Source organism: Lagopus muta, chromosome 2 (genome assembly GCF_023343835.1).
Source record: "Lagopus muta isolate bLagMut1 chromosome 2, bLagMut1 primary, whole genome shotgun sequence".
In the NCBI taxonomy this organism is placed as follows: Eukaryota; Metazoa; Chordata; class Aves; order Galliformes; family Phasianidae; genus Lagopus; species Lagopus muta.
The window spans coordinates 46,935,185-47,079,024 of record NC_064434.1 but is presented as its reverse complement, the minus strand read 5'-3'; the positions used below and the strand labels follow the sequence as shown (position 1 = coordinate 47,079,024).

General features: G+C 38.6%; 8 protein-coding genes across 10 annotated transcripts; 4 read left to right on the top strand and 4 right to left on the bottom strand.

The window, feature by feature from the left end:
* Positions 1-12,389: 12,389 nt before the first annotated feature.
* RFX6 (regulatory factor X6) lies at positions 12,390-47,929 on the bottom strand. Its single transcript, XM_048935955.1, has 19 exons — positions 47,528-47,929; positions 47,232-47,388; positions 45,384-45,507; positions 43,807-43,868; positions 37,596-37,673; positions 34,244-34,271; positions 29,355-29,462; positions 26,694-26,771; positions 26,487-26,600; positions 24,508-24,557; positions 23,561-23,720; positions 22,655-22,799; positions 21,421-21,530; positions 19,467-19,584; positions 18,238-18,360; positions 16,598-16,807; positions 15,560-16,069; positions 14,424-14,642; positions 12,390-13,205 (listed from the first exon to the last, which is right to left on the bottom strand). The coding sequence occupies exons 1-19, from the start codon at positions 47,715-47,717 to the stop codon at positions 13,042-13,044; spliced, it is 2,748 nt and encodes a 915-aa protein (XP_048791912.1). The 5' UTR covers positions 47,718-47,929; the 3' UTR covers positions 12,390-13,041.
* Positions 47,930-64,172: 16,243 nt separating this feature from the next.
* GPRC6A (G protein-coupled receptor class C group 6 member A) lies at positions 64,173-77,289 on the top strand. 2 transcript variants are annotated; one of them, XM_048937146.1, is made up of 6 exons: positions 64,173-64,492; positions 66,204-66,507; positions 67,843-68,670; positions 71,493-71,705; positions 73,108-73,231; positions 74,245-77,289. In XM_048937146.1, the coding sequence occupies exons 1-6, from the start codon at positions 64,299-64,301 to the stop codon at positions 75,363-75,365; spliced, it is 2,784 nt and encodes a 927-aa protein (XP_048793103.1). In that variant the 5' UTR covers positions 64,173-64,298; the 3' UTR covers positions 75,366-77,289. The 2 variants fall into 2 exon arrangements, with proteins under 2 accessions (XP_048793103.1, XP_048793104.1); XM_048937147.1 differs by lacking the exon at positions 66,204-66,507 and having other exon boundaries at positions 67,848-68,670.
* Positions 77,290-79,007: 1,718 nt separating this feature from the next.
* On the top strand, positions 79,008-86,293 carry FAM162B (family with sequence similarity 162 member B). Its single transcript, XM_048935566.1, has 4 exons — positions 79,008-79,246; positions 79,675-79,786; positions 81,823-81,931; positions 82,126-86,293. The coding sequence occupies exons 1-4, from the start codon at positions 79,123-79,125 to the stop codon at positions 82,222-82,224; spliced, it is 444 nt and encodes a 147-aa protein (XP_048791523.1). The 5' UTR covers positions 79,008-79,122; the 3' UTR covers positions 82,225-86,293.
* Positions 83,769-103,020, bottom strand: KPNA5 (karyopherin subunit alpha 5). Of its 2 annotated transcripts, none has more exons than XM_048935562.1 (14): positions 102,912-103,020; positions 100,728-100,861; positions 98,315-98,416; positions 98,144-98,243; positions 97,294-97,388; positions 96,435-96,566; positions 95,689-95,777; positions 94,703-94,802; positions 93,077-93,240; positions 92,304-92,382; positions 90,777-90,902; positions 90,170-90,297; positions 88,286-88,464; positions 83,769-86,661 (listed from the first exon to the last, which is right to left on the bottom strand). In XM_048935562.1, the coding sequence occupies exons 1-14, from the start codon at positions 102,913-102,915 to the stop codon at positions 86,474-86,476; spliced, it is 1,620 nt and encodes a 539-aa protein (XP_048791519.1). In that variant the 5' UTR covers positions 102,916-103,020; the 3' UTR covers positions 83,769-86,473. The 2 variants fall into 2 exon arrangements, with proteins under 2 accessions (XP_048791519.1, XP_048791520.1); XM_048935563.1 differs by lacking the exon at positions 102,912-103,020 and adding an exon at positions 99,964-100,075 and having other exon boundaries at positions 100,728-100,842.
* Positions 103,021-103,140: 120 nt separating this feature from the next.
* ZUP1 (zinc finger containing ubiquitin peptidase 1) lies at positions 103,141-111,624 on the top strand. Its single transcript, XM_048935564.1, is given in 10 exon segments — positions 103,141-103,373; positions 103,375-103,429; positions 104,801-104,917; positions 105,916-106,025; positions 106,331-106,499; positions 106,921-107,109; positions 107,452-107,620; positions 108,618-108,769; positions 109,073-109,293; positions 109,583-111,624. Coding segments are annotated over 10 exon segments (1,452 nt in total). The 5' UTR covers positions 103,141-103,151; the 3' UTR covers positions 109,631-111,624.
* Positions 111,625-117,216: 5,592 nt separating this feature from the next.
* LOC125688934 (amine sulfotransferase-like) lies at positions 117,217-124,034 on the top strand. The gene is made up of 7 exons (XM_048935565.1): positions 117,217-117,773; positions 119,431-119,601; positions 120,624-120,832; positions 121,630-121,756; positions 122,225-122,319; positions 122,692-122,872; positions 123,752-124,034. Exons 2-7 carry the CDS (start codon positions 119,460-119,462, stop codon positions 123,874-123,876), a joined length of 879 nt encoding a protein of 292 aa, XP_048791522.1. The 5' UTR covers positions 117,217-117,773; positions 119,431-119,459; the 3' UTR covers positions 123,877-124,034.
* Positions 124,035-128,060: 4,026 nt separating this feature from the next.
* RWDD1 (RWD domain containing 1) lies at positions 128,061-138,432 on the bottom strand. The gene is made up of 7 exons (XM_048936623.1): positions 138,299-138,432; positions 136,890-136,955; positions 135,924-136,054; positions 134,782-134,925; positions 133,648-133,780; positions 131,725-131,787; positions 128,061-130,393 (listed from the first exon to the last, which is right to left on the bottom strand). The coding sequence occupies exons 1-7, from the start codon at positions 138,369-138,371 to the stop codon at positions 130,281-130,283; spliced, it is 723 nt and encodes a 240-aa protein (XP_048792580.1). The 5' UTR covers positions 138,372-138,432; the 3' UTR covers positions 128,061-130,280.
* Positions 138,433-138,725: 293 nt separating this feature from the next.
* CALHM4 (calcium homeostasis modulator family member 4) lies at positions 138,726-143,175 on the bottom strand. Its single transcript, XM_048936622.1, has 2 exons — positions 142,288-143,175; positions 138,726-141,478 (listed from the first exon to the last, which is right to left on the bottom strand). Exons 1-2 carry the CDS (start codon positions 142,843-142,845, stop codon positions 141,092-141,094), a joined length of 945 nt encoding a protein of 314 aa, XP_048792579.1. The 5' UTR covers positions 142,846-143,175; the 3' UTR covers positions 138,726-141,091.
* Between the last annotated feature and the right edge of the window lie 665 nt (positions 143,176-143,840).

The following is a 143,840-nucleotide window of genomic DNA, read 5'->3' as shown; positions in this document are numbered from 1 at the left end:
CTCATTACTTTGAATCGATACCCTAGTTACTAAATACATGCTTTGGATAAAAAAGTGATGTAATTCAACGAGTACAGAATATATGACTAGAAATTCAGAAGGCCTCTACAATATGTGCTGAAGGGCTATTTGTTATTAGATACAGTAACAAAACCATTCATATAGAAATAGCAGTTCAAATTACTTTCTGTTGTCCATGCTATGCCAGAGTTATGACATGATTTTCAACTATTTTTTTTTCTGCTATTACAGAGAATCTGTTCGCTTCTAATCAAATTAAACACCTACACTGCACATTGTCTTAATTGAAGGTCAATGCTGCTACAACATGTATGTAAAGTTAATTTAATAAAATTGAGTCTGGAATATGTAACAATTTGCAGGACCAGGGCTTAGGAATGTTTCCTCTTTCCTCTTAATGATTAAAGAGGATTTTTTCTTTAAATTCACAAAGGTATTTCCTGCACCACATTTTAGCTAGTGCAGCTCTCTAACCCTTAATAATAACCTGAAGAAAAAGATCATCTACTAGAAAGTCTCATTTAACTTAGCAACTATGATTTCAGACATTCAAGGACTCTCTTCATCTCCCAAAGTCTGTAAAAAAATGAAAAAGCTGTAACACAACTGTGAGAACTCCTGAGAGTTGCAGTGTGACTGTCAAAGCCCATTTTCTCTTTTACATTAGGTTCTGATTTTGGTTTGATGTCAATGAGAAGAGGTCTTGAAGATGATCTCACAGTTATTCATTTTTGCTTTTATTTTATGAGTCCATATGTCTTGTCGTCAGCACATTAGACTCTGCTTTATCAATCTAGGGTGGTAACACTGCAGCGTCTCACAGTGCTTTGTACATATCTTGAGTGGTGATTATCCTATGATGAGTCATGATGGAAGCAGATGGGATAAGATTTTAGCTTGTTGCTAATAAAGCAGAGTCAGGTTTCCTCTGTTCTCCCAGCTCTCTGTTTGAGATAACCTTTATAAGGGACACAAGCCAACAGAGGGAGGGTTTGTAACTACTAAAGAATATACAGAAGATCTACACACACAGTAGAGATCAAGTCTCTCAGCTGCGAAAGTACAGATCAGTGAAACATTCCTAGCATTTGTTGTATAGGGTTCCTGCCTTCCCTCTCTGTGAAAAGTCAAATTTGTGATGTTTGTGACATTGTTTCCAATTGGGAACGTTGGACAAATTTGTGCCATCATTCCTCGTCTTTCCTTCTCATATTCCTTCCCATACTCTTAATTTTTTTACAGTCTGAAGTAAAATACTACTTATTTCACCTAATTATCTTTTCATTTTATGTACAAATAACTTTATCTACTTGCTCATCTTTTTTCGTTTTTAATTTATTTCTTACATCTATATTAATTAATTCCTAGTCCGGTGCTAATATTTGTCTCTGCTGTGTGATTGCAATATTGGACTTTACACACACTCTCACTGAGCCTCAGCTTGCAGTATAGTATTGCAGTTTGTTTCCTTGGGTTTGTTTGTGGCTCTTGCAGCCGCCCATTGATACTAAAGCAGAGATGGTTAACAAATACAAGCTGGGAAAATCAGTTGATCTTCCGTTTACTGAAGACCTGATGGAGAGCTGTACTGCAGTAGCTAATGCAAAGTTCTGGTTAAATATTGTCCCACCGTTTGCACTATGCCGTCTGTTGTTTTTACACTAAAGGCTTAGCAGAGGTTGGAGGCACTATTGACTTTGTAATTAAACTATTTTAACTTCAGGATTTTGTAATCACTGTACTTAAACCATCTGTTGTGGTGTATGGTTGATTTCCCCACCCCCACCCCTACTCTCCAAGCATGAAACACCATCATGTTTTTAATTGCAAAGCGGCAGACTTCACAGTCTCTCTTATTATGGGGATAGCAGAGAAAATGAGGGTAATTTCCTTTTTCTAAGACAACATGCAAAAACTCACAGAACCTCCAGTTGTGTCGAGGGGATGTGCACGTAGGTCTTCCACTGCCGGCTTCTCTTATCCCTGCTCTGGGAGCAGAGGAGAGATCACACCTCAGCAGGGCACATCCTGTCCTGGCTGAGCCCCACCTGCATCTCACAGAATCAGAATCACAGAATCACAAATGGCCCGGGTTGGAAGGGACCTCAAGGATCATAAAGCTCCCACCCCCCACCACAGGCAGGGCCACCAACCTTCCTATTTAGTACTAGACCAGGTTGCCCAGGGCCCCATCCAACCTGGCCTTGAACACCACCAGGACGGGGCATCCACAGCCTCTCTGGGCAGCCTGTTCCAGCACATCACCACTCTCTCTGTAAAGAACTTCCCCCTGACATCCACCTTAAATCTTCCCTCCCTAAGCTTAAAAGTATTTCCCCTTGTCTTGCTGCAATTTACCCTTCCAAAGAGTTGACTTCCCTCCTGTCTGTAGGATCCCTTTAGTTATTGAAAGGCTCAATGAGGTCACCCCACAGCCTTCTTTTCTCCAGGCTGAACAAGCCCAGCTCCCTCAGCCTATCTTTGTAGGGGAGGTGCTCCAGCCCCCTGATCATCTTCTTGGCTCTCCTCTAGACCCTCTCCAACAGCTCTCTGTCTTTCTTGTACTGGGGGCTCCAGACCTGGAAGCAGTATTCCAGATAGGGCCTCACAAGAGCAGAGTAGAAGAGGTCACCTCCCTGCCCTGCTGGCCACTCCTCTTCTGATGGAGCCGATTGCTTTCCAAGCTGCAAGAGCATGCTGGCTCATGTTAAATTTTTCATCCATTGGGACCCCCAAGTCCTTCTCTGCAGGACTACTCTCAAGGATGGCTCCTTCCAGTCTGTATAAATGCTTGGGATTTCTCTGGCCCAAGTGCAAAACCTTGCACTTTGCCGTGTTGAACCTCATTAGGTTCACCTGGGCCCACCTTTCAAGCCTGTTGAGGATTTCCTTCCACTGTGTCAACCGCATCACTCACCTTGGTGTCGTCAGCAAACTTGCTGAGGTTGCACTCGATTCTGTCATCGATGTCACTGATAAAGATGTTAAAGAGCACTGGTTCCACCCCTGGGGGACGCTGCTTGTTACTGACGTCCACCTGTACATAGAGCCATTGATGACCACCCTCTGTCTGCAGCCTTTCAACCAATTTCTTATCCATTGAATAGTTCACCCATCAAATCCACATGTCTCCAGTTTGGAGATAAGGATGTGCTGGGGGACCATGTTGAAGGACTTGCTCAAGTCCACATAAATGACATCAGTCACCTTCCCTTTGTCCACCAATGCTGTCACTCCATCATAGAAGGCCACCAGATTGGTTAGGCATAACCTGGTGAAGCTGGCTGTCTTGGATCACACGCTCATTCCTCATGTGATCAAGCATGTCATCCAGGAGGATCTGCTCCGTGATCTTCCCAGGCACAGAGGTGAGACTCACCGGCCTGTGGTTCCCCTGGTCCTCCTTGCACCCTTTCTTATAAATGGACGTGACCCTCCAGTCATCCAGGACCTCCCCTGACAGCCATGACTTTTCAAATATGATGGAGAGCGGCTCAGCAATCACCTCAGCCAGCTCCTTCAGAACTTCTTGCTCAGACAGAGCATGTGAAGAGCCCTTCAGCTCCTTGTGCTGAGGGATTTTGGTGGATTTACAAGAAGACACAGCAGTAGCAAGCTTTGTGGTGTTGTCTGTGGCTGTTGGGTATCTCCCCCACTGATCAGGACATCCAGTACCTTATTTCTGAAGTTGTTGGTGTTACCCAAACAGTGGCATCACTGCCTGTATTAACTTGGGTGGATCACTAAGGGTTTGCCTTAATCTACAGATTGCACTATATCAGTGTGGGGAAGGCATAGCAAACCTATTACAACAATTTGGCATTGCCAAAGAAACTGTACTGATACTAGCACCTGGCAGCATGAGTATAACAAAGTCAGCGCAGAAAAGATGTTCTTAGTTACAACAGTTGGCACAGACTGCCCAGGGAAGTGGGTGAGGACTTCATGATCTTAGTGATCTTTTCCAACCTTAATGATTCTATGATTGTATGAGTTCTAATAGGAATACTGAGAGGTATTAAAACATGGGATGTCTGTATCCATAAAATGAATTAACAGTATCACTTCCTCTCTCCCACTTATATGAGTTGGGGTTTTTGTTTGTTTGTTTGTTTCACCATGTTTGTTTCCTCTGTAGTTTCAACAGAACAGAATGCTTGTAGAACATGTACAGATACAAAACAAGGGGTTTGCAATTTTGCAAATACAAAGATAGACAGATATCTGGATTCTTGATTCCTGGTTTACTGCTCTGAATTTAAATTACTATATCAGAGATCTTTTTGCACACATTAAGAAAAACACCATTTCATTTTGCTTCATCTTGCATTTACCTATTGGCAGTCTTTTTGGTAGACCTCCTTTGACCTGTGAATGAAAAAAATGTACTCTCACTTTTTGTCAAATTAGCCTAAAACATTTTGAGAAAGCAAGAAAGAGAGAGGTACAAGTGGTTGTGGATCTTCCCAGCTGTACCAGATATAATTGACATATTTTTCCTCTTCTAGTTTGCCAAAGTAATTTCTGCTAAAACAGATAAAAGTACTAAAATCAGACAAGAAATGCCCTAAAAATCTGAATATATGGCTCCAATTGTTCTCCCATGTCTCATGCCAGACACAAACGTCTTGTAGATCTTGGGCTTTTATCTTATCCAAGCTTGTTTGGCATTAGAGCTTCTGAAGATTCTGAAGACAACAGATAAAATAGTCCTCAAGAGAGATTCTTTTTTGCTGTTAAGCACTGAAGAAACACTAGGGATTTATTTGCATATCCAGAAAGAGGGCTGGCTACCCTTTGGTGTGTCTTGCGTGGCCAGCCCCACCAATCTGCTTTGTAAAACTTCCTCCTAAAATTCCTGCAGCTAGATGAAATTGATCGATGCAATATGATTGTAGCTATGTGAGATTCTGTCTGGTTTAATCCTGTGTGACATCAGTAATCACTGTGAGTTCTCCACAAGCTACTTTTCCTTACTAGCCAGATGAATGCTCTTTATGTTTGCTCTAATGAGATTGGAACTGACGATACCAAGTTCCACCAATTTCTTTTCCCTTTGGAAAGAAACGTGTTTTTAGTTATTTTGTTTTCAAAGCAAGGTCCCTTGTACTGTGCTGCAATCGTTTCTCAAAAAGCACAGTTTTTGTACCAATGGTACTTCAGGCCAGTTATGTGAAGCAAAAACTGTCCAACCCAGCCACCCCCATTCTGTGAATTTTGTTTGTGTCTCTGTGGCTCTTCAACATGTCCTTTTCTGGTAAAGTCATTTCATTAATGCCAGTAAGCAGGAACTGCTGAGTGTGCAACACTTTAGAAAAACTGTTTGCTTAATTGAGAAACTAAATGCAGATATAGAAACCTTAAGTCACCATTCTAATTGTCAATAAGGTGAAAGAACCACAGCTAACATTTTTAGGCTTTGAACCTTCAGCAGCGTGGGTTTTATTTATATGTTTTAACTTGCTGCTATGCTCAGCACTGCAAGGGTGAAGATCTGCTTCTTTAAAGATGGTTGGGTAAGTATTACTGTAGAAATAAATTTTCTATAAATTAACATTTTTAAGGGGTGCCTTCTATTATTTACAGGATTAAAGATAAGGTCCTTATATGTATTGAAAGTTGGACTCCAAAGTCTATTTTTAAAAATTCTTTAGTGCTTTTTGGTGGTTGTCTTGTCCCCTTCCAGGTTAGGATCCAGGACCTGTGACATGTAGCTAGATGTTGATAAAGCACACTTTCTCCATTACACACTGCCTGGATGTGATTCATTTCAGCTTAGGAGCTGTGTGATGCCCTGTTCAACCTGTTCTGTTAAATGGCTGTGTATTTCTTAAAGGTTGCTGTTATGCTTGTTGATTTGTGCAGGGCTCCAGCCAGCCTGGGGTTTGCAGCATAGAATCATAGAATATCTCAAGTTAGAAGGGCTCATGAGGATCACTGAATCCAACTCCTGCATGGCCCAAGCAGATGGCCATATGTCTCACCCTGACCTCTCCAGCTGCACTGATACTTCCCAGGGCTGCAGCCACTAAGGGAAGAATGACTGTCAAGTACCATACTGCATAACTACCACATATTCTGTTTCCAACCAGAATACTCAGTCTAGACTGAGGGGTCTAGGATCCCTACATGATGCATGGACAAGCTTGTGTTTCACTGGTAGGAAATCCTACCAGTCACAACTAAGAATCTGTGTGAGAAATAAATGCTAAGCAAAAGGATTTACTGAGCAAAAGAGTCATTCAGAAATTGCTATCTGCCAAAACCAGAGAGGTAGAAGAGAGAGAGCCACAGTCTCAGAACTATCAAGCCTTGCTTCTGTCCAAGTTGTCCGGTGCTCAGAGGCAAGCACTTATTGATGATAAGTTATACCCTGGCTGCTAGAAGAAGTAGTTTGCACCTCATTCCTAAATCCTTGAATAGAGCAGGAGACCTGTGGGGACACCCTTGGATAACTATAGGGCTGGGAAATAACTTCTTGGTCATATCAGCAATTCAGAGTAGATGTGAACTTGCAGAGGATGAATGCTTGATTTATAGCTTTCCTGCAGAGGGAAATGTGTGGTTCCAAGGTGAAGCCAAGATGTCATACAGAACAAACTGCTTGATGGAGAGATAAAGGCCATTCTGCAAAACAGAGATAAACCAACCTGACAATACTGATATCTTTATTTTCTTCTGCTGGTACTCTTCCACTTCATGTAAACTTTAACTTGAACAAAACAAGACCAGAGAACTGAATTCCTTCCAAGTGAGCAAACATCATGACCAGTTGTAATAGCTCAATATTGAACTTAATCTGTAGCTCAGTTGATATTTAGTTATTTCATCAGAAGTGTTGTATCTCCAGTACAATTTACTGGTTCCATTTCAGACTCATCCTTAATATTTTGCTTGTTTTAAAATTAGTTTTCCACAAATCCATTTTTTAGAATAAAGTTCACATTTCTAATTCAGAAGAAAGTTATTAATATTGGCAACTTTCTATACTCTAAGTTTATTTTAAAATCATTTTTATACAATAATGAGTATTACAGTAAAAATTTAAGGTAAAAAATATTTCCAAAATGGAATTGAAGGCAAACTGCCACACTTGGGGCACATCAGCTCTGTTTCAAGAGCCAGAAGCTGGATAACTGCTATCATAAGTATGTATGGAGATGGGCTATATAGTCTCTAAAATTACTCTAGTTACAAAGAGCTGAAGGCTGGGGGCTGTTAGGAACCCATTAAGTATAGAGGATCAATTCAGTTTATTAAGCAGTTGATGGCACAACTACTTGTCAAAAAGTGTGTAGGGTCAAAGAAAGGATGCTATTGAAGGATGCTGTGCGTTGTGTCTAGGCTTTGAAGGTTGATCATGCTGAATATGAAGCTTGGCAAAGACCCTATTAGAGACAAAGGAAGGGCTGTTTATCTTCTTAATCCTAGTATTATATAGACTTGATATTTTTACTGTAGTGTAGCTATTTTAAAATATGTAAATTAAATTTTGAGTTCTTTCCATGTATCTTGATTACTAAGTTATAAAGTCATCTTCTGAACAGAATGATACAAGAATTAAATATGACAAGAATAAAAAAGCTGTATAATAACAAAATCTCAATGCAGAATTTCACTGTATGTCTCTTTCTACTGTAGCAACCAGGGCACAAGGGCAGTATGAACATGTGGCCCTTTGTTTGATCAAGGATAATAATCAACTAAGCCAAAAGGAAGGGAAGTAGATTTTCCTATTTCAATCGCTAATATAATCTACATGTTTCCAATTGTGCAACCATTGCTACATGCAGCATTGTTAAATGGGAAGAAAACTGTGCAAATAATAAAGAACCCAGAATATGGAGAAAGAGCTAGTGTCACTAATCCAGTGTCACTAATTATGAAATGAGTATGAAGTCCTGCGTTCCTCCATTTCAGATCCCAACCTTGCTTTTTTCGTGCTTTCCCTGTTCATGTCTCTGTTGGCAGGCTCAGGTCCTAGTGAGAATTGATTTTGCTGAGCCTTGAAATCTCTACAAATGTCTGGTGACCATGGAAGCAGCATAGTCTTGTCAAGATCTGCTTTCATCATCCCAGTAATGTTGACTATCTGAAGTTTTATCATTAGCAATGCTGCAGCATCTCCCTAGAGGCTATAGATACCTATAGTCCTTTTAGTTCAAGAATGTTTGAATGGAGAGTGCTCTGAGCAACACAGATTAACAACCTTTCTCTTTTTAATGGGCCTTATGTAGGGCCTTATGATGAAAGAAAAGGCAATGTTTTTGTCAGAATTATTCTGCCTATGCCCAAATTTGAGGGTTTTTTTTGTTTGTTTGTTTTTTGTTTTTTGTTTTTTTGTTTTTTTTTTTTTAATTAAGAAAACTGTGGAAAAAGCCAGCCTCTAGCATCCATCACCACATGTTATAATTAAAACAAGTCTGGCACTTCCTTTGATCATGTATTTCCTCATGGCTATGCTAATCTTCTGGAAAAACATCTAAATTATCTTCTTGTTCTCTGTACTTCTGCTTTAACTCACCAGGAATATTGCTTATCACACTTTCCATTATTACCTTCTCCTCTTGTTCTGACATTTTTTTCTCTCCATCCATTGTCTCTTCTTGATAATATACTTAGACATTTAGACATTTTTCTGTTTGTGACATGAACCTATTAATACCTTTACCACAACCTAAATTTGGTGGCTGTCCTTATAATTAAATTTCCAATTTCTCCCCAGCACAGATCTTGCCTTCATATTTGAATGAGATAATCAGGTGAGCCCTGAATCTGGCATCAGATGCAATCCTTAATGTCAAACTTGAATCTTGTATCTAGTGCCAGCGTTATCCCCTAAAATACTTAGGTGATTCCTATGAGGAATGTTTCATTAAAATGGACTTGAAACTAATTTAAAATCTTCTTCTAGCCCTAGGAATAAACTAAGTTTTTCAATCAATGTTGCCTGTCCCATCTGTCCAAAATCTAGTAAGACTAGATACTAAAGCAAAGCCTCACATAACCCAGTCAATTATGTGCAGCTAATGGACCATGTCCACAATGGTCCTTATCCTGCCCTGATGACTTCTTTCATTCTTGCAAGTAACTTGGGTTAACGAGGCTAAAGCAACGTAAAACACAACCCTAAATGTAAGCCTGTCTAAGCATAAGACGTGCCCAGTAGTAACGTTAGGAACTACTTTGAGACTCTCATTGTGGGAGCTGCCCTCTCTTTTCCACAGTCTCCAAGACTTAACATTGATCCTGGTTCACACCACTACTGATCTAGTCCTAGCCTTTTATTTGGATTCTTACCTGAAGCAAATGATTACGTAGTGATTTTTACTAATTTTAGGAATGAGTATAGATCCTTAAATGTCTTATATCCATAATTAGTTCAGATTTATCAGTTTATGTTGGCCTAGCTATGACTTTAAATTCCCCAGTGCCAGCCTCAGGCATCTAATTGATGATGGGGTCTAGAACTTCAAATTATTCTCACTCTGAAAGTTCCTTCTAAGTGTGACTCCAGTCTTGTCTTCTTCTATCTCTAAATGAAAACTATAGATCAATTTTTTATCTTCTCCTAAGACTACACCTTGAGGGAATCACAACTAGATCAGATAGTCTGGTAATAAGTTTCACAAAAGCTCAATTGTCCCCACTAAATGCAGAAGCAACCCACTTTCACCAGTTGTGGAAGTCACAAGACTTTTTTTCTTGCTCCCTGGCGGATCAGAGTAAGAACATTGGTTTTCAAAAACTCATTTATTTGATTTACTAGCTCTAATCCCAATTAATTTGTATTTCTGCTATTATAAATAGTAAATTAATTTTCCTCCTTAGGTCATTGCCACTGCTGTTTTTTTTCTCTTTCTTTCCCTCTTTGTTCCCTTTACCCTCTCCTCTCCCTTCCCCTTTTTGGGAAACACAGATCTAGAGATAACCATGACACAGTGTGATGCACAAATCCATTGTGGAGCATAAATTACAAACCAGTTGTGCCAAGCCAGTGGCTCAGTGCAAGTTCTTTCCAGTTTAGTCCTCTGAAAGTATAAATAATTTCACTGTGCATTCTCTACGTATTTAAAGGTAAATGCAACATTTGAGTCTAGAGCAAAATTTCCATGGTCCTGTCTTCTGTGAACAAGAACTGCACTTCTCTTCCAGCACAAAACGTGTAAATTTCCCCACTGCACTGCTAGGCACAGAGTCATGTCACACAAGTCAATATGTTCTTCTCTAATATTGCTTCTTCTCGCTGGATCAAATTTGTATTAGAAACAGTTTTACATTAGAAGTGACAGCAGATTTGCCTTGTTCATACCATCTGTTTCACCTCTGTTAGCACCAGTTCAAATTCACTGATATTGATAAATAGACCAGAAAGATTTCATTTTTCCCTTCTCACAGAAAAACAAAACAAATACACACACACACAAAATCTACTTTTGAGTCATACACATTTGATGTGGATTGTACTTGATATCTACTATTTTCTGTCTCAGATTTTCTGACACATATATATTATAATCAACATATTGATGCCTACATAAAATTGTAACTACATACCAAGAACACCAAGTCGCCACTCACAGAATCATAGAATATTCTTAGATGCAAGGGACCCATAAGGATTATTGAGTCCAACTCCTGGCTCCACTCTTTTCTCAACATTATTTACCATGATGCTGCTAAACAACCAAAAGTAAGAATCTTCCCATGAGTTAGCCCCAAGAACTGAGTGATTTAGTTTCCCACGGATAAAACTTCTTGAATTCATCAAACTACGTATTTGACAGGTCATGAAGTCATAACATGACAGTTTCTCATTTGATCTTGCTAGATACAACTGTCACTTTTTTTTCTTTGTTATGCAATACTTTGAGAGATTTCTCTTTGAATACTGGGGTGGCTTGATTTTTTTTACTGCTCTTTTCTTCTTCCTGCTGTTGATAATGAACTGTGATTTACAATAGTGAGATACTTCATGCTACTCTGAGTTTTGCAGTCATCATGATAATCTGCACATTTAATGGTAGACTATTCTTTCTTATCTCAGATGGAGTACAGATAAATTAGTTTATGTCCCCCAAGACAAAAAAATAAAAAAAAAATAAAAAGAACGTGAAATGGTGGACATAAAAAAATGACTGGAAATGATGCATATAAATTATGTACGAGTCACTATGTACCATCAACTGTGCTTTTTATGTAGGACTTGATGGACTAAGACTCTTGGCTAGTGGCTGTCTACTTCCTCTTAATTATACATATTTACTCATATAAATTCAATCATCTAGAAGTTTCCAGTTTAAAGTATAAGCTGAGCCATTTGTCTGCGAAGGGAGCCAAGCATTTCAGGAAAGTGGCTTTCCTGGCTCTCTTCCCTTTCTACTACCCTTCCCCATCAAGGATTACTTTACACTGACTACAGATGGAATTTGTGTTGACCAGACGAGAATCCTGACTTTTAGAACATTAATATTAGGAGAAAATATATCAAGTTCTAAATAATTATGAAGAAATAAGAATTTTTTTTCAGTAGTTCTTTCACTTGCTGTAAAGCCTTGCTGAACAACATATCATTGGGAATTTTTGTTGAAATTAAAACATTCCCATATCAGTACAGCATTTCAGTTTCAACATAAGACCTCACTGTGAATAATGAAGAAATTGAGTGGGAATTTTCATCTTAATTACTGAACTATGATACCTCAAATCTGCATAAAATATTTCGTATCAGGAATTATTCATGACTTATTCCTGTCAACACTTCTTTTTTATTTCTGGCTGTTTTTTTCTGTTTGTTTTTGTTTTGTTTTGTTTTTCCTACGGTCAGCATTTAATTACAAAAAACACTAAAGGAAAATAAACATGAAATAGCCTCAAACAATTAGAAAGTCTGGACTTAAATCCAAATCTGAATCTGATGTTGAGTCCACATGATTATAAAATTTTACCTGCTATTTCATGAACACATACTAAGAAGCTTGCTTTATAAGTGTATTCTTTTCTTTATCCTCTTTAATAACATCAATATTCTTTACCTAACTTCCTCAGAAAAAGTATGTAAATGCATGTTTGTGTACAGAATATCATGGCACTTGTAAAATAGTTTTTTTATTAAAACAGCTGATCTGTAGAGTTGCAACATATTTGATCATCTTTACTACCCTTGAGCTGAACACACACAGCTTTCCTGAACTCATGAAATATGATGGACACCTTTTTGTGAATTTCCACCAGTAGAAATCTGGGGCTCAAACTACAAGTAATATTGAAAAATCTCATGACATTTTGTGCTGTAGTTTCACTTGTTTCAGTTATCCACTTACAGTAACAGGCCACTGACATTGGCAAGCTAATGATATTTGCATGTTTTGTTTGTTTTAAGAGAAAGCAGTTTACTTTAAAGGAAAAAAATCCCACAATATGTTTTATTTATTTCCTGAGAACTTCCGCTTACACAGGTGGACTCTAGACACTTGAAATTAATTTTCCAGAGCACAACAGTAAAAAAGTAAGAATTTGACTTAGTTTCATTTAAAACAGTAAAAACTGACCTTGTAAACATTTCCATAGGAGGTAGGATACAATTTGACAATTGTCAAATAAGAGAAAGTAAACAGTTACTCTGTTGTCCTAATAAATAGCGAGCAACACAGGCATTAAATAAACATTTTAATATAAAAGATATGTGAAAGACTAAAATATCGTTCTTAATAAATTAGGAAGAGATTCAATCATTTATTTACAAGTTACTCTTGCTGTCAAGAATCACTAGCTCTTTATGTTCATCCTGAACTTCTGACTGTAAAGCTGTAATGAGAACAATCCTGAGTGATTCATAAGTAGGAAAAAAATGGTGAATACATCTGCTTTGCTGCATGGAGGAGTGCTAAAATCTAAAATGGTTCATTTTTTTATCTATATGTAATACTTCCGTAATCCACCAACTGCAAGAATTGTCGTCATAGCCTTAACGTCTGAAATGGAAAAGTAAGCTTAAGACAGTGAAACGTCTCTCCCGCTTCAGGTTCCTCCGGCAGCTGTCCCCATGAAGACTGTGTTAATTGGTGGTAAAGATGATACCATGTCTCTATTTGGTGGTTGATGGGACTCCAGATTTTCTTGAGGAGTGAAGTGACCAGATGTTCCATACATACACTGCGAAGATGTGGTTTGCATGTTTGAAGCTGTGGAAAAAAAAAAAACAGTTAACATAATTGCAAGTTTTCTATCTACTGCATTTAACAAAAATAAACAAAAAACAAACAAGCAAGAAACCCAACAACAACCAACATCAAAAACACAATATAATTTCATCTGATGGAAATCCTGGTCTACCAGGTGCACCATGTGAAGAATTGAAATTTCAACAGTTCTATTCTTCACTGAATTTACTTCTACAACTTTTCTTTAGTGGCTCTTCACAGTTTCTGAGAATAGCATGAGGGAACAAGCCAAAACTAATGCATCAGTGAACTCTGCTAAAAATGCATTTATGGGCCTGTGTATGAGCCATCTTTCATGAAAACTGCAAAGCTGTTTGCATTTGCTGTAATCATCTTTTCATACCTTGCACCATTCACATCCATAGTCATTGATGGGACCAGTACCATCACCTAGCACACAACACAGCATACAAAAGAAAGTTGGTGGACACAATCCCCCTCTGGTGATTCTGGATTCCTCCCCCTGCTCTTTAGCATCCTTAAAAAAAACTGACTATTAAATCCTTGCAAGGCCTTAAAGAGGCAAGTAATGACTGGCCTTCTGCATATGCTTAACAAGTAGTAGGAAGAGGTAACCTTGTGGACAAATGAACAGACTGTGCCTTAATTTACCTCTTCTGTGTGATACTTCAGAGTCTTTCAGGAATGCAAAGCCAAACTCAGATATCTTTTGTTTAATGTATGTATCAAAAATTGGAGATTAGGTAATTTCACCTGTAACTCACTGTCAGTAGGAAATCTGTCTAATTCACAGAGTTATTGGAGAACAGGGAGGGAAGAGACTATAATACAGGAAGTGTACATTTAGACATTACTGAGCCAGGATTCATTTGATCTGCTTGACAGTGAGGATCCTGAAGAGCCCTTAGAGGAGCCCAGTTCATTATTAGGTCACTTAATAGTTAAAAAGTGTTTCCTAACACGTAATTTTCTGCAATTCAGGCCATCCATTCCAATCTTGTGGACAATGAATCACAGTTCTCTTAAAAGGAACAAAGAGTTATTCAACTCACTGTCCTGAAAATTTAAGGAAATGTCACAGGATACATCCCATGCACTTAGCTATTTTATTTGATACTGCATCTTAGATGCTATATATATATATGAGTTACAATTTAACTCTCAGTTCTTGTGAAGATGCTAAAAAGTTCATTGCTCCTGAGTCTTGGATATACTTACGCATAGCAGTTCGACAGACAATTGAAGGTGAGGACTCTGTGTAGTATGAGCCTGTTTGCTTTCTTCCGCTATCATCCAAGATGTTCAGTGGATCATGTGTATCATTGTATGATGGCAATGGTCGAATGCTACTTACACTGCTGATTACAGAAACATGTTGATCCACCATTGATCCAAGTCTGTGAGATTCTGGATAATTGATATTGTTTCCATAATATCCTATTGACAGGAGATTGGAAAAAAGAAAGTAGAGTGAAATCATTATTGAAGAGAAACAGTAGTGTAGGAGCCTGTGGTGAGTTGGAGCACAAGGTAATCATTATTGGCTGAGTTTCTTGAGAATAAGGTTATTTAGTACATACATGGCCTAGTCACCTTAATATTGCATGCAGTGATGGACCCAAAAGGGGGACAGACAACTGCAGAGCAAAATAAATCCTAGTTCAGTCATGCTTTCATTGCAGAATTGCATCTCTATTGTATCACATTCTAAGTTCAGAATTAAACAGTGCCCTGCAACCAGTGGTCAGAACAAATGCCATGTGGACTCATATCAGTCATGTGGACTTGTGGAAGGGAGTTAAGCCTCCCTTCCGAAACTGACAAACAAGAAAAATACACACAGAAAAAAATATTTCATGGTAATACATACTTGTCATATACAAACTCACATACAAGCAATATTTCCATTGTGTTTTTTCCTCCAGAAGAGAGTGGTGTTTTTTTCTGACTACATCTTTGAAGCAGACTGTAGCAAAAACTTTACTCTTGAATTCTGGGGAACAGTTTCATAGTAAATGTTTTGAGAGATTTTCAAGAGATTGACACATGGCAAAGTCATCCTAGTTTCTCTTGTTTTGTGCAAGACATGGCAATGGTGATAGAGGAAGACTGGCAGAGGTGTAGCAGAGGCATTTGAGGTCAACTGAGGATTCCCCACAGGAAAATAAATCCTGAAGTAGCTTGTTAAGCTGCTTTACTATCTATGCATGTCATCAGAGAAGTAAAAAACATGAAGGTATAATTAAGAGCTGAAATATCTTCCATAGAAAAAAAAGGCAGATAGAAAGCATTTCGCTCCAGCAAGGAAAGAGAAACAAAAGGGAAAAATAAAATATTCTTAGTATGTTTTATACCGTTGGAAGCATTAGGGGGATATGTTGCTCCTGGACAAGTAGGTGCTGAGTTGCTCAAGAAATTGAAGCTTCCTGTATTCAGAAACTGCATATTGTGCGCATCCTGAGTCATGGATGAGGGACAATAGCTGGAAGGTGATCTGGCACTGTATGGAGTTACAGCACAACTGTTGTTGAAGTAGTCCCTGGAGAACTGCTGTTCACTCAAAGCGTTGAATCGGCTGTGCTCCGCTCTGTGGTGGTAAACTCCTGAAGTGGAATGGGCCTGAGTTCTGAACATAGCCTGGTAACCGGAATTGTTTCCATAGTAGTTCTGATTGGTTTGTGACAAAGTCTGATAAAGGGGTTCTGAGTAGGAAGAGCACTGTGAATGTGTGGATAAGACAGGGCCTACACTCGGAGGTCTCAGAGCCATTGGCCCCTGGTTGATCACACTTCCTCGGCTGACCAGGGCTGGTGAAATGGGTGGAGTCATCAGGTTACCAGTGCTTTGAGGCAGCTCCATCTGACCTGCAATAAATAAGCATTAGCCGTCACTAGTGTTCATACCACAGTTCTTATGAATGCAGTGGATTTGTTAAGACACTAACCCTCTGGTAAAGTGCATGTTACCATCTGAAACTTTTACAAAGTGTATGGTTTGGCTCCTGCCTACGCAATGTAGGTTCTTTAATCCACTGCTTTGAGTTAGAAAGCTTCTGAATTCCATTGTCCAGATTGGAGACTGGCACATTCAGTGTGAAATCCCAGCATTTAAAAGTCTTGTATGCTCAGGATGTTTGTTCATGCCTCGCAAGAATCTCATCAAGCCATGACGTGTGATATTTTTATCATTGTATCACGAGGATGTATTACTGGCAGGTCTCTAAAATTGCCCCCTTCCATGAATCGGCACAGATGGTGAGCTTGCGGGATGTTACTACTAGAGGTTCCCATAAATACATATGGTCATTTTTCCTTTTACAGTAATGTGCTATTGTGAACTGAAAGACTAACAAGCAAACAAGGGAAGGAAGGACTAAGAGAACTGCTACATACCTGTCAGCTGCATATTCTCACCATCTCCTGTGGCAAAGAGATTTAGACCTGAAGGCATACTGCTAGGCTGACTAGCTGACAAGGACACGTAGGTTTGCTCTGCTAGACACTCATTTTTGACTGAAGAGTCACTGGGCAGAGAAGCAGTTTTGTTACGATTTGCTAAGAAGCAAGAGCTTGGTGATGCAGTAAAGGTGGCTTTGCTTGCATCTGGAATAATAAGTGGAAAACTCTTGGTGGCTGTTATGTGTGATCATTGCACATAAATTCAACACTAATATTGCAAATGAGATGTCTGATTTGTTCATGAACTCGTTTGCTTATTTTAAAACACAGTGAAGCCTCCATTTCTTGTACGCAGATGAAAATAAATATTACTCCAGCCTTAATCTTCCCAGATCAGAATGCATATTGTCTAAATCACATCCCCTCACTACAGATCTATGTAATACATGTCAATTGTATTAACAGCTCCTTACTGAAATCATCACAGTGTGAATATAAATCAGATTTATTCTCTTGAAGTAAATGTCAGCAATGCAGTCAAGTAAATTGCACTGAAGCTCATGATACTACATCTTAAAGATTTAACAATGAGAGTTTTAGAACGCTTGAAGTGTATCTATTTTCATACGACATCTAGAACAAAAGCATTTTTTATCATCAGTAGTTTTCAGTTTTCTGCGTACTATTGATAAATTCAGTGGAAATTTTGTTATTTTTCTGGAAATCATGGCTTTATGCTACAGTTTAAAGGACTTCATCAAAATGTCTCAGGAAAAGGCAACTGCTACATAGGGCAAGGCTTTTCCTGAAGGATGAAGAAAAAAGGCGCAGCCATCTGCTGTGAGACAAATTCTGTATAAGCTAGTTGCAGCACAGTGCAGATTAAACAGAGTAACAATAAGCAAAGACTTCAGTACTGATCACAGATGCTAATGTTAATCAACATAAATTCAGCAGAATCCAATGGAATTTCACTACATTTTGGGGGAGTAACTTGGACCACAATTTAATCCATGTCTTAGGGATCAAATGCCATTTCTTAATATTGTTTCATTTCATACCAAAAGACCTTGAGGATGTGTCCTCCAACTGCCTAACTCTGAATCTCAGTAGCTACTAAATATTAAGGATATTATTTTAAGCTCTTCTGTTTCTCTTCCACAACAGTATTTTGGTCAGTTGCTAAATATGCCTCCAACCTTGTGTTCCAAACTTCAAGGGACATTCATAATTTGTTAACATTGAATACATTCCTAGTTCAATGTGTAAGTATGTATTTCAGATTTGGCTGAAAAATTGGGTTGGGAATTTCTGCTCTTTGCTAGACTTACTTCTTTTCACACCAGTTTGTGTCCCTTCAGCTGCAACTACAGGAGTGTTAGTTGCACCCATGATAATTTCAGTGATCCTGTGTAGTAATAGTTCCCCCTCAAAATTTATTCAACAATATCAACTGTGGTTGATGGTGGAAATGAAATGGTGAATTAATGGTCACAACCATTTCAGGTGGTTTTAACAATGTGACCTAAAACTACAAATTCATAAAGAAAGAGCATAAGTCTACTTTTGTTTAAACAAATATGCAATTTTCTAAAAATGCAGGAATACATTCAAAAGAGCCAAGCTCCAGATACCTAAATTCTTCATGTATTTGTCCAGTAGATTCTGGAGTTCTTGTTCTTTGTCATTGTTGAACTGCGTCTCCATGGCAAGCAGGATGTACTCATCTAGCAGCATGCGGATCAAATGAAAAGAACCTTTAAGGAGGAGAAAGAGGGAGAGTAGCCAAGTTATCTTTGTGACCATCTCTCAACACTCTACAAGAAGCTGGTGAAACAAACAAATAATTGTGGACTTTAAATGACCTGGCAAGACCAACACTGGATAGTGCCTAACTTCTAGCTCTAATCTCTCTTTGCACTGGCCCACCTAGCTCAATTGTTTACTGTCCTGTAGGCTATTTGACCACTAATTACATCAAAGAAAAATACTGATGAAAGTGAGACATGCTTTATACTTGAAGAGGGCATACAGTGGAGCTAGATAAGGCTGAAGTCTGCTAGAATGCCTCTGCTCTATTTCTGTTTGCTTTGTGCTAAGTAACCAGACAATAACTGGTGAAGTCTTCAACCTTATTTCAAGGATGTATCACATTAATAATGTGTCTGTCCTTATAGTCATTTAAAATAGCTGCTGAATTTTAGATAATGAAGTACCTACAACTATAGAAATAGCCTGAGAAATGATACACTGTATTTAAAGTTAATTTCATTTGCTCTAGCATTTTCTATATTATAAAATACTGTTTCTGAGAGTCCTCAAAAATATAAACATTTCTAAAGACAGACAAGGGAAACTTAATTTTTAAAAAACACAAAATACTGATGAATGCACGCTCATTTCAGAACTGAAAAACAAAACTGACCTGTCAAATTCTTTTTGCTCTTACAAAAACAAACAAATAAACAACAACAACAAAACGTATCCGCAATAACAGTAGTCTTTTTTTGGTCCACATATAAAATAAATAATTAGAATTTTCTGTCTCCTATTGAGATATGTAGTTAAGCTCCAGTGTCAGATTAAAGCAAACAGTTTTTAGTTTGCAAATGGCAAGGCAATATCAAACAGCAGTTTTAATAAAAACTATCTTGAAAAATGAACATGAGACATAGATCGCCAATAAATTATTATTATCATTTACTGTGAAATGTTAGTTTGAAAAGCACATTACAAAGTATTTGTGCCTTTGATCAAAAAATCTTTGGGCTAGGACAGGCTTCTCTGCTGAGAAAGTAGCATAAGGTAGCTAAATGTTGGCACATATGTACAAAATGTAAGTGTTTTTACAAAGTCCGAGTACCAAAACTTGAGGCGTTGTTCAGAGTGAGGTTATGCATCACTCGAGCACCAAAAAAGCTCCATTTGAGAAGAAAGTCTTGAGCTCTCTTCTTTAATGACCTCCCATTTTGCTTGCTTGTCTGAAAGACAGAAGTAGCAGAATACTGTAGTTATACTAACTTGCTTTCTACACACAGGAAAGGAGAAAGAAGAACTGAATATGCAGGCTCATGTGGCAGAGGGAACCAAGCTGCCTGATTTAAACTGCCTTCATAAAGTCTGTCCTAAAGTGACAAACAGCAGCATTCACTCTTTTCAGTGCAACCAGAGTGGAGATCTGACCACATTCAATGAAGTAAACTGCTTACTGCTTGGACTCTGCTGTAGCCTAAAGGAACATAAAAAAACCCCTCATGTTCTAATACTGAAGATGGGAAATAGTTCTGTATGTGTATAGTTGTAAAGGACAAGAAGGAAAACATATCCTCTGGTGCCATGTTATTCCATACAAAAGCTAATGGAAATTAGTCTCTTTACTTCAGTGTAATCTTTATAATACCAGCTAGATTTTCTCTTATAAAATGGTATGCCTGTTGTAACAGTGGGGCTTTTAATGCTGCTCACTTCATACTCTGATTTGCTCATGTGGTAAAAATATGCACTGTTGCTTTCTCAAATAGCAAGTAAAAGGGAAGTGTTGTGCAAGTTTGAGAGTAATTATACTTTAGCATTAACAGAAGACAACAGTGGAGGGATTACATGCTCTATAAGTGCTCAGCTCCTACCCAGTGGATTTAGAATGATATCAGGACTTGCTGGTATTTCCTACTCTTAATTACAGGAGAACAATGCTAGGAAACATACCTTTTAAATTTAATAATATAGTATTACATAGAAGACAATGAACAGGAGGGTGCCTCATTGTTTTTACCTGGCTTGTTAACTGAGAATTGTGTTTTGAAGTTGGAGAGTCAATTTTAGACTGCAATCAATCAGTTCTAAAATAAATTGTGATTGCTCAGCCTCAGTAAGAGCTTTGTGCCTATACAAGTGCTTCTGAGAGTTTGGTTAGGCTCTACTGCCCTGACTCACCCAAAGCACCTCACTGTGCTGCTCAGAGCTTATAGTAAATGTTTGTAAATTCACAGAAAATATTAATGTACCCAGTGAAATTTGGGAAAACAAGTAAAGAAAGGGAAAGTAACAAGTCAACTTCTGTGAACTGGCAGAGGCACTCTTCTCCAAATCAAAGCTAACTGCACTCCTCCTGCACCCATTCATGTCAAGGTGGTCCCTAAAGTGGTAAATAAACTATCATAGCATTACCAGACAGGATAGGACCTGATGAAAACACAGTCTTCAGAGCTATTAGCAAGCATTACCACATGCTACATTTCTTTCTGATGGTTTACATTAATTCACAAATTGGGTTAATATGTCTTCCTTGAGCTACAGCTGAAAACTCAATTACTTTGTTCTGAACTGTAGTAGAATCATAGGATTGCTCAGGTTGGAAAAAACCTTAAAGATCATGTTCAACTGCAACCTGACCATATTATCCTAACTCTAACAACCCTCCACTAAATCATGTCCCTGAGAAAGTATGATCATTTGTAATTATACATGTATAAAATATTTATGATTATGAAGTATCTCATAAAACTGGTTAAAAAAATCCCATTAAAAGTCTCAATTACCAAGTTAAGCACCTCGTGAAGCTATAACATGGCATCTTCAATTCTGGTCTGCAGAAAGCCTTCCACAGGTTATCTACTTCTGAATCCACCTATTGCACTTAACCTATGTTACATGCAGTAACATCTCAGTAATATGAAAGAAAAATCTGCAACTCTAAAGAACAACTTTGGCTCACCTTACTTAGTTTTTCACAGATGTAAAAATATTCAACAGCATTCAACATGATTAACTAGAACTAATTAAGTAGTCTTGAGTCAGGTGGAATATCTAAAAGGTACCTTGATAACCCTTTGCTCAACCACAGTATCCAGCCATTCAATAAATGATTCCACAGTGGCATTCTTCTTTAGAAGGTCCTTCAGTTCTTGGAATACAGTAATAGAGTCATCTACCATGTGAAAAAGGAGAATATATCATTCCATGTTCTTCTGAACATGAGAAAAAGCCACTCATCAGCTGTATGACAAAATTGTAGCATCGAAAGGAAAGGCAAAGAATTAGAGTGGTGAGGAAATGAACTGCTCTTCAGTGAAGTAAGCAGACACACATCTATTATGCATATGTATTTTACTTATTTTAGCATTACAATGATAACATATAGTTTTACAAGAAAATAAAAGCAAAAAAAAAAATTTGGATGTTTTAAATTCATTTTAATGCTCATCCTTGAAAACCTACCTATTACTAAGTTTAGTAGAACAGCTTTATCTGTAATGTGACAGACTTCTATAATGTCTTTGGTTTCCTTTACATTTTACAAGTTAACTTCTTTATTTCCCATTCTTGAGAAAGTGCCTGAATAGGATTATGATTCATTATGTAAGAGAACAAACTTTTCTGATCAAAATAACAATACATAGAAGATAACACCTTGCTATTATTCTTTCAGTTCTCCAAACTAGTCACCATACTTCCCATGGCAAGAATTATCTTTTAAACAACATCTCAATATCAATATCTTTTTCAGAAATAAGTGTATATAAAATTAACTGGAAAAAAATTATCATCCTCTGCACTCGTACTTCACTCAATTTTTCTTTATTAAAATAGCTGTTATACTTCATAGAAAGTTATGTTTTTGTTTTTTTTACAGATCAGCTTTTGGTCAAAAATAAAAACAAAAACAAAGAATGTAATCTAGCCTGAATATTCATGAAATTAAACTATAATTACATGTGATTTTGGGGACATTTTTCAAGAATCCATGCTAATACTCCCACATGATAAGATAGAACTTCAAAAGGGATTTTATTACAATTAGCAACTGACATGGAAATGATTTTTTCAGCAACCATTTAAAATCATCTATCTAGGATGATTTCCCAGCGCAAGCTTATATTTTTGTAGGACATGCTAGGGCAACAAATCGGTTTTCTTGATCTAAAGTTAATGATGAGCTAGATCAGAGAATGCAGTGTCGTTGTGTCTCTTCTCTGACAATCTCTATGTAGTATGACATGGAATGAAGAGTGAATTTATTTTAACATTACAAATATATCACCATGGACTTACATTCATTGTAGACCTCTCCATCAGGATCTGTACTCCCTGAGACTGCAAGGAGTGCCTGAGAGCCAATACTATTCAAATCAACTTTTTCAATGTCTGACACCATGGAATTCACCACATGCTGATCAAAAAGTGCTGGCCGAGCAATCTGTAAGAGAAATCAAGACAAAATTCTGAGAAGCTTCTCCTCAGAAAAGAATCAGTAGCTGCTTTTTCTTAGCTGTGTTTACTGGAAGTCAGATGAAATAATATTCTCTTTCCATTAGACTTCTAATATTTTTGTTATGTACCTTCCTTTCTTGATAATTTTCACATCACCCACATGCTACTTTTAAGATTTATACAACAGAAGTCTAAATCAAGAAGAATATATGGTGCATCTACAGTTATACCTGAGGGTTAGTCCCTCAAAAGATTGCTCTGTTAGCATCTAAGCTCTGAAAAAGGTACTGTATCCTTCAACAATCTACTAAATCTTCATATCCTCCTAATTGCAAATATCTGCATCCTACCAACTCAGCCTTGGAACCTTCAGTTGTTTATCACATATTCCTTGCAGTTAAAATTTAGAAGGGATAAACTCAATAAAGGACACTGTGGACAAGACAGTGAACCTTTGCAAGGCAAGAAGGTACTAAAGAAAATTCTCATATGTTCCACTTTATCATATGATTGCCAAATATTCCCACAATAGTAGTTCACCATAACCATGGTCTTTTCTCTCTTTTCTACTACAAAATTTTGAAGATCTATTTACAGCCTCTTTGTTCTCATTCACCGAAAACTACAAGGCATGTCTTCCATGGCTGAAGCTGAACATTTAAAATATAAAAAATTAACATCTGCTAGCCAGAAAGATAAACAGAATATAATTGTCAATCTTTCATGTACAAATCTTATTCTGTTTACCTGTGCTAGGTGTAAGAACGATGTCTGTCTTTTCAGGGAGGAAACAAATCTTCGAGCAATAGGCAGTTTCTTATCCATCAGGATTTCTGGTAGATTTTCCAAAGAGGAAACAACCCACTGTTCCCAGTTTTTTGCAAAATTTCTTATATCTGCCAGTAAACTACAGTAAAAAGTGCGTTTTAGAGAAATACCAATAGAAGATTTATTGCATTTGTTTAAAAATAATTCACAGAATCCTGGACAGATCTGTGAATTACTCTTCAGGTATCCCTGAAAGGAAACAGGAAATGACTGATCATCAAAAGGCCAAAACTGACCATGTATTGATCTGTATCCCCTCTGAGAAAAAAAAACGTAAACTATCTGCCAGTTGAAATGGATTGAAAACAATTAGCCTTAAGAATAAACCATAACAAATCCAAGAACCATTACAGGTGTCTGAAACTCAAGATCTTAGACAGACATAAAACCCCAAATATGACAGCCTCCAAGGGAAAGGAAAAGTGAGAAGATTCAGAGGTGACTTATAATAATCCTCTTCTAACTGTCTTGTTGAAAAAAAAATGCTTAGATACCATGAAGATGTGTACGATACAAACCTGAAAAGTATTCTGAAAAAAAAGAGATAACAATTATTTTTCCTCGTACAACAATAGCATATTTATTTCTATTTTGGTCTTCCAAGGCTTTAGTCTAGAAGAAATTTATTTCAAGATATTCAACAAGCCAGAAAACAGAACATAAAAGTACTTTCTAATATTTTAAGGCTCTTCTATAGCTGTTCCCACAGCTGATATTATTTTGCCATTCTAAAATTTTTTTGCCATTTTCTAAAAATGAGCTTAAATATTGTGAGAAAAAATCTCTAGATCACAGAATTTCTGCTATTTGTTCTCCATTTTATTGGAATATGACTATCAATTAGAATGTATCATTATTATACCTACCTTTCTGGCATTTCTTGCATTGTTGCAGGGATAAGTACATCTGTAAGAACCTTCAAAAAGGTAACATAAAATGATATCAGACTTCCACTGGACACTTCATTCTATTCATTCTTGTCTACTTAGACTGTAAAATGATAAGGACAGGGAATTTCTACAGAGTAATGCCATTCAACCTACAGTCCAGATTTCTCACTGTATTCATCTTTCTTCCATCACAATTACATAGGTGTATATGAGATGTTTATACAGCTAGATATTTCCCACTCCTAATGTATGCTTTCTTGCAGCGTGTTACTGCTTACAGTAGACCTGCCTTACAGTAGAGCAGTCAGTAGAAGTGAGGTGCCTAACCATTTTGACTTTTCAGACATCACTGTTAGTCCCAATATAAAGCAGGTACTCAAGAGTCTCTCAAAGTCCTCAAACACTATTAGCTTCCTGACTCTTTCTACTGTCATATTGCATGTGGCATTGAAGTTCTTCAGAGTTTGACAGATCACTTACAGCTAACTGTGGTATTATGGAACTGTTTTGGCAAAAAAAAAAAAAACTCTGCCAGCTGACATGTCTTCTGGGGCAGCTTATTGCAGAAGGCAAAGTTGTTAGATCACCAATATTGTCAAAATATTTTTCCATTAAAAATTCAAATGGTTTGATAACAACACAGTGGAATTCCTCCTTGGATGTGCTAACAAGAATGTCTAAAATAATAATAAGAAAGAAATGGTGAGAGACAGAGAGAAGGGATAATGATAAATTCATGAACTTTGCATAGTTCTTCTTTATCAAATTTCTAATTCAGAGCTCCTCTAATATTTAAGTGTCCATTAGATTAAATATTTATTATCAATGAAGTTAGTATTGGATCTACTGGGCCATCAGATTTAAAGCAGAAAAAGCCTCAGAAACACAGTGCACAATATATCCTCTACAAACAAATTAGGCATAATGAGTCATTTCCGGAGTAGTAATTACCATCTTCATTGTTAATTACTTTCTCACTTTATAGCTTGATATGTTTCTAAGAAATACATATTTTCTTCCCTTGGAAATTTCCCCTCGTGCATTAAAGAATGACAGATACATAATAATAAGGCACTCAGTGCTGAACAGACTCAAGTTTCTTCCTTTGACTGCTTGGTGTTCACTGTTACGCCATTAATTATTTCCTCCATACAGTTGCAAAAATGTGTTAAAGAGAGGATGAAAATTATTTCCTAATTAAACAATACACTATTTAATAGGAACTTAAGATACTTCACACTTATTAGTTAATTATTTAATTTAACAAACTAAAAACACAAGAGCTTTGGTAATTTATTTTTACTATGGTCTAGTCTTACTTAATTGTGCCCTTGCAATTCTCCTTAGTTTCACTAGCACAACTATATGTGGGATCATGCTAGGAAAAAGATCTAAGAGCTCATATTGCACAAAAATTGTGCTAAAGAATGTTTCTTACTATTTTTTAAAAACCTGAACCAGCTCAGAATGCAGCCAATTAAACAGTTTTGCTGATACATCTAACAGTATGGGAACAGAAAGGAGTGCTAAAAGGCAAGAAAAGTGGGCACATCTTAATTCAGTATTATTCCTGCTCTGTACCATGAAACATAGCCTCTGAGTAGTGGATCCACAAGTGGAATCACCTTGTTGATAGGTTGAAGACTGTCCTTGCTGGTAGAAACTGCGATAGTATTTTATGTAAAAACGTGACTTCAGTTTTCATTCAGGTTTAACTTATTCAGCCTTGTCAGTGAAGCGCACAAGCCTTCTTTTAGCTGAATTCAAAAAGCAGGCAAGGATTTCACAATTAGAGAGCTGCTTGTAGTCATGGCGTTCTTCTCCTTGCTGATTCACATAAACAGATGCAGAAAGCAGGCAATGACATCCTGCTGTTGTAACGCTGACACTGTTTTCACACACATAAAAGCTATAACGTGGCTGAGATTATCCATGCAACTAAATGCCTAACCTACCTTATACAGAATCGAGTCACAAACGCAGAAGATGTCAACAATGATGGGATTCTCAAGCAGGGGAAGAAGATGGTCAGGCATTCCTTGCCAAAAATGTAATAAGAAATGCTGAATCTAAAGGAGTAAGAACCAGAATTATGGACATACATAATGTTTTCTTAGCTCCCTATGTATATATACCAAGAATGTGTGTTCAAACAATCTTACCTCTTCAAAGTTCCCATTAATTGCATTGTCAAGGACACACTGACAGTGTGTTTTGTACATCATTATAAGAGTATCTACCTATTTTGGAAGAAAGAATAATTAAACAGAGTTTCTTAGCTCACTCCTGTATTGCAATTGATATCTAGGTTTCTGCTTTCTGTAGCTAGAATTTAAACAAGAAATATAAAGTGTATTACAACGCATATTCACAAGTAGGTTCTTCAGAAGCAATGACATCACAAATCTTTATTTTTTATCAACACCTTCAAGTTTCAACGTTGCTGCTAGAAGTGTAGTATTTGAATCCTTACGCAATGCGAAAATGTGAATATCAAAGTAAGGCAATAGCTAGATTAGTCAGTCAGATGGTAAATTCACCTTTCTGAAAGCTAAGATTAATCCTAAAGAGTAGTGCAAGTTAATCATTAGGCTGCTATAGGCGTCTATGAGTGTTCTGAAACATCATCTAGTTGGACAAATGAGAAAATAGCTGCCAGTCATTTGGTCAAAGTTTAATCACTGCCTTACAGGAACTGAACTTTAAAAAGCAAAACTCCCTTTCATCTCATCGCATTAATTTATCAAAGTGGAGCGTTCCCTTATTTTAAGAACTCCACAAAGTTAATACAAGAGTTTGTAAAAAATTACAGTAAATTTAAAAATTTGTAATAAATTATAAAACAAGAATCTTGTAAAGTATTTTCAGGAAAGAAATATGGACATTAGCAAAACCAATCTTACTGCACAGAAGCATGGAAAGTTATACTACAGCTTTTGAAGATCTCCAGCAAACCAAAGTTGGGTTTTGAATGAACTTTGAACAGCTTTTATTCCAATAGGTTGAGAACACAGATTTCTTTGGAAATTGACCTTGCTGACTTTCAGAGCTGCTTCCTTAACTACATATATTTTAAAAAGTGGAGCAAAATACGAGATTCAAGAACAGTATGATAATTTATTGAAGGTTTTGGTGGAAATGTGAAGTTTAGATAATATTTCTTCAGAAACACATAATGAAAAAAATTATCAATCTGTTTTAATACTGACTGCTACAGTTGTCCAGCAATTTCCATTGCATACAGTCTCTTAAAAGTTTAATGAAGGAGTCAAACTTCACATATGTACTCTCTTCAACAGAGAATCTAAGGATCATTGAGACATTTTCTCTGCTTCAAAGCTTGGGAAAGTCACTTCTCTTTTGTCCTCTGTTAGAGATGTAAAAATCGTTGTATCAATTCTGGATGCATCTTACTTTAGGAGACTGAGTGATGGGATAGTAAGTGGAGGGATAACAGTGTGGACTGCTAGAGAGAGCTCAATAATCCTTGGTCAGATAAGCTAAAAGAGGGGAAAAAACCAGGGAGGGAAGAAAATAGAAAATTAAAAGCAATGAACAAACAAAACAAAAAAAGCGAAAACAAAACAAAACAAAACAAAAAACCTACAACCAAGAACAAGGAATAAAAAAGAGTAACAGGGAAAGAGAGGGCGACACATAAATACATCTCTGTTCCCACAGCCTCTTCATAACTCCAGGAGGCTGTTTGCAGAAGGGATTCCCCCCTAAAGCCCTCTTGGACCCTCCTGTCATCTGGTCCCAATACCAGAGCAGCTACAATGGTGCCAATCCAAGAATGAAGAGAAAATGATTTTCATCTTATAGTTCATTGCTGGAGTGGTAAAATCCAGTTTTGTTTGTGCTGCTGTACTTGGGCCGCAAGGAATCTCAAATGTTCCCCAGATGTAAATGTTACAAGAATGCTGTTTGAGTGATTTCGATTCATGAATGGAGTTCATAGCAGTGGATGAAGTACACTGCTGAGTACCCCAGTTTGTTGACTTTCTTTAGAATCTGTAAGCTTTCCAGCTAACATATGCACTACAGATGACTCTTTCTGTTTAGCTCTTCAAAACAGGAACCCTGGTTTTCACTGCCTACATGGAGCAAATTTAAGAGGAAGGGCTCATTGAACAAAAAGTATTAAAGCAACATATCTCAAGACAACCACCATTATGATCTATTCTGGAGCTTAAAATTCAAGTTCACAATTTGCACCAAAAAGGTATCTATCTCACTTCAGGGACATAGCAGTCTGTAATGTGAACAGAAATACAATACAGACATCACAGAAGAAAGCAGCCAAAGATATAAAACATACTACAGCAATACTTTGAACTGACCCTTTGGTTAAGCAAGACTGTATACTTACTTCTGGAATACAATTTTACTAACTTCTAAAAAAAACTGTGTACTCTGATTTTCACAGTCTCCTTTCAAATAATTAATGAATGATCGTAAAGTTCATCTAATTATTTGCTGTGAATTATTTGTTCTGATCTAATCAGAACAAAATTTACCTTAAATCCAAAGGCATTTGGAATGAATACAACTCTGTTTGTTTGTTTTGCTCTCCCCGTCTTACATACCATCAGTTTGTAAAATACTAGGTCAGTTAATAGGTAAATAATTCAACCATCTTTCCAGAGGAGAGCCAGTTAATCGGTGTTAGTAAAGGTTTGCCCCCTCTATAAATCAGTCACCTCTGTTTGATTATGGACATTTCTGGTTCTTTCATGTCAATACCTCAAAGGCTAAGATATCAAGAAACATTGTGGCAATTTTTGATCTGTAAATTAGAAGAGAAGTAGCTCATATTTTACCTTGTCTTTGGAAATGCATCCTTGAAGTAAAAGATGTTGGGCACTTGGAAACTCTGGGAGGAGAGTTCCAGTTTTGGAACTCAGAGAATATTTCCGAGTAAAACCACCCTGAAATGTGAGGGAAACACAGTAACATTGAAATATCTAATTCAACTTCAAAGAAACCAACAATTCATACTAAACATGTATATTATCTGTAGAGTCTCTCAGCATTCTAGAATTTCTACATTCAGATTAGTCTTCAAAATAATGATGCTTATCCAGACCCGTATTTCAGATCAGAAAGGTAATGAAAGATATGCCTAAATCAATCAGATATGCCTATACCAATTGCAGTTATCAGAACAATGCAACCTTTGGACCACATTATTTCATGGAATTCTGTAAGATTTGAATTTAGTCTATGTTTAAAAACTCTGTAGAATATCATCACTTACTCTCTTCTACAGGATGGATTGTGATATCCTCAGGGTAACACTAAGTTTTATTTAAGATGCATCTTTCCTGTGCAAGGAGTTGGGTACTGGTGGTGCTATGGCTCTCCCCTGTTCTCTTGCTGCTCTGATAGCACCACAAGAGTGGATTCTGCTGCTTTAAATGCAATACCTGACATTTTATGTTATCACAACTTTTGATAATATTTAATAGCATTATGGGTATGACGGTATGTAGGGACACTTCTGAACTATATATTTATTACATAGTTCCAAGTAATTATGACAGAATTGACATGAAACCCCAGAAAATATCTTCCAGTCCTGTTTCCTACTGCACTGAAACATGTGCACACATAAACTCATGTAGAAAAAAAAAAGACAGATTGAGATGTGTATCCTTCTGCATCATGGCACTGATTTTATCTGGCTTCCTCCTAATCTGTTGAAGTGACTGAGAGTTTGGCTGTTCACTTCAAAGAGTCTACATCTGGTTCAGTAAACATTTTCAGAGCATTTTGTTTCTGTCTATAAGAACAAAACAAAATTATGCTGGGAAGCACAAGCATAGATTTACACAGCAGAAAAAAATCCTGTAAAGCAGTTCAGTCCTGAAACTCAAACTCAGGAGTCAAAGAATAAGGCTGGAAAGAGGAAATGCAGTTTCAAAGGAACTTATAGAGGAAATGAATATATGACTTTTCAAGGGCTACCTCTTTAACAACAAGGGTGTTCATTAGCATTATGATCTCAGTTTCGTGTCTTAGTAAGGATGATTTCCTTACTGTGGTTTTGTGTTCTCCTGTTTCTTTGGTGATGCACTGTCATCACTGACCTAGAGTCAAGATAAATTTGTCTTGAATTACACTAAATTCTACTGATTTGAGAGTTCCTTGCAGTTCTTAGAATTCTCCAAAGTCTTCAGCTTTTGAATTCTGAAATATTACAGACACATCTCATAATAGTTGCTCACTGAGAAAAGATCTGGAATGATTATTATATGTGAGCCTTTGGAGAGATGGGATTTGGATGGACAACAGCCGCCTTGTCTGCATCAGTTCTCAAACTGACCATGAAGCAATATAAAGTAAATCTATCCTCATTTAAATTCCTAACCTTGTACGCTCACAGTCTGGTTTAGTCTGTTTTCTCCACAGAGTGAAACAGTCACATCCTGCAGTGATATAATGTTACTATGCCTATATTTATAACATGAACCACAACATGCTTATTAAGCTCTAAAATGATATAAGATGAAACCCTCATCCACAAGAGAAGCAATAGAATCTGTGTTATGGAGCTGTCCTTACTGAATCATGCTTATCCTCAGAGGACTTCACTCACATCTAGGAAAGATTATTTGGCTGAAACTCATTGTTACGTTTTAGTCTACCCAGTCCTTATGTTAAAGCCTGGCAAAGGCCTTGAGCAGACTTTCTGCATACTCCTGTAGTAAATCCATTACTCCCGAGCAGATTCTTTTTGTACTAATGAACGGAATTTTTGGCCATGCCCTAGGTGTTTGAATAGCACTTTAAACAGCCTTTTCCTACCCCTTTGCATACAGTCAAATTTCACTATAGCGTGAAGGAGAGCAAAAAAATATTCCCTAAAAATGTTGACTCACCAACTGGAGGTCAGATTCAATCGGAATTATCAGAAACACTGACAAAAACATAGCCGTAGCTAATTTATTTACCATGTATATTACCCCCATTTCTATAGGGTGATATCTCTACCAAAACAGCCAGGAAGTAGAAGTTACATAATGTAAATACACTTTGCTTATGCTACCTACTACCCAACTACATACAAGCTCTAAATCAAAGAAGTTATAGAAATTTTGAAGCATTAATATTTCTTCATGTCAGTACTTCGCCTGTAAGTATCAGGAACTGCTTGTGTTTTTTTGTCTGTTTTTTTAGCTGTTGTGTTCTTTTTTAATAACAGGAGCAATCTCGATTACTTTAAGATGCAGTTACTCAGGAAATATACTAAAAATTCTGATTAGAAGGGATTAGTTCATGTAAAAGAAGGCAATGGTGTTGGTGGGTGACTTAAATAATTTGCAATGTTCTGTACCTTGCTAATGGGCTTATATGACTGTGTCTCAGTTCTAGGATTTATATTTTAACCCACTGCCACTTGCCCTTTCAATTTAATGCCATCTGTTTCTAATGGCCATTTAACATTAAGATAATGACAGTAATATTATCTGCTTAATTAACCATACAGACTCTAATGGTGCACTAACTGGTTTAGATAAAAGAATTTGCTGATATCTCCCCCTGCAGAGAGAATACTAGAAAATGTGATAAAACATGCCAGAAGTAAACAGTGTCTCTGGCACTAAGTAAGTGTTCATTCAAATGCCATTTACTCAGTATATTTAGACAATCAGAGCTTTAACATCTTTTCAATGTCTTTATGTTCCTACTGAGACACCTTATGCAACCATTGTAACTGTTTCTGGAATACCTAATTGCATGTACTTTCAAGCTTATGAATAAGGACACATCGCTATTCACTTTAATAGAAAGTATGTTGCCAACTTTTCAATAACCTAAGATTATTAAAATTCAGTTTGGTCTACAAAACTATGTTTTTCTCTTACAAGCCATCTCAGTAATTTCAGGCAACAGAGCTACAAAATAGAGATCTCATGCTCTTTCCTCACTGATTTCCACTGACTTATTTGTAATTACTTTTCTGAGAGGACCAAGGTATTAAAGACTGGGGCAGAAAGAGCAGAAACGGGATAGGTTGATGGGAACATGAGTTCCACATCTGAGATGGAACTAAAGCATGTATTCATTTATTCCAAGGGAATCAGAAATTTTTAATTCACAAACTCTGAAAAAATGAATGCTATAGTACTGCTGATGAATCCTTGAATATGTTGATATCCCATGGCATAGCACTATCTTCTTTTGATAAGATAGCTGATTATCTGAACAGGGAAAAATGCTGCAAATCTATAGGAAACTTACTAAAATAATTGATATGGTGTTACCATGGGAAATGATCAGATATGCTGGTGAGAGAAGGGATTGGATGAAGAATGTAAAATGTTTAAGAAAGTGGCTCCAGCTAAACAAGTGTTTACAGTGAAACTTCTGAGCAGAAAAGGAAATGAAGTGAAATTTCTCAAAGATCAGATTTGGGACTGATGTCACAGGGTATTTCATAGATTAAACTGGCTGACATGAGCTAATGAAATCATCAGTAAAGAGGAAGACCAAGAGGTCATGTAGAAATATCTGGATGGCTTTCAGATAAGGGCAATAAAGGGGCTGAAAATCAATAGAGTAAAGCTACACTCTCAGGGACCAATAAGAATTTCTGCTATCAGCAAGGAATTGCTTATCTGAAAATGGAAAAAGGAGAAAGACCAGTTTTCTATCAGTTCATCACAGAAACTATATTTAGTCTGGTAAATTAAATGGCATCAAGAAATGACCCCAGACAATACTGAAATTTTATCACTGAGAATGGTTCCTGGCATTTTTTTCAGTTCATGCCAGATACAACTCTTCTAAACAATTCCCAGCCATGATTCAACTGTTACTTCATGCTAAAGGCAATGAGAAATGACTGTGCTGTTTTTAGAATTAGGAGTTCAGTAGTATGGATGCAGGCTGTGCCATGACAGTTGAACTCAGCATCAAAGAACAATCCTGAGAGCACTCCTTAACCATTAAGATAGTAGTGCAATGTTCTTTAATCTTCTAGAACAAATATGGCCAGAATGACAACGACTGTATCAGATGGCACAGTAGTAAAGCTGTAGGTGATTTGTGAAACTGACACATCCCAAACATATATGGTTCTAGGATTCATCAGAAGAGATATTTCCAACAGAAATTGGAGACATGACTTTTGCAAGACTTTGTTTAAAAAAAAAAAAAAAAAATCTATAGAGATAATAACATTGGAAGAAGTACAGCAAAAGGCTGTAATGTTGACCATAAGTGATTAAAGACTGTTTCTTTGTTACATCTAGTGAGAAAAAGTAGCAAAAAGATGTATTATAATAAAATGTCATAAAGAGTCAAAAAGAGAAAAAGACTATGCTGGTGAAGAGGTATAAAATTCTATTTATCAAAACCCATAATTTCCAATCAGATCAATGAGATTCTGAGAAAGCCTTCCTACAAAAGTAATGGACACAAAAATCTTAGAAGCTAGACCTTGAGCCTCTGTTTAGGAAAGTCTATTACAAACCTCTGCAGCTGCATTAGGTTGGAACACAAATTTGAAATTTCACTTCCAGTCTTACTTTCCAGTATGTATTTAGAGGAGCAAATACTCAATGACATGAAAAAGGGTTTTGCAGTCTAACCTTTAATTCAAAATACTGCTGAAATTTTGAAAGAAGTGAATAAAGAAAACCACAGGTCACAAATACTATTTTGATTATGATAGGAGTGAAAGGAAACCAACTAAAGCACTTACCTCATTCTTCAACTTGCTTCCAGAGAACCTTTGAAAATAAATGTATTTTATTATTTTTTCATAAGTAAAACATTTTTAATATACATACAGGTATATTCTATCATTCTGTCATATACACATACTTACATACCTGTATCTACATGTAAAATAGGTCGACTACAAAAATGACTTATGTTTCTCCAAATATAATACTAAAACCCATGCTTTTTTCTAAACTTATTCCATTGGCTTGCAAGTGTTTTACGATATCAAGGAAACTTACTGAAAGTAGATTTTAAACATGAAGATTCAGACCACGGACCAAAAAGTGATGTATAAAACTCAATTTCAGTTTATTTCTTTGGATCTCTGCAACTTTACAAATATCGGAAGAGCAACATAATGCAAGTCCATGAGGTTGAGGAAACTCAAATTTTTTTATGCAGCTGAGTAAATTCAGAATAGAAACAAAATGTATCTAGAATTTACACTTTCTAGGAAAATTAAGAAAACGTATGATCTCTCACTCTCTTTTACCACAGTACTATTCCGATACAAGCAAAATGCATTTCTGAGATGAAGTATTTTGTAACTATCAAAAATACTTTGCAGTAGGGTGACTGTGCTTTTAATAGTCCATTCCAGAGATTCCTGATGAATTCAATGGACTAAGAGGCAGACATTAGAAAACACACCTTTTAAATTATAGCTACTTCACTAAAGAATGTGTAAGGATAGAGACTCTAAAGGATCAGTATAATGATAAATGTGCAAGATAGCACTGCTTGTTTGATCATTGTTACTTCCTCTTCTGCCAGCTGATAAGATACTGTGGGCAACAAAGTCTTATAATTATTAGCAGCAATGCAGTCATTCCATGTTGTTGAGATGCTATGCTGGCAGGACTCAAAACCAGAGACTGAAAGATTATGAATTCCACCTGCTCAGGCAAGGCACAGTTCCCATCACGTGATGATTCATTACATTACCCACAGAATTCCCTGGTTTGCTAACAGAAGAGCATGAATGAAGGCATAACTCACAGCTGACTACAATGAGTTGCTGATTAGCTTCATAGCTAAATGTTTTTGCTATGGACTGCAGATTTCTACAGAGGTAGTATAATGTACACAGAATGTACAGCAAAAACACTAAGCAGCATCGGCTAAAATTGTTCCTCCAGAACCTTAATCACAACCTAAAGCTATGTTTCTTAAAATGCTATGTATATCAACAACTTTAGCATCAGTTACTCTCCTTTTGTGGTACAAAGTGTGATATTTAAATGAACTAGGAGGTCAAATTTACTGTGGAATTAAAGGATTTAAGCATCAACAATCCTACATTTAAAGACCACAGTAGTCAGCTCAGTTACAAAGATATTAACACTCAAATGTCAATTAAATCTGAAATGGAATTGCAGGCCTATATTTAGGCAACTAAACCAAGGCCCCTTCTAATCATTTCACAAGCTGCCATTTACTTAGCATGTGTTGTGGTAAAGACCTACACGTACTTTTACTTGTGTTGGCATAGTGTGATCTGATACCATCATCAAATCATATATTTCCAGTGCCTATTTCTGCTCTGAGATTGATCCAGGAAAAATTTTTTATTGCTCACTTCTAGAACAGTGATTGGGCAAAGGGCAGAGGTTAAAGATGGATCATTACATTTAGCAAGCAGTAACTGGGATATTTACACACTGTTCTGAATCCCCACATTGCCTGAGTTTTCTTCCCTGTAAGTCTGCTATTAACCCCAGACTACTGCGTCACTGTCCTCACACAGCCATATCCAAACACAGTGATAGCCCTGACTATGCAAAGTCAGCATTCAATCTTCTGTTCTAAATCAGCTAGTGACTGCTGAATCCTGAAAATTCAATGATTCCAACATGAGAGCACAAGTCCAGACACAAATAAAAAGTTCCTAGCTAGTGAATGCTAAGCAATCGATAAGCTGAGAGTCCAGTCCCTCTTCTTGTATTTCTTATTCAAGACAGGGATATATAGAGTTACCTTTGGAAACAAACCACCTTAATTTTAGGAATTTCAAGACACGATTCTTTTGGAGTATTTGGCATAATTCTGATATGTGGAGCACAGGATTTTCAAAAATGCACAGCTATCTCACTCATATGAAAAAATGGACTTCAGAAGTATTAAGTACTTGCAAAAATCTACATATATGATTATGTGAGCAAAGATAGTTGAAAATCCAGCCCTGAGGAATTTTGCAGAATCTTCAATTTGTTCACATTTATGATTATTAGATTGTGTGAGGATAGAGTTTTCAGTGAAAAGGGCATTGGCTGACACTGAGCTGAGGTTTAAGAATAATGATATTCCTTTATGTGAAAAGAACTGATTTTTGTCAATTCAACGAACAATTTGTCCAAGATAATGCTAAATTGTGAAAAAAAATAATCTAGCTGTGCACCAGCAACACCTCCACAGCTTTGGACAAACGATGGGTAAGGAAATAGCATATTCCATTCTATTATACCTTGAGGCCTTCAGTAGAGAGAATCCTCCTTTTCAGCATTACTGGTGACATTACCCCCAATTTTTACACTTGTTATGTTGTTTGGAAAAGGCTCTTTGGATATAACCTGAATCTGATAGCAGCTGAATTTTCTGTGTGTGATTATAAGCTCATTTACTCTTTTCCTTTCTCCTAGTTCCCACTTACATGGGCGTACTGCTGTAGACAATGAAAGCCGTCATTCAAGCCATATGTGAACACAGACATTTGTTTTACGAACTATTAATCTTTGGCAAACCAACAGGCAGCTATCGTAACGTATTGATCCTGCTAGCTGTCCCTTAAATAAATATAATTAGAGCTTCCTGGGTTAGGTTTAAACTGATATTAGCCAGTTAAAGGACCTGTAAATATTAATCTACACTAACCCCTCCTCCCTCCTACCCACAGGTGCCAGCTTCACACCGTTCTCCAGACATTTCATAATGGGAAGCTGTCCTGGGGAAAGAAATCACAGGATGATGCACAAGCAAACAAAATGAGACAAGTATTCCGGAAAATGTGTTTTGCTGTCTTACACTAAAAAATCCTCTTATGGTATATGTTAATGCAGCTCTGTGCTTACTATGATGAGGCTGTACTGGTAGATACGAGTGAAAGATCCAGATCAAGCTGTTAAAACAAAAATCAATGTATCTAAGGAGCAAATTGCTACCTAAATCTTTGAATGCCAGATATTGACAGTTGCAGCAATATTAGTTCTGGTATCAACAGCAATTAGTGTCCTATAAATACCTTCCTTAGGGAAGTTTTAAATAGCACCTCCAGTGACTATCTTTCTAAAGCAGGTGCAGAGGCTTTACATCTCAGATATATGCTACTGTACCTGGTTAAGCCTTTGCCAGAGTACACAGAGTGGTAGTATGCACTGCTTTCTTTAATGCCAATTCCATAATAGTGATACCTGTAGGGGGGGGGGGGGGAAAAAAAAGAGAGAGTATTTTTATTTCTGTATGACATGTCAAATAAAACAAACTGTCAAATTGATCTTCAATGCTATATGAAAACTTTCCTTAACAGTTTCTACTAATTTCTTTCACTGCCATAGAAAAAAAAATCTGGTCTCATAGAAAATAGAATTGTCACTGTCCAAAATTCAAGGCTAACATCTTCTCTAAATTTAAAACATTTTCTCTTTTACAATCATGTTACTTGGAAGAATATATCTACCAGAAACCTGTTATATCTCTTTCTCTTAATATGCATTGTCTTTCATTTTAATTCCAGGTTGCTGCAAAGGTGCTGGCTTGATCCATCGGGTGTAATAATCTATCAGGTATACTACTGTCTTATCTAGAGGATTTCTCCAGTAAAAGTAACTCCCTACTGCTTTTTTCACCCATAAATTAGTGTTCATCCTTCTGCGATGAGCAATGCTAATACATTATTCATTCATTCATCTCATGGGTTGTAGGCTGACTGACTCCGCTTTAGCTGTTTAAGCAGTTATCGTCTCCATTCATCTCCCTCATTGCTCTCCTGGAAATTATTGCCCTCAAAGCAGAACTGGAAGAAGGAAACATTTATTGTATATCCCCTGCTGCTCTGAGCACGACACCTTAACATTAAGAGCTGGTGCTAAGAAATATGATTATGCATAAGATACTGCTTTCCACTGATTTTGCTGCGGAAGAAGTGACCTTCCTGAGCAGAGTGGGAGAGCAAGATTTGGTCATGGAAAAATTCCATCAGGGGTGATAGGCAACACATTGCACTGATTTCACTAAAACACTTCAAAAACTTCTCAAAAACTTCATTCTTAAGATACAAACATAGAATGGCTTAAGTTGGAAGGGACCTTACAGATCACCTAGTTACAAGCCCGTGCCAATGGGCAGTACTGCCACTCACCAGTTCAGGCTGCCCAGGGCTCCATCCAACCCAGCCTAGAACACCTCCAGGGACAGGGCACTCACAGCTTCTCAGGGCAGCCTGCACCAGTGCCTCACCACCTTTTGTGTAAAGACTTTCTTCCTAACATCTAACTTAAATCTCCCCTCTTTTAGCTTAAAGCCATTTCCCTTTGCCCTATCACTATCATACTATGTAAAAATTCTGTCTCCCTCCTGCCTGTAAGCTCCCTTTAAATACTAGAAGGCCGTGATGAGGTCTCTCTGATGCCTTCGCTTTTCCAAGCTAAACAAGCCCAGTTCCTTCAACCTATTTTCATAGGAGAGGTGCTCCAAACACCTGATCATCTTTGTGTCCCTCCTCTGGATCCTCTCCAACAGCTTCTCATTCTTCCTGTACTGGGGCCCCCGGCTTGGACACAGTACCAGCAAGTAGTTCATAGAACATATGAAGGTTTTCAGCTCACTTCTGCTATTCCTGATGATGCTCATTTGAAAAAAAAATTACAATTCTACAGTTTGTTTTTACATTGGGTAGCTGTAGATAAGAACAAAAAACTATATATGAAAAAGACATTAGATACAAAATATACTACGAAAATATTTGTTGGTGATAAGTTTGCTCAGCTTAGGTGGCTCTGAAAGTCTTGGCTGACATAGTTGTTTTTGTTTCCATTGGGTGCATCCAGGATTTCATAGCCAGAAAACTAGAAAAAAGTGGCTGCTGTTAAATATCATGGCTTATATTGTTTGTCTGAAATTGATGAATCTATGTAATCCTGGTAGATCACAGTGGCGAGACCCTTAAGAAGGCCAAATGTCTCTCATGTCTCTCATCTATTAATTTACGTTTCTGATTTTCTTTTCCTGAAAAAATATTTCTCTTGGGATGGTGATGTGATGAACACAGCATTATAAAATATCTGTTAATTCTCAGAAGATCAGACACAGGTACATCTGCTTATTACAATTCCCTTTTTACTGAATAAAATCAAAGCTGAGTGACCAAATCAGAGCAACATTTCAAGGTGGTTTAGGATGTCTTACACTAAATGTGACCTTTCATTAAATGTCAAAATGCTGTACAGTTGTCCTCTATTTCAGATACATTAGTGCGTCATCTGTATTGTGAAAATTAAAGTCCTGAAGCTTTTCAGTCATTACTCTTGGTCAAGGGGTATTAAACAGATGGATTTGGGCCAAATGCCTATGTCAGAAAATTCCTAATATTTGAAAGGGTTCTGACAAAAATGCTAAAGGCATGGACTTTTTTTTCTCTTTCATAAAAATGAAGTTATTTTCAATGAGACTTAGGTAGTTTTGAAAACGTATATGCATGGATCCTGTGAAAGAAAGAACACTGTTTACTTAATCTTGACATCACAAAGTCTGTGCATTGCACAGGATGAAAAACTAAACAGAGCTCTGATTACTTCTTTAGAAATGTTACAGGCACAGTAATATACTTGGCATTGACCATATGAGCAAGCATTTATCTGCATTCTGACATCCCAAACCTCTCAGTTTCAATTACACACCAGTTGGAACTCCCTACTGGTATACCAGAAGCCAAAGAAAACAAAAAATTTTTCACACATTAGGAATTAAGGTCTATATTATTCAATATCTAATTTAGTAATAGCAGATTTTTGGGCTAGAAACAGCCACTGTTGTGTGATTTACATTCTCAGATTTGTATGGCTGGAGAAATATTTGTTCCTGTTCTGGAATGCCCCAAGATACCAGAATTTACATTTGTGACATCTTATTAAATGAAGAATAGAAGCTTTCAGCACCTATTCAGCATGTCCTTAGAGCAGAGCAACTATCCTTCTAATTTCCTTTAATGTTTACTAATGAAATAATGCAGCTTTCTAATCATGGCACAGAAGCTATATTTAAAAAAAAAAAAAATTATCTGTGCTTTTCAAGTTGTGCCTGGCATGCTTCACAGAATAATAAGATATAAAGATTTTTATTCTCTTACATCCCAAAGTGATTAGTTGAATATCTTTTTTTTTTACTCTTTTTTACTTTTTTACAACTATCACTGTTGATAGTAATATACCTACTTCGGACATGCTGATAACATCTTTACCCTACAACTTCAAGTGCCCTCTTTCTGTCTCCTTATACGTGTTCTACTCTTCTATTTCTATCATATAATTCATAAAATGAAATCAGCTGGCATAAGAAACTTACTCTTGATTTTTGTAACAGGTCTATTGAAAAACAAACTGAACTGCTTTTCTCTTAATTTCAGTGGCTTATTGTAGCATATGTTCCTATGCAACTAGTAGCCCTGATTTTAGCATACACTGACACAAATGATAGCTGATAAGGAAATGATAGGCTTAAGCTGTTCAGGGACTTGCAATTACTTGTTATCATGGGGCCAGCTGCCATATCAGTTTTATTAACCCACTAAATCACTCCTAATAAATAAGATAATAGTTTTCAGACATGATGGATAAAAGCTAAGATTCAACATTGGTCAAAGTCTACATAGAAATTAAATTGTAACTTGAGCTCAGCAGCCTCCCGTGTGCATTTTCCTGAATAGCTGCTCCACATAACCCATGTACAATGAAGATCACAACTAAATTCTACTAATGGCCATGGTATATTCAACACCGCCTGTGCAAAAAGGAGGCTTCAGAACCTGGTCTACAGACAACCATTGCTTAAGAAATGGTAATCTCAGAGAAGAGTTTGCAACATTTGTTTATTTATGGTGCTATGCCCTCCTTCAGTCAGCTGGGATATAGAAATTTCCCCTGCTATTCAGCAACCTGGAGTGATCAGCATGGGCATCAGAGATAAAGTGAACACTGCTGACAAAACTATGTCCAATACACTGTACTTTTTTGGTCAAATGTTTAAGAGTATTTTAGTATTTACATTTGTACATACAGTACAAATACACCATTAGAGTGAGGCACACTCTGACTGAAGACCCAAGTTATTGAATTTATTAGAACCACTTCTAAGGCCCCTCCTGGAACCTCAGACAAAAAAATGTTGCTCAGAGCCTGAAGAGAAACCAACATTTCTCTGTATATCTCACACCTCAGAGCAGCACCCATGCCTCACATCTTAGAACAGCATTTTTTTCTAAAATCCAGTTCATGTCCATGAGTATGGTGTAGGAGAAAATTTCTGTCACCTTGAAGTTCCTGAAATAGATAATTTATTTTCTTTGCTTTCTTCTGGTCACGGACAGGCTCTATCAATGTGTTACTGGGTGTGCATGCAGTATGTGCAGGGCTTTTTATTCTTAGGGAGTTTGCTTTGCTTTGTAATATAATAATGATTCTACTGGAGAGCATTTTCATGCTTTTGGACAACAATTGCTTCCTGGGCAATATCACAGCACAAAACATCATTGTCAAAAATAGCTAGTGCTATTACTGCTTCTCTAATATTATATCTAAATAATAACAGCAGCAACAAAATTTAAAAAAAAAAAAAACACAACAAAAAACAAGTCACTTCCACTATCATGCTTAAAATTTAGAATTTAATTGCTAAAGAGGAAAACTCCTGTGGAGAAAAAAAAAAGAAAAAAAAAAAAAAAAAAGGAGAAAAATACGCCAGATGTTCAAACAAAACCTGCTGATGCCTCATCCTCCTTTGAGGAAATTGCCCAAGAACAGTTAATCCATATGAAAATATAGCACCATAATACCACAGGGCTATTAGATCTGCTGAAGAAATGTTATGTATGAAGCATATCTGTACTAGCACAGTTAAATATCTCAGAGTAAAGAGAATTATAGTGATGCAATTAAGTCTATAGTTAGATTCCCATGTCAAAAACAAGATTTGAAACATATCTCTTTACTTAGTGGATGCTTATATACTATGCTTTAATGACACAGATATATTACATGTTTTAGAAGTTTGGATCCTGTTTATGAATTAATTAGATATATCAGATCAAAAACATAATGAGCATCTTTGCAGTATTTTGCCCTTGTATTCTCTCATTCATTAAAACTTGAAAGTATACCTTTAAATATGCTGGCTTGTGAACATGATTAAGACTTAACAGAGGCATTCATGAAACAGAAGGTTACCAAATGTTTCTGCATGGACTATGAATGCCATATCCCTTAAAAATTTAAACACAACAGCAACAGCAAATGTCCATTTGAAAAGCTGACCAAATCTGCAGCAGCTTGTGCCTGTAACCATAGCTCAACTTCAGCACAGCAGAAAATGCATGAAATCCCTCTTATTCCCTATACATGGCTTTTCTAAAAGTACAACTCCCTAAAAACTCTCTATACAGCAGCTATAGATTATTGCTTCTCTACATTCCTTACACCAGTACATTTTCACTTCCTTAAAAGGGAGCATTTCCTACTAAAAGTTAAAAAATCAGCCAGGGAGAAATTCTTCAGTATGTCCTCAGCAGTCTTGGCATGAGAACATAGGTGAGAGAGTGGAGGCAAGGGATGTCGTTACCACTGTTCACCACTGCTTTAGACTCATTTTACCACAACTAGAAACACAGTGCCAGAACCAGAACAAACAAAACATTTCACCAAAGGTAACAATAATACGTAACTGCCTGCAATTTGTTTGCAATTGCAGAATGTTTTACATTCTAACATTCTGCAGCTGAAATGCACAAATCAAATGGATACATCATATATGAAATAACCATGCAACAGGCTGTATACTAATCAGAGCTTTTAAAAATTATCCAGATACATACTTTCTTCTAAATTTAGGACAATGCTTTTTTCTACAGCCTTTAAATTAAGCAGTATTGCTATGGACTGAACAGTTTGAAAGTTGTCAGGTTTACAAAAGGCAAATGAAATCACAGTTAAATTGCGCATTATTTATAGAAAGATGAACAGCTGTAATGATGACATGTTATAAAATGTTTTATACACACACATACAAGATTTTGACGTATGTTCTCAACAAGCAAATGGCTCTATAAAAATAACTGTGCTTTGGAAGGTTTATCAGTTTGCTTTTAGAAATTATGCCTGCCGTAATGTTTTCACTTAAATGCTACTTCAGTTTCATCATGTACATTACAAGTTATCGCTTAGAGCTTTCCATCTGAATAACCCCTCCTACCGATTAGTACTCATTATGAAGGCATAGAAATACATTTGATTTGCAGAACGTATCTGGTAAGCAGATACACAGATTAGAGCTCCTTACTTGGAATGGCCCCTTGTTCCAAGCCGCCTGGTGGTAAGGAGAGGGAATTTCTGGCGAATGGTCTAAAGAGAAAACAACTGTATTAATTTCTAACAGTGGCGTACTTTCTCAGGCATTTTTTTCATGGAAGAAACTGGAGGATAAGTACGGATCAATACACAGCCTAATGTAGTCTGTAAATAAGTATTTGTGGCACACACGACACAACATAAGCAATTACGCGTGTTGTACACTGCAGAGGTCCTTCCAACCTCATCCATCTCATTGTGTACCTCCAATCTTCTCAAGTTCTTTGTCTGCTCTTCCTTTCCATTTTCACTTCTACAATGCAAAGACTTCTCCCATGATCCTGCCCCATTCAGATCCCTAAGGTACAACTGTATCTTTAGCTTCAGAGATCTAAACAGAACCAAGGGAAAGATTTGGCTGCCAGCCGTTCCACTTTCAAAGTCAAACAGCTAGAAATAAGCTGATTTTTTAATTAAAAAAAAAAAAAAATCAAACTTTGATTTAAAACTGATCTCAAGGCTAAGGAAAAAATATTTCCTATTTCTATGCCCTCTGCTATCAAAAGGCTGCACAGTCTTAAATGCATTTATGCTCACTGAAACAGTGTGGAAGTTTCTGTTAGGTACATAATGTGATTCAAATAAAATCAAGAAAAACATTCTGTCACTGGACTCCTGAGATTGAGATTACTGCCCTAAAAACATCCTACTCTTCCCACAAAGAATAATGCTTAAGGGAAAAGACTTACTGAGAATAAAACTCAATAATAGAAGTAGAACTAGTAGACATAGCTAATAGATCCCTGTCAAAACAAAGTTTAAATGGAAAGCTGATGTCTTCCTCATTTATGTCGGAACTATGTAATGAAAATTAGATATACACTGAGAAAGTGTATCTTATTCAGGGATGAAAAAATTAGTAAGTGAACATTTTATGAACTGGATTTAAAATCCATTATTATTATTTAATTAAATTAATGCATTTTGCTATCTACAAACAATGAAAAGATCAGCATTTTTGGTTTCCTCTTTCACTAACTACTCAGAGTTTAATTAGGAAAGTTCACATCTCCCTTTCATTAAAATGATTTCAGGATTAATTGTAGGGAAAGGCAGAAAAGGGGATAAATCAACGTTTTTTTTTTCCCCCATTCAGGAGCTCTTTTCATTATTAACTTTTATTCCCCTTCTTGTATCGCTTGTTGTGTCACTTCTCAGTTTACACTTTAGTATAATTAAAAGCATCTTCTATGTCTTTTTTTTTTTTTAAATGGAAAGAACCACATTAATGTCACCATCAAAAAAAACAAACAAACAAACAAACAAAAAAAACCCACCAAAAACACTTGGAGAGAAAATAAAACAAAGAAGAAGAAGCTGAAGTTCTTTTTGATTTTCCTAAAGTGGTTGTCATAAAATCCTCTCATATGTAATCACATAATTAGTTTCATTATGTATATTAACAGCAAAAAAAACCATGAATTTATTAAACATTTTAACATAGGTGTACCAAACTCAAAGTCTGTCAAAGAACTGGCCTAACGAATGATAAAGACATTTGCTCTTTACCTTCCCAAAAGTTGCAGCACAGGCGGGTTCTAGCTTCTCTTTTCTGCAGAAGTCTAAATAATGTGCATAAAGGATGCATCTTGGTAAGCAAACTCCCTCACAGACAATGTAGTTTTCTTCCAGCCTGTACAGAAAAAGTAAGAAGAAACTCTTCTTACTGAAGAGTAAGAGGCAACACAGCATGTTTCCCCATTTTATTCCCCTTTCCTTTTTCTGACACTGCCCTCTTTTTAATTTTTTTTTTTTTTTTTCATTTCACTAATATTTCTATGATGGCACATATATGAGTTTCTACTGAATACGACACACACCAGAAATTGACCACACTTGATGCTTAAGGTAGCAGCACAATACGGAACACCTGGAGGCAGGTCCCTTTTCCTAATGAGTCTTCTTCAATGCAATTTGATTTAAATGATTTTTATTTAAATGACTACCACGTAAGAACCAACCTTGCTCTGAGAAGATGAGCACCAATTACGCAGTGAAAGACCTGGGTTTAAGCCTGACCTTTGAACAGAGCAGGGACTTCATCTTGCATCTTCTATCCCAATATACGTTTAACACCAAATGTTGTCTCTCTCTTTTTTTTTTCCTACTTTGGATTTTTATTTTCCACATGGGACCTGAAGCTGTTTCTCATCCAAACCGTAGCAAAAATCAAAGATCTGACATTTTCTGAAGAGTATACATTTTTGTGCATCTGTTTGTAAAATACAAGTGCCCGACAATGGTCGACAAAGTCAAATTTAAAAACAAGTAAAAGCCAGTTGTCTCCTCTTTAGCTGAACTATTGGTAACAACAAGGTGGCCAACTCCTGATTGTTCATTTTCTTTGTCATCATCAATCATTTGCTACTCCTGGAATCATATGCAATAAATTTGTTTTCTAAACTACACCAATGTATAAGAAAATACCACACAGTAAATACTGCACTTGGAATAATTTTGCACATCCTCCCCAGACTCAAATCCTTACAGTTCTCTGTCTGCTCTAAGTCAGATGTAAACTAAAGTAAGAAACTGGGATATCCACATTATTCTTGTTTTTCAGTCATAAAGAAAGCTCTAGATTTACAGCCTGCATTTGGTATCTAAGCTCCCTTTTAATTCAACAGTACTGCTCACTAACTTCCAGAATACTTTAGGAAAGACCTAAAGCATTAGCTTTTAAAGGTTTAAATTCTGTAGGTTAAAGCCTACAGAATTCGAACTCTTCTTTGGTTCATTTTTACTAAACTGAAACAGAGTTAGGGCATCTGTGGGTGGCAGAATGTAATGCAAAAAGTACAGTGAGAGACAGCGAACATGTAACTGTTGTTGCTGTACAGAATAATAACAGTAAGTATAATTCTTCGGTAATTTGTCATTCCTACATTTTTTAAAGACATTTAGGTTTAGTGCATCTGAAAAGAAGACAGAATGTTAGTTTCCTGAAACAAAATAACAGAACTGACTATATGCATGTTAGTAGTTTATCCCTACCCAGTCAGGACGACCAGCTAAATAAGCGCAATTTCATTCTGTATTAGAAGCCTAGATCACACATCCAGGTACAATAGGCTGATCACAGTGCTTTCTGCCCCGAATAAATCTGATCTTCCATCACCTCTCACAGCCATGTGCCGGGGGAACCCGACAGAGGTTTCTGCTAACACATAAACCTCTGCTAATTCAAAACATCGGGAATTTGGGGGAGACGAGGGTTATCAAAAGTTGAAATAAGCCCAAGGAATCCAACGAACGCAGCCAGGGCCAACGAGCGGCGCGGTGCCGCTCCCGTTGCCGGCACAGCCCCGAGGCGGAGGAGCGGCCCTTTGGGAGCCCCCCCCGTCCAGCCGGCCCTACCACTGCAGGGTGAGCTGCGTCTGCTTCTTCTTGTCCTTCATCATCTGCGTGATGCTCTTCTTCGGGGATGGGCTCTTGTCCGCGGCTCTCAGTTTGCCGTCGTGAGTATCCGCATCCTCTTCTTCCGAGGAGAGAGTCTCACCGTTAAAAGGCACTTCTGCGCGAGAGGGAGCGGAGAGAGAAGCAGCCCGGGGATGGCGTTAGGTCGGTAGCACACCGTCCCCCCGAGCCTCCCGTTAAACCGGCGCTGCCCAACGGGCCGGGCCCGCCCCCGCGGCTCTCCCCGCGGTCCTCACCCGACTTGATGGCAACGGGCAACTCCGGCAGCCCCCTCCCGGTTCCCAGCCCCTCCTCGGCGTAGGGCAGCAGGCCGCCCGCCAGCAGCTCCGCGTAACACTCCTCCGGCGCGGCGGCGGCGGCGGCAGACATCGCCTGCGTGGCCGGGAGGTGCAGGAAGGCGTCCTCTTGCTCGGGCCCCTTGGCCATGCTGCTCAGAGCCACCTGCTTCGCTTCGCCGCCGCTCCCATGGACGGCCGAACGGGACGAGACGGGACGGACGCGGGGCGGTGCGGGCCGCTTGTGCGGGGCTGCGGTGGCGGGGACGGCCGAGAGGGAGGAGAGGCGAAGCCGGAGACAGGTGTGCCCCGGGAGGCGGCGGGCCCGGTGCGCCCCTCCCTCCTGACGGCAGCTCCCGGGGAGGGTCGGGGCTGGAGGCACGGGGGAGCGGGTCTGCAGGGGCTTAATGATTAACTGCCGGCTGCGTGCGGGAGGAGAGCCTCGGCGTTCTCCTCTCCTTACTTCAGACGTGATGCTACACACAGCTTTGTTCGTATCACCATGCCCGTATATGAGTTCTGTTCTCAGCGTAACTCATAGAGGCAGCTCAGCTTCTGTTCTGAGCCTACAGTAAAATCTCATCCTGTTCTCTGATGTCACTGAACTGAGAACTTCAGAGCCTGACCCATGAAGATCTGTATTTCTACAATATGATAAAACCTCCCAGCTACCAAATTACAATGAATCTCTCATAAGCAAAATCCTAGATGCCACTGTCTTCCTGGTAACATGGAAACATGCCCCTGTACTTGGCATTAGTGAGGCCTCACCTCAAGTACTGTGTTCAGTTTTGGGCACCTCAGTACAGAAAAGGCATTGAGGTGCTGGAGCAGGTCCAAGGAAGGGCGAAAGGCTTGTGAAGGGCTTGGAGAATATGTCCTATGAGAAGAGACTGAAGGAACTGGGGGTGTTCAGTCTGGGTAAAAGGAGGCTGAGGGAAGACTTTATTGGTCTCTTCCAATATCTGAAAGGTGCTTACAGCCAGAGCTGAGTTGGTCTCTTCTCACTTGTGACAGGTGACAGATGAGGGGAAATGACCTCAAGTTGTGCCAGGGTAAGTTTAGGTTGGATATTAGGATACACTTCCTTACAGAAAGAGTTGTTAAGCACTGGAATAGGATCTCCAGAGAGGTGGTTGAGTCACCATCCCTGGATGTGTTTAAAATCCTTTTGGTTGTGGTGCTCAGGGACACGAGTTAGCAGGGGTTTGTTAGGGTGGTATGGTTAGGTCGTGGTTGGACTCAATGAGGTCTTTTATAACTTGAGTGATTCTATGATTCTATGGAGCTAAATGTGGTATCCATTGTGTAAGAGCAGGATTCTCCTTCACTATTACTTCAGAATATCTTCCATGACACAAATTCTAGCCATCATTAAGACGTGGATCGCTAGTTTCCACCCCAGGGCAACGTACATTTTAGTCACCTCCTGTTGCATCTGAGGGTCAAGAGCTGCTTTATCATAGAATCACAGAACAACTTGTGTTGGAAAGGACTTTAGAGCCCACACAATTCCAATCCCCTGTCATGAGCAGGGCTCCCGCCCACTAGATCAGGCTGCCCAGAACCCCATCCAACCTGGCCTTGAACACCTCCAGGGATGAGGCATCCATAGCTTCTCCCTTTGCACTGCCCATGGACTGTCCTAACCCTGGGACAACTTAGGGTGGCATCCCTGCGACTCTCATTCAGACATCCTTTCAATTACTGAAAGGCTGTGATGAGATCTCCCTGGAGACTTCTATTCTCCATGTTGAGCAAGCCCAGCTTCCTCAAGCTATTTTCACAGGAGAGGTGCTCCAGCCCTCTGATCTTCTTCATGGCTCTCTTCTACACCCACCCCAACAGCTCTGTATCTTTCCTGCACTGGGTGCCCCACACCTGTACATCCTACTCCAGATACGCCTTCATGGAAGCAGAGTAGAGAGGGACAATCACCTCCCTCACCCTACTGGCCACCCATTTACCTGAAACTGATATTGATTTAAGAACTATTTTGGTACATATAAGTTCTCCTTGGACTTAATAACTTTCTCTGGCTCATACAAACACTCCTCTCTCTATTTGCTCCTCCAAAGCCAGTGAATGACTACTGTACAGCATTACCAGCTTTGTATGAAACTGAGCATATGTTTGCAGCAGTAAAGAAAGAAAAATGGATTGTCCAGTGCTCCTAAGCAAACACATGTTTAAAGATTGATGAGAAAGATGCATCATCCACTGCCAATATGTGAACAAACATATCTATTTTATAGTAAACAGAAAAGAGGAAGTTTTTTTGTAAGTAACGATAAATTACATGTAAATTATTCTTATCTGACAAGGAATATATAGTGTTCCTTAATAAAATTGAATTGTTTTTAAAATATTCTATATGAAAACATTGATAATGAAAATAACTTATAGGAGAAGAAGATTTGTCCAAGCAAGGACAGGTAAGTTCTAATGTTCAAGCTGTTTGCTCTTGCAGCCATAAAACAACCAAATCCCTCTGCTTTGTGGAAAAGATTTTACTCCATGTTGCCTACTGTATGAGACGTTGACAGTTGGTGCTGTGTCTGTTTGCAAAGTCACAAGGGTTGCACGGATCAGCAGTAATGGAAGATTTCTTATCACCATGGAAGATTTATTTCCCTTAAAGGTTACCTTCTCAGCAGACATCATGTTGTGATTTGTAGTCAGGGAGTTCTCAGAGTAGTTTTAAATTTGGTGTCTCTGATGCCTGTGTGGTACATTCTTGGTATTTTAGTGACACCATGGAACTCCTGACATGGCTTGACCAGTCAAAAAGCCCAGGGAGTTGTCACCTTTTATTTTATTTTATTTATTTCAGCTCTCTGCTTTCTTTCAGATCATTCCTGCTTCCATTCAGTTCCTATCACTCTCTTTGCTCCTTCAATTTTCAGTTCCAACAGTGTGTTAAGCTGGAGGCCCCTTGCTTGAAATCTGCCTTCAGTGACAATTTTGCTATCAATTATGTTTATTTGCCTAACTGCCCCAGAGTCTTTGCCTCACTCAATCATTCTGAAGCACTTATTGCACCATAAGCAAAATATTGAAAGTCCGTCTTCTATTTCATGGACCTTTAATGTGAGAAGATGTCACAGCTGCTTATTGAAGGCATTAATTTATGGGAACTGAAAAGGTCTCTGGCAATATAACTAGCACAGTGTATACGTACTACTGTTCTCTCTTGAATGAGTTAATTCCTGGTTTTCTGCTGTTTGATGTAATCTCAGAAACATTCATCCTGATGGAAAGGTCATATTACATATAAACAAAACATACTGCTTTCATTATCACTAGCATTCTTATCCTGGTGCTCTATGCCAAGGTTGGAAATGTGCTCTAAGGCCTTTTAGCAAACATCTCTCAGCTGCAAAACCAACATATTCACAATGGTTTGCATGATAGAAACAAATTGTCAGAAAGTAGCTCCTGCTTTAAACTGTTGTCTGTCCATAGTGTCAATGTGGGTTAAAGAACAGACTAACCTGGAGTAAATGCAGGAACTGCATTTTTGTGGGGTTTTTCTTTCTTTTTTTTTTTCAGAGCAATGTGCACAAGTCTGAGCACAGCCGCATCTAACAAATAATGCAGCAGATGGTGATAATATTCCCATATCTCTGTTGACTACAAGTAGATCACAGAATCATAGAATCATAGAATGGCCTGGGTTGAAAAGGACCACAATGATCATCTAGTTTCAGCCTCCTGCTGTGTTCTATTAATGTCTCAGAAAACAAAGAAGCAGTAATTTTAGAGCATGATATTTCACATTTTGCCTAAAAAAATATAGATATGTAAGCTAGTAATACCATAACTACCATAGTCCTGTCACTACCAATGCCTTCTGATGAAATGAATCCAGGAGGAAGTCCATTAATCACACCAGTTATTTAGAGAAGCATCTATGTATTAAAAGGCTAAAGCATTGAAGCATCTTCCATAATCTTAACTTCACTGTTTTCAATAATGATCCAAACACTCCCTCTGATAAAAATAGTGATGGGTTTACATTGTCACTCACGCAAATTTCTTTGCCCTTGCACAATTACTACTGCTTTTTTTCCCCAAACACTTTCCCAAGGGAAGAAGAACGTATGAACATTCTGATGGTCTGCCTGACTGGTTGTATAAATGCAACAAAATATAACCTTAGAATCACAGAATCATAGAATCATTAAGGTTGGAAAAATCTGCTTAAGACCATCTAGTCCACCCATCATCCCATCCCCACCACACCCACTAAACACTTCCCTCAATGTCATCTACATGTTTCTTGAACACCTTCAGGGTCAGTGACACTATCACCTCCCTGGGCAACCTGTTCCAGTGCTTCATCGTTCTTTCTGAGAAATATTTTTTTGTAATATCCAACCTGAACATCACCTGATTCTAATAATAATAATAATAAAAAATAATAATAATAATAAAAAAATAGCAGTGAGAAAGGAGGAGAAAGCAGAGGAAAAGGAGGAGAAGAGCCATCACAGCTGTAGCACTTCACCATAACGTCAGTCTTCTGATGCAGAGGTGTGTTCACATCTTCCCTTGATGCCACACAGCACCGTGGGTTCTCTGGAGCTTAAAGAAAAAAGCTGATGGAGGGAGACATGAAGGACAGACATTGGGCAAAGAAGTGCTATGAATATCTATGGGACCACAGGCTTCTGTCCTCAGCGGGAAGGGAGGGAGCACTCTATCAGGCCCCAGTACTTGGCTACCCAGACGTTTTTTAAGTTGCCATTATGGCTTATCAACACCTTCAGTTTGCATTGTATAACAGAAAAGTTTTTGCATTCGTATTTTAAGTGCTGGAACACTTTTTTCATCCTGGTGCTGGAAAGTTCCACAGATGCTGGCCTGCTAACAGCCATATGAGCAGTTCCAGATCTGGGAAAACAGGATCTTGTCTCACAAATTAATTCACTGTAGCAACTTAGGGATCCCTTGCAAGGAATAAACACTAGCTTCCAGTAGATGGTGATGTTTAATAATGTATTTCCTGCTCTGAATCTGGCTGAAACAGCTAGACATGTCTGCTTCTTTATATTTGAGTATTTTACTAATTTCCTGTTCTTACAATCTCTGCACTGAAAACCATTCTCTTTTATTCAGGAATGAATACTTTTGTTTATCTCCCAAAGTCAGAATAAGTAAACTGTCATTACACACCTGTATTTCAGTAATCCCTGATATGTCTCCAACCTCTACAAAACCAGGGAGATCTCATGTTCTGTAGTGGTTGAGGCAAACTGCAGCTTCATAGCTTAATCTTACGTATCTACACCGATGAAAGAGTTGCATGATTACCTCTCAAGAGTTTGTTAGACCGTTATCTCAGGTTACTTATCTTGGTTTTAACACACATTTTTCAGAGGTAACGTAATCTTTTTTTCTTCTGCCTAATGATGAGAAAATGTTTGTATTCCTACAAGTACATGCTCCTACAAGCTTGCAAACTGAACAGCCACTTCACTATCCATGTATTTGCACTGCGCTTTGGTGGACAGCATCCCTGGGAAGAAAAGTAAAAAGGCCAGCTGAATTTTAATCTGGGCAGCTATATAAACATCTCTGGTTTCACTGGGAATAGTCCAAGAATAGAGCTGAGAATACAGAATATATTCACCCTTGAAGAAGTGACCATGAGAGTTTCTGCGGATACTCCCAACAAGCAATACTTGTTCTTGTAGATCTAGCCTCTATGCAAATAACTGCTAAATAGGTGTTAATAGAAGCAAACCACTGAAGTCAAGAGACTATTATCTTCGTGTAAAGCCAGGTCCTAAAGGGTGACTGCAGCTCCTTAGCGCTCTGCATTTCATAGGCAGATCAGCACTTACTGACAGCAGGCTGTTTTCCCTGTGTCTCACTGTTCTCCCTATTGTTGGTCATAGGCCCCTGCTGCTAGCTTCGCGCCAGCTTCAGCTCTTGTCAAACACTTCCATGAGGTGGTTTAATTCACTGACACTCGCTGCGGAAAATAGCAGGAAAACAAAACAAAAACAAAAACAAGACCAGCTTTCTAACATTTCAATGTGTGATATCAGCCAACGAGTGTTATGAGTGGTAGGTAGAAAATGGGTGGGACGGTGCAGCTGGGAAAGGGAAGGAGGACTGGTTAGGCCAGAGCAGGGAGAGGTTGTGTGAAAATGGACGGGAAGTGAGATCTCATGCCTTCTGCAGCATTAAGCTGTCAGATCTGCTGAACTGCACATGAAGCCACGCTTCTGCTTGGGGCTGCAATGGTGATGTGCATCTGGCGAAAGATGCTTTTGAGGTTTATGTGGTTTGCTTTGAAAAAAAAGATCTCATACAGATACTGTTGAGCATTATGCTTCTGTAACTTGTTAACTGACCTTTTTATTTTTATATTTTTATGTTTATTCTAATACTAGGACTTGACTTTTCATTTTTATAGAATGTGATCAATGTTCTTTCTGCTAGGCATAATCAGAAGCCAAAATTATTGGATTTTGATATTGGATATCTGAGTTGAGTTGGGTGTTCTCTTCCTTTAAATTTGTTTTTCATTCCAAAAAAATCTTTTCTTTTTTGGAGGATTGGTTAGCCATAGAAAGTCTTGAGGAGGGACAATGCCTTCACTTGGAAACTGGTCTTCAATCAACCCAGGTGCCAGACCACTGCTTGCCATTGTGCTAATAATTTGTATTCTGATGCAGAAGAGAGGCACTGAGTCTGTTTCCTGGGTGGAGAGATTCATTCAGTAGCTGATATCTGAGTTGTGATAATTGCAACAGGATTTTTCTAAGGTCAGAACCAACTGCTTGCAGTTATCTACCTCTGATTGTCACTTACATAATGGTGCTTGCCAGAAATGGATGTATTATAGCCAGCTATTCTTACATGGGACAGATGAAAAATATGATGCATTTCTGCGTGGTATCTTTGGGCAATATTTTTAAAAGCATTTTATTATAATAGATATATTTCATAACGTACACTCTCATAGCAATTCATTATGTTATCCAAAAGCAATAGTACTCTGCCCACTGACCACAATGGGCTCTTGATTGGGTACTTATTTGCTAAGCAAACAGTAGATAAAAGTTTTATTTTCCCCGTGTACACAATCATGAAAGTATTGAGTTCTAAGTAAAATCACAAGTTCTTGCAAGAGACAGGTTCTGGAATCTGTTAGGGAAGAAAATGGGCTCTGATACCCATGTCAGAAAAGCAATGTTTTTTATCGTCAAAGGTTTTGTATCTCCAAACATGAAGAGGCTTCAATGCTTACAGACCTGCTAAGCATAAATCCTGGCCAAGGACAAGATTCTTGTGATAGATGAGTAGTGGGCAGAAAAGCAAATGTGTCCCAGAGAGGGAGTTGTGTGGAGCCTCACAAGCAACAGAGGATGGAGAACTCAGCTGATGTATGCTGCTTGGCAGAGGAATACCAGATAGATATGCTCAGTAATAGTCAGGATGCGGGTGGGCAGGGCACTTTCCAATACACTGACAATAAATGAGGAATCTTGCTTACTTCCTCTCCTTTGTCACAGCAAGCCAAGGGAGCCTGAAGACTGCCTCAGCACCAGCCAGCCTCGGTTAGTCCTTTTCTATTCTTAGAACTGCTTCGCCAGCACCTGCTGAACCTGTTGAGTGTTGTGAAAACATTGGATAGGCCTTGGCTGTGTCTCTTATCAACAGAATACCTGAACAGAACAAATGTGCAGGATTTAGCAGTGCATCCCATTGCAAACCAAAGGACTGTGTGCTCCAACTCATGGTATACCTAAGTGTCACTGTAGTTGGAAGTATTTTTCTATTTCCATATCAGCACTCACATCATAAAAAACAAGGCACAAGCAAGAGGCTGACTGTGCCTCAGCTCTTGAGTGACTGTAGTGCTCTGTTAAATGTTTTGATTTGCATCTTGAAACTGGAAAACATTACAGTGGTTTTGCATCATCTGAGCAGAGATTCATCCAAACTTTAATTGTCAGATCTTTGTCGGGTATACTCTTGTTGGTTGACAAGAAAGGTTGAGTTATTATGGTAGTACTCAGCAAAGGGTGATATGTCTTTCATACCAAGGCTCTGTAGCTTGCTTTCAGCATGTCTGATTTGCCCTTGAAAAACTCACCTGCTCTATCTGTGAAATAAGATTAAATGGTTCCTGGAATTCAGTTAGCTTGTATATCTTTAAGGGGAAGAATTTTGTTTTCCAATATGTGGCACAGGGGCTGCGCTGGCCTTATCCTCAGCCTCAGACTACAGAAATATTGCAAGTAGTAATGTGTGCTGATAACTATAAAAAATACTATAACAATTATTCCTCACAGGAAAAAGAAGTTCTTTATATTTTGTAGTTATAATTTTTTCTTACTTTTCCATGCAACCCTCCACTTATTCTTTATAAGGACCCAAAGTGGATGGTCTCATAACAATTATGTTTCAAAATTGAGGAGAATCTCATACAGGACTTTGCTGATCCTTTCTATCTCGGGCTCAGTGTGATAAGACATGGTAACAAAAATCAGCCTTTCTTGTCCATATCAAACTACTTTCTAAATTGCTCATACATATGCATATAAACTTAAAGAAAACTGATTTATCTGCTCCTTTATCTAAATTCAAATCAAATACCGTTGCTACACTCCATTAAAAGTAAGGCATTTGGACACGCACTGTTTACAAATAAGAAAGAGCATAAACAAAACAGGCTAAATTAGGTCCGGATGTGATGAAAAAGCTCTCCTGGGAATTAAATTTGTGATGAGAAATTCTGGAGATTAAATTCTTCAAACTATTTTGTGTTGGGTTTATGAAAATAAACAGCTCTAACTCCAAGATTCACGTATGATATTTTTGTTGAACATCTACTTATGCATATAAAAATGCATTTTATGTGGCTTACAAAAGGTGCATTAATGGTAACTGAAACAGTAACTTTTTCAAAACGTCTATTAAATTAGTTCTGGAAAGACAATTTAAAGAATTACTTTTAAAATTTGTATGCCTAAACTAGCCTTCAAACAGCTGTACTTTAAGCATAAGGTAAGTATGGGTTCTACATTTTGTTATCCTACTTTAAAGGAGTTTTGCAGTTTTGTTAAGAAAGGTAGGACAGGTGATAGAAGCACCATTGTCTGGCTCAGGGATGTCAAGTGTCATATTTGGCGACTAGGAAAAAGTTAGATCATGTTTATGTGATTATCCACCTCTTCTCTGTGCTGCCCTTCAGACAGAGGATGGGAGGAGAATTGTTTTATATACATATGCTGAATGATGTGTCAGAACACTATTACAAAGCCTTACTCATGACAATATTCTGTGGTTGTTTTCCTGGTTCTAGATGCTGTTTTAATTGTCACTTGTGCAAATATACAAAGCTTGCATTTCTTGCTGATGAGTTATTTCCATTTATTTTCTTTCATTTAGATTTTAATAATGCAGTGCATCTGTCACACTACTATATAAGAAAAATCTCTTTCCATTAACCTTGATAGTTAACAGATTGTATTGAGATTTTAATTTAAAAATATATTGATGCATTTCTAAATTTGATAGTGTTGCAGTAAGTTTGGAAAAGGTCTGCCATGGTTCAGTTCTGGAGTGTATATAGCAGTCCAGTTATCCAAGATACCTCTGTAGAATCAAGCTGTGAATTACTCTGGTGTGATTCATGGCAGAATTCAGTTTTCTGTTTCCTAATTTCTCACTAATGAGATAGGACTAGATATTGTGTCTTTGCAGAGACCTTTTCCTACTACCTCACTTCTATGAATTTTGTAATTACAAATCACCTTTCATTAATCTATATATGTATTCACAGACTCTAATGATTTAGATGCCAGAAAACTGATGGAAATGCTACCCACCACCATCATTATCATCATCATTCCATTTTAATTGTGAAAATAATAATGAAATTACTTTGTAAAAATAAAACATGGTCTCCAGAATCTTCTGCCCACATACAACTTAGAAGATAAATATGTGCTAAAGAATTTTTCATCCATGTAAACAAGAACTATTCTGTAGTTCATGGAGACTGTTATTAATTTTTTTTATTGTGTTTGAGGTAGATGAAGGATTTTAACCACCTTGAATATGAAAGCTATTATTAGGTCACAGTACAAGTTTGGCAACCATTAGTTACAACATATAATTGTACTTTCTCTTAAATCAAGGGAATTTTTTTTTAAGTTAATGCTTTTAAGCTAATGTTTTTCTGAGGTGACTCACAAACACAACTTTTCTTACCACTAGGAGCAAAAGTGAAAGCAGGGCTTTTTCAGTGAGTTATGTAATTCTAAGTAAAAATGAAGATGTATGAAAAGAAGGAAACCATACCAGTGTGAAAACATGATGAAAACAGATGGAAAAGTTCTACATGCACTGGCCTTGAACTCTTGATGTTCTTTTTCTGTCTCATGGAATTATTCCTGTCTTATGGAAATATAAAGCTGATATCAAACCCTCTGCTGCTGAAGCATGAGAAGATTTTAAAGTAACTCATAGTAAAACATTTCATGCTCAACCCCTCGAATTTTAAAATGTGTGAATTTAATACAAAAGACTAGTGAAAGAAGTAACACTTATAAAATCTCTAAGAAAATAATAACTTAAAAAAAAAACCTACTGATTTTCTGTGAAATCATGCAAATTCTGTCTTATGGTGTGAAAATAATGATTTTGCCAACATAGATTACAATGGATATATCAGAAAATTGCAGGAAATTGAGTGCCCAAAAATCTATTCTGGAGTCATGAAAAATAGAAAAATATAAACTTCACACAGATTATTCTTCAAATGCCTTTTTTCCCCCATGGTTAATAGGTTCTAATCAATTCTTGCAGTCTTTTGACTTGCAGCTGACATAAGTTACTTCTTCTTCCAGTTAATGAAGACAATAATAGTTGTTCTACAACCCCAAGTTCAAATATTGGATGATTGAAAAAAAGTTTGTACCAAAATTAAAGTCAGTCATGTTTTCATATACTGTTAACGACTCTGTAATATATTTCTTAAAGATACATGTGCAGGGGTGTAACTGTAGATTAATGACTTGTACATTCTTGTAGTATGTATTCAAAGACAGTTTCATGTCAGAGAGGAGAAATGGTTTGAAGTGAAAAATATTTTTTTCCATTTTCTGTTTATTCAAAGCTAGTAGTTCATTATTTTTGTGTATATGAGCTCTTTTTAAATGACAGTGCAAAATATTCTGTAGGAAATGTGTTGAGTTCCACCCTAAGAGATTTTAAGAATGAACTTTTACCAGGAAACATGCCCAATTTGAAATAATTCTTTTTTTTCTCAGTTTTTATCTTTGAAGATTGAGTTGATATCCAGAGTGACTCCTGTAAGTTTACTGTTTGGGGTTCTTTTCCTTATCTGAAAGGAATTTTTATGAGTGTCACCTGTTCTGTCTGCACTCTTTTTTGCAGATGCATGTTTACTTTTATAACACAAGCTGTTAAGCCTTGTAAGGTAAGCTAAGATCTTTTAAGATCTCAGAAGACAAAATAATTTCTGAAAGTCCAAAATTAGGGTGGTGATGACAACCTTGAATCAGTGCTCAAAATACTGGCAAAATAAGTTGAGAGTTTATTTGGATCCTGGAATCAAAAATTTTAGAATCAGTTTGAAATGTATTTAAGCATGAAACTCCTTAACTAAGGTATGGAAGCTATTTACCTTTAAGAATCTTGGCCTTTACATGCAGAGCTCCTTACAGCTCAGTTCAAAACTTTGATCTCCTATATAAACTGAAGGAGATTCAGTTTCCCAAAAATAGGGTCCCCCGAGAGCAGCCAGCTGACGTCAGGACTGTCTACAGTAGTCAGTAATAAATATACTGTAAATAAATGGCTGAGACAAGCCTAAAATCCACTCGAATCTTCTACAATTAGTCACCAATGGACACCAACCCTTCCCTGAAAGCACTGCTGGCAGAAAAATTATCACAGAATCACAGAATAATTGAGATTGGAAGTGACCTCTGGAAATCATTAGTCCAACCCTAACTATCTTTTGTTGTAGATAATAACTGACTATTCAGGGAGACAGTAAACGCATTGTTACTTGTTCATGTATGTGTTTTCAAGGTAGTGACAAGAAGGGGACGATTATGAAATCAAAGCAAGTGAAAAACTGCCATTTCTCCAATGTACCAAAATAGATCTTGTGAGTCAACATATTTTGAAGGCATGGTCTCTATTTTTCCTTTTATTTAAATCTGTGCTTTCCAGAACAGTTCTTCCTAAACTATGCTGAGGAAGGGAAGGAAATGAATCATCATTCTCTCACATACTGACATTTGCACTGAATAACTGAAGACTGAGTCAAAGAATATTTCTCCAGCTTCTCTTAGAATAGAAGACATTCTCTTAAAAGTAGGATATACCTGATTTTCAATGTGTGCTCCCAAAAAGTATTTTTTCAGTCCTCTTCTTCTAATGATTTCTTACTGTTGCCAAATCTATTTCAGCTCCATAATAACTGAAGAAAAATGCACATATTTTTAAAGAAACTGTAAGAGTTAAAAAAAAATGAAAACAGAAAACAACAAAACAAACACAAAGTATTATTCGCAACAGTGATTTAGTGAAAAAAAGTACAAGGTCATCAAAACAACTACTCGGATTTAGGAAACTAGATGTTCTTTGAAACCTCTATGTCCAACACTAAGGTCAGCTATGTCCAGTTCCTTTGGGGATGTCTAAAGTACAGAACCACTCAAATTTTTAAACTCAAAATCCCTATAAGCTTAATTTTCTATTTTAAGATTTGTTCAGTATTAATAATGCTAAGAGGTTAAGCATCAGTTTCACCCCTACTGGTCTTTGATGTTTTCATGTGAGATGATCCCTTGCCTGATTTTCTTGCAGATAGGAATTTCAAGAACACACCACATACAGTAGGCCTCACAAGTATGGAAATTCCTGAACATATTGACACTCTTAGTACAGTTATTAACTGTCAGGATAGCAGACCTTTCTCAAACAAATCCTCAGTGTCATAGTAATGAGCATGGGGCACTGGGAGTGAAGAGACCTCAGACACCTCCTTCATGTAGCGAAGGTCTCACTGCAACTGCAAATACTTGCTGGCAGAAAGGCTAGGGCCCTAGCCTCTTAGGAAACAGTCTAAATATCTAGGCTAGAGATTTACTTTCCCTCTGGATGGCTCTTGTACTACAGGTTGGGCCCAGATGTTTGCATTGTCAATAGGTGAATGACATTTTCACTTGTTTCCCTATAAAGAGAAGATGGAAAAAAGGCAAAAAACAAAAACAGCAAATGGTAACAAAAAGTGGTAAATAGTTCTGGAAATAGCACTTTGATCAACTGGATAATGGCTGCCATAACGTATTTATGAGAAATTATTCTGTCTCTGTCCTACACAGCTGATTACCATCATGGCTGGGTGGGATAGAAACAGTCTTTCTAGATTGTTTTGAAACAACAGCAATAAACTCCAAAACCAACAATATAAATAATTTCATTTACAGGTAAATTCAAATTTGGAATGACTAACATGCTTTTCCTTAGTATCAGAAGGGTAATATTCACTTGATTTTTTTCATTTCAAAATTATATTTGACTTGAATGTTAATCTAAGTATGTTCAAGTATCAGAGAGAGAAAATAAAAGAAACAAACATCTGCTCTGAACTCAAAAATTGTAGAAATGAACTGTAATTCCCTCCCATGTATACACAACTTTGCTGAACCAAAGCTACTTCGATTTCTTATAGGCCTGTTGTAGCATAAACAGCAGAGATGCATACACAAAGGTGACTATTGACCTTTTTGAAGAAGGAATTACTGAGGGACTTCCCAGTACTGCCTTGACAGCTAGGGCAGGAGGCTCAGGGCACTGTCACAGCCTTTTCTTAGGCTGTTTACCAGAAGTAATCCAGCAGGGCCATTTACATCAGGGGGCATTCAAGTTTTGAAGAGAATCTATGGGCACATCAGAATGCTGTGACCTGATGGAGAAAAAAAGGACTCGTCCTCTCCACTGTGCAGCTCAGCTGACACACTCTAGAGGACAAACCCGGTGAACCTGAAAATTGAGTTGGTTTGTTTCTCAGAAATCAGTGTTGTTTGGCTTTCATCCAGGTTCTATTTCACTGTTGGTTCTTTGTTTTAATTTTTTTTTTTTTTTGAATGTTTAATGATGATTTTTAATTGGACACAAATATAAAAAATTGCTATTTTTCTTTATATTCTTTAATTTTAACATTTTATATTAAGCTAAGACTATTCCCAGATAGTAGAATATTTTTAAAAGGTAATTAAAGTGAAGTAATGCAATATCTGCTTCCTTCTATTTAAACTTCCTTCACAGAAACTGAGTAATGTAGTATCTTAGGGTTGAACACAACAGTCTCACAACTCTGTCTTCTTGACCAAACTACTGGCAGTTGCAAAACTTCCTTATAACCCGTCCAGCTTTAGAGGCTGCAAAGATGGGAGAAGCAGGTGGTCCATTTGCACGTATCCACTGCTGTATCCACACAGATATCTCTGGCTTCTCTTGCACATATTCGATTGTGGAGACTTTGAATATATATGGCACTGCTGCCAGAAACTTACTAGCTGTGAATTTACAAGAAGTCCCCTGCATGATTAATGCTGAATTTGGCAAGGGCATTTTCCAAAACTCAATTGTTCTGGTCCTTCTCAAAAGGAAGCTGAAGACCAAGTGTAAAAAAACATCTCGGCACAGTAGCAGGTCACTCTGGGACATACAGTGACACTAACAGAGTATCTCTGTCTCCCACCAGATCCTCTGAAGTCTCTTATAAGTCACCTGTGTCTCTCATCTTATCTTTGGGTTTGGTAAGTCATGCTTTCTGCCTTTTCACAGTTTATTAAAGGCTGCTTCGCTGCTTCTTAGACATGACGATACTTCAGTTATTCCCCTGAATCTAATGACTGATTGAAGTCTTATGACTGACATTGAGGTATCACCTCCTCCCATGCTTTCTCCCAAGAAATTCTCCTATGCAGACAACTGAGAAGACTGTGAAAGTCCAATGATGTTACAATAATGTCATTAAATTACAAACAACATTTTGTATTATACACTTACTTCTATTGGTTCTTAACTATCAGTGAATAAGAGTGTTTACAAGCACTTATGATTGATTCTTCAGTACCAGAGTAGGATGACTTATTTCAGTAAAACATGAAAGTACTCCTCACCACTAGCAATACTTATGAGATGTAGGTCTTAAAAACAAGCAATAACAATAAAAGACCCCTCCCTGTGAAAATACACTGCAATACACTATGACCCAAACTCAATGTAGTTGAATGTAAAGCACGCTTCATAAAAAGGTGTTTTTATAAATAACAAGAAATTGGGAACCAATTATATGTGATGTTTACTTTGTCAACTTCAACTTTCCAGAGAAAACAAGTAAGGTTTTTTTTCTAGGTAAAATCCTCTTCTACATAAATTCATAGCTTTCAAAGTATTGGCCAGAGGAAAGTTTATTTCGTGCTTCTAATAAAAAATACTAATACATTTCAAACTTTGATTTATTGACATTTTATTTTCATTGCATGCTTAAAATAGTACTTAGTGTTAACTCCTTAAGCAGCATATTTTATACTAGAGGCACATGGCTGAAGATTTCTTGTGACTTCCTCAACAAAATGACTACCTCCAATCCCAAACTTTAACAGCATAAGGTATCATTTGTCAGAAGGTTTAGAAGGTATGTGCAAAGTCATGGAAAATCAAACACCTGGGTAGCTGGAATTAGGCTTGAGGGAGCATTACTTGGGTGGAAAGAAGTAGGTACGTGTATATTTGCAGGTGGATAACTCAGGGTCAGGTTCTAACTATGTTTATGCTGCTATAAATCAAGAGGAATACCTTCAGAATAAATTAAATTTTTACAAGTCAGCACAAAGCAGAATAAACTGGTATCCTAACCTGCCCGTAAATGCATTTCATTAGATACATTAAAGAAAATGTAGACAGCTGTTTACTGTATACCGTGAACTACCAGTGAGATTACCACAGAGAAAGAAAGACAAGGTTCTGTATTATAAAAAAGAAGCTGCTGAATGGTGATTTAATGGATGATTAGCTTTTGCATTTGTGGTTAATATCTCTGTTGCAAATGGATACTCTGTCTATAAAGAGTAAGTGGAAAAAAAAAAGGCAAAATATAATAATCCAGACTTACTTTTTGATCTTGTTGATTGTTTACTTTTGTTTGTTGCTTTCTTTTGTTTTTCTCTGTCTTCTATAAAGACCACTGTAGCAACAGGGCTTTTTTTTTCTGTACTCTTTGGATCAGACTCTTAAAGTAGCATCACTACCATATTACATGATACCTCTTCACCCAGCAATCAGCTGGAAAGTACCAAGACAAGCCCAAACTTATACAAAAATATTTGCCAAGTGTTTCAGATTAAGAATAATAATTTTTGAATACAACAGAACAGATTTGTGTCCAGCACTTCCTTTTATATTCATATTTCTTTTTCCTTCCCTCTCACTCCCCTGCACTCTTACGTTTTATGTGACAACATTGCTTTGGAGTTCTAATAAGTTCTAATAAGGTAACCTGAGTCAGTGAAGCAAATACGAGCAACTTATGAGGTGTGACTAACTTTAGAGCTCAGCCTTTTTTCCCTTACTGCTGTTTATAGATGACATAGGAACACTTGCTGGCACTGCAGCTGGCCTAATGGACTTAAAGCTGGGAGTGAGCAGGTGAAGCAGAAGCATGGCATTATTTAGCTTAGTGCTGATTCCATTTGTGATCAGCTCTGATGTTGCTTCTGCTTGCCAGAATACAGATGACTTTGTGGGCGCCAGTTCTCCAGGAGACATTATTATAGGAGGTTTGTTTGCAGTTCACAGTGAAATGCTGCATCCAGAAGAGCATCCTATCAAGCCAGTAATTCAGAACTGTGCTGGGTGAGTAACACGGCAAATTTCACTTATAACAACTAAGAGATCACTGAAATCAGGCAAATCAAACAGTGTTGTGATCAACAAAATCTGTTTCTCTTGCATTTCTCAGTTTTTTAGAAGACTGTGGACATCACATAAATTGCTTATAATATAACAAAGAATGACAAGGAATCACAGAGTTGTCATAGAAAATGCTATGGCTGACCAAGGAAGGAAATGGTTATTTGATCCTATTTCAATCTTCATACGGAATCAAATAGCCCTAGAAGTTTGTGTTGAGGAACTATTTAATTGCCATGTTAATACTGTTTTGTTGCTCTGTGACTGAAGGACTCTGCCTTGCAGTTCGTTACTTGTAGTTAAGTTGCACCTAAATACTCTGAACACAGACAGTCTGCCCAATTTTGTCTAAACACATATAGAAGTATGCCTCTCACACCCATGCTGGTAGTCTGTTGTACTACTGACTACGTTGCAATTGTTATAATCAGTGTAGATACTGTATTTTGTACTACAACTGTGGCACTGTGTGATGGGATATACAGAACAGACACCATGTCATGTATGCATTCACGTTTATACTGCACATCAAAATATTTATTTTGTTGACTCCATATCCTACTTTTTGTAAATTCAGGAATGTGATATAATATAAATCCATACATGCATTTTCTTTCATTTTAATATAGGTACAATTCCATAAGTTTTATTTTAATGTAGGGAATCCGTATGGGTTTATTTCAAAATGATGTCAAAGTTGGTTGTTTTGTCTGTATTTTATTATTTTTCTTCAGCCATATATTGTATCCACTCCATTTGAAATTTACTTTGGCTTGCAAGGTATGTAAACTTTAGAGACCCTTGCTTAAGAGGAGAGTTGGTTGCATTGCAGGCAGCCTGTATATTCTGAATAAGAAACTATCATATCCATAGAAGATAAGGAGAAAAGCTGTATTAACTTTGTTAGGTTTAGAGAGGATGTTAGGAGCATTTGTGCAACCACAGGAAGACATTAATTTCTGAAGTATTTTCTTCTAGTCCTTTATTTTGTTTCATTCTTTTGGTGAAAACAAATATATTGAAACAAACAAAAAAAAAAAAAGCAAAAATTGCTGGACTGAATGGGGCAAATTAGAACTGACTCTAACAGACACTTTCTGAAGATTTCCCTTGCAAATTTTCATGTATCACAATAATTGTAAGTTTAGTGCCTGTTTGTCAGAAAAATATTTTTATTCAGATATTACTGAAGTATTATGTTAATTATGATTATTCTACCATTTAAGTGAGAAAGAAAATAATACAATTTTCTTTTTTTTTTTTTAACAGCATGAATCTGAATCAATGGAGGGTCAGGTTGGGTGTTATTGAAAGGTTCTTCACCAGAGGGTGGTCAGGCACTGGAACAGGCTCCCCAGGGCAGTGGTTAGAGCCCCAAGATGTTAGAGTTCAAGAAGTGTTTGGACAGCACTCCCAGACATAGGATTTGAGATTTGAGTGGTCCTCCGTGGAGCTGGGAGATGGATTTAATGATGCTTGTGGGTCTCTTCCAACTCAAGATACTCTATAAATCTGATTCTATAAAACACGAGCAAATCACACCAAGAATTTCCTTTCAGTAGCTGGCAAAGCTAAAGGATGTGAACAGAATTTGCTTCAGTCTTATTCCAGAAATATCTTTTTTCTAAAATGAAACTTCTGTGTTTTCTGACAGCTTTGAAATTCAAATTTTTCTTCAGACTCTTGCAATGATACATGCTATTGAAATGATCAACAATTCAACATTATTATCTGGAGTTACTCTGGGCTATGAAATCTATGATACCTGTGCAGAAGTTACAAAAGCCATGGCATCTGCTCTGAGGTTCCTGTCCAAATCCAATACTTCTAAGGATATTGTAGAGTTCAAGTGTAACTATTCAGACTATGTACCAAGAATTAAGGCAGTCACCGGAGCCAGCTACTCTGAGGTGTCAATGGCAGTTTCAAGGCTATTGGCTTTGCAACTAATCCCACAGGTAGGTTTGAGGGAATTATTTCATTTGAGACAGAGGATCAAATTTACCATGGCTAGATGTGGATCTGATTGGAAGGACTGCAAGTCACAGTTGTTCCAAAAAAACAGTTTTGGTCCTGCTGCTCTTCAAGCAGCTATAGAGGAGAAGGAATATGACTACTCCTTCCCCAAACATCCTTCTCTATTTCCAGCTACTCCAGTACTATTTCTAGTTCTTACAGTCCCATGCTTGCACTTAGGCTGGTGCTTCCATTATTACTTTCACTGTTACAAGAAAAAAAAGTTGTGGTCAAAACCAAAATCATCTTGTGCTGCACACTGATTTTGGTTATTTGACATATATTACCTTTCAGCAAAGTAGCATAAACATGCAAAAAAAATTAAAATATGAGCTAAATGTAACTTTTAATTGAATCTTTTCCCTTTCATTGGGAGGAAATAACTATGGCCTCCAGCTCCACAATAGGAGCTATATTTGATATATAAATTAAAAGCCATACTTAAAATTACTCAAAAGGCAAATTATAAAACAAATTTACTTTGTGACATAGAGATGGAAAAGGTGACCTAGTAGATTTTTCTCATCTATAGTATCTGCAATCTGCTGACATTAAGATTTGATATCTTCTCCAGATAGGGGGCTCTCATTTTGTAAAGCTTAGATTTGTTAAGAACTGTCAAGCAAGATAAGAAATATTACAGTAGGAAAAACAACAAATTAGACAAAGGTTAAAAAGTAAACACATTTAAATTACATCTTTTTCAGTTATGTTTTTTCTTGCTATTCACTACAGAAAGGCTAAAATTTCTACATAAGAAAAAATATTATATTGTTCTTTAATATTACATATGCTTTTTTTTTCCTCCGATAGGATTTTCTAACAGACCTTATGACCCCTTTAAAGCACAGTAATTAAATTTTTGAGAGAAAATAAGTAAGTGGGTTGACTATACTAACATAGTGCAAAAAAAAAAAAATTGCAAAATGTAGGCATACTAGAAATATTAATAACAGCTCCAACAACATTTGAGTACTTCTAGTGTGTTAAGTATTGTACAGGTTAAATCAAAATCCAACATAACTTTCAGATCCATTTACAATGTTTTAATCTCTGCTTTTAGTAAAGCAATTAGGTGCACAAAGATGAAAATGAGGGAAAGGGTGCTGGGCACAGGCCTATGTTCCAACAGCAGGGTTAAGAATCCTGCCCTGCTTGACTGCCCTGTGTTTGCCCTCAGTCACAGCAAGGATGGAAAAGCAATAGTGGCAATTTTGGGGCTCTCAGAATCCTTTGGAGGAGACCACTTCCATAACTAAACAGTTGTCTCTTCCTAGGTCAGTCCTGCATCATCAGCTGAAATCCTCAGTGACAAAATCCGTTTTCCTTCTTTCTTGAGGACTATCCCCAGTGATTTCCATCAGACAAGAGCAATGGCCCACCTGATCTGTGAATCTGGGTGGAACTGGATTGGAGTAATAGCCACCGACGATGACAACGGGCGCTTTGCTCTGGAGAGCTTTGGGGTCCAGGCCATGGCAAACAGTGTTTGCATAGCTTTCAAAGAAATGCTGCCTGCCTATCTCTCTGATAACACCTTTCATACAAAAGTTGATTGTGCAATCGAGAAGATTGTCAAGGAAACCAGAGTAAATGTCATTGTAGTCTTTATGAGACAATTCCACGTGCTCAAACTATTTAAGAAGGCAATTGAGAGAAATGTAAAAAAGATTTGGATTGCAAGTGATAACTGGTCAACTGCAGTGAAAATCAGTACAATGCCCAACATCAGAAAGCTGGGAACTGTTGTGGGATTTGGATTTAAAAACAAGGACGTATCCACATTCCAAGACTTTCTGAGAAATATTCATGAAAGGCCCACTGAAAACAACAAGTTTTTACTTGAGTATATTATGCTTTTGTCAGTCTGTGCACACCTGGACAACTACGATTTTCAAATGTGTATTTCAAGCCAATCCCAGTACGACCTGATGCAAATTGTTGAGAACAAACATCAGATCTGGAGAGACGATTTTTTGAGTGCCAACATTGAACCAGGATTTATCCATAGTACTATACTTGCAGTGTATGCCATTGCCCATGCCATAAAAGGGCAATGCAAAGACAGAAACTGCAAGGACCCCTCTGCTTTCGCCCCCTGGGAGGTACGGTGTTAATTCTTTGAGGTCCTGTTCTCTCTATATAACTTCCATCTCACTTTTCCTCTTGCATTCCTGGATTTACATGTTTAGTTCTTTTACTAAATGAGTTCTTATTCCTATTTCTGCTTTTCCTTGAAACTGCATGGGACAAGTGAAACCACAGCTCATCTCCCAGAGCAGCAGTTGCTAATTAGTTATGAGAACTGGAATCTAGCTTTCTTCCCTTGCTTTGGCCCACACAGGAGCAAAAACTGCTGATGCTAAGCCATGGCTCTATTCTGCTGTAGATTGAGATGTACTACTGCAGTTTATATACTGAGATAACTGGCTGATCCATGGAAATAAGTAGGAGGAATTACTTTCAGAGCAAACTACATATGTGCAGCCCAGGATAGTTCTCTTCACTTAGTATGGCCTAGGCAAGCCAAAATGTTGGATACCCATGCATATGGATACCTAGCACTTCCCCCATCATCTTCAAAGAAGGCATCAGCTTGGATGAAGACTCCAGTCTCTAAGCTGCTTCCTGGAACATCTTACTAGCTACTTGAACAGCATAGAACATAAATGTGCAATCAATCTGGTTGACATAGGTGTTCTGCCACTAAATACTAGTTCTGTTTCTGCAGACCGCTTTAATACTCAGCAGTGTGCTCTAGAGAGGTAGAGATGTTACAGAAGAGAACAGCTCCCCACAGAGTTTCAAATCCCCCCTCTATCTCTAACTGCTTTCTCCATTTTGTCTGAGCTCAGGTAAATTCCTCTATAATGTAATTTTTCTTGGAAATGAAAATGTAGCAGACCATTCTTGTGTCTGATCATGAGTTACAGGGAAATGACTGGTAGAAAAATGTGACACAATCTTGAAGATGAGTGAGGTACTTGTTATCAGACTTTACAAGGTGGGAAAAGAACAGGAAAAATCAGACAAGTAAACCTGACCTGACCTTTTACCTGAGAACCTGCTCAGGAGTATTCACTTTTACACACTTTTACTCAGAGGATTAAACAAAAGTTCATTTAAAAGTCAAACACCCACTGAAGCTCTCTGACTTGCTCTGACCTCTCATCTTGGGTCAGGGCAGGTCAAACCAAGATAGGGGATTTGAAAAAAACAGCAGCCACAGGAACAAATTCTTACATGAATTTGTAAAAACAGATGGGACAAATTCAGGATAGTTCTATGGGATATGCAACTTTATGGGGCTGCGTTTACATCACTGCTGAATTAAATCCCAAACCACCCAAATTTAATGTCCTGTTTAGAAGCTAAGAATTCTTGGAGAAACTCCCAGTGCTGTTTCCATTACACATTTCTTCTAAATTAACTTTAGCCCCTCCAGAAATGGGTATATTTAAAGACAAGGATACAACAAATCCATATCACTCTCCTCAACATACAGAAAAATATCAAAGTCATTTCTATTATATATTTGCAAAAATAAATATAAATTAAATAATGATGGTTACTAATTACTAGATCCTTCTGTTTGAAGCTGAAGACGTCTTCCAAAAGTTTTTGTTATTGTTATTTGTATTTTGTATTTTAGAGAAATTGGAAGAGTGAAGAAGAGGAAGATTAAACAACTAACCTGAGAACACTGAACCAAAAATTCCCTGTTCAGTCCCACAAGACTGTGCAATGTCCAAATCAAATGAAATGTCACTTAGATGCATGTTCTCTTTCACCATGTATTTGCAGACAGGCAGTGGGAATATATAAATTGTGAAGAAGTGATGTTGTATATGAAAAAAACTTACAGATGCCACATTTTTTTTACACATATATCTATACCAAAACCTTTTAAGTAATAGCATATTTTTTAAATGCTATAACTGTCACACAGGAATCCATGTAAGAGTGCTTTTCAAGGGAGATTCAAATTCATCCATTCACTGAATCCTCGGTTTGTTTTTTGTTGTTAATTAACTCCTATTGCTAAAAGTCATTAGGCTTGCAAAGTAATAAAACCTTTGCTTCAGTTTGCAGCCACGGTAGCTAATGAAAATCTGCTTGCAGTCTCCTCATGAATTGGGATTGTGTTCTGTATGCTTCAGCCTGTCCTTTTCTAGATTCACAATGAACCTTTTAAATCTGTGTTGTTTTTTTTTTCATGTGGGAGCAAGAAATTTCACCCTACTGAACCGAATGGGTTGAAATATTAAGCTAGATAATTGTCTTATAGAAATGTGCTTGCCATGAAATTTCCTATGAGGCATCAAATATAACCTTGTAATCTATTGCCATTGTGCCATATATCAATTTATCTGAGTAAAGTGGCATTTAATATTCATACCATAACTCAGAACCTCACCTTGCAATACACAATATCAGAGCCTCGGCTGAAAATGTTAAATGAGGTATTTCCAGCACTGGGGGAGGTTACACTGGAAGGAGATATTGCCCAGATCCACTTTGTTGACAGTATGGTAACAACAGGAGCGTCAATCACAGCCATTCTTTACAGTAAGGAAAGTTCTAAAAGGCCTTTCTTTTTCCTGCAAGTAAAGCATTTTCTGTCCCAAAATTTCCAAGGCTGGAAATGTAAGTACTAATACACAGGTATCTGCATACATTGCATAAAGTTGAAAAATGATTATCTGTGCTATATAGATTTTTAAGGTCAACAAGGATTCTCAAAATAATGTAAATCTGTGTAGGATGTAGGATTAACAGTTATACAGCTCGCTTTTAAGATGATACCACTTGCAGAAAGCAACATCTCTTTTTTTAATTTGATATTACCATACTAATGTTAAACTATTCAGTGTATCACACTGAAATGACACTGATGTATGCCACTGTTTCCTATATTTATGTTCAGCTCCTTGAAGAACTTAAAAAAGTTACAATCATTGATGATGATAAAGAAATCAAGTTTGACTCCAAAGGCGATATGAGCTCTGGTTATGATGTACTTCTTTGGAAAGAAGTTGATGGCCACATGGAAATCACCACTATGGCAGAATATGACCCAGAAAACGGTTACTTCATCTTTGAGGATGAGGAGAAAAAAAAAGAATTTCTGGATTTAAAGGTAACTTTTATTTTGTTGACCAAACATCTGAAATTTATTTCATATGTGTCCTTCTTCCTCTGGTGTTTGCAACTGAAGTGTGTGTAAAAAATCACTCATTTGCTGTCATATTCTCCTTTCAGAATGATGCATCCTACTATATCCTACTATAGATTCAACTACCATTATGCATTCTGAGATGCACATGAGCCTGTAAGCAGTCTCAGTGATTTGAAATTATTTCTCCATAATTCCCCTAAGAGGTTTTCTATAATGTGTAAATCAAATGTGTCCAAAGGATACTATTCCAGAATGTGAAATTGAGTTTTAGAACAGAAAATGACTACTTATGTATGTCTCCTGCCTTGCCACAAGGCAACCATTTATTTTTCACAAATGGATGCATATCTACTATTTTACAGTTGGGGAAAAATAAGCCTTGTTGATTATTTACTCCTGTTAGAGCTAGGATCAGCACAAACATGGGAGTATGAGATAGGTGGCACCATCTGGAACCCCAGCACCAGTGCAGAGAGAAGGAGTGGTTGACCCCAGTCAGTTCCAGCTGGATAATGTCACCTGTGCATGGTGAAGGCTTTGGGGATTTCTGCAGCTCTGCCTCAGTGTGGCTCTGTGCTAGCACACCAAAAGAAATGCTGTTTACAAGGTGGGATGAATGTAGTTTCTGTGTAGCCTTAGTTGAAAGAAGATGCTAAGGACAGAAGATCTCTTTTCTTGTCCATCTTCACGGTGCTGCTCAGAATGGCAACTTGTAGGCCCTAACCTGCAGGGAGAAGAAACAGCAGCATCCCTCAGGACTGTCCCTCCATTTACAAGGCTTATCTTGGAAGAAGGCCCTGAATCCAGCTCTTGAGAGAGGGCCCCGACCACACACACCTTGAGTAGTGCCTGATGACCCAGGGGTGAGCTGCTGTGTGGGTGACATGGGAGAAACACGTCCCATAGAGCCAGCGAATCTGCTCTGCACTCAGAGCTGTTGAGCAGGATGTCAGGACTGCATTTGTGGTGTGGTCCATCTGAAACCCCTCCCAAATGCTTCTATTCTTTCTTTGGATCTGGATCCCAGTGGTCTAACTTCCAGTTTCAAAGCTGAATGAGACACTTGGATGTAAATTTTAAAGCTACATACAGTCGCACTGATTTAGGGCCAAAAAATATAATGGTCATGTAAATAGGGCCCCATCCTGTCCCTTCTTGAGTGCGTGGAGAAAATGTAAGAAATACAGAGTCCTCTTCACATTCTTTAACATCGTTTTCAGATTGCTTTAAAATATGTTAGATATTAGAAGAGTTCAAATCATAGTAGAATTGAAGGCTTATTTTAACAGTTCGTAGTAATCAGTAATGCCTGAACTTTTTCTTTTTTTTTTTTTTTTCCCAATTTGTTCTCTGCACACTGCAGAAGGTTCCATCAACATGCTCCCAGCACTGCAGACCAGGACAGATGAAAAAGGTTACAGAAAGTCCACACACGTGCTGCTACGAGTGCGTTTATTGCCCAGAAAACCATTACAGCAATCAAACAGGTAAAGAATTGTGATCCAAATAAAGGTTTATTTAGAGGTCAATACAATTGTTTTGTTCGTGAATAATGCACCTTAGCAACCGCAGGTATAACTTTGGAATGAGGTTAAAACATTTGTTAATGCTTAGCTTCACAGATAAAAAAAGAGAAGAACAGTACGCAGCATATAAGATGAGGTTTCCATGCTTTTTAGAATATGAAACTTTAAAAAATCAGATTTTGTAGCTGAATATTGTTATCTGTGTTTGGATGAAAAGTATGGTTGATGTTTCAGTGAGACACATCTCATGACAATAGAGCCTTGCTTCTGTGTCTTTCTGCAACACAGAAAGTCCAATGCAAGTACAAGGGTTATTTATTTGCTTGCTGGCATACTTTTTATCTTAAGTAGGAGAACTATAATGTTTTATATGAGAATGTAGTAGTATTACTATCAAATCTGATGCTTATTCTGGTTCATTTTCAGTTTGAGTAAGGTTTATAAAAGGAAGAAATTAAATACGGAGAAGAGAGATAGAATTAAGAAAATTGGGGTACAATGTACTTCTAAAGTCTTGATAGTTAGAAAACAAAGAAATTGCATGCTATCTCTTTTATTATTAAAAAGCTGTGACATTTCTCCATAGCAGATAACAGGAATTTCACAGGAAAAGTAACCTTTGAAAGTGGAATCTACATCACTGTGTGTTCTTGCTGTTGCATTTCAAAAGATTTCTGAACAAAGAAAGATTTTTTTCTTGTTGAACTAGGTAAATGGAAAAGCTGCAGTTCCACTCTCTGTAGGGCAATTTGTTCAAATTCAGGCCACCATCGTGCTGCCAGTAAAGGTTTACCAAGCTCTATGCCTGTGGTGTGTCCATGGCAAGGGGTACTCCAGGTAGCTGCATACCTGGCCCACACCTCACTTTTTGCCCCATATCCCTTCTCACCTTCTTGTATCACAAGGCTTTACCATTCACTTGGTAGTTTATTTGCTTTGGGTTCCTGAGTTACCTTCATTTTTTCTGTTTTCAGATATGGATTATTGCTACCGGTGCCACAACAAAACCTACTGGGCACCGGTGAACAGCACTACATGCTACAGAAAAACAATCCACTTCCTCGACTGGTCAGACTGGTTTGCTATTTTCCTGCTCCTCCTCTCTGCCTTCGGGGTTGTGCTCATTTTTTCCATCAGTGCAATATTCACTAAAAACTTGAGCACACCAGTTGTAAAGGCATCCGGAGGTTTAACTGTCTGCTATATTATCCTCCTCAGCCACTTCTTCATTTTTTTAAGCACTGTGTTCTTCATAGGTGAACCCACAGAGTTCAAATGTAGAACTCGCCAAGCCCTCTTCGGTGTAAGTTTTGCACTCTGCATTTCATGTATTTTAATAAAATCACTAAAAATTTTACTAGCCTTTAGTTTCGATCCCAAGCTGCAGAATTTCTTGAAATGTGCCTATAAACCTATAACCATTGTATTCATCTGCACTGGGATTCAGGTTATCATTTGCACCTTCTGGCTAATATTTAGGACGCCTTTTGTAAAGCAAAATTTCTCTATTCCGAGAGCCATCATTCTGGAGTGCAATGAGGGCTCTGTTGTGGCTTTTGGGATTATGCTGGGTTACATAGCTGCTCTAGCCTTCATCTGCTTCATATGTGCCTTTAAAGGCAGGAAGTTACCAGAGAACTACAACGAAGCTAAGTTCATAACATTTGGCATGCTAATTTACTTTATAGCATGGATTGTATTTATCCCTGTCTATGTAACTACGTTTGGCAAATACCTACCAGCGGTGGAGATCATTGTTATATTAATATCCAATTATGGGATTCTCTGTTGCACTTTCTTTCCTAAGTGCTATATCATAATTTACAAGCAAGAAACAAATACAAAGTCTGCCTTCCTCAAGATGATTTACACGTACTCTTCCAAGAGTGTGGGCAGCATTGCTGTCAGCCAGATTTCCTTGGACTCGAAGTCTTCCAGCTCCCGAATCACTGCGTCAGACTCATGTAATGCTGAGAAAAGCTCTGTGAATGGAAACTGCCATATTCAAGTGCCTGGGCAGACACCAGTAAAAGAGAAAGTTGCTTCTAAAAGTGCAGCAAGGACTCTGTCCAGGAAAAGGCTGTCAAGCATATGACTGGGCATTGCTGAAGTACTAGAAGAAGGAAAGCCATTCTCCTTCAGATCTCTCTCTTTTTGGTACACCCAAGGAAAGCACACCGTGCAAACCATACTCTGATGGTTATTCATTGCTAGGTTTGAAAGGCTTTCCTTGGAACCCCAGCTATTGTGGGGACCTCCAGCATTTCTCCCCTGTCTCCCTCCCCATCCCCAACCCATTCATACAAACCACCAGAGCCAGGACCACAATGCTCTCAGCCAAACACAAGTGTCAGCAAGGCCTTACTTCTCACAGACAAGCAGGCAGGAATGCATGGACTCACACAGTTTTTCTAATGTCTTTTCTACCCAATTGCTTAAGGAGCTCTTCTTCTCACCTGGATCTGTTTCACAGGTCAAACAGAGCCCCCTCCTACTCTTTGTTTGCCAGGATAAACAAGCCCAGTCCTTTTGTCTCCACTTTTAAGATAGGCTTTCTATTCTCCTGAACATCCAAAAGCAACTTTTTCAGCCAGATTGGATGAATCCTTTGTTGGTTTTGAATTCCGTGCCCAAAATTGTGTGCCTTATTCCATATGGGTGCTGCAGCAACATCTAAAGTTCCTTGTATTTACTATAGAGATAATGAATTGAAGAAAGGGCAGCATAAAAATAGAAGGATTTACCTGGGCTGCTGCAGTTGTTTGTAGGCTCACTTACTTTTTTTCTGTACTCAGAAGTGTGTACTCACACACTTTCTCTAACTCAGGTGGAGAGATGACCCATTACACTTGTCCCCAGGTATCCTCTTTTTTGAAGGAACGAAATTTCCTTCCTTCCACAATATGCAACATCAAAGCTTACAAGCATAAATTGATTCCCTTCATTAGCATAAATAATGTAATAATCACAATCAGCATGAATGCACCCTGTGAATTTTAGCTTAATTGACACTTGTTCAAAAAGTCTAACTTTTACAAGAACATGGCATTACACCACTCCAGTGCATTAAAATCACACCAGAATGAGCTGCTCTGGAAGTCTCTGCTCTGCAACTCCATGAATACGGCTACACAGCATCTTCTGTGCAAGAGGCACTCTCCAGGAAGGAGGACTGTCAGCTGGGACAGCCACACTGCATCTCCTAGTCAAGGATGGCCAAGTCTTGTGCTGGGCAGGGCACAGCTTTCCTGTGGAGCTGTCTCACAGCTGGGGTGGAGGAGAACATCTTCAGACACTGAGCAGCAGAAGGCTTTCGAAGAACATTTCTATGTGTTCATGAGGCCCCTGGCGTGGACCAGAGAAACCCCACTTTGCAACATTAACTGCAAAAAGATGCTTACCTCTTCAGTTTGGTCCATGCTTCTGTTTAGATGTGGAATGATGGTATATTTTTGCCGGCCGAAACAAAGCTTGGCAGACTTGTTGTTGCATGTTGTGTTATTGTTATATGCAATAGATCTATTTTTCAGCGTTTCTATTTATATGCCGCAACCGACATCTGCATGATTTTCCTACTCAGATTTGTTTAAAATGTCTACAGATCAGATTTCAGCAACGGACACAATTTCTGAAATCACTGTGATGCAGACTTACATAAGTCATGCAAGTCTGGGAAGACAGTTTTTAAGTAGTATGAATGGCAAGGGTGTAATTTATATATAGATTTGAGCAATTATGTGCTTTCTGCAGCCGACTGGAAATGCTGCAGGTTTATGCACGTACATTTGTACAATAACTGCTGTTTGTGCTTCAGTGGTTGTGAGTACTGTTCAGAACAACAAACCTATGTGCAGTGAGGTTTGGCTGCTCCTACAGTTTGGCTGCCAATGTAGCAAAAAGAAGAACACAAAGCTTTCATCACCTGATGAGTTCCAAAAAGCTAATTTGGCTAATAGTTTGTACATGTATTTACTGTTTTCAAAAGCAGTGAGCATATCATTTATTGAACACTGGAGTGATTAAAGTCATGTCCTTGTTAAAAACGGAATTGGCTTGCTTCATTTCCTCATCTGCAGGCTGGTTTGGCCGCGAGAAGCAGTAGCAGAACCCCCTTTCGCTGCTCCCACCCGCCAGAAGCCGGGGCGCCGAGTGCGGTCAGGCGGTCCCCCCTACGGGACAGGGAGGGAAGTGCCTCCAGAGAGCGGTGGCAGCAGTATGACCGTCCCGCAGCGCCTATCCGTAATGAAAGGGATCGCATAAGGCAGAAATTCAGGGGAAGAGCATGAAAAAGCGAATACTTTTTTTTCTTACGGGAGAGGTGATGCAGGTTTTTGGCAGAAAATGCTCATAAAATTAAGTAAAACAAAATGAAATAGACAAAAAGATTCCAATCTCTGCTGCATGACCTTAAACATCTGAGTAGAGGTGAGTGTAGGGACAAAGGGGATGATTCTTCTTTCCAGACCAGGGCATGCTCTGCCTTCTTCCTTTGGAAAGATCCCACCAGAAATTGCCACATTGCTAGTGTGTGTGTGTGTCCATCTTCAAGGTTTTTTTTATCTCTGAAAGTGTCAGAGAGGACACATGCCCCCCAAACATTGATGTTCAGGGAAGTCAAGAAAACAGAAATGATACTTGTTAGAGTGTGAAGCTGCACTATTCGCTCTTTGGGGTTGTATGTCATTCATTGCAATAATGCTGAATAATGGACACTGAAGCTCTTGGTCACTTCTTTTGGTGCTTTTTCATCTCCCCAGAGACATCATGTAAAAGGGCAGAGCTGTTCTGTGCACGTGCAGAGGTGCATGTTCTTCCTCCCTACAACTGTTAAGAGACACGAGAAAGCCAGTGCCTGGCTTTTGCACAGGTCTAAGATAAACTTGGTTTGTTTAAAGAAGTCCCATTTGCAGGAAATTTTATTCCAGTATAGAATGTGGGAAGTTGGTTTTCATTTTCTTGACAATTTGCTGTCAGAAAGAGCTGCCTAACTCAGGCTGTGCTGCTGAGAACAGGGAATAAAGTTTTGTCTACAAATGGTTCACGAATTCTGCCTCACACTCTCCCACTGAGCACAGACCTGCGTGCTGCCACCTCACAATGCAGCCCTGATGAACAGGGCCCCATCTGCTCTGCTAGCACACCTCTGGAGTCTTTATGGCATTCATTGTGATAACAGAAAACAATAAATTCTGGGGTTCTGGCATTGGCTGGATCACAGAATCATAGAATCACAAAATGCCTTGAGTTGGAAGGGACTCATAAGGATCATAAAATCCAGCTCCTGGCTCCACACAGGACCACCCGAAAATCAGACCATATGTATGAGAGTGCTGTCCAAATGCTTCTTAAACTCTGGGCATCTTAGGGCTGTGACCACTGCCCTGGGGAGCCTGTGCCAGTGCCCTGACCACCCTCTGGTGAAGAATCTTTTCTGGATAACCAACCTGACCTTGCCTGTCATGACTCGGAGATTTAACATCACCTGCTGATCCACGCACTGGGAGTGCTCCAGCTGAGACGCTGTAGGCTATCTTGCACAGCACTGCCACAGGCTGCTTGCTAAATACATATTCCGTACCGCTTTCCAGACTTCCTTTTAATGTTTGTTTGTTGTTGTTATTTGTTTTCCCCAAAGGATATTTTGGTACTGTGTGAGCTTGGACCGCCCCGAGTGTTTCTCTCATCAGTCCCATATGACTGCTTTAAGGTGGGCGGGTGAAGCGGAGGCAGGCAGCTCCTCTCAGCCCCCAAGAGCTGAGCAGGGCAGAGCAGAGCAGAGCAGGGCAGAGCAGGGCAGAGCAGGGCAGAGCAGAGCGAGGGACCTGGCGGTGCGGTGCTGCCCGGCCGTACCCATGCTGCCACTGCCGCTGCGCCTCCGCCCCGGGCGGCTGAGAGGTGCCCCGCTGCTCCGCCCGGCCGCACTAAGAGGAGCCGCCGCCGGCGACGGGCCCGGGCGGGGCCCAGGAGACCCCCGAGGTAAGGATAGGGCTAGGCTGGGGATTGAGGGCCCCCCACGGTCACCCTGGCTTCGTTATTTTGCCTTCTGGCTTAAACGCCCAAGTGTGAGTCTGTAGGTAGAGGGATGTTTAAACGAGAGCCACAAGGATGCTCCCCAAGGGAGGTGGTCCAAGGGCTGTGCAGAGGGAGAAGCACCTCCATCCCTCTATCCCTGGAGAAGCTCAAGGCCAGGTTGGATGGGGCCATGGGCAGCCTGAGCTGGTGAGGCAGCTCAGCTCTCAACAAGGATATGAACCCGGATGGGCTTTAGGGTCCCTTCCAACACAAGTATAAGTCTGTGGTATGATTCCTCCTCTGGCCACTAGAGCACTAAGAGGGATTTGCTCTTTCCACTCATTACTGCCACTCATCATGGCCTGATGGGGTGTTTCTTTCCAATCCTTCAGCTGAACAGGCACACAAAGTGGTTGCAAGCTACAAACCTTCAAAGTTTGACAAAAAAATCCTCCTGTGGACCGGTCGCTTCAAAACGGAAGAAGAAATTCCTCTGAGGATCCCGTAAGTTTATTCCAAGGGTGGCACTGGGTTGAAGGGCATGAAGCAGAGGGTGCCCAGCAGAGCACTGCTGAGCTCAAACTGGGAAGAACTTTTGGCACTGAGAGCTTTGAAATGAACTAGCAGGAAGAAAACTCTCCTGTGTTGCTGACAAGTTAGAAAAAATGTTCCCTACTGGAGTCCCCAGATGCTGTAATTAAGAATTGGACTCTTGCCTTGGTCTCTGCATGTTGTTGGTATACATCCACACTGCCTTGTTTGTTTATTCCTGATGTGTAATCAGAGAAGGATGTTATCATAAACTGCGTGTTCTATTTATTGCCCCCATAAACAGCTCTAAGGGAGCTGAGAGCCGCTAAATGATTGCATCAGCCAAACTGTAATTTATTATAGCTTAACGAAGAATATGAGGGAAAAAAAATAGATACAGAGGTCGTGAGAAAAAAATCCCCAAAGGCAAATCCTAGGACAGTTGAATACTTGATGCAGCCTCAGCCTCTGGTTGACCCCTGCTCACCTCAACTTGCTGTAAGTTGCTTTTCCCAAGGTCTCCAGGACCACTTTGTGCCATTGCAGCACACAGAACTGTATGAACCACTGAGGGTGTCCCCCAGCCTTTCCTTCACCTGTTTGTTCCCAGCAGTGTTGCTGCTGCTTCTGGGGCTGAGCAGCAGCTTTACCGGAGCGTCCAACTGCTCTTGCTCAGTGCTTATCCCACTGCCTTTTCTTACAGGAAGGTCCAGGCAGGTCTCAGAAGCATTATTTGCACTACTGAAGTCATTGAAAGGTGTTTGTAAAGGTACTCTGCTAATCCCTGCACATGTGCACAGTAACCACTTGGACAGACTTTCTACCTTCTGTGTGAGCAACACATTTCTAGGAGTCACCACAACATTCTAAAATAAGTTAGTTTTAAGACGTTGAAGTTGAACTGTATCAGTTTTCAGCGTTAATAAAGCACTGCAAGAAACTGTTTGCTACCTGTGAACAAAATGTGGCTGCTGAAGATGTGTGGTAAGATGAGGGTCAAACCTGCAGCCCTCACTCAAAATGTTTAAATCAATGACAGCAAACAGCTGTTACTGCCTTCGGCAGAGGCTTAGCCAGGACCTTGATGAGGGATAGAGTAACAGTCCCTAATGTGCAATTAGAGGAGATAATAAGGTTTGTTCTCCTTAAAGCAGAGACAGAAAGCTAGGAGAAAGTGAAAACCTGCTTCTGAAGAATTTCAATTAGTGCACTGAGAAATATAATTAGGTTTATAAGCCAGACCAATAACACTTAGAGCTTTGCTTTTGTTCTTACAAATGGCTTCTGGATTAATGGCTTTAGGTGGCAGTCTGTTGTGCGGTTTGTTTTAAAGATGTTGTGCTTACATTGTAATGTGAAAGGGGTTTCTTGTAACCAATGCATTGCCAGCCATTAGCCAGGAACCTGCCCTGCATCCGGATGCGTGCGCTGTAAGCACTGGGGGAAGTACAGCAGAGCTGCCTGTAATTTGTCCTTTTCATTGTGTTAAACCTTTGAGAAACATGTATTTATATATACATATATATATACATATATATATATATGCATATTTGATGTAAAGGAAAATAGCACACATTCAGTACTATAACAAATATCATAGAAACAGTGCTTGCCAAGTGCCACATCTGGCTCAGGGAATGACTTCACTGAAATTTCTGGATGTTTGCAGTGATGGGGAGGTTTCCCGTGTTCCTGGTTCTCATAAATCCCCCTACATCATACTGTGAGCTTCAGGTGCAATTTGTAGCATGTTTACCTCAAGCACTTCAGTGCAAATGGTTTTTTTTTTTTTTTTCATATTAAAATATTCCACAATCCTTTAAATGTCATTTTTTTCTGCTGGAAATGGTTAAGGGTGCACCTGGGTGGTACAAACCCAATCACCACAGCAATAGATGCTTCTTTCCAGAGTCGATTTATTTCCACTCTGCAGTAGTGATATTACAACTGTGAGATCTTGAGAAATGCTTCCATTTTTTAATGACTCCGTTCCAAAACTTTAATTGCAGGCCAGAGATGCTAGACAGGGCAAGGAACAAAGCCCGTGTTAAAGCTTGTTACATCATGATCGGCCTTTCAATTGTTGCCTGTTTTGCAGTGATTGCTTCAGCAAAAAAGGTGAGCATACTGCTGGCTAGCTTCTGTGTAGCATACCTCAAAGTGGTGGCATTCTGTGAGAACTCAGGGTAACAGTGCTCCCATTGCTTTGAAACAAAAGCATTAAATTGGTGGTTAATCCCGAGACCAGGCCCATTTCTCCATGCCAATGGTGACTCACAACACTACTCTCAAGAAGGGCTTTCCTTCCGCAGGCTGCAGCACGGCACGAATCCCTGACAAGCTGGAATTTGGCAAAGAAGGAGAAGTGGAGGAAAGAGGCCGCACTGGCAGCGGAGTCAAAGCCAAAGTAACTTTGTGAGATGCCTCGTGTCCTTGCAGGAGCAAAGTTAACAGTCAAGAGAGGTTAGTGAATTTCACCACCAAATGGACAACTTTAGCATTGCACAAACAGAAACTAACAGCAGCGATTCTGAGATCACACAAACTGAGGCTTTTGTTGAAGATAGCATACACACTTGCACCTGATTAAAACCAGAGTGCGTTGCACATGATTAAAACCAATAATTGCAAAGAAGATGAGGTAGATGCCTAAGAATGAAAAGTAAAGGGCTTGCCAAGTGCCCACAATCTGCCCTAAAACCTTTCTTTCAGGCTTGACATTGAGTTCTACTAAAAAGATCAGAGTTCCTTACTGGAAAACCTAGTTGCATTTTCTTAGTGAAAGGTTAAGTACAGCAAAGACCAAACAGTACTGAAGTAACAATACTGAAACTGCAAAAATAAGGGGACAAACAACGAATTTTTGTAGTGCTAAGCATGTAACAAACTAATTGGCAAGAATGCTTCAAAATTTTACATACTGAGAGAAGGCTTGGGGAGAGAAGGCAAGGGAAACAAATTGGTGATTACCAAATTCTCTAGTCCTTAAAGGCTTCACTAAGAATTTCCCAAACGAGTGCTCAGTTCTACATGTGATCATCATACAACTGTACGTTTGGTCAGATGTTTAAAAATCTATTTAAAAACAAGAGGTGCTCGGCCAAAGTGCACAAACCAGCCTTTCCAAATTCATTTTTCTCAATGTTGTATTCAAAACGGCATTCGTGTTTTCCAGCCTAAGAAGCCACACTCATTAAAACACCAAACACAGCACGCTTCTGCAAAATAGGTTTTTATTGGTTTCTGTATGGTATCTGGAGATTTAACATTCCCTAAAATTGCATACTACTCATACGTGTTTTGTTACAGTAACTGGCCTTTGGCCTGGATTTAAAGATGCACTATTGCTATCTGAAGATAATACAGGTACGTTAAGTCTGTACACGTTATATGAAGATCTTGTGCGGTAACTGAAATTTCTCATTCCAGATTTCAGTGAATTCTTGAGGTCACTGTTGGAATTTTATCAGCTGGCAGACCAATGACAAAAATCCTCAGTTGGACAATTTATTAAATTTAAACCAACTGAGAACTAGCCACGAAAGAAAGACAATAGTGCATCTTTTTATTTTACTTATGTATTTATTTTTAAGACAGACCTGACAACAGAAACTTTCCAGTTGCCAACTTCTCCTACAACTTATTTCTGGGCCAACATTATTACTATCTTTTGATTGCTGCTAGCAACAGTTTTTAAAGCAAATACTGGAAAATTAAAAAGCTGTATGAACCAGTCCTCAGACAAAAGTGCAACGATGAAAAACTTAGATATGATTCAGTGTGTCAAGAGTAGGGAACTGAAAAATAAATTCCATGCTTTGCATAGTTGCATAGATTAGCTAGCTGGTATTCACATTTAAGCAAAACAAAAGGTGCCCAATACCCAAACTCTCCAAAACTGTATTTTGAAACAGACTTCACAACTGACGGGGCACATCAGTATATCATACAAACACCAAAATGCTTTTTTCAGTTGTTTTTTTTTTTCCTTCAGTGGTTTCATCTGTCTAGGCAACATTGTTATGCTCACATCTCTACTGACAGGTGACTACACCAGAGCTGACTGTAAGACATCATCTTTTTATACTGTTCATTAATGTGCTTTCAACCAAATGTGCAAGAAATCCAATGATAAAACAGGAAGGACCATTTTTTATGCTTACAAAGACATATTTTTTTGAACAACGTCAGAGTAAACCAAGTGTTGAGTTCAAATAACTTTTTCATTAGCTAAAGCCCATCACTTTTATCTCCCTTTTAAGCTATTACACTTAAATATATCAGACATGAAATATATTTACCTAAATGCATAAAGTGCAGTCACTAACTGTTCAGACAACATACCCACAAAACTGAAGACATTCTTTCAAAACAAATATAATACTTTGTACGCCCCCTCATTTCATTTTCAAGTCTTCCAATCGAGATTTTTATAGTTCAGATTTGGTTTAAGTTAGAGAGGCTTATAAATGCAGTGTTTGTAAGGTCCTCCAAATAAAAAGCAGGCACAACTGGTTACATAACATTATCAAAACAAGTTTGTTAGAAATAATGGAATACCCTGTTACCTGAATTCTTTATTTCTACACTAGAAGAACATAGAAATTCAGCATTTACTAACAATCGTAGTATATTTCCATGATCACTACCCTGTACTTTGAACAGATGGTGAGAAGGAAGGTCAGCATATGCAAACTGAAAACTGTAAGAGTAAAAAGGGCACAAATACAATCATCTAATATTATATGAAAATTTGGCAGCTGTAACTCAGATTATCACGCTATTCAAAAGCATTGTATGCTGTACAAATCTAGGTTTAAAGTGTCATTTGATAAAATATCTCATTATTCAGAGTTCATAAAGTAACAGCACTCCTATATACACACCTCTTACACGTCTAAATTCCAGTACAAAGACTTCAAAAAGAGACTTCATTCCTCCCAGTTACATCTTAGTCAAAACTGATCATTAATCTTAAAAAATCCACTTCAAGTCCCACATTCAATTACAATACAATTATATATTGCTGCAACATCAAAGCGAAACATCTTAGAATCCTAACTTGCACGTAAAAAAAATCTAGATATAAAATGGTACTGTAGATGATATCACCTTTAATACGTATTTTTCAGTGCATTAAAATATTGTGCACAGTGCCATGGGATAAGTAATTTCATGTTTGAACTGCAGCTTTTTATGAAGTATGAAATGCTGTCATATGCCAACTCACTTAACCCAGGAGTTTGAAGATAATACATTAATTACAGATAAAAAAAAGAAATCATACTTTAGTTAATCCAAAGTATTAGTTTATCCAAATGAAACATCTACTGATATTCCAGAAACACTGCATATATGCAAGTCCAAGCACAGCACACATTCTTCTGTACTCAAAACTGTTAACGTGAATATTAGAATTCTGTTTCTGTTAGTGTTTAAACAGCAAACACTGTGCACTGCAGAGCCTAAATATTTAGAATACAGTAACTTCTAGTTAGTTTTGGTGTCCACAAACTTAATGTGTATTTACAGTATAACAAATTGTCAATTAGCTGGAAAGGAGTGATTCTCTACTCACTCCTCCTTGCAGTATTTTCATTGTCTTACGAGAAGAGAACTGAGTTAGTTAACTTCCAGAACAACTCAAGTGGTGGTAGCATATTTGATCAAAAATGTAACACCTACTTTCTCAACCTTTAAGAAGCTACTGTTACTAGAAAGACTAACACTGCAACATTTCTCCAACTGAAGTGCTGTTACTACATTTTGGCAGGAGACAGCTGTAAACCATCTGCTTTGTATTTCCAACTGTACAAATGACCATCTCTGTCATCCATGATTGCAGCATTCTTGTGGTAACTACAGCAACCGCTTCCACAGCAAAGTATTGTATTTGTGGCTGACTTTAAATGCCATTTAGCAGCTTTAATTACAGAGCAAGCACCAAGTGACCAGCAAGCCCTCTGCTGATTCCAATTTGAAAACTTGTGAAACAGTCTCTTCCCACATAATTGTGTAAAAGCTTTTTCAGGTACTCAGTATTACATATTGTGTAATTATCATTATATATATGTATTTATGTCTTTAAATACATTTTATAAATAAATTCCAACAGCGTGTGGTAAAGTAAGTAACGTGTGGAAGTTTCATAATTTAAATAAATATTTTTCACATTCCAATTCAGCTTCTAACAAGCTCATCTTTATTTCATGCCTTAGTTCTGAAGCAATGTTCAATGCTTCAATACAAGAGGTAGATTTGATAGACTGGGCAAGTCAAGCCTACTGCCAAAAATACAACTGTCAGTAACTGTATTGCTGATACGGAGTTTGAGACTACAAGAAAGATTCAGAACTACTGCCTAAAATCCTTTTAAGTCTTAGCTTAGCAGTTCCTGTTAAATCACATGTAATGTTTTACTTTAGACATGATTACTCACAGTTGTTTTCTGTACATATGAGAATCAAAAAAAAACAACAAGTACAGAACAAAGAACAGTTGTATCTAACAAAATACAAAAGTGCATGAGCTGCTTCTTCATCTATTTCTGCAAAACATACTCAAATTTCCCTCTACCTTTGGCCATAAAGAAAAGACTTCAGAACACAAACAAAAACTCTACAAGTGTATACATTTTATACTTGTCTTCACTTGAATAGTTCACAACTGAAACCCCTCCATTGGAGCCTCCTGCTGTTGGAAAACAAACTGCTGCTGACTTTCATCCACCTGAGGTGCAATACTGGAATCCTCTTCTTCAACGCCAAAGTAATGCTCTATGAGTTCAAAAGCCTTTTGGTAGATCTCCTGGTTTTCATGTCTCTGAAGAAATTCAATTTTATCAAGTCCTAAGTTCAAAACAAAACATTTTCATAGTCTAGTTTCTTCAGAAGAATTTAAAGGGAAACTGATTCTAAGGATGAAAACTTTCTGGTGGTACTTAGATGAACTGAGATGGTTTGGGGTTGCATTTCTTTTATTTGGTATAACTGATTTTCACATACAATTGTGTGGTTGTGTTTTTTCTTTTTCTTTTTTTTCCCCTCCCTTTCTATTCTTTTTGCCTTTTTTTTCCCACACCAAATGCTCCTAATGGATATATTACTGAATTTCTTAACCCACATACCTTTATGTTTCGTTTTCTGCAACTTCTGCTGTTCAAACTATTTTTCATGCTAAAAGAATATAAATTAATCTAGGGAGGAAGTGCTTATTGTACCTACATAGAATTTGTATACACAGAAAGCAAGTAAGTACGCAGTCACGACAGCATAAAACTGCTTGCCACAGCCATTTCCAATACCCTCATTCCTTTTCTTTCACTTTCACAGTCTTCAAAAGCACTAAATCCTATCATCACATCTATCAGCTTAGTATCACTTTTTTTCAAATTTCCTCTGTAATTTGATGATGCTTTGTTTCCAAAGGCTTATCACGTGCAAGCTGGAGGAAATAACCTGCTGTCAGAGTACCTGGAGATCAGGTAGATGAAGACTCAGAATTCATTTTTAGCTGTTTAAGATGTTTCAGTTTCAATTTACATCAAATTTGGAAGGGCTAAAAAGAAATTCTTCTAGTTATGATAGAGGCTGGAGAAATAAGTGTGATGCCATCAGCTAATTCCCCTACTCAGCTCCAACAGCCTACTCAACTAGCAAATTTATTGTCTAGGTTCTCTATGTGTAAGTGAAATTTAGAACAGACTTTGGACAAGATTTGGACCAGAATAAATTTCATTAAGCCAAATAAACTTTTATTCCTCTTATATGTTAGGCTACAAAGAAGGTCCTGCAGGTTGCAGATTTTAGAAATGCAGCTCCTAAACAGAGAATTCAGATTTAGTGCCTACTTGGAAGAAAAGTTAGTACTATCCTGTCAGATATAATACAGTCATCCAGAACTGTTATGACCAGTTGTTGAAACACAAACATCTGCCATTTTTATGCTGTCAGAAATTACAAAAAGATAAGCCTCCATAAATAATGCTGAACTCATTATGATAACAAAATTGATGTTTAAATTGTAAGTCAGAAGTACCTAGCCATGAAATTCAACAAATGTAATTTTAATTTTGATAGTTTAAACTGCTTTTGAAATACAGTTTAATTCCACAAATCTTAACAGAACAAAATACTTCCATGTATACTCATAAACTTATTATGAATTCTTGCAATTACTGATATTTACTATATTAAAAAGTGACTGACTTCAGGAATAAGCAAAACTAACTCTGATCATTCATCCCTATACAGTAATGAAACTGAACAGGACAGAATTATATATTAAAGTAATAAAACTATGCTGCAGGTTTAGGTGATAAATTTATGCCAATACTTAATCTGCAATGATTTAAAGTCTACTTACGTTTGAAGTAAAAATTCTTATACTCACCAAAATAGTTCACTACATTTTTTACATTTCCCTGGAACAGGTAAGTTTAGGTATGTAGCCTTGCAGTAAGTAAATTCTTACCATATGCTTCCTCTATAAGGGCACAATAAGGATTAATGCCCATTCCATTTTGCTTAGACTCTTGTTCTCCAAGACGCAGAATATTTTCAAGTCCATTCAAAGCCACCTGTACTATTTTTGAATCCATCACAGTCAGGAGGTCACAAAGAGGCTTGGTACAACCTAGTGCTACCAAATACCTTTAGGACAGCAGAAAAAACAGAAGAGGTTGAGGTGGAAAAGAAGGTCTGATAAACCAGCACATTTACTCTTATATGACGTCGTTACACATTAGCCATGATTTTGTTATAAAATAAATGGTTGAAACAACTGCAACAAATAATCTAAAGCATGAAACACAAAGATAACCTCAGTCTGAAATACAATAAATATTCTAATTTATCCTAATGAGAAAATGTAATGTACATTCCTAACAGAACTTCCACATCTGTAGTCTATTCAACTTCTTTCCACTTATGATCCTCAGATGGATTTAAATGAGTACACGAGAAAATGACAGTATTGGCAGTAAGTTCTTTCCTCAGACATTAGAAACTTTGCAGCAAAAAAACAATAATTAAAAAAAAAAAAAAATCACACAAAGTAAGAAGAGGGGACATGGCTCTGAACCAACACAGTTCATATTGTTAGCCCATCAAGATACCAGTCCAATTGTCCACTGGAAAGGACATAACAGTAAATACAACAAAATACTGTGATTCTGAGCAACCTTCTTCTAATTTTGCACAAAATCCTAACTTCTGGAAGACGTTACTTATGTCCTTGTTTCCAGTCTGCATGGAAAACAACGACACTAATGTTTGTCTGAATCAAAGGATTGTTTAAATATTTATCAGTTGTTTTAAATTATCCTACAGCTGGACAGTAGTATCTTGGGGATCTTAGAAGTGCTAAAATTTCTTGATAGTGACAGCTGTCATAAAATTTAGCAACTCTGTGCTTTCTGGTAAGAAGCAACCTTTGTGCTATTACATACATGATATATGTTTGGTATTTGAAGACTGCTATTAAATTTAAGATAACACATTGTGCAAGCTATTAAAATAACAAAACCAAACCCAAACTACCAACAATAAATGCACAATACCAAAAAGCTTTCCTTACCACTGAAAACAAGTAGTGGCAGTACAGTAAGAAAATCAGAATGAGATTTTTTTTTTTTAAATAAACAAACATGCAGTTATTGCAACAAATCTCCTGAACACGCTGGTGGAGTTGCTACATAATTTTGTGCACTCAGGTTTTTAAATTTTTAATACTTTATATGATCATTTTAAAATCCATTTATCAGCTATTGATTGAAATGGATCAGTTTGTTAATGGCTCTCTAGTTTCTCAGAATGTGTTTTATTCTAGTTATTCAACAGGTCCACTGTCTGTAGTATTTTGATAGTTGTCAAGTAGATTTTTAATCAAATCCCATTTTGGGAAAAGTTAGCTATCAGCATGAAGTAACACTGTTAGTGAATTTATGTACATGAAGAAACCACTGAAACTCCTAAGTCCTCCTACAGAGAGATGCAATCATATTGCACAAGCTTTCTAAACAGCTGTCCTAAAGTTTTCCATTTTCAAAACACTCACACTGTTTGCTGAATGTTTAAATAGTGCCTGACAGCATAACATTGACTCTGGAAAATAATCCCATGAAAGGTTTATGTCTAACATCCCAAAACCAAATTAACTGAGTTAGTTTATTAATTCTACTGCATAAATTTTCCTATTTTTTTTCTGAGCTCCTATATGTTTAAGTCAGCATAGACAGAGCTTAAAAAAATTATAGTTATGTTTAGTTTTTTGTTGCCATGTTTGTCAGGATTCAATTCGAGGAAGAACATGCCTTAGAAAAGATATCTAGGCAGAGAAAACAATACCACAGCTTACCTAATCTGTTCAGGGGTTCCTCCTGATGTTGCGTTAGTTATGGCCCATGCTGCTTCTTTTCTGGTGCGAAATTCAGCTTTCTGAAGAATCTCAATCAATATTGGAAAAATATTTGCATCTATAACTGCCTAAGAAACAAAAAGAGGGTAACGATAATTTATAGAGGTTAACATACAGAGGGCAAAAAGATTAATAACCTCACTACAGTGGTAAGCAATGCCTGTTCATATGAAAGGAAGCAATGTTTTCTTAGAAGGCATTCCACTAACTACAAATGCTAAAACAAAATTCACAACTATTCCAACGTTGCAATTAGTTGATTTCTCTCTGGTGATCAGGATACACCTTACCAGATAGATCTACTGAAAAATCATGTGACATAAGCACAAAATTTGAAATTTTGAACTAGAAATCAAGCCTCACTTGATCTCAACAGAACTTCACTTTGGCAATTTTATTCAAGACATTCAAAACTTACACAGAATTATAGACTGTTAGGACTACAACAAGTAATGCAATCAATGTAGCATCTTATTTCCCTTTGTGAATGAAAATCAAATAAAATAGTAAAAACAAACCCACCCAAATTGCTATACATAGTTTGTACCTGAATTTGAGCTCTGTTTCCTGCAGTAATATTAGAAACAGTCCAGCACGCTTCTTTTCGAATAGATTCCTTGGGACTACTAAGCAAATGCAAGAGACAGGGCAATGCAGAGCAATTTAGAATCACCTAAAATAATGGGAGAATTGAAGATTGATTTGTGTATGTATATGCACAGATAAATCACATTACAGGTAAATTCAAAAGAGGTGTACTTTGCAACACATTTATGTGACAAAAAGTATCAAAAATAACATCCAGCATTTGCTCAATACTGTACCGTCTGAATACAAATCCAGTTGTCCATACAATTTGAAAGAAACTGCCCTCAACTAAGTTCACATCAGAAGACTAAAGACACCAAGAGTGCATAAGGCTGCCTAGTGCCAGAGCATGTATTTTTACACGCCTGAGAAGTGTAAACCTAATTTGTTCACTCTTTTTGAAGGGATATATATTTTCTAATTCCTTAATGAAATCTGCTCCAATAGAGCTCACAATAAATTAGGCAATTACCTGATTTCACTATTTTCCTTTTATGCTAGTACTGTAGGCCCTTCAGGCACAATTTTCTTCAAAGGACCTTGGTAACTTTCTTGCATTACTTCAAATTCAATTCTACTTTTCAAAATTTAAACAAAATGTATCTCTGTAACAAACTTTTATCAGACTATCATACACAAGTTTATGAACAAAACAAGTGTATGCACGGCTTAAAACAATGAAAACTTTGCGTTTGAAGGCTTGGAAAAGGGAACTGTAACACAACTGAATCCCCCAGTTAGGAAAATAAATAATTCCACCGTTAATGGAAAGCAGCATTTGAAATACCATACAAGAACGAAGCAATCTGAACAGTGCATCTATTACAGCAAACAATGCTGTAATGAAGTGCAGGAATTTTATGATTAAAACACCAGACTAAACTAAATGTCAAATGAGCAGTACAGATTTGTAGAGCTTCCTTCAATTTCATATCACAGAACCTTTTGAGTTGGAAGGGACCCTTGAAAGCCATTAGCCCAACTCCTCTGCCAGGAACAAGGACATCTAAAGCTCCACCAGGGTGCTCAGAGCTTCATCAGCATGACCTTGAACACCTCTAGAGACAGGGCTCCCACAACCTCTTTTAACCAACCTTTTTCCAGTGCTTCACCATCCCTACTGTAAAGAATTTCTTATGTCCAATCTAAATCTCCTGTCTTTTAGTTTGAAACCATTCCCCCTTGTCTTACCTCAACAAACTCTGCTAAAGAAACTGTTCCCTTACTTCTAATAGCCCTCCTTTAGACACAGAAAGGCCATTATCAAGTCATTCTGGAACCTTCTCCAGGTTGAACAGCCCCAGCTCTCTCAGCCTGTCCTCATAAGAGGCGTTCCAACCCTTGGAGCGTTTTTGTGACCTTAATGTATGTGGCCTATATATATGCAGACACTTGTATTAGACATGCATTCTATTGTAATTTAGTATGACATTTTTACAACTACTTTCCTTTCAGACAATTCTTTTTTCTTAAATCAACATCTTACCTGTGTTTGAATATCATCACCAGTAACAATATTTCCAACTGCTCTTAATGCAGGGGATACCACCTTGTAATCATTGTGCCTGGAGACAAATATTGCTTGATGTTAACAAGTAGCACAGTATAATTGTGAATTTTCAGTTAGCAGTGATTTGCTTTGGGTGGTAAACTTTTAGTTACAGAGAACACAGCATTACTTCATCCTGTTCTCCTGTTGTTTAAACAAGTTTCACAAGTGCAACCAAATGGACCTGTACTATGTTGTCAGTGTTGGGAACTACCATCTGACCTATGTTGCAGTCCCCATTCAAACACAGGGATTTAAGTCTCCTTCTCAAGGAAAATAACGAACCATAAAATAAGTATTCTGCAACAGTTCAAAAGTAGCACAAGCCTGACTCCAGACTTCGTGAGTTCAAAAAATATATATTGGTTTTCAACAAGAAAAAATGCAACATGAAAATTAAAATTGTTAAGCTGACTGATTCACAATTAAAACTTCATCTTCAGTCAACACCTTTCTATTCTTCCATGCAAATGAAATCCTACTTCTTCTTATTATTTAACATCAAGGAGTATTTTAGAGAAAGCATTTGTCACTGTGAACAGCTGATAAAATCCCAGGAGCCAAGCAAGCTAGGAGATATCTGAAAAGCTATCAGACTGATATGCTCATTGTTTCATAAAAATAAATTCAGATTTCAGGTGAAAAAACACAACTCTGTTTGTACTCATTGACTATACCAATAACTGCCTTGTGATAAAGAGAGAACTTACATAAGCAACTCTACCAATCTTCGGCACACTCCAGAATCAATAACAGCTTGGATTTTATCATTGGGTCCATCTGAAAGGTAAGAGAGGGCCCAGCAAGCATCTGCTAATACATCCGGATCACTGCTAAACAACAGTCTTGATAAAACATTTAAGCAAGGAGCAACCTGGGTTAAAGAAAAATGTTGCAAAATTAAGTGTTTTGTGTACTTCAGAAAACATTCTGCAAAGGCATATAAATGCAACACTATTTACTGCCAAACCATGAGTTCATCAGTGAAACAGGACCTAGGTGAAACATTTTCTGATTAAACTAGACATCCAATTCAAATCAGCAAATTAGCTAAATTTCAATTAACAGCCTACTTACTTGCAGATACTACATTAGGTGTATGGTTGCTCAGCTTTAACAACTATCTGCTTCTAGAGATAATCAAGAATTACTGATGCTTTCCTGAATCACTCAAAAGAACAATCGTACAGAAGCACGATTTGTTATTAGTAATAATCAATTTGCAGTCACTTTAAGACAAAGAATCTAAGAGTAAAATCAACATTCACTGATTCAAACAAGCTATGGCTAACCTCATTTCAACTAAAAGCTCTGACCCTAATACCCTTCAACTTAAAACCATTTCCCCTTGTCCTGCAGTTATCAACCCTTTCAAAGAGTTCCTAACTGTGTCCTGCTGGTACTATCGCTAAGGGCAAGAAGGAAAGGAGCTATTCTTATTAGCAGCTGCATACAGGATATCCTCCTCCACTAAAGTTAAAGTAGCTTAAGCAGCAAGGAATCTTCTTTTTTTTTTTTTTTTTCTGCCAGAATGAAACACTACTGGAAGACTTAATTTAGCTATACCAATTGTGAGGTGATTGATTAACTGGCATCAGAAATCTCCTTTTGTAGTAATTCCTGCAGAGAGATTAACAAGTAGCAACTCTGTATTCTGTGAGTGAAGTTTTAAGACACGCAAATTGACTCCAAATTACATTCAGCGATCATTTTAACATCAGCCAGAATACTCAACATGATATTCCATTTTCTACTGCCACTACCATTACCAGAAATTAAATTTCATACTGAAAATAAAAAGCTAATACTCCTAACTAGAGACAGTCTTACTGTCTCAAAAAGTGGAGATAAAGCGAATGAGAGAGGGCAAATTACCTCTGTCACAGTAGTCTGAATTAATTGAATTTTTTGCTCTATAAACAGCAAGGAAAATTTTATTCCTGCAATATCTTATTAAGTAATCACAGCATAAAAAAAGGAAAGTAAAAAAGAAAAGCTTCAATCATAACTCACATCCTCTAACACATACCTACAGAAAACACAGACCAAAAGGCTTTGGTGCCACCAGAAGTACTCCTTGCTTGTCACTGCTTCAGTGAATGACTACCTGCATCTGACCAAATAACTTCTCAAACTTCTCAGTCATTTAATTATTTCATTTAACTGCTAACAGGTCAAAGTAGAAAATGTTGAGCAGATACAACAAATAGACTCAATTTTATGTTTTTAATGTGATCACACAGTCTTGTCTATCTCCACATAGAAAGACTGCATTATATTACAAACAGAGGCTTCCTTTAGCTTTCCAATTTCTTGAAATGAGTACTTCATTATACCTTACTGAAGTCTGGAGGTGGATTCTTGCCTCTACAGAGATTTGAGAGTGCCCAGACTGCATTTCTAGTTGTGGTAAGACGATTTGAATTTGTTAACAGTCTGTCAAAGAGATAGAAAATAAAAATAAAAAATCGTTGCAAAGGTTTTTTCTCATCTACTATCATCAATGCCTTGTATCACAAAACAAAAACCAATCTTCTTATTGGGCACCAGTTCTACGTTATTTCTCTTTATAGTTTAAATGACACTGAATTATCTTAGAAGGGACTGTTATGTGCATAAACATCACATTCCTAAAACAAATACACACGCGTATAAAGTAAGCCACTGCTCATATGAAAAAAAAATAAAAAATAAAAAATCACCTGACTAATCCCTTTCAAAGTGGTTAGAAGATGCAACCTACCCTAGAGCTAACACTGATGGTTTAATTCGTAAGACCCAATTAATATTTTAATAAAGGCTGCATAAAATACTAGAACTTGAAGATTTTTTTTTTTCCATTTGTTTTACTGTTTTTAACAGAATAGACGTGGAAAAATTCAATAGCTGAAAAATCAGGTTCACTTTCAGATACATATCAAAACTCATCAAACCCTTCAGCCTTTAAATCCTCAAGGAAAGCAATCACATTATGTTACTTTAAGCTGTTTTAAAAATGTTTTAAGTCAACTTGGTATTTTAAGTTCAAATAACTTGAATGCTAGTTGTGCTGGGTAGCTTTTTCACCTGTGATCAAGCTACTTTATAGCCCACTGTAGAAGTACAGTAAGCAGTGGAATTATACTCGTAATGAAGAGAAATCTGCCAGTGGAACACTTCTTGTTTAACAAGCAGTCTGCTGGCACATCTCAGCAACCAAACACAGACTGAAGCTTGGAGCTACCAAACAAAAAAGCAGGGAAGCCAACCAGTTAGAATCACACAAATGTATCACTTACATCATCTTTCCTACCCGATGTTGGTAACAATTTGTAATACTTACTCCAAGAGGGGTGGTAATATTCCACAGTTTAAGACGAAGTCCCTGCATTCTGCGTTATCACCAGCAATGTTACCAAGAGCCCACACTGCCTTAAAAATGAAAGCATCCAAGTGAACTTATACATGTCTGCAAATCAGATATCTACATATCTGTACAAATAGTCTACATATTTTTACAGCTAACACAAGGGAATCCAAAAAGTCACAGCATAATTCTTAATACAACACTTCAGAAGACTACTGATTTATATTCTGAATTTTCTGTGAACTTACGCAAAGTCTGTAATATTACCTATTATGTGAAGATGAAAATACAGAAAAACTAACAAAAAACAAATTCAGGAAGACACTGATTAAGACTTTAAGAAGAAGTACCTAAGAAATAAAGCTGCGTTGTAATCTAGAACATTTTGTTTTCCACTATATTCTGTTACCCTGTTTTAGATTCTATCTACTTGTACACAGCACAAAAGAAACGAGGTGCTTTCCTCAGATTATTAAACAATATTAAAAAAAAAGAAACAAAACAGGCTCATAAAGGACTTGGAAAAAATTGGAAGGGGTTAGGGTATCATAAGGGAAATCTAAATCCAAATTTCTGTTTTCCTGGAGTCAAATCAATGGTATAATAGGTCAATGGGACTCAGATTTCTTTATCTGAACTAAGAAAAAAAAAAACTGGAGGGGAGGAAAGACATTCCTAAATTAATTTTGAAGTTATAAAACATTGTGCAAGAAAACAGTTACCTGTTCCTGTACATCTTCATGTTCTGAACTAAGCAATTTTATAAAAATTGGAACAGCTCCAGTTTCAATTACAACTTTTGTATGTAGAAAGGTTCCAGATGCTATGTTTGTTAGAGCCCAAGCTGCTTCAAACTGTTGAGGAGAAAAAAAAAAAACCAAACAAAAAACATGTTAAATAACTCAGCAGAAAACAAACAAACAAAAAAACCCAAAAATTTATGGTAAGCAGTTTGACACAAGAGTTTCAGAGGTTACTTTTCCAACTTCTTTTCCTTTCCACTGAAACATGTTACTGTAATTTCTGTGCATTAAGATTATCTCTAAATCTTTTCATGCTATGCTCAGTCATTTCAATGCAAACGTGCACAAGGTTACCAGTTACTCTTACTGTTTGTCACTTATTTTTCCAAGATTTCTTTCCAAGAGTTTTAGCTTCCAAGTTTTCCTGTATTTTGTTTCTTTTGTAAGATTTCAACTCTAGAACAGTACACTACTTCCAAGGAAAAAAACAAAACAAAACTGAAAAATAAAAAAACCCACCCAGATTCTGCTCACACATCTACACTGACACTTTCAATACACCATTCTGGAAACCCTCTTGAACGAAGACCTCTTTCTACATCCAAATACATAACCAGCTAAATACATTACCCTAAAGACTACTGTGAAATTCACAAGAGTTGAGCTACAATTCCAGTGGCAATTGTTAAAACTTGGGATATCTAAAACTTACAGCTTTGATAGATATAATTACATTTTCTTATTTTTAATTTTTTTTTTTAATTAACATGCTTTCCAAAGCTGTTCTCAGGATTTCTGACCCCATTCCAAACCCTAACCAAGCAGCAGCCAAACTCACTTGCAGTGTGTAATTCTCACTCCTCTCTAGAAACTTCACAAATCTCTGTACTACTCCAGGCTTTTGGATGACTTCATCTATGGGTGGATTAGGCTCTGGGGGATAAAAATACAAAAGCACATATGCATAAGACTAACAAGAAAAGACCACTGCAGTTACTTTTTCAGTACAACACAAAACATGAATGATTCTCAGAAAACTTAACATAAATTTTCAGACATTTTAATAGGTCTGAAGGAAGGAGTTAAGCTTTTTTTCCTTCTGAAGATTGCTGGATAATCTCTTAACAGGCTATAACTTAGCAATTGCTCTACTCTGCACAATAACACATACTGTCGCCTATTGGGAGGTTAGCACAACACTCTTCCCTCAATCAATAGAAAAACTGCTGTTAGATTAAACTTTAAATAATCAAGCATATGCCTGTACAGTACTTTACAAATACATTTTACAATCTCAACAAGAACATGAACAACAACAACACAAAATTACAGCCATTCTTTGGCAAGTCATAGTTTTTATCCCCTCAAACACAGAATCAGAAAATCAATTACCGAAACAAGTACTTCAAGTAATGGTAGCGTGCTGTTGTTAGTTACTGCCTTGGGTGCTTCAATCAAAATATCCTTTTTTGTGATTTTGTCCAGAAGACTTAACAACAGAATAATAAAGCTTTTTGCATTTAGTCGTTAGGTTAGAAGAGATTTGGTACTGTTTTTGTTACACACAAACTGAGAAGTTTCTGCAAGCTCTACTTTAAAAAAAGTAAAATTTAATGTTAACTGACTCTGTTTGACTAAAATTTGTAATAATAAAATAAGAGGAAGAAGAAAAAACAACACTTACATACCTTTAGATAACAATTTTCTGAATTTCTGAGTTGCTGTGAGTTGCTGATCAGGATCATCTGAGAAAATCATCTGCACCATATCAACTGTAATAACTTCTTCCTAAAAATGAAATAGGGGTTTTGTAGGACTAGTATAAACACATAAAGTTCTAAACATTCTAGAGTTATTACCTCTGGAATAGGTACAGTAGAGCTGACGTCAGGATCCTGAATTGGACTTTCCACCATAGATTCTTCATTTCCCGGGAGAGAAACATTTCGGCGTTTAAAGAGCTAAACAAAGAAGAAATGTGGGGGGAGTTTATCACACAGTGGATACTGATTATTACTTGAGGACACTGGCTTTCACCTGTACGAATCAAAACGCTTCAACCCACCTTCCAGTTCATTCACGCAAATGGAATTCTACTTTAAAGTTTTAAGAACGTAACAGAAAAAACACTGCTATCTTCAGCATCTTGATAAATAGCGCTGCAACACTTCAGGCCAAAATTAACAAAACTGGAGGTTTTGAGCAAAGAAAAGATTTATAAATCTTTCAGACAACGGCGATGATGATACAAATCTTTTTATTTTCATTGTTTCATACTTCATAGTTTAGCATTTATTTTTAAAAGGGAAATAGTATTCTTAATTTTGAGGCAAAAAACATCAACACAAAGGCAAAGTCTGTGTGTCAGCACACTGTACTCCACACTTTAAAAGAAAGCATAAAATCTCCTTGCATGCCAACTGAACAGTAGCTACACTTAGTATACAAGTTTATTTAGAAAACTAAAACTGTAGTTGGAAACAAATGACGTAGATTGAAGGCAAGCTTTCAAATTATGTAACCTTAAATGTTCTCTATAACCAAAAAACATTTGGTACTGGCTTCAAACACCACGTGTGTTTAAAATACATACCTGTGCTGCAGTATTTAATAAGCTATGCTTAATGAGTACCTCCTCATTTTCTAGCATGCAAACATAACAATCACGTTAGCCTGTTTACTCCCACAGACCAAACCTACAGTTAGTACCTTTAATTTACTACTACTCATAAAACTACAATCCTTAACAATTCTAAGAATATCATGTTGGTAATCTTAAAAGCAAATATTAGAATCTCAGACCACTGAGTGTCTCAGATTTCATTGGGAAGCATAATAATGAAAACTCCTGTTAAGTCCTGAAGTAAGCGCTGTTCTCAAAGTTGTCTACAGACATTTCAGTATTTCTGTGGTCACAAGTGCCCAAAACTAAATGAGAAACACCATGTTTACATGTAATTATATTTCAGATAGGAACCTAAAACAAAGCATTCTCCCTTTTGCTTGATCAAACTCTGGATCGAGCATAAACTTGGACCCTAACAATTGCACAGTCCTGAACACAAACAAGGTTTTAATTAAACCCACAAAAGGAAGAAGAATCAATGTTCCTCTTTTAGAAAATCAGCCATTCTTCCTAGCACTCAACAATGCCATACAGGATCTTGTAAAATGTAAATGATAAAAATGTAAACCATTTTTGTCCAGGAAGACTCTCTACAATTTATAATTTATCTGGAGCCAAAACCAGACTCATTTCCCTGCACAAACTTGATCCTACCAGTGCTGAAGGAGATGAAAACACCCATCCAACAATTATGGTCAAGGTATTCTCAACTATCACAACATTCAGCATGGGAAACAACGTTTTTCTCTTTGTTTGTTTTAATAAATTATTTACCTACGGAGCATTTATTACAAAATACACAGAACTTTCAGCAGGAACTGCAATTCAGAAGAACTCAATCACAGGTAAATGCTCCAGCAGCATACTGCTTCTTACTCTTACCTCTCTGGCCCAACTAATATAAATTCTTTTTCCATGCAGTAGCACCACTCTCCCAGGAGAAGGGTAAGCACTCCCACCTCAGAGGGGACTGTAGATCAGTGCCTGGGACACACTAGGTGGTGGGAGACAAAAGTCAGCCACTTTAGAGCAAGCAGAAGAAAAAACTATATTCCTCATTTTCCAGGCAATGAACTACTAAATATTTTGGGGAAAGGAATTACTACCAACTATGAAATTATACAGTACTCTAAACACTAAAAAATAAAAATCAAAATCAATAAAGACAACTTAAATATCATATTAAAATATCTGTAATTTCATGTTTACAGACCACTATTTGTTGACCACTACACTACGCTATGATAGAAAAACTCTTGGGCAATTTGAAGTCCATTCCTCTCACTTCTAATAGTGCATCTCTGGCACAAATTTTAGAAGAGAATGCAGGTTTTCCCATTCTTACCAGAAATAAGGTTAGCCTTTCAGCTCAGTTTTCTGCTCACATGTTGAAAACAAGACTAAGGACTAGATTTAAGACACAGGTCTCTACTTGAAATGCCACAGTGACTTACAGGGCTTCTGTCCACCTTTTTGATTTATAATCCTACCAAGAGGTGCCTTGTGCTCCCCAAGATTGCACAGAAAACACTTTTAATTTGGTGCTCTGGCTTCTGCTTCACAGGAGGAATCTGCTTAAGTCCTTTCACATATCTGAATTCAACTGCATGAGCATTTAACAGTTAACAGCTCATCAGGATACTTACTTGTTCTTCCCTTTTCTGTTTCCGAAGCTGGATTCCTTCCTCTTCTCTTCGTCTGCGCATTTCTTGAGGATTAAGTGCATTATTTTTGTAGCTTTTCATTCTGAAGTTATCCTTCCCTGGGCTTGACATGATGTCTATTAAAAAAAATAATAATAATAAAAAAAATTAATTACTCCAAAAGGCCAAACCTTGAAAGGCAAACCTACTATCTCTCATACTAGAAAAGTATCTAAAGCAACAGCTCCTGTACTCCTGTAGCTGCTGGCAATACCCAGTTTACCAACAAAAATCTCCAAGAGAGAAATCATAGAAAAATCTTTGCCTACACAGGCATTTCTGAACTGCAGATTAAACCACAGGCTCACTTCAGAGATCAGGCACCTCATAAGGGGCATAAGGAACCGCAAAATGAAGTTACTGATTTTATGAGCAAAATAAGACAATAAAAGCAAAACCACTATGTTGCTAAATTTTGACCTAAATTTGAAGGAATGTCTGTCACCATCAACAAGTACAGGAATTTGCTTTCTTCTCTCAAAAACAAATCCCAGAAGAAAACCTGCTGTAATTACTGCTTCATTTAGTACCTCACTGCATAGTTTCTTCATTACTTTTTTAATACCCATCACAGAAGTGCAAAGCAGGATCTAAAAGTTACGCTAAATTTCCTTTTAATCTGTATGCAGAAAAACTCCATAGGAAAAAAAAAAAAGGTTAATGACATCCAGACAAGTATTCCTTCACAATTTTAAATTTAAAATAATAATAATAATAATAAAAATGACTCATCCTTAATTAACAGCTCTTTTGATGTACAAGGAAAATTAGAATCTGCCTGTCAGGCATATCAGCTGTGTAAAGAAGAGTGATACAACATGATTCTGCTACTGAAATGATCAAACTGACTGAAAAAGGCTGTGAACAGCCCAGTGCTAATATTCAAAGCCAAAACTGTAGCCTTCATTTGAAGAAATAACTGTCAAAACTGTGATTCAATACTCTAAGCAAACTCAGCTGTTTGGAATTATTTCACAAGGAAAGATGCATAAGCCTATCTGAACCATGATCAAAGTTCTCTTCCAACTTCCATGCTGAGATTATTATTACTATTATTTTTTTTTTAATTTTGTTTAACATCAACAGTATCAAGGCCTGCTGAGTAATAAACACAGGCTGTAAAAAGCCAACAGCCCACATTGTTAGGCTGGCACCATCAGGACACCCGAGGGGTCAGCAAGCTGTTTCAACCAAACACAACTGCTTCATGAGAACCTTTACAAGTTATTGCCATTTCTGGACACAGAGCTGTCTAAGACACTGTATGAAGTCACTGTCTTCTAACTCACAGAGCTTCCAAAGTACAATTTAACACTAAGAGCATTTTGTCCAGCAACTCTTGTGGCTTAACTAGTTCTCAAACACCGTCGCCTTCTTAATCACTCACACCTTGAGGAATGAGTTGGGCCAGTACACCTGCCAGGCCAGGCAAGGAACCAAAGGTGAGAAGACTGCATTAAAAGTAACTCCAAAATAACCCAAGCTCTACATAAGCGATCAAGCAGAAGGAAGCTCTCCTCAAAAAGAAAAGCTGCTGAAACCATAGCTGCGACCCTTGTCCCACGAGGGCTTCGGAATAAGAACCAGAAGGGCAGACAGTCGAGCGGTGCTTTATCTACTCGGGCATCACGACTGCATCCAGCTGCGTCCAGCTATACCTCCGTTATCACCGAGCCCCGCGGCCACCACATCTCGCACGCCGCCCACCTGTTGTGCCCCGGTTGCGGCCGCCCCGCCATTGCCCGCCGCAGGGCTTCCCTCACTGCCCCTCAGCGCCCGGAGCGCCGGAGAGACCGCGCGAAGCCGTCGCCCGGCCCAGAGCGCGCTGGGCGCCGCGTCAGATCCAGTCTCGCTCACTAGCTGCCCGGACGGAGGGCACCCGGCCCCGGGCTCAGCTTGCGACGCTTCTCGCCTGCACCCCTTGAAAAGACGACGGAGAAGCGCTCTTGCCGGCGGCGGGAAGAAAGCAGCCCCTGTCCCGGCGCTGCGGGACAGTCCCAGCACCGCGCGCGGCATCGCCCCGCCACAGCCCAGCGCCTCCGGGCGGGCAGGAGCCCGGCTACGCAGCACGGGGCACCGCGCCCCGCCCGAATCCGAACGCGGCCTCCCCGACCCACCGGCTCTTACCCATCGCAGCGGGGACGCACCGCACCCGCTGCCCCCGAAGCCAGAGAATCCCGCCGCGCTTTGCGCGGCGCTCGGCCCCCAGCCGGAGCGCAAGATGGCGGCCACCACCCCACCGCGCGCCGCACTGCCCACGGGCGGGCCTCGCCGCTCCCAGCAGGCCCCGCGCGGCGGCGAAGGGCGGGCGTAGCCTCCGCCGCCCCGGGAAGGGGACGGGGCTTCCGTGCGGACCGTTGGGCCGCCATGTCGGTGTGCGGTATCTGTGGACGGGAGCTGCCCTCGGAAGCGGCGGCGCGGCGTCACGTGAATCGCGCCCACCCGGACCGGCAGCCTCGCTGCCCGCTCTGCAGCGCCGCCGCCTCGGGCTTCGAGGAGCTCTGCCGGCACGTGGAGGCCGTGCACCCGGAGCCCCAGCCGCTGCCCCGCAGCCCTGAGCTCGAGTGCCCTTTCTGCGGGGAGGCGGCGGGGGCACCAGCTGGAGGCGCACGTCAGGGCGCGGCACGGGCGGTTGCTCGGCGCAGGTGGGTGGTTCCCATACGGCGTGGCATCGCTGGTGTAACGCGTTGTCTGTGCTGGCAGGGAAAAGGAATGATGTTAAGAATGCAGAATGTGAGGGTAATCGACGGCACGGTGTGTTCTGCTGTTATTCTCCGTATTGTGCTGGAGTGCTCAGTACAGGAGAGACATAGAACTGATGGAGAAGGGCTACGAAAACCCGAGGGATGGAACATCTCTCCTCTGAGGGCAGGCCGAGAGATCTGGGGCTGTTCAGCCTCGAGAAGAGAAGGTTCCGGGGGGACCTGAGAGCAGCCTTTCAGTATCTAAAGAGGAACTAGGAAGGGGCTGTCTCCTCGCCACAGGGTCTGCAGGGATAGGACAAGGGGAAATGGTTTCAAACTAAGAGAGGAGAAATTTATTTTAATATTAGGAATAAGGTTTTTTTTTACAGTAGGGACAGTGAAGCACTGGCACAGGCTGTCCAGAGCGGTGGTGGAAGCTCTATCCCTGGAGACACTCAAGCTTAGCCTGGATGGGGCTGAGCACCCTGATGGAGTTGTAGGTGTCAGCGTTCCTCGCAGGGCAGTTGAATTAGATAGCTTTAAAGGCACCTTCCAACTCAAATGAGTTGGATTCTGAGGCTAGGTGACTAAAAGAGAGGGCACTGAAGGTTAAGTCTTTGTAGTGTGCAGTGGCAGGACTGCAGGCAGCAAGTGAAATAAAGAGCTACCGCTGAAACATAAGAAAGCTGTTACTGGAATGAGAACATTGTGGAGTTTCCAACCTCAGAAAAGTGACTGGAAAAGACCCTGAGTAATAACCCTGAGCCATTTTGACATGACCATGGTTTGAGGGTCCTGGTGATCTCCAGGTGATTTTCTGAACCTTAGCTGTTATATGCTTCTCTTCATAATAACACTAAAAGTGCAGAAGAAACAGCTGAGGAAACACAGAAAGATTAATAAGAAATGACAGCATTGTAGTTTTTTTTCTGCCTGCTGATTGCTGAGTTGTCATACAAGCATTAAGATTTTGTAAGCAAGTGTTCTTCCATCAGCAGGATGTATCTTTTCATTAAAGGTTTGATATTTGATTGGCATTTTGTAGGCCTTAAAAAAATATTATAGCTAGTTGTGGTAAGTTTAATAGGGAAAATTCTGCTGAATAGGAAGAGGGAAAATATATCTTCAAACTTTGCAGGTATTTAAATATGAATTCATAAGTGGTTAAGAGCCATAGCTATTAACCAAGGCATGTGGTGCCTTCCACTGGAGAATTTCAATACCAGCATAATTCTTTTTGTTTATCTTGAGCTGCTGGGGGATGATTCTTACAAACAGCAGAAAAGGATGACCAGGAACTGCATTAAGCAAGAAACTGTGTTTCTTTTTCAGACACAGAGAATGTTGAACAGCTATATGAATGTCCAATATGTGGTCTCACCTGTACAGACATTCAGATTCTCGAGGAACATGTGGATTTACACTTAGAGGAACACAGCTTTCCAGAAGGTACTTGAAAGGATGCAAGTGATAATCTTTGAAAATACTTGCATGTTGCAGTACATAATCTCATACAAAATTTAAATGAAATATTTATTTATTTAAAAAGAGAACTGAATAGATTCATAATGAAGTTAAACGCAAGTTCGGTCACTTGCCCTTGTGCTTTGCTTAATTACATGTGCTATGAGAAGTGTCTTTCTATGCACAGTTATTCAGTATATGCTCTAAATGTTAGGTAAAACTAAAACTTAGAAATATATTATAAATATAATTTAATGTATTAAAATATACTATAAATATAAAGATACCTCCTTACACATTCTAGCCCTATGAAAGGGTTACCTTCGCAGAATCTAGTAGCTCATTCCCATGTGAAGAATTCAAAATAGTCTTTTGAAAACTACTGATTTTTTTCTGAGTTCTTTTCTGTAAATGTTCAGAGTCATAATGATAGGTAAAGGAATGTCAACGGTTTATGGGCTGGTTTGGCCCGGTTCCGTGACGAGCGGAAACCATGACAAGGAATCAAAATCAGTTTACTTTATTTGCATAGCTAATAAAATGCTGGAGATTCACTATCCAGCACTCTGATCCCAAGTTTCTTTTTGTCACTCTGAGATTGCTAGGAGGGATCTGAGAAACTGATAGGTCTGTGTTATTCAAAAAACTAGGATTTCTTACTAATAATTATGTAAAGCACAGTAACCAAAAGATGTTTGCTTAGTGGTAGAGCTATGCTTGCATTATTTGCCAAGCAATTGCATCTGTGACTGCACACACATTCTCCAAGTCAGGAATTTGAGGCTTAACAATCCGAATTCTGTTATTCTTGCTTAGTACTCCTTGCTAATAGCCCAGCATAGTACAGGATCCCTCTTGAAAAGTGATGCCTAGCTGTGTTTGTCAGTGTCTTCTTAGAAAAGAATCCTCAAGTAAACAATCCATCAAAGCATCGTTAACCTCCTGGTAAAGTTTTCTGGTTCTGTAATGTTATTCCTGAATAGGTGGAGGCAGTGGAGATTTAGAACTGGCTCAGCGGCTTCAAACTGAAGAAGATAAACAGCAGAGACTTGAAGAAGAGAAGCGAGAGAAGGAAGAATTTAAAAAGCTACAGGTACAGTAATGTTTGTAAATGGGAAAATTTTTAAGAGTTGTGCCATTTGAAGTTGATGAAGTTGAAACTGTTTCCTGCATTATATGAAAATAAGAGCAGTCATACCGGGTCAGACTTACGCAGTCAGGTAGGCTTCAATCAGGTACTGAAGAGTTGGTGGCAGGAGCAGCTTGTGCTGTAAGTACAAAGGTTTTATGTCTTGTTCACTATTTTTCAACGTTGCTGATTGTGCAAGCTGCTTCTTAAATCATTGAACAAGAATTTTTAAAATGTAATTTAAATTATAAACACTGTATCCCTTACAGAGACAGTATGGCTTGGATGGCTCTGGAGGCTACAAGAAGCAATTCCTGAATAATATGGAAAGAGAAGTTAATAGAGGAAGGATGCAGCCCTTTGAGTATCACAAGAGAAAAGCTGACATGATGGAATGTTTGGCTTTTGGTATAGATGATGGGAAAACAAAAACCTCAGGTAAAAGAGCAGTTCAGCAACGAAGCATGTAAATTTTGGGCATAGTTTGTGGTGAACAAAGGTGTTTTTAGCAAAATGTTTCACCACTTCAGATTGGTATTAGGGCACAAATAATATTAATCTGGAGCGTGTCTGTAACATCCATCCTTCTAATTTTTTTTCTTTCAAAGTGGGTGGTCCAAGGGAGGGTGAAACGTTGGAATCGCTTTGAGTGGGTAAGAGCTCAAGTACGATACGTGTCATAAGATGAAAATCTCCTGTTGCATAGAGGTTGTCTTTGAGAGAATATGTTTGTTTACTACCTAGTGCTATAGGATAGCTATTCAAATTTATAGTAGCTTTTTGTATTATGTTTCAGTTAGTTGTAATCTTTTCCAGCACATTGTAAATCATTCTACAGATTTTCTATTTGTTCTTCCAGGAATCACTGAGGTATTGTGCAAGTACTACCAGAATGAAAACAAAGATGTGAGGCGTGTATGGCTTTCAGCAGGAGTAGATCACTTCCACTCATCTTTGGGTGACAAAGGCTGGGGTTGTGGTTACAGGAATTTCCAAATGCTCCTTTCCTCACTCTTGCAAAACAGCTTGTATAATGACTGCTTGAGAGGTAGTAATCAAAATACTTCCTATTTGTTTTACATGCCTCAGATGACAAACTCATGTTTTACCTTTTTGTTTATACAGCAAAGCTTATCAATGTCAATTATACCTATTAAATGTTTGTTAGAACTCCAGTGCATATTGTGAAAAGAATTGGAAGGGTGGTGAATATTGGTGAGGTATGATATGGTTAAAGCTTTAGGTTTGGGGTTTTTTTTTTTTGGGGGGGGGGGGGGGGGGGGGGGAGTATATTTTTCTAATATCTATTATCTCTTAGAAAAGAAGCTGGATGTTCTTAATAGATTATTTCGGTAACTGTAGCTGCAATTCAAAAGCTTCTATGTTTCAGATACTGCACTAATTCCTAGCATACCGAAGATTCAGTCTATGATCGAAGATGCTTGGAAAGAAGGCTTTGATCCTCATGGAGCATCTCACTTCAACAACCGGTTACGTGGTTCCAAGGCGTGGATAGGAGCGTGTGAAATTTATTCGCTGTTAACCAGTCTCAGGATAAAGTAAGTATTACTTTTTCTGTTATTATTTTTAAGCGATAGTTAAGCATATACCTTCTGAGGGTCAAAATTGTCAACTGTGAAGAAAAACAATCCATCATAGTGACTTCATATTCAACCAGCCTGTAAGTGGATACATTGTAGTCAATGCAATCATAAACCTGTGTAACTACTTATGCAGATAAGCAAGGAGAATAACTATTTGTAATCACTGAGACTTGTTGAGGAATTGTGCCATATATGCATACAATTATGTACTGATTTAAAAAACTTATTTTCTCTCTAGTTGCACCTTGAGAACAATCTGAATTTCAGCTACTCAATTGCATATTCTGCTGTTAGTTTTACTTCCTGGTATTTCTACAGAAATCTAATGTTTGGATTTTTGCAAACTTCCTAAGCTCTTGTTTGGCTGAGCAGAACAGAGTATTTATTTGCTACAGAGTAAAGACTGTGGTTTTGAACAGTACCTACTGCATTCCTTTGTAGTTGGAATATCTTCTATGCCTGTATTTAAAATAAGAGCTGTATAGTCAATGAATATAAAGCTGTTATAATTATGAAATAAACAAGAGAGTTTGGCAAAGCAGATTATAATAACAGAGAGAATAGACAGAAAACTTACCCATGTCCTGGGCTCGCTGCAAAACTCCAGAGGAGTGATTTCCAGAAGAGATCCTTTCTACCTGGTAGCCAGCACTTAAATGGGTCTAGGAGAGGTGGAGCCAGGCTCCACCACTGAATTGCCTTTACCTGTGCTCCCATAGCTGACTCATTGCTCTCCTCAGGTGATCAATCAGAGGTTCAGGTTATGATTCAGCATGTCCAATACAAGAGCAAACATACAACAAAAATAGCGTGAATGTTTTGCCTGAAATTGCAGCTGTTTATGAAGCATTCTTCATGAAGGAGGGAGGGACTGAGAGGGGTTTTTTTTTGTTTTTTTAAAAAGGAAGTGCTTCAAATTTAATACCTTGTTTTAATTTTTAATGTTCCATAGGTGCCAAATTATTGACTTCCACAAACCAACTGGTCCCACAGGCACACACCCTCGTTTGTTTGAGTGGATTTTACATTACTATTCTACAGATAATGAAAGTACTGCAAAGGTAGTGTGCACTTCCAGGCCACCTATCTACTTGCAACATCAAGGTCAGCATCACAATGTACTGATTTGTTTTCTTACTTTTTCTCTATGTGTGCTGTGATTTAGAGCAGTCTTGTGTTTTTCACTTAATTGAAGGCCTATTTATTGTTAAATTTCTGTTTAAAAAGTATTTTTATTGGTTAGAAAAGCATGAGTGGAATATCAGCTTTTTGACATCTGCTTTTTAATTACAATCACTATGTTGAATTTCTACTAACGTATTGCTTGATTTAAAAATAAGCAATATGCTACAGGCAAGTAAATGGGATTTCGTTTTTCTAAAATACTGAAAATCTCTTTGAAACTAGGTCATAGCCGTACTGTTGTAGGCATAGAAGAAAAGAAGAATAAAGCCTTATGTTTGCTACTATTTGATCCTGGATGTCCTGCTCAAGAAATGCAGAAACTGTTAAAACTAAACAGTGATGGCACTAGTCTCAAACTACTTCGAAAGTTTATGGGTAGCTTAAAAGAAAAGCAATACCAGATAGTTGCTGTAGATGGCATCCTCACATTGGAAGAGAAAACTGTAAGTATTTTAGGAAATAGTTTGTGTAAGAAAATTTAAAAGAATGTGCATTAGAATTCAGAACACAGTAACTAAAGTAGTGTTTTCTGGGGGAGGGGAACATGTATTTTTTCTTCTCTCCAAAGATTCTATTTATATTTTAAAATATTAATTCTTTAGATTATTACCTTGAAAGATCACATTTAGGATGAAATATAGCCCTTTAGTAAGTGCATTTTCTAAATTAATCACTGAAAAAAGATGTTTTCATTTGTTAAACTATTCACGCTCCTTCCCCCGTTCTTTTTAGGCTCGCTGTCTGGCTTCACAGGTCTTAACATCAGAGAAGATTCCTTAAAGGATGCCTTACCTACCTCTTTCTGAAATCTGCTGAATACAAAACATTGAACTAGTCATATTGGACTGTGACTAGCTTAACAATTTGTACACTTAAGTTATGTCTAAGAGCTTGGAGAAGCACAACATCAAACTTAGGCCTATAATTTTAATCTTCAATCAAAACACTTCCCTCCAGGTGAAGTGTAACTCTTCAGTATTAGCTTCTTAGGCTAGCAGAAAATGGGGTATTTTCTTAGTTGTTTAAATTACAAAGTGACATCCACTGCCCTGTAGCAACCTATGCACTATAGTTAATTATTAATAAGCACAGTGGGTAAAAATACTGTGAAACTACCTTTTTTTTTTTTTTTTTTTTTTTGGAGTGCCTGGTCAACTTCATCTCTGTAAGTACATTTATACTTGCTCTATGGCTAATGTTCCATCTCTTGTAAAATTTGATTAACCTTTTGTATCTCAGCAACTTCTCCAGCAACTATTTGTGAAGTACAGAAGCAATTGAGTGTTTTCACCTGGCATGGTCTATTCCAGCAGGGATTCATTTACTACTGCATTTCTTTTTAATCATTTGCCTTCCCTTGGTGCACCCCTTGCTAACAGAAGTGTGCTTATGAGGTGGGTCAGTGTTGCATGGGGCAGGAGGAGGCAGTGGTGTACAAAGTGGAGATTGTTTGCTTGAGGAGTGTGCATGAGACAAACCACTGCAGTGTGGAAAGAAAACGTTTTGTATTACGAATAAATATTTTTTTAATTAAAAATTGCTCTGATAATGGTTTTTAAAAAAATCATGCTTCCAGGGCATCTTCTGTCCTGTCAGACTTCATTTTGCACAGTACCTGCCTGCAACTTCCACAACATATAGAACCAGAAGGATGCTGCAAGTCCTGCCTACATGGTCCTTTGAAAGTTCCTTGCAAGTCTCTAATGTTAGGCATGAACTTAAAAAAAAAAAAAAAAAAGTCTTTCCTCCCTTAACAAGCATTTAACTCTCAATGTTCTTTACCAGTGTTGTGGTTTATCACCAGCAGGCAGGTAGTTGAGCACCTCACAGCTGCTCCTGCTCACTTCCCCCACAGCTGGTCTGGGGAGGGAATTGGAAAGGTAAAAGCAGGAAAACTCATGGTTTGAGATAAAACCAGTTTACTAGACAAAGCAAAAGCTGTACCCACAACCAAGCAAGACAAGGAACTCATTCACTATTTCTTACCAACAGCCAGGTGTGGGACATCCCTTTGGGCTGTTTGTACCAGCTATCATGCTTCTATATCCTCTCAGCTCCTTGTGCACCTTCAGCTCCTTGCTGGCAGGGGTGCACAAGAAGCTGAACAGTCCTTGAGTTATAATAAGCACTGCTCAGCAACAAGTAAAATACCAGTGTGCTATCAATTGTTTTCAACTTAAGTCCAAAACACAGCAGTATATGAGCCCCTATGGAAGAACAGGAACTGTGTTCTATCCAAAACCAAGACAGCTAGATTGGATTTTTCCCCCTCCCCCTTTTTGTAGGAATGAAACAAGAAAAAGCAACTCGGTAAAATCTGAGGACTAAACCATCTAACAACTGTCAACAGTAGGAGGGAGTACAAGTTTTTCTGCTCCTGGAAGCTGACTGTCTGTAATCACATTGCAGCTGCTATCACCCATCACAGACATCTGTCCTCCCTGGTCATACCAGATTCTGCTTTCCTTTTGCTCACTTCAAGGACAAGGCTGGAGCTACCCCTCCTAAGCCTGAGAATGGAGGAAGGGCCCATTCAACTACTGTGCTATTGGCAGTGTCAAGTGTAGTAAAATAGGAGAGACAGAGTGATAGTATTTTATGTTAATATTAACAACTCTTTGAAGCACTCCAGTCTGGTAGCAAAGTTCTGCGGTGGCACTTACGCATTAAAAGGGATGCTGATATAGCATACCTTATGGCTTTGATTATAAATTCACAAGTCTGGAAGGAGCAGCTCCCTGTTACTTTGGATGCAGCTTTGTAGTCTTGGGACCTTTTCTCTCTTTTTTTTTTTTTTTGTGTTGATATTTTAGTGGGAATATGTGAATCTTTGCCTATTTCCCGGTCCAACTAAAAAATCCCTTAGCTCCAAGTGTGTGAGTTAGAGCTGTAATCTTTGATGACATAAAATTAAGTTTCTGGTAAAAATATGTAGGGTTTTTTTTTTTAAAATACAGTTCTAATCAATTTTAACTGCCATCACGCTTCTTGGGATTTCTGATTTTTTTTTTTTTGTAATTAGTCATACCTGTCACTCTAAAAATACACACCATCTTGTTAGTGAACAGCTGTGGCAATGCTGCTGACTGGAGTAACTGAACCAGCACTATCTAAGGACACTGTGCCCAAGACAGAAACACTTCATTTAGAGCGGAAACCTTCTAGTGCCAGATGACAGCTCTGTACTTGCACTCAAACATTCTGCCTTATTCACAGAACACCTTTCATCAACAAGTAGCATCTGTAGGTACAGCCTTGATCATTCACTTTGTGATCTAATCCATCACCTGCAGGAGGCAGTGGTCTCACAGGGAAATGGCAAGCAGTTGTGCTGTCTGGCCACCTGTACAAAGGAATGAGTGACTTTGACACCAGTATTCAGTGGCTTACATGATCATCATGTTCATCATCACCATGATCAATCATGGTTGCATAATTTCACTAACCTTTTAACAAGCAATTCAGTTAACTCCCTGCGCATTCTGTCATGAGAAAACACGTTACTGTGAGTTCTATTGTGGATTATTAGAAGGTCATTAACTACTACCTGATGCCTTAATTCACTTAATTCATAAGGCCAAATGTTACCCCTCTAACCTGCGTGTGAATGGTGTATTTGAAAGACATAACTATTATAATCCTCTCCCCTTGCTTACTGACAGAAGCATGGCTGTCTGCCTGTTGGGCTCCATGTCTCGTCTCAGACGGCAAAATAACAGTGCCCCCACACCTCCAACCCAACCTCTGCACTGCTGATGGAAACTGCAGGACGCAGAGCTCTGGGCCCCCACTGGCATGGTGCTGCTGACCCCAGGTCTCATTGCTAGTGCTTTTACAATGGGGAAAGGAAACTCATTCCAGATATAAAACATTCATCAGGAGGCTTGCAATTTGTGCTGAACCCAGTTGGCAGCTGACACCTTATCCCAAAACATTCCCAAATGCCTTCTCACTTTCTGTTCTAAAGAGCTCTGCATCTTCACAGCAGCCAGACCTCCTCAGCTGCAGCAGGAACTGTGGTGTCTGAGTTACAAATACTTGGTACCTGTGTACCCTGATGTACCTGGTTTACCAGAGCCATACTTCGTGCATTCCCACAGCACTTAAGTGATTCCCAGTCTGCCAGACATGACATAAAGGGCCTTTCTGAAAAAACAGATGTGGGCAGCTTCCCCCAGGCAGATCCCGCTGCTGAGCTGGCCAACAACACTAAGACAAGATAATTTTGAAACTGCTCCTGCAGATACAAAAGATTGTCTCAAGTGTCTGTTTCTGTATGTACGTAAGAGTAAGGAGACGTCCTTTGTTTAAAGGAAGGGACAGTGATGGATTAAGATGGTTGTGTAGTACCAAAGGGGCTTATAAGTGAGCAAAAGAGCGCGAGTCTCACCTGATCATCTGCAAGGGTTCTGCATCTACATTTCCTGACAGTGCCTGGACAACAACTGATGCTGTGAGACAGAATTCCCTCTTTCCACTGGATACTGGATACCAGGCTCACAATAAATTCCATTAAGTTTGTTACATTCAAACAAGTACTCTAAGTGTCAGAGAAGAACCCCACTTCCAGAGTTCATAGAGTCAACTGGCTGGCACCTCACATATCTTAGTTTGAGTCTAGGAGCTGCAGCTGGGGCAGGGCAATAGCAGAACTCTTAAACATCAGTTGAGAACCACAGTTTACATAACAGTAGAGGAACAGACCATAGAAATTACTAAAAATGCTATTGTAATGCTGAAATAGAACAGAAAGTACCACAATAACAGCAGGACAGCAAAGTCAGGCTACAGCAAATGAGAATGAGCCAAAATGCAGCAACCACACCAAAATGACACAAAAATTGAAGGAAGAGAGCTTCTTACCCTTGAAAGGCCACCAAGAGATAGAGACCTCCAGTAAGAGATAGCCTTTCTTCCCCTGCCAACACTTAAATGAGTTTGGGAAGGGGTGGATCCTGGCTCCACCCCTTCTGGTGGAGCATACACCTGAGTTCCCATGGGTTGGTCCTGCCTTCCTACCAGGTGCTCTGTCACTGTTTCAGGTCATGACTTAGCATTTTTGCTACAGCCACAAACGACTTTGATCTATTTTGATCTCACAGACAGTAGGATAATAGAAAGAGTAGTACAGTTCTACAACCAGAGGTAAAGGCCACAAGTTCATCCTTTATGGATATCGTGGCCACTCATGTTCAGTTGCACAGTATATTGCTGAGGAAAGCAATGGAGGGATATCTGTGAACTTACACAATGCAACTTGATTACTGAATGTTCTCCTAGATATACTCCACACTGAGTGCTGAAGCAGCTTATTTTTTATGTGCCATTATCTAACTCTCAGAAAAGCTTGAGGTGACTATCTCTCAGATTAATCAGGAACTGAGATTCAGAAGAAAGGGAGAGAAGATGTGTTTATTTCTCCTTCAAAGCAATGTTAAAACTTTCTGTCAATTCAAAATGTATATATATTTCTTTTTTACATAAAATGTTTCATTTTAATTTATTTATTTATTTCAATCAGGTTAATCAGAAATTGTGATTGAGAGGGAGAGGAGAGGAGAAGGTGGAAGGGACCTATGAGGATAACCAAGTCAAACTGCCAGACTTCAGGACTAACCAAAATTTATATTATATTATGGAAGGCGTTGTCCTGAACAAGACAAGAATAGGGTATCAGCCAGCTCTCTACCAAGCCTGTTACAGTGTTTGGCACCCTTACAGTAACAAAGTGTTTCCTAATACCCACTCTAAACTTACTGTGGCTCAGCTTTCTGCTGTTCCCTTCTTGCCATTCAAGAGCAGAGCTTGGCACCACCATTTCCCGCTCACAAGGCGTGCAGAGAGCAGAGGGGTTACTTCTTGGCCTCCTGTACACTGGAAATTCTCTGCCTCTTCTCACAGGACATGCCTTCCAGACCCATTATCAGCCTTGTTGCCTTCTTCTGGACATTTTCACAGTCCTTTACATCCTTTTTATATTTTGGAGGCCAGAACTGCACACAGTATGCAAAGTGCGGCTGTGCCAGCAGTAAATATGGCTGGAGAAGCACCTCTTTTTGACCTTCTGGCTATTCTGTGTTTAATGCATTTAAGAACGTGGCTTGCCCCTTGTCTACCAGAGTGTACTGCTGGCTCCTGCTGAGCTACTGTCACCAGCAAAACCAGGTCCCTTCCAATTGAGCCTTTCACCAGCCACATGTCCCACAGTCAGTGACTGCCTGGTGTCTCAGTTCGAGGAGAATAATCTAAAAGCACACAGAATAAGCAGATTTATTAATGTTTTCTTGTTGTTGTTTTGGTTTTGCATTAATTTATTCTAATCCAGAGACAATGAGTTCCTTTTATCAAGGAACTTGTATTTATTATTACGCTGAGAGATAAAATGTCAAACTGCTCTGACAAACCTGTTCTCAATGGATTATCATGCGATTTGGATGGGACACTGCTCTGAACTCTGCCTTTTGCATGATCTCAAAGTTGCTGTGCAGAAAATCTGCAGCTCTGAAATAAAATAGAACTGTGTTAAAATTAAATCAGAGTGAGAATAGGTTATGTTTGAAGATGTGAAAAATTGTCCCAAGGCAAATGAGGAAATGGGAGAAGAAAGGTTTTTATTCAAAAGGTGTACAAGAGTGTAATGGTGTTCCATCAGAAGTTGAATCATGATAAATGGAGAAAATTAGAAATGTAAAAAGCAGGTTACTGTAAACAACAGCTGCCATCTGTTCTAAAACAAGAAAATTTAGTGGAATTTTGGCCAGAAGGTTCAATCTCCACAGTCATGCTATCACCATCTGCCATCTTCTGCATACAGGATAAAAATCCCACATCTTTTCTTCACACACACTTCCATGTTAGACAGCATTTTAACATCCTGCCCCTCTTTTCTGTCTCTCACAACGGAGTGGAAGAAAGAGGGAGAAAGAGTATGCCACTGACAGAAATCCCAGAGGAATGAGCAGACAATTAACTGATTGCCATGTAGGTAATACTAAGGTACAACTACTGAGAAAGGTCCCTAGTAACTCAGGCATCATATGTCTTTGGCATGGATTTTGTGCAGTAACAGGCAATACTAATGGAGCATAGGTGTACCAGAGGATTGTTTAAAGGAAAGGAATGTATTGCAAACCTTTTTCACAGTTAGTGGAGCTACTATCTATTCCTATGTACGTACCAAGAATGAGGATCAAATGGTTTAAGTGAGTTTGGTGTGATTGCAATGATCTGTTAAATACATTTTGTACTGATGTATAAAACTTACATTGAGATTCCATGTGCCTAAGTAAGGCATTTACTTCTCTCTTTAATTTCACAGGGTAGATTGGTGGGAAGCTTGTCTTTGTTTGTTATCTGCCCAGGGAACTTGGAGGCTTATTTTAGGACTCTCAGTTTCCCAGTGCTGTAGGCACTTCTGAAAGGAAAGCCACAGCCTGTATGGACGGGAATATGTTGTGTGAAAGTACCAGAGGAAACAACAAGGGAAGAACACGAGGGGTAGAAATAAACAGCACTAGAAACATAGGCATTAAGCCATACAATAAACCACAAATATTCTTTCCTCGACAAACTGGACTTTGTGCAACTTCACCTGTGGTTTAAGTATACGTTAGGAATTTGGATCTTGAGGTTAATTATTAATATTGTACAGAACAATTTATCCCAAAGCAGGTAATAGAGTTGAATACATGGAAACTATGTTCAATTAGCTGCTGATAGACTGTAATTCAACACTATTGACAATCAGGGGCAGGTCATAACTTCCTGATGCTGTCGTTGTACAGTATTGTTGAGATATGTATATTCTATCAATTCACCATCTGTGTGAGGGCCAAATAGCTTTACAGTCTATTTGTTTTTCTTGGAAAACACTATGTCTCTCCCTAAGTCAAAGCTTTTGGTACCCTGGCTAGAACACAGATCTGGTGACAGACAGCAGATGTTGCTCTTTGGGCCTCTTCAAACCTCTAATGGATGATCTCTGTGCCTTGCTTTAGGATCAAAAGCTGCCATCTTCCATTCATACTAAACTCCTTGACTAGAAATTGCAGTTACAAAACACTGGGCACGCCTGACTGGAGCAGAAAGCAAAGCAGTGCAGGCTTAATCTTTGGGCTTAAAACTACCCTGTGTTGCAAAAAAGAATTTAGCCCTAATCCTCATTCTGGCTTGTCCCCTACCTGATGGATCTGTTGTGCAAGTTCGAGGACTACCTGGAGAATTGATCCAGGTTAAAAAGTAACTCTACACAAAACAAGGCGTAGGGCTGGGGGACAAAATTTTCTTTTTTGCGTAACATGGTTGGTGTGCAAGTTTCAGTGAGAAAGGTCTCAGGCAAGATTTTATGTCACTTATAGGTGCTTGTAGAAAAACAATGTGGGTATACGTGTAACATTCATATACGGGGAAGCAAAGAACTCACTCCTAGAAGCTCTTTGCTGAGGCCAGGTCTGACTGGTCTCACTGCACTCCTATAGAGTGGTGCACTCAGACTGTTCATTCAGACTGCTGCCGCATACAGTGTGCAGGTATAACAAGTGTGGGCAAAAATTTTGTGGGAGCTGAGTAAGAAACACACACACACACAAAAAGAAAGAAAGAAAGAAAAAGAAATGAAAAGGAATCTTGCAGTCACTTCTGCTCCTCTTCACTCTCACTCTTCCTCAACAATGCTGTTGATAAATTGGAGGAAGAAAAATTAAAGTTGCCTTAAAATAATTTCCTAAATCTCTCTGGAGTGTTTAACCTTCTAAGGGGTTATGTCAGTTCTCTAATCTCTAGCTGTGCTACAGATAAGCAAATATTGAATGACAGCCAAACAGGACTGTTAAAAAGGAAACGTGACTGCTCATGCCTCTCTCAAACTATTCACGTTCACAGTCATAACATACATCTCTGTGGGCCCTGGAAGAGAAGACGCAAGGTAAGCATGCCTGACATTATTGGAGCTGTGCATTGGTGAGTTAAACAATGCTGTGCTGATTGCCCTTCTGGTAAGATGAGTAGAACTGTGCGTGGAACTGTTCTGTCAAACGTTTTGAGAAGTGTAGCCAGAGAAGAAGCTGAGTGAGTGCCGAGGGGAGGATGGCTGTACAGCTGGGCTCTGACAGTTGGTGTCAGAGTTTGGAAGCTGAGTTTGACACCCATTTTTCTGTACTGCTCAGCAAGGGGTTGGAGTTGTGCCTGTGAGGTCGCTCCCTGAGCAAAGCAGAAGGATCAGATCCCCACACATGTAGGAAAGGAACAGACGGATGCCCTTGTGTCCGCAACTGGAGGCAGATTTTTAGAAGCACTTTTCAAATGCATTTCTGGCTGATTAGAGCGTATAGGAATGCTTATTTCTTCTTACATTAGATACTCTAGACTGTGAATGTTTCCTAGCCAAGGTGGCATAGCTTTTCTTGCCTGATATATTTCCTCATAGTATAATCCCCTGCCCATAAGAAAGAACCAGTTCAATAACCTCTGTCTGAAAGTGATATGAAAGCTCAGATTTTGGCAGAATCAAATCAAAAAGGATTTCTGTGCACTGCGTATTTAATGTGTCTGCATTTTGTATCTTACAAATTCTTCACTCTTCCTTTGTAACTAAAAATATTCACTCATTCACCATATTTTTATGTCCTTTGTGCCACCAGTTTTCTTATCATAACTTGAAATCTGTTTTTGCTTTTATGATTGGGATTACTGCTACCAGTGTTTCTGATGTGATGAGTGACTCCTCATTTATTCAACTCAGCTCAGTGAGAGAACATCAGTCATATCAAAATAAGCTTATCCTGAACCTTTTTGCCTGGTCATTACTCTGATATTTCTGAGTGGCTGGGTGTGGGGAGCAGCAGGCCCAGCCTGGCTGCAGAGTGAGCCTGAGGGATGCCCGTGCATCCTGTGGCCATGCCATGGGAGGAGGCTGCCCACCTGAGCTGCATGCAGGCCCAATACTGCCCTGTTTTGGCACTGCCTCATCATGGGACAGCAACCTGCGGGTTGAAAGGAGCACAGGTCTCATAGGCGGTGTCCACGTGCATGTGCCTCGTGTAGGCAGGTCCCTGGCAGCCCATGGATGCATCCAAGGACACAAGGTCATGACCATGTCCTTGGTCATGGCCATGGCCCTTCCTTGTTTCCACCACACCCCTCATCAAAAAAGGGCACTGCTGGGTAAGCGTGAGGTCAGTGCAGCTCTAGCGGTGAGAAGGCAAAAGGACAGGTAAGCCTAAACTGCTGAGTAATAACAGTGTTCATGAAAGCTTAATTAAGCAAGATCTATTTAAGAGATAAGAAGAGGTGACAACCAAAGGAAACATTAGACAGTGAAATCCTAGAGGAACTTTGAGAAATAATTATTTACAGAGTGCCATTATTTACATCATCTTTTAGATGCAGTTAACGTACACAAATATGAATAAACAATCAGGGTATTAGCCTTTGTATTTCATTTTATAACCTGATGTTTATGAAAATTTCAAGGCTGAATTTCAGTGAATTGTTACAAAACACGTTTTTTGTTTTGTTTTGTTTGATTTTCCGAGAGATAACAGCAAAACTAAAATCTATAATTTTATTTTTTCTTATTGCAGCTTATACACCCGTAAGCAACAACAGATTAATGATGGAACCATCAAAAGAGTTTGTATTCAATTACAAAGGGTTTTATTTTGCTGTAAATACTACACCTGAGTATGTAGCTTCCCTGGAGAATTTTGAAATCAAGGACAGTGACATATTTATAGCTACTTATCCAAAATCAGGTAAGAATTGAATTGATTCCAATGGGGAAATAAATCTGCTTTTACTCACACTGCATGCCAAAGATTGTTAGCATTGCTTTATAGATCTGAACCATCTCTGAGTATATGCAGTGCAGCATCAGGTACAAACCTGAATAGCCACAGCCTGAAAAACCACACACAAGGTTCCTGCTTGTGTCCTGCTGAGCTGATCTATGTGGCTCTTGTATTTAGTCTGGCAGGTGTGCTCAGAAGAAGGCAAGACTTACAGGTCAAAATGATAAGGCACTGAGATGAACATTAGGGAGCCCAGGTGATGCTAGTTCATTGTCAGGCAGGGCTGGAGGAAGCAGTCCAAGTCAGGCAGAGAGGCAGCATGAGGAGGAAAGATTTAAGAGGTCTAAATGCTAACAAAATGAGATGAAAACTTCTTTGGAAGTGGAAGATTTGTGTTGCAAAGGGATGGGCTGCCCAGAGAAAGGAAGGAGGTGGAAGACAATTTGGATTTATGAATTGCACGCAATGTTATCTTGTTTCCACTTACATTCTTCCCTCTGTCCTACTCCACTATCCGCTTTCTTCCTTACCAGTTACCTAGGGTATGCTCCATCTCCATGCAAAATCGTCCAGGTTGATGAAGCCAAGCTGAGCATCCCGAGCTGAACTGGGGAACTACTGGGGAAGGGCACTTGCTAAGTTATTGCTCCTCTGGTTCTGAAAATTATTTCTTTATCTTGTTCTGTGGATTTAAATCTATAGCACACATACAGTCTAATCTCCAGAACCAACACCTTCCTTCCCAGGTGAGGCCTTAAGAGCTAGGCTTTGCTTTCAGATGCCTTCCATTCTCTAAGCTTGTACAGGTAAGCCAGCAGTAATAGTTTGCTGCCTTTCTGTATTAATCTGAATTCTCTCAGGTGTCCTTTCCTTTGTGCAAACAGCATAAAAAGGAAAAGAAGCCCAGAAATCAGATCTTCCCTGCCATCAATTTTAATAATAATTATGATAAAAGCAAAGTTCAAATTTTAAAAATTTCTTCTTAGGAACTGTGTGGACTCAGAATATTTTGAGCTTAATACTCCATGAAGGCCATCGTAATGGAACAGAAAATATGGAGATGCTGGACAGAATCCCCTGGGTGGAATATAATATTAAAAATATGGATTATGGCAGTCTTCCTTTGCCTCGAGTTTTTGCCACTCACCTGCCTTACTACTTAACTCCAAAAGACCTGAGAAACAAAAAGGGACATGTAAGTGAAGTTATTTCCAACATTCAGTTAAATCCAACCCTGACAATTTGCCTCAGAGATTTGGTTCAAATCCTGTCATTTCCTTCTTTTAGTTTTGCACATCTTGCTACAAATATCACGACTTGAACAAAAGTGAAGAGATCTAGAAATTGCTTATTCAATTTCCTCTTGATTTTTTTGCAGCCCTTGCTGCTAGAAATAGGGATGGTGCAGAAATGCAACTCAGTGGGATGAGCCAGGGAAAAAATCTTGGACTAATGTCACCCTTCTGAAAAGATCAAGTTCCAGTGAAATAACGAGTCTAGAAAAGGCCTCCCACACAAAATTATAGTAGATAAAGAGGGAGTATTTTCTTATTCATCAGTATTGTGAATAGAATGCCCTGTTGTGAATTGTCATTTCTTCATGGATGCAGGTGTAGTGTAGAGCAGAGACAACTCACATGCAGAAAACAACACGGCCTCTTCAAAGGCCAGAGCTGAGCTCACAGAGTTCTGACATCACCAACGCCGTGCCAGAACTGTGGCTTACCAGAGATGGTTGTAGATTTCCTCATGAGAACTGCAGCAATGTGATGCTGAATCAACCGGGACGTTAAAATGATTTTGTAAGGCGGATGTTACAACCTGTCTATCTTGCACTACTGAATGGTATCAGTGTAGACTCTAACATTCTGTCCCAAGAAGAGATATCAGTGGGCTCAGAACAACCACAACAGGAATACTGCTGCCTATATTGGTAATGGAGTAATGGAGCACTTTGATCTCTCTGAGAGCCATCGTCTTGTTGTACTGCAGGTTATTTATGTCGCCAGGAACCCTAAGGACGTGTTGGTTTCTTATTATCACTTCTCCAAATTCATCCGAACACTAGAGAAAATACCGGATTTTAACATTTTCATGGAGAGATTTTTAGCTGGAAAAGGTAGGATATTTTTCTTACTAAGGAGCCTAAACCCTACTCTATGGCCTCAAACAGAACAAGGATTAATTGTAGTAGTAAAGGTCAGTCACCCAGAATCCTCAGCTGTCCTAACCTGCAACCAAAGCTGGAGTGACCATCTGAGCTTGGCCCTACTTTCAGTGCAGATTATGAGAAGTCAGGGGTCAAATGCCACATAACATAAAAAAGCGTCACACAGGTGCTGTGATCATATGCGTACATCCACGCTCTAAAAAGCCAAAAAGCCAACCGAATTGGGGCCCTGTGGGCCCCCCTCCAAGACTTGGGGAAATGCAGAAACAGAAGAGAGGGAAGAATACAGTCCTGTCCTTGAAAGTAATAGAGGTGGTAGAGCAAGGCTGATAATTCTACTGTTTTAATTTGCTGATGGCTGTAAATAGCAGATCTCCCTCACACTCCACTTTTTATTTTTTGTTTTTCCTTCTTAAGTGCTTGGCAGTGCCTGGTTTGACCACGTTTCAGGCTGGTACAACCATGCAAAGGATTTCAATATACTCTTCCTGACCTACGAGGAGATGAAAAAGGTGAGGTCCATCGTATCACCATCTTCCAGATATTTTCTTCCTATATTGAATACATTTTCAGGTAGGTCTTTAGATTTATCCATCATGGAGTACACTCAGTCCTCATGGAGAACAAATAAATTGAGACTTCCAAGGGCGTCATGTCATTTTTTCCCATTTGTGCAATGCTTTAGGAAGAATTATTACATAAATCAACTTCTTGCATAATGAGAGTCATCTTCCCAAAAGAAACCAGACTATGGTATGGTATGGTAAAAAATGATGGACAGTTTTGGACTCAAACTTAGTGATGTCCTTAACAATCCCATATTCCACTGCTTTATGCATTTAGTTTTCACACCATCAAAATGCTTCAAGTTTACTTTATTGCAGGATCTCAGAAGTGCTGTGCTGAAAATCTGCGACTTCATAGGCAAGAAGCTGAGTGAAGAGGAAATAGAAAGTGTTGTGAGACAGGCTACATTTGAGAACATGCAGAAGGACCCCAGGGCAAACTATGAGAACATGCCAGACGACATGGCGATCAAGGGGAAGGGCAGATTTCTACGGAAAGGTAAAACAGAAGCAGTCCACTGCGGCAACCACTTAATTCCTCCTCTTGGTGTAAAATGAAAATAGGGTTTATGGACTTATCAGGATTGCCCCAGTCTCAAAAGGGGAGCTCAGATTAAATGGAATTAACTGTCAGAGTTGTTTTATAGCCCTTCTGTTGCTGTTTTTATCACATTTCCTTAAAGATAATAAAATGTCATGTTTCACTGATGATAACAAAAGTGGCAAATGGCCTGCTGGACATTACAGAAGATCTTGAAGGTTGTACTTCTGAACCAGGTGTAACATACTGCTCTCTTACTGGAGTATCAGTATGATTATGAGCAATTGGCTAAACAGATAGGTGGCTTTCACTGGCAGATAGGGGAGAAAAGCCTCTCTCAAACAGAGAAAAACAATGTTTTAAGGCCATCAGGGGACTTACTATCTGGGCACGGCAGCAAATTTGATTTGAACACGGTGTTCAAACGTTATTCAATCAGGAGACACAGTTTAAGGCTGAAAAAAGTGCTGTCTTGCCAGTCTCCTCCACCTGTGCTTACTCTTCCTTTTCAAGGCAACAACCAGCTACATTGTGTGGGCACAGGCCACCTCAGCCAACTACTCTGAAGGTCAATACATGGCATCCTTGGGCTCCTTGGCAATTCTAAAGCATTCTGAAGTGCAGAGCAGGAGGAAATCCATAGGGATTAAAGGGGGAGGTGCACTCACATTTAGATAAGTGTTCTCCAAAGAGCACACAAAACCCTGCTTGAAAGTCCAGCAACACAGAGATGCCAAGGAAGCCTGGAATGGCTTCCTGAGAGTAGATCTCTCTGGTGAAAGGCCAGCTTCAGATAAGTGCCTTCTTCTCACCTCCCTTTGCTGCCTCTTTCCTCAGGCACCATTGGAGACTGGAAAAACATGATGACAGTGGCTCAGAGTGAAAGGTTTGATGAAGTTCTTAAAGAAAAAATACGGACCCTGCCTATCAAATTCACCTGGGAGATAGACAGTGAAGTGTAGCCTGGCTTTGAGGTTTCTCACTCTTCGGCGTTCGTCATGGATGGACACACTTGACCTTATGGAAGAACATAATATGATTTTCAACTGTGTTGTAGAGATAATAAATAGAAGAACTCATTCAGAAAATGAGAGTTATCTGAAGGAGCTATTCAATTCCATCAGTTTCCTGTTTGTAATTTTATGAATTATTGTAGTTAATTTTCATAGTAAACCACAAGTTCCATTCTTCAGGATTGCATTTGCATTTGCTGGCCTTAATAACACCCCAGTTATAGACAGCCAAATGAACTAGCCCTAATGTTGCATGTTCTGATGCTGCCTACTGACTGAAACACTTCACTACACTGTCTGTTACAGTTCTTCAGGCCATATTTGACAATTTGAGAAAAAACACGTCGTAGTCATAGCAGTTTTTCAGTGAATGCTCACTCTATCATTCTGATTGACTTGCTAGAGCTGTTGTGGTAGGAAGCTACCAGCAATCTGTGACCCATACAGAAATTGACTCACTATTTGGCATTTAATTTGTCCACGATTCCCGTGATATGTTCATGATTTTAACAAACAAACAAATCAAAACATGATTACATGACAATTCATTTAATCTGTGGGGCCAAATGACACACCTCTAACTTGTGCGAGAATCTGTAAGACAAAACTATTATTACCTCTGCAGCTAACAACAGTTGTGTACTTGAGTACCTCTCACTTTGCTTACTGACAGAAGCATGGCTGTCTGCCTGCTGGGCTCCATGTCTTGTCTCAGATGCCAAAAATATCAAAAGCAACAATGCACCCACACCTCCAACCCAACCTCTCTGCATTGCTGATAGAACCCCACTGACATGGTACTGGTAACTCCATGTCTCTCTGCTCTTGCTTTGAGGATGGGAAAATGAAGCCCATCACAGACGCAAAGCATTCCTCAGCAGGCTTGCAACTTGGGATGAGTCTGGTCGGCTGCTGACACCCCATCCCAAAATATTCACAAATATCTTCTCACTTCCTGTTCCAAAGAGTTCTGTGTCCTCACATCTGACAGAGGTCCTCAGCTGCATCAGGAACTGTGGCAGCTGAGTTATAAATACTGGGTACCAGGGTATCCTGATGTATCTGGTGCACAGACCCATACCTCATGCATACCCACAGCGCTTAAGTCTTTAATTCCTGGTCTGCCAATGGCTATGAGATACAGGGCTGATCTAAAATAATGGATCACCTCAAGAGAAGGTGCAGGCTGAACTCCCAGCACCTGCACTACAAAGCCTTGGCCTCACCTGTGCATCAGATCCCCATGTAGGAAACTTAGAAAGCACCCCCCAAGAAGATCTCACTGCAGAACTGGCCAACAATACTGAGACAAGATACTTCTGAAACTGCTCCTGCAGATACAAAAACAATCACTTGAGACAATCTTTTGTATGTATGTAAGAGTAAGGAAATGTCCTTTGTTTAAAGGAATGGATAGTGAGAGCCACGAAGATGATCAGGGGACTGGAGCACCTTCCCTATAAAGACAGGCTGAGGGAGCTGGGCCTGTTCAGCCTGGAGAAAAGAAGGCTGCAGGGTGACCTCATTTAGGTTGGATGCCAGGGGGAAGTTCTTTACAGAGAGAGTGGTGAGGTGCTAGAACAGGCTGCCCAGAGAGGTTGTGGATGCCCCGTCCCTGGAGGTGTTGAAGGCCAGGTTGGATGGAGCCCTGGGCAGCCTGGTCTAGTATTAAATGGGGAGGTTGGTGGCCCTGTCTGTGGCAGAGGGGTTGGAGATTCATGATCCTTGAGGTCCCTTTCAACCTGGGCCATTCTGTGATAGTGATGGATTAAGGTAGTTATGTAGGACCAAAGAGGCTTATAAGCGAGCAGAAGAGTGGTGACTCTCACCTGATCCTCTTCCAGGGTTCTGCAACTACAATTCCTGACACCACCTGGATAGCAACTGACCCCATGAGACAGAATCCCCTCTTTCCACTCGACTGGATGTCAGGCTCACAATAAATTCCATTAAGTTTGTTGCATTCTAACAAGTACTCCAAATGTCAGGAAAAGAACCCTACTTCCAGAATTTGTAGAGTCAACCTACTGGCACCTCATGTGTCAGTTGACACGCTGCTTATAAAAGGAAGTGCATCTTTTCCACATTTATAAACTCTATCCACTGCAATCATACTGAGCTAAAACTTGAACTCCTATCTGCCCACATACACATTAACAGGTCTCTGATATGTCTCCAGCATTTATTTCTTCCAATAATCTTCTGCTTCCTTCAGTACAGCCTCAATCAAGAGGGAAGATCATCATGGAAGGAGGAAACATTTTGTTCCAACATCTTCTCAGACACCATCTGCACTCTCTAGTGGGTTTGAACCCTCATTCACTCTTTGTTACAACATTTACAGAATCAAATTATGATGACTGCTTTTGGTTGATAGTGAATCAACATCCTAACAACTAGCCACAGCAGGACATAGCTTCTGAACTCCAAAACATTCCAAACCATCGCTTAACTTGACAAGAAGCATCTAACTTAGCTTTCCAACAAACTGCTTTAAAAAAAAAAAAAAAAAAAGTAAAATACATTTTGTTTTTTTTTCCCTTACCTGTCCCAAAGATCAATATTTTCATTTTTCAATCCAGCTGTTTTCACCTTCTGATGGGTTCTACTTACTTTTTGCTACACCGAAGGAATTTCCTCATACAGAGGAAATTGCAAGCTGCTTTATTTAGACAAAGCCAACCATATCATTAGCCTACAAGAAGAATGGGCCTTTTGTACCCCCAACAGTACAGCCAGATCATCTTTCCTTCTAGAACTTCATGTCCTCGATATCAAGAAAATAAGTTACACAAAACATCTGTGATTTATGTAACCACCACACCCCCTGACACATGAGCCTGAACTTCAGACAAGCAGAATGTTGTTTTTTTCCACCTCTACATATTTACCCTGGGCACAGAAAAAACTAGTTCAGAATAATAATTCAGGTCTTTTGCTGAGTTTGCCTTAAGTACAAAAAAAACTTGATTACAATTTGGACCTTGATCTTTTACTGTTTTTTTTTTTTTCAATAGTAGACTACTTCGAGTCCCATCACAGTAATAAAAATCCACCTAACACTCAAGACACAGCCTACTGATACCAGTTAACTCTTGCAGCTGCAGATTTTACCAGCATTCAGTACAGAAACGAAAATCAAGTTCCTTGCAATAAATGCAATTACACCAAAGAACTGAAAAATCCCTCTCCAAATTGGAGCCAAGTTGCAATGCACTAAAGGACTGATTTAGAAAAAACAAACAACAACAACAAAAAAAAACAGAAATGAAATATCTGATTCTGCAACTTACCTTACAGCTCTTTCTCTCAGAATGCAGGATATCAGCACACTGGATACAGGTGTAGTTTTCTGTCTCGTCCAACAAACTTTTACTTCAGCAACCATGCAGTTAAAACTGAAGATACTTAGGCACAGAGGGGGATTGGATTACACATAAAGAAAAACGTTTTCTCAGACAGTGGTCAGGTACTGGAATGGCTGCCCAGGGAGGTGGTTAAGTTGCTGTCCCTGGCAGTGTTCAAGAGACATCTGGATGAGGAGCTATGAGACATGATTTAGTGGCTTGTGGTAGCAATGGTAATGGGAGGACAATTGGACTAAGATGATCTTGTAGGTCCTTTCCAACCTTGTGATTCTATGATTTTACAATTCTACATCCGAGTAGAAAGACTGAAGTCAGGCACTGGGTGGTGCATTTTAGCAGTGGAGACAGTGGGTCACCCTCACTGGTGTAGATTTTTATAAGCGTGGCAGGCAGGCTCTTGCTCATCACTGTCGTGTTTCAACTATGTCAAAAAAGTATTTGTTAGAGCAAAATTTCAGCTACAAAACAGCCGTTACTGTGCTCTTCCTATCTGTTGTAGTTTCTACAAAAAGAAATAGGAGACACTACTTTCAAAGTGACTAATTACAAGCAAGGCTATCAGTGCTGTTCTCAGTACGACGACTTGGAATTACTAAAATCCATTCAAAGTTAACTGACAGAATTTCATTAGACTAATACAGATTCGACTTCAGTCTAATCCAAAGTTTTAAATACTTAATCTGAACTTCTTCATCAAAAAATAAAATAAAATAAAAAGATCTATCTCCATCTCTGGAAACTAAGTCGTACACATGCATCCAAGTCCACTCAGTAAAATTACCTTTTATTTCACAAATGCTAATTGCTAATAAGCAAATCAGAACTTTAGACTGAGTCACTGAAACTTGTTTCAAAGACTTGGAGAAATGGACTTGATGAATTTTTTTTTTGTCACTTCAACCCTTATTTCCTCTGTTTTGAAAAAAAAAGTAGCAATGAAAACATAACTTCAACTTCACAGTTATAACTTCTTGAAGCCACACAATCTTTGCATAAAAACCAATAACCGTTAGTGTAAAAACAAAACAAAACAGAAAACCCCGTTAATCTAGAAATTATTATGAAACTCTTTTTCACATTTATGTGATTCTTGAATCATCAGTATCCCACTTAGAAAGCTTTCTCAGATTATCACATTTTGCACAGACTATACAGTATTCTTGGATTCAGTCCAGATTGAAGAGAACTTCCTCATTGCTTTTATGAAAAATATGCTCATTTTAGACAAACAATTGACAACTCAAAGCAACCTTGCAAAGCTTTCATATGGCTGATGAGACACAGAAGAAAATTAAGTTCTGTGTTGAACAGCATTTTAAAGTGTGCTAGCAGATACACAGGAAACTGGACACAGTAATTACAAACCTTTCAACCCAACTGCATATTTGGAAAAGTCAGACTTTAAATATCATATTAGCTTACAACTTTTTAAATACATTTGGTAATACCTGCTGGTACACAGATCCTCCTTATTGCTTTGAAACACACAATGTTATAATTGAAACTTAGATGCTTATCTCAAGTTCTTAGGCACCAAAATTAAAAATAGCAAATAGAAGATGGTAGAAACAAAGGCATATGGTTCGTTTATAAAAACATTTATAGGGTACTCAAATATTTATTTCTATCTACTGGGAACTCACATTTATTCCTCTTGAGTACAAAAAGACAAGACTACTGAAATGCTATACAAGATCATCCTGAACAGCTGTTCTCAAATGACATGAGCAGAGGATCTTACATATCATTAAATTATTTCTGGAATCAAATTTCTCATCTTGAGCAAGAAATTTCCTAATATTAAAGTTCATAAATCCATTAATCTTCTAAGCATAGATACTTTAGTACAATCCTCTTTTAAAAGGTTGAAGCTGGAGCAGTTAAGGCAATCTACTATAAGTGTTTTAAAATCCAGCACACAGCTTCTAATCATCAAGGTGCCTGGCAGTTATTTGTTCAGAGAGCTGCTTCTTGAAACCTTCATCCACACCATCCTTCCACCTGACACAATACCGAACACTTTATACACATTACTTCAGTGTTCCAGGCTTTTTGGAGGTGTGAAGGGAGGCAGAGCCTAACATAAAGCTAGTAGCTCCACAAGGAACTCTTCAGATGGGAAAACATGCTACCCAGCAACTCACAGATGTTAACTTTACCATATGTTAAGACTTCCACAGACTGCCAACAGTCTCCTTCTAAAGAACTCTCAGCAACTGTAAATGTAAGCACACTATAAAACACTGTTACTGCATTCTGCGCTCTGACAGTGTTCTCACATTCACTGTTGCCAAAAGCAAATTATTTTTTCTGTCATGGAAGTTCACTGATTCATAAGAACTTTAAAAAAAAAAAAAAAAAAAAGCTTTCTAAACACATCAACCATTTTGAAATCAACCATTTCATTTTGAAGCTGTGATAAACAAAATTTCACTCTAACATGTAAGTGGTTTTCATTCAACATTAAAAAGTATATGCCCTATTAAAAATGACTAGTGCTGCCTATCTATAGTTGTTCAGTTAATAATTTGGGGTATCAGAAGGGACCATTATTTATTGCATTATAAAATTTCAAAGAAAAAATCCTGCACAGCACGTAAACTGTTCTACTCAAGAAACTTCCCCATGCATATCCTACAAAGAAGATAGCAGAACTCAGCTTCCGCATGCAGGTGTGTTTAACAATCACTATGCCATCTTTTCCTTCTTGCTTGCTCTCACTTCTCTTCAGAGGATGCTTAAAGAAGTGGAGGGAAAAAAAAAAAATCAGAAAGTATGCCTCAGGTTTTTAATGTGAAATATAAGTCAATTTATTTATGATGATAGTCATCAGAAGACCATACTCCTAGATGTAAAATACTTTTTCTTCTTTGAAAAAAGGAAAATCAATACACATTACTACAACCACAGATGCTGTGGTTTTTCTGCCTCTCTCTCTCCTTACATAAGTCCATACTGATGACAGAGCCAGTTCAAAAAAAAGGTCTAATCACTATCTAAATTAACAGGGTTGTAGTCAGGGTCATCTTCTTCATCCTCCAACTCTAAATCATCCATTTCTTGGAATAAAGATTCATCAACCTCCACACTGTTTCCAGCTACAAAAAAGAAAAGAAGTATTACAAGAAGAGAAAAAAAGTACCTGAACAACAAAATACAGTCTCTGAACACAAAGAGTACAAAGTGTGTATATACACATTTTATATATATACACATATACACACCACACACACATGCAATAAGGAACATCAGATCATATACAATTATCCTTTAAATTTTCTCCATGAGGAAAACTGAAAGGCAGACAACTAATTCAGAGAGGCACTGATATGTTAAAAAAAAATAAATAAATTTAGATTTAAATTTGAAAAGCAAGCTGAAGCCTTCTATGCTGTCACACTTTCTTCTAAAATAGATGAAGCTTAGGAGTAAAACATCAGAACCACTACTACTTTATTTGCATGTATCAATAGCGACATCTTCTGGTCACTGAACAAGATTCTGTTTTTCATTGCCTTTGAAGGAGACCTTTTTAAACTGCTTCCATCTACACAACATCATTAGACTGTAGCAGCTGCAAAAATTAGTGTTATTTATTAATAACTTCAATTTAAAATTACAACACTAATCTGTGCAGGAGTTTTTAAATAATGGACAGCGTCAGGATTAAAAGTTAGCATTAAAAGTTATGTTCCCATAACTTGGGACTGGAGCCCAAATACAAATATGGAGGCTACTCTTTTGAGGAAGAAAAACCCATCTTCACTTTAAGCACTTTCGGAGGAAGGCAAAATTAAGCATGTCCTCTAATTAGAAGGAACAACTTCTTCATGACTGCCATTTCAAGTTTATATTCACTGATGCTCACAACTTTATCATTCTTCTGCATGTGTGGTTTCTGCAATACTATGAGATAATGTTGCTACAGTAAAAAATTGCCTTAACTCACAGTCAGTCTTTTGAGCTAGTACAAAAAAGGAGGTATAGAAATAAAATAAATAATATGTGACTGTGAGTGGATTTATTTATCTCTAACAGTTTAACAGCTTTTGGCATATGCTTACAAAATTTTCAGCTACGATCAGGGAATTTTTTTCAGTAAATAAACTAACCTGTACAAAACCATAAAAAGGAACTGCGTTGCACAAAGGCAAGTAATGTTTAATTTGATGCACAAGATGTTTGTTATTGATGTTGATCTTCAGGGAGAAGAAAACAGAACTTCAAAAGCTTTAAATGGAAAGGAACTTTTTTTTCTGGGGAGAATAAAATTGCTTTTGTTCAATCTCCAAAACTGTACTTTTCAGAAATGCTTTCCAATTAAAAGTGATACTGACATAAGATTTTAGTCAGAATTAAAATACTGACTTAAGAACGTTTACATGTTTTAAGCCACTTCTTTCAGATGCAGAAACAAACAGAAATTTACCTTCCTCCAAGAACTGGATGTCAGATGTATCAAGGTTGTGATCCATTTCAAACAGCTGTTTCCCTAGAAGTTAAAAAGTATATATTTCAAAATGCTGTTTGGCTATGTAACAAGCTAAGGCAACAATAGTTAGCATGCTATCTTAGGCTATACAGATTATAATATGTTTGAAATGTGGCTGGGAAAATTTACACCATCAGTCTCACAGCCTTTATTCAGTCCTGATCTTGTATTCTACAATAAATCTTTGGGAACTGGACAGATTAAGCTATCTCCTTCATATGAAAATGAAGTTGGATGTACAAACCAGTCACCAGCTCCTACTGTGAAGGAAATACCACATAATGCAAAGTAAAGCCTTTCTAATTGGGAGGTGGGGAAAGGAAAGTTCAAGACACTGCACAAGCCTTTCCATCAGCATTTGCATTGTTTTTTTTTAATCTTCTATCAGAAAGAGTGTTTGACACTTTGGGTAAAACATTCAAAGACATCTTTTTCTTCTACTGGAGTACCCCATAAAATCTGAAAATAAGCCTTTTTTACTTTTGTAAGGTGTAAACTTACATATATGTATATACATCTAGTTACATACATATGTATAAACTAGACTATTAAGGAGAAAAACAGCATGCTAACAATTTCAAGAACAAAAAAACTAGAAGTCTGATTTCTACTTACTCTTTTCAGATGCCCAAACACATTCCAATCATAAGGAAATCAAGTACTGTGTACAGATTTCACTGGACTTACTACCATTAAGACTTCTATCAAGTTTGATCAAAACCAGCCAAAGGTTTCAAAAGCCTTCAGAACAGAAGAGGGAGGTAACAGCGAATACAGTGGAACTGTCAGGTCACAGCCTGAATCAGTAGTTGAGCACCAGGTAAGAAGATGTGGCAAACCCACGGAGCTCATGTTGCTTGCAAGCAACACACCTTAATGAAAAGGCGGAGCCTGGATCCATCCCTCCTCATCCTCATAAGCAGCCAAGTGAGCAGCATCTCTCTGGTTAGAGACTGCACTCCTCGAGCCATCACTGTTTGTTGACAGGGATGAGCCAATTTTTGTTCTTTGTTCCCTGCTATTGCTCTGTAGTGCTTGTATCCCATTAGAAGGTACTGTATACATACTGTGAATAGCCTCCCTTCGCCATTCAGCGATACCACACAATCGTATCAGTTTTGTTTTCTGATGTAATCAGGTTAAAAAGTGGATTTATCATCACAGGAGAACCAAAGTTAAGCTGTAGTGTCTGGAGAATGCTATTTAAGACTTATTTTTGCATACAGGCTCTCTTAAAATAATTTCTTCTACATTTTTTTTCCAGTGGATAGAGTTCGGATTCTGCTGGATTGGGATCTACAGACAACACATCCTAGAACTATAATTACAATAGCTTTTCTCCAAAATACTATAGGAAAACTATCATTCTCACTAAGCATCATAAGCTTGTTGCATCCCCTAGACAGCCACTGTGTTGCTTCAGTTCATCTGCAACATCCCAAACTCCTACATGCCTTCGAATAATTTTAAGTCATGGCATGATCCAATACAAATAAGGCGAAATCACCACACACTGCTCAGTGTAGATTCTTTCTGTTGTTTAATAATCCCCAGCTACTTATGCTAGAGCAATGCTCATCAGCTGGAGCTCAAAGCAATAGACTGCCTGGCATAAAACCAAAAGCTTGAATACACAGCTTAGGAACCTTTATGACTTCACTTGAAATCCTGACTCACTCAGCTTTCTATTTAGCCCACCAAAGAGCTCAAGAAGACTTGGAGAAACATGAACAACAATAATTTAATATTGCATTAAAATCTGTTCACCATTATTATCTTTCAAAGTAAGAATTATTTTTAAGGCTTATCATGATAGTCTGAGAACACTGCAAAAGCTTCAGGTACAGTTTTAAATCATACCACTTAATTTATTTTTGCCCGCTTGTTCTTCTTCTTTCATCTTTTTTCTTTTTATTTCTAAGAGTTCTGCATCAAACTTTGCTTTCCAGTTCAGGAAATTCTCGATTGTAACAGGAGTGCCATGAAAGCGTTGCTGAAAAAAAAAACAAACAACAGAAAACAAATATGATCAATTAGCAAAACTAGGAGTGAAGATGAGCGTTCTCTTCCTTACTTACATTGCAGCATCTCAGAAGCATTTGCTTGCTGTGAGGCATTCTCAGAAATTAACTCTAACCCCAAGCACATACAAAGAACACATTCTTGCTTGTTTCTATTCTCCCCATGGGTCTCTCCCTTCAGAGAGCTGCAGAGAGGTGGAAATTATAGAAAAACACCAAGTAATACATTTGAACCTACTGTGCAAAAGCTTGTAACATATCAATAATAAAGGTTATGCTTAAGTAGCAGCACTTATCAACTCCTACATGCAATCTAGACTGAAACTTTCTATAAAAAAAAATACATTAACTGTTCTCTGTTACTGACAGACAAAAAGGGTTGGCAGGGATTTTTTTTTCCTACTATTTCAGAAATACCAAATATTTCATGTTTCATCACCCTCTAGCTACTCAAGAGAGCACACAATCAGTAGTTAATGCAGCATGTCCCATGGATAGAAAAATTATTCCATGCTGATTGATGAAAAGTACCTGTGCAGGGAGGACAAACCACATCCTGAAGACTAGTCCTTACTGCTTCTGCTCCACCAAAGAGTCACACTTCTTCAGAACAAGAGCAGTCTGTGCACAGCACTACATACTCTATCCTTTTTTACTTCCCGCTTCAAATAAGAAACTGGCTGCAGAGACTTTGTTTTCACTTGGGAAAAATATCCCTGTCCCAGTCTTAGGAAGTAATGCTGGAGGGGAGTGTGAACACGCAACACATATGTGAAAAGATTGCTTTAGAAAGTGAGGGGAAAAATAAATAAAGATCTTTGAAGTGCAATGAACTACCTGGTGGCCTTTAAGAATTAACTACATCAATTTCAGGCTAGATGTTACTCTCCTACTACAGCTCAGAGTTGCTCTTGCATCAAGCCCATGCATCAAGAGAAGTTAAATCTTTAGTTAGAAAAAATATTTTACATACTTTTTCCTCTTCTTCGGCTTCTCTTTCTTTCTGTTTCTTTTCCTCCTCTCTTCGTGTTTTTATTTGATCCACTATTTCATTTAATTTCTCCTGTACTGCAGACACTAGAGTGAAGATCATTACCATTCCCAAATTTTCTTCTGCCTACAACACAAACAAGGCAAACTCAAGCAGAAGAACCCTATATCTTCAGAAGCTCAATACATATATCTTTTCAGAAAGCAGAATTGTGTACATACACGCAGATAACACAGCTGAAGCACTCTACATTCATTTCAAAGTTCACTGTAAAATCCAAGTCAATTGGCCAGATAAACAAGTTAAAGTCACTCTCAAATGAATGGGTAAGCAGCTAAACATTGATGATGATAATAATAATATGTCATCAACATATTCTAGACATCAGGGGAATTTCTTCATGGATAAAAAAAAAATCTACAGTAGTTTGTAAAAACTACAAGTTTATAAAATTTAGATTTTAAGAAACCAAGAGACACTCAGAAACTGCCTTCTACGTAATTCCTTAATCCCTTACTCCCTTACATACGTTCCTTCCAGGTGGGACAAAATCAAAAATCACCAGCTGCTGGAATAAAGGTGTAAAATGTAAACTAAAAAGAGAATGACTGAAGAACACTCTACAGCCATTTAAGGCAGATAAGATTGGTCAAGAAATATTTAAGTCAACAAGAATGTTTCCTCTTCATACCTTCACAATGCACTGTCACTGACACCAAGGGTCAAAGAGTATTTTTTCTTGATCCAAAATAGTTATGTTATTGAAATGTAGCCTTTTTTTTTTTGTTTCTTTCCAAATAAAACTGAACTGAATTAGCTTCACAAATACTATTTATACACAGTTAAATGAATTCATCTTGAGGTAGAAATGCTAAGAGGGGAAGCTGTAGAACCCTTCCACTTCCTTATTCTACATGTGCACACTGAATTAGCTCTGTATTTTACTTTAACACCATTTATACCACTAATGCCATTTACCAAATTCAAATCTCAAAGTCAGCCCTTATAGTATGGAAAGTATTTCAAATCAGTAGGTCATCTCTCGGAAAACAACCGAATTGAGGAATAAATTCTGACTAAATCAAGTGATATCAAGATAAATTGAGATATTCCATTTTACTTACCTGCTGTTCCAACAGGTTTATTATGCCTGTGACATCATCATCTTCAAGATTCTCCTGAGAGACAATTTCATAAAGGGGAGTTTCATCAGGGTATTTTTCTCTGTAGGTAAACTTAAGGGTTGTTTGGACATCTACAAAACAAAAAAAAAATACACATTACAGTGATTATCTTACAGAATTATAACTGCACATTTTTCTATTGCATCAACAGCTTAAATATCTTAAGATAGGAAAAGAACTTGTCTTAAAGGAACAGTCATCTTACACACACATTACATCTTACAAAACAAATCTAAATATAATGCAATATATTACCACTAAGACTGAAGTTAACCCTTACATAAGCTATTCCAGACTATTTATGTCTGAGAAGACTTTAGAAAGACTGGAAATTTTTCTGTGGTACAGTGGATACCAGAGTGGTGACCTCTTTTCCCTGACATCCCACTTAATGCTGGAGAAGATGAAGCAAGAGTCCTAACAACCAAACCTAGAGAGAATCTCAGCATATTACTGCTTTAAATTCTGCATACCTGGTTGGAGCAACAACCAGTGTGGTAGTTAACAGCTCCACACACAGCACATGACAAAAACATAAATGCACATTAGACATTAATAAGCAAAGAGGAAAACTGCCTAAGGAACACACACTCAATCTGATGTTACTGAGAGCTAGCCCTGCAAGGAAATAAGGCCAGAAAGAACTACATTCCTTCCTTTCATGCATCTTGACAGAATACCAGGCAGGAACCTTCCCCTTCAGTTCATGACTCGCAGTTCTGGCAGCCCAATTCTTCCTTTAACACACACTTGCTCCACACAGGGCTTACTCCTTTGAAACAGAAGGAGGTGGCAGCAGTTTCTTTCCTCTAACTCATGAACACAGAATAACAAATATATATATATAAACTTGAAAGTTAATATACAGGAAGGGAGATTAGTCTATTTAAGACATAATGAACTTACTTTCATCATTTTCACCTGCTTCTGATGTCACAGTAATTGTGAAAGTTGTTGGCTTTTCTGACAACACTGTTAAAAAAAGAGAAAAAAAGATATACGTTAAATCAGACAACTACTTTACATAATTAAAACTGAATTTCTCTAGGACTAGTAAGGTATACAGGCCTCTTGATACAGTGTTTAAGCCTTTAAAATTCATTAAAAGGTGCTTTCCAGTTAACTACTGTTTTCCATGTGATGTGATGTTTGAAGTTCTTGCTGAATGACAGCAATAGCGAGAAGTTAGCAAGAGTGCAGACATACCTACCACTAAGTGACGTGAACTAGTAAAGCAAATATAAGCAGAAAGGTCCCAAAGCCAGTTCACGTTATTGTGCTAGATAGGTACAATGGGTGCCCAGTCCATTTCTGACCCTAGACATCTTTACAGTATATTTATTCCTATCACTGTATTTAGGGCGGAAGTGGAAAATGATTCTTAAAAAAAAAAAGAAAAAGAGATGGATTATGCTTTCCTTCAATAGTTCTGGAAATAACCTAGAAAAGGGGGGTGAATTTTAAATAGTCAATACAAAAAATTAAATCCATGAGCAACCATACTCACCCGCAAAAGCAAAGTAAGGCTTTGTTTATTGCCCACCTGTGAAGGAGGCAGCTAAAAGACAGACAGTGGCTCCTAACAGACCAAAAAAAAATGGTAAATCCATGTTCTGCTGTCATGGACTGGATGGTTTTACCTCCCTGCTCAAGCATGAGCTACAGGTAAAATCCCTGATTAAGGATTGTTCTGTACCACTGCTGTAAGCTATAACCAATCCAGTATATGTGATCTAACACTGTTAACTGAATTTTGCCCAACTGCTAACGTACCACCACTACAGCCTTTTGTGCTCCCTCTTCTTTATGGGTATGAGTGCGTTATTACTCGGGCAAACAACAAATCAGAATAAACACTCGACTACACGAAAGCGTATTAGTCACTGACTCAGCATCCTCAGCTACAGGACACCGGTCCGCGTTGCTTTAAAGTAAAAATGAAGAACCAGAAGCGTTTCCAGACTAAAGCAATAAACAAACGCAGCGGGTAAATGGCAGAGCGAAGTTAGCGCGGATAAGATGAGGCGAGCAGATACTGCGCAGGTAGGAAGGAGAGAACGTGCAGAAATCTCGCGCACGAAGCCTTCGATTGCAGCCCGCCGGGTGCTGGACACCGAGAGCGCATCCTGCACACAGACTGCCCTAATCCTGGAACTGAGGCACCCCGGCACCACACCCACAGCCGGCACGGCACGCTTAAGGACCCCGAACACTCCACGCTCCACTCAACCTTCACCCTGAGAAAGCCATAAGAAAAGGGGCGGCAGGCAGCGCCCCGTAGCCGGCCGGGCCTCCATCGCCTCGCCGCGGCTCACCCGTGAACGAGTCCGGGTAGATGGACTCCAGGGCCTCCAGCTCGTTGCGCTGCTCCTCGCTATAGTCCGTCATCGCCGCCAACGGCCATGGGCCGCGCACACCGCATGCGCGCCGCCCGCCGGCATCGGCTGGCAGCGCCTGATGCCGGCCGCGCGACTCGCTCGGCAGTAGATGGCTTTGGGCTGGGGGCGGTGCGCAGGACGGGGGTTGTTGTAGTCGTCTCTTGTTTAGCTGAAATCCGCACTCCTTGCGCTGCGCTCTGAAGCAGCAGCAGTTGAGGAGCTGCGGTTCAGCCTTTGCTGCGTGGACATCTGTGGACTCTACCCGGAGAGTTCAGCATATGCAGAGCTACTTTAAAAAGACATTGCTCCTGTTAGGTCGATGTCATTCTTCAGCTGGAAACCTATAGGGGTCAGCAGGCTGAAGGGTATTCACAAGTTGCTTTAGGAAGTACAAGGTGGGGCTCTGGGGGCAGCTGACTGACATCCCAGAGTGAAATTGGAAGTTCCTCTGGTGTGGTGGTAGCGCAGGTTGGAGTTAGAAAGCACCAACAGACATCTCAGGGGTTTTCCCAGTTACACCACACAGATGGCAGAGTTGTGTGAGCACAGAACTGGAGAAATCAAAGCTGGTACACTATCACCCCGTGTGGGCTTCCTACAAGGGTGGGTTTAAAGGTTAATCAGCACAAGACACCAATTGGCACTTGTTACATAGCATTGTTTAAAGGTGCATCCACCACTGACAGTTCTCCCTCAGATATTTGTACAACACTGAGGTTACAGGAAGCTTTTGTTGTAGAAATAATCATTTTCAGTCTGAGTGAGCAAACTGCAATCCTAAACTGATTTTGGGTAAGATGACACCAGTATTAGCAGACATGGGCAGTTCAGTGCCTTGGGGATTTTTCTCTAGCTTCAAACTCTTTAGGAGGCGGTGCCTTATTTCATTACTGATTCATGACATATTTCAGGAGCAGAGAAATGAAGGGAAATGCACCATAATCCATAATACTACAGCTGTATTTAATGCTATGGATTAACATATCCCAACAAGGCAATATTTTGCATTTTAGCAGGCTGAATTCACAATGACAGATAAAGTTTGTTATTCAGATTAAAAAAAAAACAACTCTAAAAAACAGAAGAAAAAACAGCAATTGGGACAAAGCTAGAGAACATGAAGATTCATTTTAAAATTATTTTCACTACAATTATGAGATAGCTCAATTTGTCGTTTTACAAATTCTGCATTTCATAGTGGCACTGTGAAACAAGGTACAGAATAGAAAAAAAAAAATCACAACAGGTAGCAGCTAGTTTTTGTTACTCCAATAAGAGAGGCAGGAGAAACTTTCTGAAAACATACAGCTGCTTTGTGTATCTGATTGCGCATAGTGTTCCACCATCAAAAAAAAAAACCCAACAAAAAACAACAAAAATCACAATCCAAAACCAAACACCAATGAATCTAAAGTGAAATCAGAGATTGTATTCCGTAACAGATGCTTTGCTTCCTAAGCCAATCATACATACCATGCAGTTCTATTAATAGAAACTTTAGGATTCAAGTGAGACTTGAGATTTGTAAAATTTTCAGTGATGAAAACTGCATTATTCCAGTTACTCAGCATATTCAGCTTTTTCAAGTCCATGTATAGAAGTTTCTCAAAGGAAGAGGAAACACTTGAACAAGACCTGCTTTTTAGCATGCTTTCAACTCCTGTATTTTGTAAGGGAAAGTGCTACATGTGTTTTTCCTATTTTAAGACTGTTCTTTTGTTGTTGGTTTTAATAAAACGACAAAACCAAAACAAAACAAAACCCCCGTAGGTAGCATCCTATATCCTAGCCTATAGTTAGGTAGCACACAGTCCACAGGCTGCAAGGCAATTCAGGAAGCAATGATGACAGCAATGACTGTGGGCACAATAGTATGACTGAATTTTAACATTTTCAAAGGCAAAGCAAATTTAACTTCAGAAGGATATTTCCCCACATAGTAGGCCAGCTTACTTGTAAAGTCTGACACATTTCGAAGTACATACACTAGGAATAGGAAACTGACCTTGCTACCACTCAAGAAGCGCTCAAATTCAAGTTTCCACGTGAAGTGTCCTTTTTGCCTTTTTGTTTTGTTTTGTTTTGTTCCCCCCCCCCCCCTCCTTCCTTACCCCCTCCTCCCCATAACTGCTATATGATTCACCCCTCCTTTTCTTGTGGCATCTCAATTCTGTTAAAAATATCAAGTGCCCTGAAAGTTTCCAAACCACTTTATCTGGACTCAGCCTTGGTTGAGGAGGTGTTTTATCCACATAGAAGAAAGTGGAAGAGGAAAAATAAAGTATTTCTACTGGAGGTCGTTAAGACAAAGCTAGATATCTGCTTCTACTTAATGCAGAGTGGATAAGGCTCATAGGATCTAATCACTCAATCTACTATTAAATCTACTACTATTTTTTTTTAACAAGAGGGGAGAGAAAGCACTTAAGCATAGCTTTCTTACCCAGTGAAACTCATCCCTTTTGCAGAATTGTCAGAAAGTGAAGCTGCAGCTTGAAACAGCCCATCCCAGTCAGATGGGGCCTCTGACCTCTGCATCCCACAGGAGTCATACACCATCAGGAGCAGTGTATAAGTATCTGAAGGACTACATTAACAAAGTATTTATTCATGCCCTTTACGTAATAAGGTATCAGAAAGCTCCACCACAGTTCAGGTCTAAAGCAGAGCTAGACACTCCTGATTTTTTCCACAAGGTGTCGGCAGGGGATCAGAACAGGTAAGTTATGGTCAGGGGTCTTCATCAAGCTTCAGATATTTTCTGTCTGCTGAGTCCTTGAGTGCCCAGTCATGGAGGAGACTGTAGTCGTAATGCTCCTCATCCACTAATTTTAGGAAGGCCAGTCCAGAGATAGCTTGCCACTCCCTGAGTGATGGGATACGGATTTCATTTATATTTTCATTTCCTGGGACAAATCCAAAGAACTTCTTTACATGCTTCATGGCATAAAGCTTGGAGTGCTGGTCTGTTGCTTCATCAAAGAGCTCCTGCTCATTACGGACATAGCTGGTCCAGTACCTGAAGTGCAGGAAGCTGAGCGGGGAGAAGCAGCTTGCCAGGCAGTAAGACAGGAAGACAGTGATGACTACCACAGCAATCAGAAGCCAGCCAGCCACCTTCCAAAAGCAAACAAACAAGATCAGAGCTGAAAAAACTCATAGTGGTATTTTCTGGGCATAAAAAATAGAAATCTAAGACAATCTTTACTTGCTTTTCTCGAATAAGGAGGCTAGCAGAGGATAAGCATGGCTTGTATCTATTGCCATCGCACCCAGTCCCTGACTACTGCAGACAGCTGAAATTCATTTCTTCCATCAAGTTTAAGGAAGACCTGATGAATAACTTAAGGATGTTTGCCCTACAGCTACTATTGTGAATCTGCAGCATAGAAACCCTATAATTCCTAGCCCAAGTTATCTTATTTACCATATTAACAATCAGTTTTCCTTGAAGTAATAATGTTAACATTCTCCCTAGTTCTAGCTGGAATATTATCTAGTTGGAATATTAACTTCTAGACTCAAGTCTGATCCCCAAGACAAACAAACAAAAACAAACAAACAAACAACCAGCAACAACAGGACTTTGGTTTATATGGAGCTCTCACAGTCTGCACCCCTTAGACACATTTCCTGTGCTTGAGTTCAAGAAGCTTCCTGCCCTTCAGTGGCTCTTGAACTTCCGTTTGTCTTACTTGATGATGCTTCTCAAGACACAAGCATGCATCTTCCAGTAGCAAGGGTCAGAAGTGACATTTATGTACTGGATTTTCAATTCCACCTATGGGAACAAGTCAGGCTCCACTCAAGGCAGAAAGACATTGATCCTGTTCTGTCCTCACCCTTTGCCTTCTCAATAAGCTGCGGTGTCATTGCTAAATCTGCAGACAACAGCTTTCACAGCAGAAATAAAGTGGATTACTCACCTGTGACTGGTACCGGAGCAGGAGGATCACTTCATCTCTTGCCCTGCTCAGCTCTGGTGGAACTAGCTGACTGCACGGAAACGCAGCCAAAATCCTCTGGCGTTCACTAATAGTCACGTTAGGAATATCTCCATAGTAGTACACAGAGACATATTCACTCACAGCACACACATAGTAGGAGCCGTTTATCAGAGTGACTGCTAGCCATGTCACTGGAGCAACCAGTGCTCTCCCAGTGATGCTGCACAGTACAAAGCAGGTCAGTTTGCACTGTAGTAACTGATTCCACGTGCTCTCTGTTAGAAGAGGAGACCTCTTGCCTGTAACCAGCCTCCAGGTCTGGTTGTTCAGAGCATAGCCAATAACCAAAAGAATCAATGCAGGAACACCCAGGAAGGCCAACCCATAGATGAGGTTCTGCCCCACATGACAAGGACAACTGAACGTAAAGAAAGAGAAGAGTTGCTGCCCACCAATTGTCAGTATTGCAATTATAGCATTAGCAATAACAACCTCTTTGCCTTTCAGAAAGGTTAGCCACTTTGGAAGGAAAGTCATTTTAGGTTTCACTGTTTACCAGATAGACTCTCTTGCATTAAGTCACTACTAGCTTTTAGATATAGATAACTGATATTAATGGTAGACTAGAACAGAAACAAGCCAATCCCAATAGTTTAAAATACAAAACAACAACTAAAAAAATTCTAACACAACAACAGGAAGCCTGCTAGTCTTTCTTCTCTAATTAGCTGCTGATTGCTCAATAAGAGATATAGCCTTGTTTACTAGCTTTTATCTACTTGAAGATATTCAGTCATGTGTTTTAGCTGATCCAATAAATTTCTCTCAGCAGTTTAAGGACATTCATCATTTAGGGAATTGTGAGCTCTGCCAGCTGATTGCTAATTGGCTGAAGCTACCAATCAGTTCTCACTGCCTGTTCTCCATCAGCAGCAAATTAATGTCTACCCTACCAGGGTAAATTGGTCAGCTGTTTTCCAATCAGTGGTAATTAGCAGAAGCATGGCATGAGGTTAGAAAAAAGAAATACTGAAAAAAGGGTAAAATGGATTGTTTTCAACTATTCTGCATTAAAAAAAAAGAAAACGAACAAACTTTGCCTTGCTAAGTGGACTGATGATAAAAGAAGAAGCAGCAGAGATATTTTAAAATGCTTCAACATTAAAATAAAAATGGAAAATATTCAATAAGCTGCACAAAGTTGAGAATCCCAATTCTGTTCACATTTAATGGTAATTCTGCTTGTGTTTCAATTTTCTTTCCTAGTATACAAGATGTGGTTAGCTGCTGGACCATGAGGATTTTAGCGTGTCACTTGTAGGGGCAAGAAGCTACCATGTCTCATTTACTGGAAGTACTGAACAATCCTTTATGCTATCTCCTTCAGAAAGATTTTATTTGGCAATCTATAATCTGCTATTCTCTGTCAAGTCATCTTCAGATGAACTTGTGGTAATAGCTAGCATTTATATAGTATGTTCACAATTTCCATCTTTCAGATTTATGTATGTATCATCAATCCCATGCTGTGG

Excerpts from the sequence above, each read along its gene's own strand:
- RFX6 (XM_048935955.1), bottom strand. The coding sequence starts at position 47,717 with ATGGCCAAGGGGCCCGAGCAAGAGGACGCCTTCCTGCACCTCCCGGCC. Across the intron at positions 43,869-45,383 it reads GTGCTGCAACTTTTGGGAAG|ACCATTCGCCAGAAATTCCC; the intron begins GTAAAGAGCAAA and ends TTTTCTCTTTAG. Across the intron at positions 16,808-18,237 it reads CAAATACATGAAGAATTTAG|ATGCAAGCAAAGCCACCTTT; the intron begins GTATCTGGAGCT and ends TTATTATTCCAG.
- KPNA5 (XM_048935562.1), bottom strand. Across the intron at positions 93,241-94,702 it reads CACCTCCAGACTTCAGTAAG|GTTGCTCCTTGCTTAAATGT; the intron begins GTATAATGAAGT and ends TCTTTAACCCAG. Across the intron at positions 86,662-88,285 it reads CCTTATAGAGGAAGCATATG|GACTTGATAAAATTGAATTT; the intron begins GTAAGAATTTAC and ends TTTTGAACTTAG.
- LOC125688934 (XM_048935565.1), top strand. The coding sequence starts at position 119,460 with ATGATGGAACCATCAAAAGAGTTTGTATTCAATTACAAAGGGTTTTAT. Across the intron at positions 119,602-120,623 it reads AGCTACTTATCCAAAATCAG|GAACTGTGTGGACTCAGAAT; the intron begins GTAAGAATTGAA and ends ATTTCTTCTTAG. Across the intron at positions 122,320-122,691 it reads CCTACGAGGAGATGAAAAAG|GATCTCAGAAGTGCTGTGCT; the intron begins GTGAGGTCCATC and ends ACTTTATTGCAG.
- CALHM4 (XM_048936622.1), bottom strand. The coding sequence starts at position 142,845 with ATGACTTTCCTTCCAAAGTGGCTAACCTTTCTGAAAGGCAAAGAGGTT. Across the intron at positions 141,479-142,287 it reads TGCTCCGGTACCAGTCACAG|GTGGCTGGCTGGCTTCTGAT; the intron begins GTGAGTAATCCA and ends TGCTTTTGGAAG.
- GPRC6A (XM_048937146.1), top strand. The coding sequence starts at position 64,299 with ATGGCATTATTTAGCTTAGTGCTGATTCCATTTGTGATCAGCTCTGAT. Across the intron at positions 66,508-67,842 it reads CTTTGCAACTAATCCCACAG|GTCAGTCCTGCATCATCAGC; the intron begins GTAGGTTTGAGG and ends GTCTCTTCCTAG. Across the intron at positions 71,706-73,107 it reads AAGAATTTCTGGATTTAAAG|AAGGTTCCATCAACATGCTC; the intron begins GTAACTTTTATT and ends TGCACACTGCAG.
- RWDD1 (XM_048936623.1), bottom strand. The coding sequence starts at position 138,371 with ATGACGGACTATAGCGAGGAGCAGCGCAACGAGCTGGAGGCCCTGGAG. Across the intron at positions 136,055-136,889 it reads AGCAGGTGAAAATGATGAAA|ATGTCCAAACAACCCTTAAG; the intron begins GTAAGTTCATTA and ends TTTGTTTTGTAG. Across the intron at positions 131,788-133,647 it reads GGGCAAAAATAAATTAAGTG|GGAAACAGCTGTTTGAAATG; the intron begins GTATGATTTAAA and ends TTTAACTTCTAG.
- FAM162B (XM_048935566.1), top strand. The coding sequence starts at position 79,123 with ATGCTGCCACTGCCGCTGCGCCTCCGCCCCGGGCGGCTGAGAGGTGCC. Across the intron at positions 79,247-79,674 it reads GGGCCCAGGAGACCCCCGAG|CTGAACAGGCACACAAAGTG; the intron begins GTAAGGATAGGG and ends CCAATCCTTCAG. Across the intron at positions 81,932-82,125 it reads TGATTGCTTCAGCAAAAAAG|GCTGCAGCACGGCACGAATC; the intron begins GTGAGCATACTG and ends TTCCTTCCGCAG.